The following is a 144179-nucleotide window of genomic DNA, read 5'->3' as shown; positions in this document are numbered from 1 at the left end:
AGGCTTTGGAGCTGCTGTTATGCTAAAGACGGACACATTTAACCTAACGTTAGCCTGCTACCCAATCCAACTAACACTGTAACAATTAACGTTAACGTTATCTCTCCGATGTTACAGTAACGTTAACTCGGCTGCCTCTAGGGCGTGTGCCAACCTAGACAAAACCTCCACAAAAATGCGTCTAGTTTTCATGTTAGCATATCCACATCTAAAAGAAAGAGCCACTCACCAAGTTAATAGCAGCCAGAGACAGCTGCAGCGAGACTGTCTTCAATCCAGAAACATAGGTTTGACATGGGAGGGTTTCTGTCTGATAATGTAGGGCTTCTGCTTTAGAGAGAATCGAGGGTCCCGATCCGAGCGCAGGGTGAGGATCGTGTCTTTTTTTGCAGGGCTGAACCCAATAGAACAGGAGCCCGACTGTCCCTCTCGCGCACACTGGACTCCCTCTTCTCTTCTCTACAGGCTGGCGCTCCGTCTCTGCAGCGCCCACAACTGCCACTAGTGGGCAGCAACGTAGACCGACCGAGATCGACGTAATCGGAGTTTATTATTTAACTGAAGGTTCCAACAGTGATTTATGATGGATTATTCATGTATCGAGACTCTTTGCACGTTGTCTTGATAGATAGATAGATAGATAGATAGATAGATAGATAGATAGATAGATAGATAGATAGATAGATAGATAGACAGACAGACAGACAGACAGACAGACAGAACAGACAGACAGACAGACAGACGACAGACGGACAGATGGTACAAAGCGTATATGTTAGTTTGAGGGCATAAGAGACAAGAAGAGAATGTGATTTAAACCTTTGTGCATGACCAGGTTAATGTTTACAGTGTGATTTTTGAGTATATCAGTTTTTGGTGGGGACATTTTAATAGTCTGTGGGATATTATGTGGTAAAATTAGCATGGACGGAGGGGACGTGTGCCATCATCCATACTACCTCTACATCCCTGGATGGGTGTGCGGGTAAATGGATGGATGCATGGATAACTGGATGAAAAGATGGATGGATGGATAACTGAATGAGTGGGTGGGTAAGTAGCTGTATGGATAGATGCATGGATAACTGGATGGATGGATGGATGGATAACTGAATGAGTAAATAGGTGGGTATGTGGCTGGATGGATGGATGGATGGATGGATGGATGGGGGTATGTGGCTGTATGGATGGGTGGGTATGTGGCTGTATGGATGGATGCATGGATAACTGAATGATGGATAACTGAATGGGTGGGTATGTAGCTATATGGATAGATGGATAGACAGATAAATGGATAGATGGGTGGTGGGTGGGTATGTGGCTGTATGGATGGATGGATAAATAACTGAGTGGGTGGATAAATGGATGGATGAATATCTGGATGAGTGAATGGGTAGGTATGTGGCTGTATGGATGGATGGATGGCTGGATGGATAAATGGATAGTTGGGTTGGTGGGTGCTTGGGTATGTGGCTGTATGGATGGATGGTTGGATAACTGGATGGGTGGGTGGGTGGCTGGTTAGGGATTTGGCTGTATGGGTGGATGCAGGGTTAACTGGATGGATGGATGGATAACTGGATGAGTGAATGGGTGGGTATGTGGCTGTATGGATGAATGAATGGATGGATGGGTGGATGGATGGATAAATTGATGGTTGGGTGGGTGGGTGGGTATGTGGCTGTATGGATGGATGGTTGGATAACTTGATGGATGCATGGTTTACTGGATGGACTATGTGGGTGGGTGGGTATGTGGCTGTATGTATGGATGTATGGATGAATGGATGGCTGGATGGATAAATGGATAGTTGGGTGGGGTGCATAGGTATGTGGCTGTATGGATGAATGAATGGATGGATGGGTGGATAACTGGATGGATGGGTGGGTGGCTGGTTAGGGATTTGGCTGTATGGGTGGATGCATGGTTAACTGGATGGATGGATGGATGGATAACTGGATGAGTGAATGGGTGGGTATGTGGCTGTATGGATGAATGAATGGATGGATGGGTGGATAACTGGATGAGTGAATGGGTGGGTATGTGGCTGTATGGATGAATGAATGGATGGATGGGTGGATGGATGGATAAATGGATGGTTGGGTGGGTGGGTGCTTGGGTATACGGCTGTATGGATGGATAGTTGGATAACTTGATGGATGCATGGTTTACTGGATGGACTATGTGGGTGGGTGGTTATGTGGCTGTATGTATGGATGGATGGATGAATGGATGGCTGGATGGATAAATGGATAGTTGGGTGGGTGCATGGGTATGTGGCTGTATGGAGGGATGGTTGGATAACTGGATGGATGGGTGGGTGGCTGGTTAGGGATTGGCTGTATGGGTGGATGCATGGTTAACTGGATGGATGGATGGATGGATGGATGGATGGATAATGAGTGAATGGGTGGGTATGTGGCTGTATGGATGAATGAATGGATGGATGGGTGGATGGATGGATAAATGGATGGTTGGGTGGGTGGGTGCTTGGGTATGTGGCTGTATGGATGGATGGTTGGATAACTTGATGGACGCATGGTTAACTGGATGGATTATGTGGGTGGATGGGTATGTGGCTGTATGGATGGATGGATAAATGGATGGTTGGTTGGGTGGGTGCTTGGGTATGTGGCTGTATGGATGGATGGTTGGATAACTGGACGGGTGGGTGGGTGAATATGTGGTTATATAGATGGATGGATGGATAAATGCGTGGGTGGATGCTTGTATGTGGCTGTATGGATGGATAGCTGGATAAATGGATGGTGGATGCATGGTTAACTGGATAAATAGATGGATGAAGAGATGGGTGACTATATGGCTGTATGGATGGATAGATAAATAACTAAGTGGGGATATGTAGCTGTATGGATGGATGGATTTGTAAGTGGGTAGATGGATTGGTGGGTAGGTGGATGGATTGATGGATGTTTCCCAGCACTGAGGGTTTAGGAAGGACATCTGCCAGTAAAAAAGCCAGAAGAACTGGGGTTCATTTCGTTGCGGCGGCCCTCTGATACTCGACTAGCTGAAAGAAGTGAGTGAGTAAGATATATGTGCAATTAGCAAGCAAAGTGTTTTTGTCTTTAATAAGGGATATATTAACCAAATGACATGCATTCAATTGAATGTTAATTAAATAAAATGTTTTTGGCGTTTTCATTTGAATTAGACTTGCCTATGGAGTCATGTAGTCATGTAATTTCTGCAAGGAGACTTCTAGAAACTAGAGTGACAGAATCACGCGTATCCCATACAAATGTCATGTTACATCAAACTGAAGGAGTGGGAGTCACAGACAATGATTGCCCCAGGATGAATTGGGATATATCTGTTTCTGTATTGCTCGTTTCTGTATGGAAAGTTCTTTGTTTTGTCGGGGTTAGCTGCAATGCTGATATCATGTAAGAAACGCAGTTAATTCTGTTGTAATGTGTATTCCGTTATACTTGGCACTGTTTTCATTGTGTGTGTATGTTCTGTACTACTGATATTATGCTTGGTTAAATCTAGTCATCTTTGAAGTAGATAAGTCTTTATGGTGATCCAGCAAACAGTATTGTGACAGTATTGCTATCAGGAAGAACTTTTCGGTGTATTAGAGCCTGCTCAGTTTCTTTCCACAAGCTGTCAGACCCCTTAACTTCAATCATCTTGCCCCCTATTTTTGTGGAAAGTTATCCACAATCCCAACTTCCAAAACAGGGTCCCCACCACCCCCACACACCACAAAAACTTCAAAACACTATGCAATTCTAAATGTGCCTCACACAGGTGAGTGGGTTGACAAACCACTTGTAGAAACCCACTTTGTCATCCCTCTGACACTTTACCCAGCACCAATGTGCACATTTGCAACAGACACTTTCTTACAATCACTCCATGTCTCTTAAAAACATTGTGCATTTCTGAGTGTGCTTCACAAAGGTGAGTGGGCTTGACAAACCACCTGTAAAAATAGACTTCTCTCTATTTGCACCGGACACTTTAACTAAACTCATATTACAACCCACATAGCAACATTTCTCTGGCCCAGATCTGACGCATACAATCAGCTTTTGCTTGGCCACATGCTGCAGTGAATTACGGTACATGATTGGACCAAGTCTGGTTTCCATTCAAGGGTTAAACAAGGGCCATGTCTCAGCCAATTCTCAGCCAAGTTAATAATCCATAACTGGGTCAGATATGTTGGTGTGTCACGACTGTCATGAATTCGATAAACCCATGAAGGATTACGCTTTATGGCCATGCTTTTCTCAAAAGCGACCCGGTTGGTAGAATTTATTCTTTACTCAAAAATAATTGAAAAGTATTTTAAAAGTGGGTCAAGATAGGCCAAAGTTACGTCGCCCACATATACATTTTTTAACATTTGGGTCAAATAGCACATTTGATACCTTGCCCAAGTCTTGCGTACCGCCTTAAGGACGGTGCCACCAAACCCAGGCCATGTTTGGCCCTCATACCAAATGTCAGTGCTGGACGAATGCCTGCTGTTCAAGCTTTACGCCAATCTGGGCAGAGTTCTTCGCTACCTGGGAAGAACTCGATAAGGAAAACAATATTTGCTTGTAAATGTACCACAAATCATGTTTCACTACTTGTATTATCAGTCTTGGGTTATGTATATAGTAAAGTATATATGGTATAGTTGTTACCACTACAGTATTAGCTCTTACATACAGTTGTGTGTTCATGTTTATGATTGGGATTATTTATGTAGCACCGTGACCATGCACAACACAACGTTATGTTCCATTGTATGTCCACACATGTAGTGAAATGACATTAAAGCTTAAATTGACTTGACTTGTACAGTATGTGTGTGTTCTTCATCAGAGATAACAAAGACTGGAGCTGAATCTCACCTCTCTGGTCATCCTGACCACAGAAATAGCTGTTATATCTAACCTTGTTTGCTTTTCGCCTAAATAAACATTGAAGATTTTGCTCAGGATTTTACGCACAGCTGTGGAGATTGTCTAAGTTTATTTATGTTTCGACCAACCAAAATCTTTTTACCCAAGATGTGAGATATAGCTAGGAACCTTGTGTTTTAGAATATAATTGTTGATTTGAGATTGTAAGCAGAAGGGCCTGTGCGACTATTGAAGCTGCTCTTGATGAAACTGCAAACTATTTTCTTAGTAAATATTTCTTTATTTTTTTCTTTATTAATTGCCTCTCTGACTCCTGGTCTAGTAATCTTATTGGGTCTCGGAATTTACCTTTTATTCCCCTTACATGACATACATTTGAAAGACCTTGTCATTATGCATTTATCCATTGTAGTGGAGCGTTGGCCTACACAATCTCTGTCACACTTTATTTATAAGCTTCTGTGTTTTCAATCACATGGCCTTCAGTGCTTTGACACTAATGGAAATTAAGGGGACTGCAATGACATCTGAGTGGTTATTATGCCATTGCTCATCCTACAATCCTCCGCACGTTGTGGTTCACGCCACATGTTGACTCCCTCCAAATTGCAGCCAAATCACAGGTTTGGTGATATGCAATATTTACAAAATACTAAGAGTGAATCTTTAAAGCATGAATAAAGATGAAAAAAGTGTATCTGTTCTTTATCAATACTCCATTACTGAAAAGAGGTCGATTAAAGCAGTGTTTCTCCACCACGTTCCTGGAGGACCACCAGCACTGCATGTTTTGTATGTCTCCTTTGTCTGTCACACCCATTACAGCTCTTTCAGTCACTGCTAATAAGCTGATGATCTGAATCAGGTGTGTTTGGTTAAGGAGACATGGAAAATGCCCAGCGCTGGTGGTCTTCCAGGAATGTGGTTGAGAATCATGAATTATAGGCACTGTATTTTTGCCACGAAAGGGTGCATACTCACAACAAACAAAGGCTTAGTTGTGACTGAGCGTGGAATCATGTGGTTGTGGTCTTCATCCTATGGGACTCCTGCAGAAATCATGTTCAGGGATGAGCTGAAGAATTCAACACTAATTATCAAGGCAGTATGAAGCAGAGTAAAGCTGAGAGTCAAAGAGTCAATGAGAAACAAGAGTGCTGAAGCAGAGACGAATATGAAAACAGAGAAGCTTTATTATTCCTACAGTGAACTGCAGTTCTTCTGGTCGTGATCACACTGGCAAGAAGCAACACTGTTTTATAATTCATTCATTCATTCATTTTCTTTTCAGCTTAGTCCCTTTATTAATAGGGGTTGCCACAGCGGAATGAACCACCACTTATCCAGCATATGTTTTACACAGCAGATGCCCTTCCAGCTGCAACCCAACACTGGGAAACACCCATACACTATTGCATTCACACACATACACTACGGCCAATTTAGCTTATTCAGTTCACTTTTCAGGAGGAAACCATGGAAGAAACTCACACAAACACAGGGAGAACATGCAAACTCCATACAGAAAGGCCAACTGACCCAGCCGGTGCTCGAACCAGTGATCTTCTTGCTGTGGCGATCATGCAACCCACTGTGCCACCGTGACACCCCCTATTTCATCATACTAAATACATTAAAGGTTCTGTTATAAAGCTGCTCTGTGCAGTCTGATAAAACACAACATATTGAAGTGTCTTTGCTTAATTCTCTGGATTTGAACATTCTTCAAACATTTGGGATAATGTAAGTATAAGTCAGAACATATATAACACTGTTGCAAGTGGTTTTTGGATATTGTAACTGTATTATTGTATAAAATAAAGGAATGTGTGAAAAAAACTAATATAAATGAATATCTAAATTATAAGAGATCTTAAAACCACCCTTTTCTGTTCTAAATTGAATAAACCTTATAGTTCCAAAGCATAATGCTTTTATAACCAGTTAGTATGTACTTTGATAACCAAATAACCATCATACACATATTTGAGAAAGTCCACTTTTAGGTTTTCCACTTCTCGGTTTCATTTAAGGAGCTGAGAGAAATGTGTGCTGTGTTTAGCGGAAGATTGCTGCCATCTACGAAAAACAAAACAAAACATGTTTCAAACAAAGCCACTAGATGTCAGTAAACCACTCATTTGACATTTTCACATAGTCTTTTCACAAGCTTTTCATTTTTTAGATTTATTAGTCAAAACTGAACATGCCATTGTGTGTGCCTCTGTGTGTAAAACATTTATTGTGTGTTATTAGTTTAATATTTATAGAATCAAATTCATAAAGTAATACATTTTGATTATGCCTCTTGGTGGTTAAACTGAAGTAGCAACAGAACATTATTCAATAATAGGCCTATTAAATACTAAAATGAAATAGTATTTGACTAGGTAACTGATTTTACAGCATATTAATTTGTAATAATAGTGTACCTTCACTGTATGTACATGTTAATAATAAGGAACAATGTAAAAAGTTTGGGGAAACAATGTAAAGAGCCCACAAACGTAACATTATAAGCACATTTTTTTGTTAAATGATTTTAGTATAGTGGGTAAATAGTATTTTAATTTTATATACATATATGTGTGTGTGTATATATATATATATAGATATATATATATATATATATATATATATATATATATATATATATATATATATATATATATATATATAATTTTCTTTTCGGCTTAGTCCCTTTTAATCTGGGGTCGCCACAGCAGAATGAACCACCAACTTATCCAGCATATCTTTTACACAGCAGATGCCCTTCCAGCTGCAACCCATCACTGGGAAACATCGATACACACTCATTCACACACTTCGGACAATTAGCTTGGCCAATTCACCGATAGCACATGTCTTTGGACTTGTGGGGGCAACCAGAGCACCCAGAGGAAACCCACGCACACACAGGGAGAACATGCAAACTCCACACAGAAACGCCAGCTGACCCAGCCAAGGCTCAAACCAGAGACCTTTTTGCTGTGAGGCAAACGTGCTACCCACTGCGCCACCTTGCAGCCCTGATTTATTTAATGACTTTATAAAAATGAAATTGCTTTGAGGCTTGATTTAAACCCTTAGACTTATGAGTTTATTTCTTCTGTTAAACACAAAAGAAGATATTTAGAAAAATATTGTAAACCTATAACCATTGACTTCCATAGTTGTTTTCCCCCATACAGAAGAAAGTGGACACACATCCTTCTCTTTCTTCTTCTTCTTAATTTTTTTTTAATAAATAAATGAATAAATAAATAAATAAATAAATAAATAATAAATAAATAAATAAATAAATAAATAAATAAATAAATACATTTGTTTGTGTGTCCAATAGATGAAAGAAACTCATATATGGTTGGAAACGCTCGAAGGAGAATAGGCTGTTCTGAGTAAATTTCCATTTTGATCTTTTTTGTCTTTTTTTATTTTGGAAAATGTTATTGTATTATTGTACATTGTATTATTGTATATATTTGATAGCTATTAATAGTATAGTACAATCAACAAATAAACAGAAACAAAATAGGCCTAAAATCCCTTTGCCCAGTTGTTTTGCCGGTTATTTTTTTATTTATTTATTTTGTTAGGGGATTTCACCTTTATTTTTGATGGGACACTGGAGATTTACAGGCAGGAAGGTATGGGGAGCAGAGCGATGGGAAGGACCGGCAAAGGACCTCGGGCCGGGAATCAAACTCAGGTCACCGTGAGCACCTCAGTGCCATGTGTCGACGCAATAACCATTAGGCTAGTGGCGCCGACTTGCTGTTATTTGTTATATATTTCAAAACCGTTTAATGATTGGTAATAAACTTTACAAGCATCGTACAGGCATTGACCAAATATCAAAGTACGTGAGGGATTTTTACGGGAAAATTTGTCAGAGGATAATAATTTGTCAGAAGAAATAATATTAAATCAACAACCCAGGTCTTTCCCTGGCAGCCACCGTTGCAGTAGGGGACGCTGTGGCGTTTCCTCCGCTTCACAGACGCAAAGCATTGTAGGTACAGGTTCCGTTCGCGCTAGCCTCCTGTTGCAATGGCGACGTCTTTGGGATCCAACACTTACAATAGGCAAAACTGGGAAGATTCGGTGAGTAGGAACATATTAAGTGTTTATATGGTTTAAGCAGTGTTACTTATCGCTTCTGTTGTTTGACGGATCTTAGTAAACCGGAGCCTTTCCTATTAGAATCATATCCCCCAGTGTCTTAGCTCATGGCTAACAAAACCCATTCATCATTTAAATTAATCTAATCTATAATTACAAATATAGATAATTACTAGCTTTATCTCCACAGAATTTAATAAGTGAATCTTAAATTAAGCTAACACCACTCCAGTTACTGTAATTTAAAGGCGTCTTGTTATACAACATTACAGACACAAACGTTCGATCAGTTGAATGCTAAAATCTCAATGGGAGAAGAAAAATGTGTATGATATTTGGAGAACATTTCTTTCATATCCTGTTAACGTAGTTCTAAATGTACAGAAGTGCACTTTAAAGTTATGAATCACATTTATCCTGCAAAATAATTTAAGGTAAAAACTCAATATTGGTGACTCGAATGTATGCCAGTTTTGTAATTTAGATATTGAAGCAGTTGTTTTTCCAATGTAATTTAGTACTTTTGTGATGAAGTATTAGTTTGGATACAACAGAAATTATCTGTAAGACTTAAATTCTCATGGGAAAATTATTAAGTTTGGCATAATACGTTACTTAAGGATAAAAAGATATCTAATAAATAATTTGTTTTTATAAAATTTTGTAGTCATAGATGTAAAATGTTCAAAATTCCCCCAAGACTATTGGTGTTTAAAGAAGATTTTGTTATATATTTGAAGACATTAAGTGAGATGAAAATTTTGGTTCCATATTTGAGAAACTTCAACTTCCCTGCTACTTAATTTTCTTTATAATTCCTTTTATTTCTTAATCTTTGTTATTTTGTTTATGCATGTTGTATTGTTATTATTGAGAATGGAAAGATTGTGAATGTAAATTCATTGTTATCTCAGTCATTTGTGTAATTTTAAAAAGTATTAATGCTTTTCTGTTATTGTTAAAGCATTGTTAATAAAAAAAAAAGTTTAATGCTTAAACAGCGTTTTTTACAATATTTTATAACAAAGGTAATATTTCAGCAGAGTATGTGTAATCATCTTTAAGTTAAAATTAATATTGACACATACTCATGACGTGGCGTTAAGTCTTCTGTTAGATTCAGTTTGTTTTGAATTATGGATTCGTGTGTATGTGTGTTACTTTACTCATGTTTTTGAACTGTACTAGGGCTGCTACTAGATATTGGAAAAATCTGACATTTTTTGTTTTACTGTTATGAATATTGCGATATAAATAACATTTCACCAGATTTTTTGAATAGCTCTATTTGGAAAGATTTCTTTCATTTAGATTGACTCGAATCTGCATAAGTTAATATAAATTGCAAGCAAAAAAATAAAATAAAAAACAGTCCTTTATGGTTTTTCAGGGAGTCTAACAGTTTTTATTAACAGAAGTTAAACAATCAAATGTAAAATATCATTGTTATTGTTATTATAATAAAAAAAAAAAAATCAAATTCAATGGTGGGTTTGTCTTTTTAATCTTTACTTAATAGGGGTGTGCCGAGACGCTTACTCCACGAGACACAGGATTGGGTTCACAAGAACGAGAGATTTTACACTAGTTTTAAGAAATATTCTTTTATTCAACTGAAGAAGAAAAAATAAATTGCAAAACTATTTAGGTGCTTGTATTGAATGGTATTTTACTTCCATTTTAATGAATTCTATGAAGTTAAGGGCTTGCAAACACTGCTAAATATTTTGATAATAGCCTGTGTGAATGGAAAATAGTTTTTAAAAATAGTTTTAAATATTAGCAAAATATTTGCTAATATATAAATAGAAGATAGATTTTTATTCAACTTAAAAAAAAAAAAAAACACAAAATGCAAAACAATTTATGATGTGACTATTGCAGATACACACATTGCAATATCGATGTTCAAACTATATATTGTTCATCCCTAAACTGTACTATTAAACCTGAAGGTAATTATAATGACCTTTACTTGTTTTGTGCAGGATTTTCCCATCCTCTGTCAAACATGCTTGGGAGAAAACCCTTACATCCGCATGGTAAGTTCAGTTGATGCACATAAGTTTCACTTGTTAATTTTGTCATAAATTAAAGATGAAGTTACTCAAATGTGTGTTTTTTTGTGTCTCAACAGACGAAAGAGAAATTTGGCAAGGAGTGCAAGGTATTGCTGCATTTTAAAAATAATAAAAAAGCAAAGTGTTGTGCTGACAGGGTTCAAATATATTAATATTTCTATTTCTAATATTATTATTTCCAACTGTCGGAAGCTGATCCAAAGACATATTGATGTTGATTTTACATACACAGAGAGCATATTTAATTCAAAAAGTGTCTACTTTAATGTTTTAAATGACTTTTGTTAAAATAAAATGAGATAATATTACATTACTATTCAGCATAACTTATATTTGTATTTCAAAACAAGTAGAAATCGCATACTTATTTTGAATTTTTATCATGTACAATTCAAATTAAGTGACTGGTATAATTTTATTGTATTTTTAAAGGATAAAAAAACAACAAAATATTTCAATAACACATCATAATCTAAAGGATATAAATGGCAAGATATAAATATTCATTTAAGATATAAATAATATTTTGGGGCTGAACTGTGAATTTTAAATCAAGTTTTTAATATGCCATGAAATGATAGTTATTGTAAATAGGCCTGACAAGATTATTATTATTTGCAATATAAACTAAAGCGTCACTTAAACAGATAAGTTATTGTTAATAATGCTAAAAATATATTGTATTTTTTGCTCAGAAAATATTAAACAGGATGCATTTTAATATACAGAGAAGGAAAAGATTTTCTTGCTGTACACCCTTTTTAATCGTTGATCTTCATAGAATTGATCATAATCTTATTATTTGCACAAATTCTTGTTCAGTAGATAACTGCAAAATCATGAAAGTTAAAGTGTAAACTGTTCAGAAAAGTAACACTGCATATTTGTTGCTTTACATTTAGCAAATGCAGCATGTTATTTCATTCTCAATACTTTATTTCCTGCAGATCTGTGCACGTCCCTTCACAGTTTTCCGCTGGTGTCCTGGAGTCAGGATGCGCTTTAAGAAGACAGAAGTGTGTCAGACCTGCAGTAAGATGAAGAATGTCTGTCAGACCTGCCTCCTGGATCTGGAATATGGTAATGTATTATGTTTTACAATTTCAGCCTTTAAAGGCATAGTTCACTCAAAAATGTAAAGTCTGTCATTTACTCATCTTTCACTTGTTTTTAACCTGTTTCTTCACTCAAACATTTTTTTTGCCTCTCTAACTACTTATTTAAAATGAGCTGAATCAACCCAATTCTGGAGTTTTTTAAGGACATTTTAATTGCTTCATATTCAATCCACTTAATTTTGTAATAACAATTAAGGTAACTTAATTTATGTTGGGACAACATGAAGGAATTGTGTAGAACCCAGCATTTTTTACAGTGTTCTGTTGAACAAAAAGGAAGGTAACAGCCATTGATTTCCATAGTATTTTTTGTTCCTGCTCTGACAATTTTTTCTGCGTGAAGGCTTATTCACACCAAGGACTGTGACTATAGAAAGTTTGAATGAACAGTCCATGAATCCAAACTGCTGTAATTTTCCTCAATATATATAAATGTATATTTTTTTGTACAGGTTTGCCTATTCAGGTCCGTGATACTGGGCTCTCCGTTAAGGATGAAGTACCGCGATCAGATGTGAATAAGGAGTATTACACTCAGAATATGGAAAGAGAGGTAATGTGTTTGTATATTACATATTTATTACTGTATATTGTGACAGGGGTTGGAGAAAAAACAAGTTCAACTGATGCATGGCAATTCTTTCCCTGGTGATTCTGAATTGATTCTCAAAAGTTTAAAATTGATTCTGTATTCAAATTTAATTACAACGCTGACAAAAACTGTGATGGACACATTAGCATTATGTATGGAATAAGAAGAATTGTATGTCACTCAGGACTTGTTTTTTTGCAGATTCGGACTGTGTAAGGGTTGGAAATGATTGAAGCATTGTGTGCTACTATGTTTTAAATGTAGTTTTCTTAAACTCTAAACTGAAAGCAATTCTAATATCATTTCCAAATATAATTTTATTTAAACATTTTTGCTTTGAAGACATTTATTTGTTGAAAGGTTGTATGTTGTTTTGTAGTAAGAGCTTTTTTTTGTAATCTGGCTCTGGATCTACATTTAGAGCATGTTCATCCTGAATGTAACTAACTTTTAATAAAATAAATATTTTTTTAAGATGGCAGCACAATCATAAACAAATCAATCATATACAAAACAATCATATACAAAAGCATAGAACCTCCAATTTTGGTTAAAATGTAAAGTTAGAAAAATGTATCTGCACAGCTGAAGAAATTGGAAAAAATTATTGGTCAAGAATGGTTTTGAAATCTAATCTCGAATATTGTAATCGAATTAGATCCCAAGTCTCTATAAAGATTTCCAACCTAATTGTAACATACACATATTAGCCGATACCAATCTGATACTTTTTTGTTTTTTTGATTAATAATTTTTAGACCTCTGTGAAACCGATCAATCTTATGAGTTAAATACAACCCACTAACTTCACACCATTAATTATTGAGTTAAACATCAAACTATTAAATAAATAAATAAATAAATTATATATATATATATATATATATATATATATATATATATATATATATATATATATATATATATATATATATATATATACATACATATACATACAGTGATAATTGTATTTCCAAAAATCATGGGTGAGTAGTTTTGTATAATCTTAACTGTTATTGAAATAAAAAATGAATGTACTTTAAGTGTAATTAAAATTTTAGTAAAATTATGTGACTATAAAATAATTATTGTACAAATTAAGAGACGTTTATTGAACTGTGCAAAACTACCTTAATCTGGAATGCTTCAGTACAGAGTGGCATAAATCATCCCAAGTGTAGTGATTCAGCAATTAAATGTTTGCTGACAACTTAATTATTCATCACATTGGGATTTTAAAAGACTTGAAAGAATCCACAAGAAAGTTTTATTGGATGAATCAATTTTAGATCAATTTTATCTGCAATCTTTTTTTTTTTCCTCCATCGTTTGGATCCCAGGAAAATACCGAATGCCACCTTGATTCCAGATTGATCAAGTGCAATGCAGATACTCAACTGTATACATTTTTTTTTGTTCTAGATTGCCAACTCTGATGGCACGAGACCTGTGGGTTTGCTTGGAAAGGCTCCGAGCAGCAGTGATATGCTTCTGAAACTGGCGCGCACTACACCGTACTACAAGAGGAACAGACCACACATCTGCTCCTTCTGGGTTAAAGGAGAGTGTAAAAGAGGAGAAGAGTGTCCATATAGGTGAGAACCGCTTAACCTTTATTGTTTAATGGCAGCTTCAGACCACACAAACAGGTGTGCAGTTGGGAGACTCTGAATTATCACAGGTGTGATGTCTGTCTATCTACCCATCAACCTGTCTGTCTGTCTCTTCTCTCTGTCTGTCTGTCTGCCTGCCTGCCTATCTGTATATCTATCTATCTATCTGTCTGTCTGTGTATCTATCCGTCTATCTATTTGTCTGATTGTCCATCCATCTATCCATTTGTGTCTGTCTGTCTGTCTGTCTGTCAAACAAAAAGGTTACATTAGTCTGACAGTTATGTAAGGCAGGTATGAAATATGGTGTCATTGTTTTTTAAACATTTTGTTTTGATGCATACAATATTTACCTTTACTTAAGTATTTCTTTTTAAATGAAGCTAAAATGCCAAATTTACATAATTAAATGAGTTCTAATGTCTGTGTTGACATTTATATGGATTTTATTAAGCATTGATTCAAGTTAATAAATTACTTTTCAGAAAAGGTCATTAGAAAACTAATTTGAATACTATGTTAATTATATAATTAGTAATTATTTGCTTTATTGAAGCATCTAAACCCAACTCTGATTTTTATGTCTAAACAATTTTGCGAGTGTTGGATACTTTATATTTGGGAATAAATGATGACACAGCATTTCCATTTTTGCTGCATCAAAAAACACTTCATCTTGGTATGATTTTGTTTATGCTTTCAGATGTATTAGATCGCTTGCTGGATAAACCTCATACATTATTATTATTATTATTATTATTATTATTATTTTTTTTTATGAAAGATGTGAATATATGCATGAGCATTTGTGAATTTTGATTATGTTTGGGTTGAAATGCATTGCTTGAATGTGACAGGCATGAAAAGCCCACTGATCCGGATGACCCACTGGCCGATCAGAACATTAAGGACAGATACTATGGAATTAATGATCCTGTGGCTAATAAACTGCTGATGCGAGCCTCCACCATGCCCAGACTGGACGTACCGGAGGACAAGTCCATCACCACACTCTATATTGGAGGCCTGGGAGAAAACGTCACAGACTCGGAGCTCCGGTAAGATTGTTTTAGGGCTCATAAAGCTGTATTTTAGAGACAACTTTTTGTTTTAATCATCTTGAAAAAAGTTTTTAGGCTCTACCTGGGCATAATTTTATATCTTTTAATGATTTTTTTGCTTTTTTATTTGTTCACTTCAAATGATTTGAGTCCAATTATATGTATTTATTAATGGTGTAACGGATCACAAATCTCACGTTTCAGATCGCACTACGGTTTTTCAGTCACAGATCGAACCATCTTTTGGATCCGCAAACAAGGGAGACAAATGTCACTTGCTTTTCATTTATACAAAAATATTACTGCAAAAATCCATTGGTTTAAAAAAAAAAAAAAGAACTTGGAACCTTTAATTTTAATAAAAATAAAAAGCAAGAAAAAAAAAAAATATTACATGCAAAAAATGATCTTTGCTATTGTTGCTGATAATGCTAAATATAGAAATCTAACATCTTGTACAGCATATATTTTCAATTTCAATTAATGATTCAACAATTCACGCATAAAACTTGTTTCATTATAGGTGGATAATTTTTGAAAACATATTCGGTGACATCATTTTAATGTTTGTTTGTTGCTACCCACTGATTATACAATGTAATTGCTAAAACATTCACCAGCATCAAGTTCCATTAAACGGTGATTTAATCTTTCATAAACATCAGTGTTTATATCTGAACTATAAACTGTTCTCCCAGTGCCACTTGATTGTTTGTACCTAAATGAAAAAGTGTAAAAACTGAATCTCTTGATCAAATGCAGATTTGAATGTAGCGCTTTGAGGGATTAATAAACGTATGCAAATCATTATCATTTATCATTCATGTTACACGGGTTTGAATTGAGATCATAATCTTTTAATGTTTAATTTAGCTGTTTTATACTGAATACATTAAAGCATGCTAAACAAACAGTGACATAAAACACTTTTAATTAATAACCTAAAAAAGCATTTAAAGAGGTCCCACCACAACTTTTTTCGTTATTATATTTTACTGGGAAGCCAAAATTCTTTCATAGACAGGATTTGAATGACGTGAGAGGCGATTTCTCTACAATTGTTATAAATGCTGGATTAATCTACAAGTTCAAAAAAAGTTATTATTCTGTGATTCACGTGCATTCCGAACTGTGGGTTGTGATCCGTACAGGTCACGGTGAACAGAGATCCGTTACACCCCTAGTATTTATGTATGTATTATATTATCTTTGCATCAAATTACTTTAAAAAACAAATTAGCGCTTATGCGAGGCATTTCTGAAGCAGCGTCTATGGGGGAAAGTGCATTTCAGTCTCACACTTTTTTAATCCTTTTTCTGAATGTCTTGATAACACCATGGATAGTTTTTTATTATTATTTAGCAAATAGGATTGTAAAAAAATTATGATTTGTACTCTCCGTTTTAGTGCGCTCTGCTTACCCAACTATGATGACTTCAGCTACCGAGAAACCCATAAATGTGAAAAAGGTTAATAATCAGGACATTGTTAGGCAAAAAATCTCTTTACTATGCTGGAATGAGAGTATATTGTTCCTAACCATGTTGGCCTAGAAAATAACAACTTTTCAATTTCCCTCAGACTTCGTACACAATGTTACTACAAAAGAGACAAGCTTTAAATAGGAAAAATGACTGAAATATTCGGATCGTTTGAGCATGATGCTAACAGTCTAATCCGATTTAATGATCTATGCTAAGCTAAGCTAAGCTAAAAGTGCACCTGCCTGACCTGTAGATTGGCTTAATGGATTCAAATATGGTAAAACTCAACTGTTTAACTTTTGGGTACTTGTAACATGAGCTTATTTCCAAAAAAAAAGTGGAATGTTCTTTAAATTTCGAAGCAATTTAAATCAATATGGAAGTGAATATTAATCAGAATCTATAAAATATTTTACAAAATAATATTTATCAGGGCTCGAAATTAACCTTTTTTTCCGGGTAGGACCAGTGCTCCTAACTTCAAAAATGTAGGCGCACCAGACAAAATTTAGTCGCACCCACCAATAATTATGAGCACCGTTACTGCACATTTTTTATTAACAAATTTATTGCATTTGAAATTAACACTAATGACAAACAAACAAAAATCTGCATGCGCTCACCGGCCCTGCACACACTGCTTGATGTGAATGAGATGAACTGCGATAACTATGCTGTTCTCACAGGTGGTGTCTGATCTTGTACAAACGCTATTGACATATAACTTATTATCTGCATACTAATAGCATTAACAGCCTTTTTATGAGCTGCAATATTAGTTTAGTCTCAGTGAATGCATGCTCTTTTGCGATGGTGAACGTGGTGCCAGTCGCACGACTGACAGCATCGTGACAATGAAATGAAGGATTAAATAAAACATCTCATGCTTAAAATGTGTAGATGTGACAAACACTGTTACCTGAAAACTCCATCCTGACGGCTTTACGGTGAATGCTTTAGTCATTTTCATAGCGGACTTTAACCACTGAAAGTCTTTTATCTACTCTTTGAAAAGTGTAAATGCTGGATTAACATTCAGCACATGATCGCTAATCAGATGTGCCATTATTTGTAACTTCAGGTGGTTTCTAAAACAAAGTCTGTCCATGTTGTTTTCATTCTCTCGTATCCAGACCTTTACATTTTTGCGGCTGTAGCCCCCTCTCATCTGAACTGAGTGATTGACAGCTGTTATTAACCAATCCATTCGCATTCTGTTCTAGAGCAGAGGGCCAATAATAAGAGCTTGCAGGTAGGGCAAGCATTGTGGGCTTTGTTTACTGCAGCAAGTTGACATGACAACTGTTTTAAACCATTCCTGAGCGCTGCATTTGGCGTTTTTTAGGTGCAAAGATGCTTAATGCATGAATGTCTCCTAAATCTGCGCATGCGGTGAACATTTTGCTGTGAAAACTGGTCACACGGCAACAATTTTATGCACTCGCACAGATGCTCCCAAATATATTTTTAGGTCGCACAGATAAAATTTCGGGCGCATATGCAACCAAAACTGTCGCAGTTTCGAGCCCTGTTTATGTAATAATTTCTTGATTTAAGATTCTTTTTTTTTTTTTTTGCCTCACAAAGGAATCACTTCTACCAGTTTGGAGAGATTCGGACCATCACCATCGTCCAGAGACAGCAATGTGCTTTTATTCAGTTCGCCACTCGACAGGCTGCAGAAACGGCTGCGGAGAAGTCCTTCAATAAACTCATCATCAATGGACGCCGTCTTAATGTTAAATGGGGCAGGTCAGTGAATGATCACACTGTAAACCCTGATGTTCAGGCAGTCTCAGGTTTGTGATGTCAGAGCTGAATGTTGCTGTATGTTGTTCAGGTCACAGGCAGCGCGAGGTAAAGGAGAGAAGGACGGGGTGACTGAGAGTGGCATCAGACTGGAGCCGGTGCCAGGGCTTCCTGGTGGTATGTGCTGTCTCTCACTAATGGCCATTTTATTGTTCACTATTATGGACTTAGGTCAACAGTTTAGAGTGAAAAATATACATATGCTCTTTCTATTGGTTTTTGGAGCTTGGTCTGTCATGTTAGTAAATTAAATTTTAGTTTATTTGTTTACAGGGTCAATGCAAATTAATAAACATTACTGTAAAATGTGCCAGAATTAGCCAAGAGCGGCTAATTTCATTTGTAGACCCTTACAGAATGTTAAAAAGTTCCACATAAATTAAATTAAATAAAAAATGTTACCTAAAGTCGCACCTAAAATAAATTATCAATGTAATTTATGTACCAAAAATTAAGATGGAAATGTACTGCTAATAAATTGTGAATTGTATGAATTGCTTTCGACTTTTTAAAAATTTTTAATTAACTAATTTTTAAAAATATATTTTACTTGTTTGAAAGTCGTAAATTAATCTCACAGGGATAATTTCAAAATAAATTGATTAAATATACTGCATATAAATGCATTTTCGATCCATTATTATTAATATCATTATTAATAATATTTTTATTTGCTGTGTATTTCATACAAAATATTTTACATATTATAATTATTAATTATTTTTATTGTTTTGATTTATGGTAAAAATAACGACTAGTTTATTATCATCTAAAGTTGATCTAATTAAAATGCATTTTAATATAATAAATTCTGATAAAATGTATTATTATTTTTTTATTATTATTAATAATAATAATGATAATAAATAAAAATTTAATCTTTTATTTTAATCTATTTGAAAAAAATGTCAAAATATTTATTTTTGAAACTTACTTGTCACACTAATAAATACAAATTTACAATTTTGTGTTACATTTTTATTTATTTGTTTGTGTATTTTTGGATTTGTGGATTTTCATTTTCTGGAGCTTGAAAATTAAAGGAATTTTTTAAATTGTCACAATTGCTTCAAAAAAAAAAAATTCCAAATTGTGTCAGGGCTAAAATAATAAAGATTTTTTCCCCATGTTTTCAACAGCTCTGCCTCCACCACCTGTCTCTGATGAAGATGCGTCCACCAATTACTTCAATCTGGCTCCCACACCCTCCCCTGCTGTCATGAACCTGGGTCTTCCTCCTCCACCCGGGGTGACCATGCCTCCTCCACCTGGTGCGTTTCACCTCACTCACTTCATTTCTTTTTCTTTGACCTGTAATAAATAAACGGTGAACCACTTTATTTACCACAATAACGTCACCTGTTCCTTCCAGGATTTGGTCCTCCTATGTTCCACACCATGGACCCCATGGCCCCACCAGTGCCCCCTCCAATGGCCCTGAGACCTCCCGGACAGGTACACTACCCATCGCAGGATCCTCAGAGGATGGGTGCCCACGCCAGTCGCCATGGAGGCCCCTAGATAGTCATCCAGCTACCTCACTGTTTAGTGCCCTTACTGCTGGACAACTGACCCAGAGTGATGTCACTGCTGCCCTCATTTCTCGAAACATTTATCGTAGTCATGAAAGAGCAAGTGTTTAAGATGGAAATGCATAACGAAAAAGAAAACCCTTGAAAAATACCAGTGGCTGTCTTAGTATTCAAACCATGAGGAAAAAAACCTTAACATTTTTGATTTATACCCCTTGATGTTTTCTGTCATCTTTTTGTCCATTTTTATTTTTTTGTGTGCATTAATATGAAATGCATAACATGCAGTGGTTGCAGTGACCAACAGTCACCAATTGGGGGCACTATTGACTATTTCAATCACCTGAAGTCTTTATTTGGGTTTTTGAAACTTTTATTGTCCTACACCTCTAGAATATTCAACCACAGTTCACACTTGTGTCGCTCTCTTCCCCTGATAATATACAGTACAAAGTGTATCGTCCTCAATTATTTTACACATTTTCTTTTCTTTTTTTTTTTAAGTACAGCTGTCCTGCTTGTGGTTACATTAAAGAAGCTTCACATTTTCAAATGTTGTGTAAATGTTTATGTAAACCTTGTTATAGCACGACAATATATGTAAACCTTAATTTGGTATTTGTTTGCTCAAAATGGCTCAGCTAACAGTCTTCACTTCAAAGCTCATTATCTTTAGTTCAGTGAAAAGGTTTAGTAATTCGGCTTTACAGATCTGGAGACTCTACGGTGTACTGGGTCCCCCAGCACTGTGGTGTACGGTTGAAATTGGGCCGATGGCACATCCTGTCCCAGGTCAGACATGGCTCTGTGTGAGCTTGCAGCATCTCAAAGCCAGGAAGAGGCAGAGTCCTCGCGGTGCCTGCTGTCCCACCAAACGGTATGGGAGCTCTGCGGAGAATGAAAATTACTCTTTAAATCTCTTTCAATTGCTAAAAAGCAAAATCTGATTTTCCCTATGGAGTTCTGTCATTTTCATCCACACACTAATGTGGGAGCCAGGACCAGTGCTGGGTTTTGTAATCCAAGCCGTAGGTTCTGTTTTAAGGCTTGACCTTAACACCAACAATTTATGGCAGGCAGCCTGTTCACGCTAGACATGCTAAGATGTATTTGGGTTTAATTGGTCTAATGTTAATGTCTCATGTCGTATCTTAATTCACATCTTTTTGAAGGACAATTGCTATGTGTGAATATTGTGTACTGTTCGTTTAATTGAGCGCTTTAATGTAGCTCTATAGCAAAAATTTGACAAGTGTGGAAATTTGAGAATTTGTCTTCTGCATTTAACCCACAGGTTAGTGCACTAGTTGTGACATCGGGAAACAATTGGGGGTTCGTGCCTTGCATTAGGGCTCCTCAGTCATAGGTATAAAGGATGGAGAGGAGCTATATTCATTCCTTCTTAAAAATAAAAAAAATATGACTGTTTATACTTGGAGTCAGACCCACAACCTTAACGTAAATACAGAATCTGTAGTGCTTGATGGATAGTCCACCAAAAATATAAATTTTCAGAATTTAGTGACCCCTTATGCCAATCCAGCGGGTTTTAATGGTTCTGTTGAGAATCTTCTGTTGAAGAATTTCGGAAGCCTGTAACCAATGATATCCATAGTTGGAGTAACAAATACACTGGAAGTCAAGGAGTTGTTCAACAGAACCAATAACGTATGAATGTTTGGAACAAGTCATGGGTAAATGATAAAAGCTTTCATTTTTATGTGAACTATCTCTTTATTGGGTACCTGTTGAAACATTTGTAGTCGGCTGGGGTGAGTTTGTAAGGTGGCTCAGGCAGTTGAGCATTGAGAGCAGCCAGAAGTGTTTCACGGTCAATGGGCTTTTTCTCCCATGGCGATTGGTAAGACTTGGGAATCACTGTGACGTTGAACTTTTCTGGAGGAACCTCTTTCAGAGGCCCCCCATAACCTGCAAGAGAGAACTGAGTGATTATCAAGGTTTTTCATGTGATGTTTAGTACAAAAGCACCCAGATACACATTGTGCTGTATTTACCAGGTGCAAGCATGCTTGGGTTTCCTTTTTTAGCCACTGTTTGCTTGAGTGTGGTGACCAGGCTGTTCTTTCCAGGCTGGGTGATGTAGATTTCAGAGGTGAATTGCTCACTTCCTTGCTCCCCTTCTGTGGCACTTTGGCCTAGAAGGTTTTCCTCTAAGGGCTAAGCATTGTTAAAACATTAATAATCACTAAACCAACACAAAAATAAACATTTTAAAAAGTTGTCAAAGAACTTCAACTTGTCAAAGACAAACTATTTTAGGCTCCCAAAAAGATAATTTCTGGGAATAGTTTATAAAGAAACACCATTTCAAGTTCTTTAGGAAGTTGTGAATGAAACCTAAATGGTACCCAATGGCCTGTTTCCACTGAGCAGTTCGGTACAGTACTGTCAGTTTGCACTGTTAAAGGTAGTAAAAATGTAACTGTTATCACTTTTTTTGGCACTGTTTCACAAGGATACCTAGCACAGCAGAATGGTACCAAAATGGTGGAGCTAGACTTCTGCATCTGAATGCGATCCAAGACCTGTGGGTGTCCATATTCCTGCATCAGGCTGTATCCCGAGCTGATGCTGTGGTCGTCATGGAGGAATGGAGTGCATGAGACTGATTACTGAAAGACCACCGTGACAAACAAGTAACCTCATTGATCCTGAGGGCCAGCCTGACCTCCCGCTGGTGCCCTACTCACACCTGCAGTTCTCCACGATAGACGTCCAGCTTTTCCAACCTCTGGTGCCTAGACTGCAGCTCCACACAGGAAGTTTGGCCAGAAAATAATGGTCGTGCCCAACAGAGCCTAGTCTCTCTTTTCTTCTCAAGGTTTTCGTCTCTCTTCACTTCGTCAATTGGTGAAGTTTTTTTATTCCTTGCCACTGTCACCACTGGCTTGCTTGGATCGGGACCTGAGGAGCTGCGCTTCGGTAGATTCGCTTTACAGTGTTTGAACTTTCAGCAAATTTAAACCACAATGAACTAAACTAAACTTCAACTCGGAAATCTGGAGTTTACTAGAACTATGTTAAGCTGCTTTGACACAATCTACATTGTAAAAAGCGCTATATAAATAAACATGAATTGAATTGAATGCTTTTGGTTTACAGAGAATTGTCACCAGTGCGTGCTACAAGCCAGGAGAATGACAACACAGGAAGTGCCATTTTGAAGTACACAGCTGAGACATGACACCTGAAGGCTCAAAGCAATGAGCCATGGTCGACCTGGGCTCAAACAAAGCTTATTGTCTTGCAACAAACAGCAAAAAGCTAAAAAAAAAAAAAAAAAAATCTGCTGTGTGTCCTCCATTGTTGTTTACGAGGAAGTTTGGTGCCACTTTCTCTATTTGTGATCACTTGTGTCTATTAAAAAAAAAAAAGAATTTGTGTTGATTAGTGTGATACGTACTAAACTGAACTGTACCTCACAGTAGAAACAAGGCACAAGCAACTATTCTGTTTGTTTTTGGTACCTTCCATTGGAGTCCCTACAGTAGCACAGTAATCTGCTACCCAAAAGGAGAAGATGGACTCACTGCAGGACATTAATTGGTTGGAAAATTGTCACTTGTGCATGCTGAATAGGCCACCGTCTTTGCGCTCAAATGACATCAGTTTCTATTTTCTCATATACACACTTATTAACTGTATTGCACAGAACAGCACCATTAGATTCTTGCACCATTGGCTCACTAGGTACAAACTAGGTATAAACTAGGTACTTTCATCTGTCGTTATCTGAGAACTGAACTCAACTCTGAAACTCTTGAATTACTTGCTTTCTCACATGCTGGAATCCTCTTTTGCTCAGTGTTATGAAGCGGACAGGAGACAGAGGTAAGGAAACGTTAGGGTGTTTATTAAATGACAACAAGGAGCACATGAAGGATAGCCAGGAGGATCAGGAATGATGTTGGGGTCTTTTCCTCCGTGGCTGGGTAACAGGAATACACGAGGACGGACAGCACACACCAGATACAGCTGACAGAGGATGACACAGACTTGGAAGGACTGGAAGACAGGACGATTCGGGAGGACCAGGAAGACTAGGAGGAATACAAAGAGAACAGGTAAGTAAATCGTTTGTTTTAGCTGAGGATGACTACGCTGAGTGGTCGCTCAGTTGTCCGCTTTCGTCGAGACGAGCCCGGACAATGAGCGACTGGAGTGCTGTGCTTTTATCTGGTGCTCGTGAATGTGATGCAGCTGTGTGCTCATTAGAAGTCAGGTGATGGTGATCTTCGTGAGTGGGGGTCGTGAGAGCCTGACCAATCCATGACAGTACCCCCCTCCCCAGGGCCCGCTCCTGAGGGCCGACACCTCCGACGCCGTGGTGGTCTCCCTCTGCCTCTAGGCGCTGGGAACTCAGGGTGGCTCTCATGAAACTCCACCATGAGACTAGGATCGAGAATATCAGCTCTGGGAACCCATGTCCTTTCTTCGGGGCCGTACCCTTCCCAGTCCACCAGGTACTCCAACTGGCCACCACGACGTCGGGAACGCAAGATCTCCTTCACTGCGTAGACGGCTCCTTCTTCTAGGAGCAGTGGAGGAGGGGGTTCCTCTTCGTGGTCAGGCTCTGTGGAGGGAAGAACAGGATCGTGATAGGGTTTCAGGAGTGATACGTGGAATGTAGGGTGAATACGGTAGTGAGAGGGTAATTGTAGTTTGTAGGTGACGGGGTTAACCTGTTCCACGATGGTGAAGGGACCAACAAATCGGGGACTTAACTTGCGAGAGGGCAGTCGCATGCGTATGTCCCGGGTGGATAGCCACACCTTTTGTCCGGGTGTGTATCTGGGTTCTTCAGACCTTCTCCTATCGGCGGTTACCTTGCTTCGACGGACTGCCCTCTGCAGATGTTGATGAGCCTCGTCCCAGACTCTCTCGCTCTCCCGGAACCAGTGATCCACTGCGGGGACATCAGATGGTTCGCCATCCCAGGGAAAGAGCGGTGGTTGGAAGCCCAGGACGCACTGGAATGGCGTGAGTCCGGTGGAGGGTTGCCGCAGTGAATTTTGGGCATATTCTGCCCAGCCCAAATACTGGCTCCAGGAGTTCTGGTGACCACTGCAGAAGGTCCTCAGGAACCGTCCCACCTCCTGAATCTTCCTCTCTGTCTGCCCGTTGGTTTGGGGATGATATCCAGAAGAGAGGCTGACGGCCACACCTAGGAGCTTGAAGAAGGCTTTCCATAGACGTGAGATGAACTGTGGACCTCTGTCCGACACAATATCTTCTGGAATACCAAATGACCTGAAGACTTGATTAAAGATATTGTCGGCAGTTTCAAAGGCTGTGGGAAGACCTTTCAGAGGGATTAGTTTGACAAACTTTGAGAATCTATCTACTATGACTAGAATACAGGTATTACCTTCTGACGAAGGGAGGTCAGTGATAAAGTCCACTCCTAGGTGTGACCAGGGACGGTTCGGAATCGGCAAGGGATGGAGCTTTCCAGCGGGTAGATGACGTGGGCTCTTGGATTGGGCACAGTCCTTACAGCCCTGAACATATTGCCTCACATCCCTTGCCATGTTTGGCCACCAGAATCGTTGGGATACTAGCGAGAGAGTATTGTTGATCCCTGGATGTCCAGTGCCTAGCGAGGTATGTAAGGAGTGGATCAGATCTACCCGGTGTTCAGGTGGTATGAACTGCCGATGAGGAGGGCATCCCGGCGGAGCAGGGGCTTCCGGAGTGGCAACGACTGGAGGAGCGTTCCAGGTGATCGGACAAATGGAGATGTGTTCGGGAAGAATCTTCGTTGGGAGTTCTTCATGATCGTGATGCTCGTGTAAACGAGAGAGAGCGTCTGCTCTTAGATTCTTGGGTCCTGGACGATAGGAAATGGAGAAATCAAAACGTGAGAAGAAAAGTGACCATCTGGCTTGACGTGGACATAGTCTCTTGGCCTCTTTGATGTATTGGAGGTTTTTGTGATCTGTGATCACCTGGAACGGATGTTTGGCTCCCTCCAACCAGTGACGCCACTCCTCCAAGGCTAGCTTGATTGCTAGAAGCTCCCTGTCTCCTATGCTGTAATTCTGCTCCGCCGGGCTCAACTTCCGAGAGAAATAGGCACAGGGATGCAGTCGGGGCGGTGTATCATGATGTTGAGATAATACTGCCCCGACGCCGGTGGTGGATGCGTCCACTTCCACCACGAAAGGAAGATTTGGGTCAGGATGAGTCAGGAGTGGGGCCCTTGTGAACTCCTTCTTAAGAAGGCGGAAGGCTGCGGCTGCTTCTTTGGTCCACTCCAGTCCTTTGGGTTTACCCTTGAGGAGATTAGTGAGAGGTGATGTAATCCTGCTGTAGTCCTTGATAAACCGTCTATAAAAGTTAGCAAACCCAAGAAACCTCTGGAGCTCCTTAATGGAAGTGGGTTCTGACCAGGATAGAACAGCCTCAATTTTCTTCCCATCCATACGTATACCGGTTTGGTCAATGATGTATCCCAAGAAATGAATCGACTTCTGGTGGAATGAGCATTTCTCCGCTTTGAGGTAGAGGTGATGTTCTCTCAATGTGTGTAGGACCTCCGCAACGTGTTGGCGATGTTCGGCCTCACTCCGGGAGTAAATGAGGATGTCATCTATGTACACTATTACACAGTGGTGAAGAAACTCCCGGAGGACTTCATGAATGAAGTTTTGGAATACGGAGGGGGCGTTGACCAGACCGTAAGGCATGACCTCATATTCATAGTGGCCAGTAGGGGTCACGAATGCTGTCTTCCATTGGTCCCCCTCACGTATTCTTATCAGATTATACGCGCTGCGGAGGTCCAACTTAGTGAAGACTTTAGCTTCTCGGAGCTGTTCCAAAGCGGCTGGTACCAGAGGAAGGGGATATCGGTATTTTACTGTACCGTTATTTAGGACCCTGTAGTCGATGCATGGACGCAGCCCTCCGTCCTTCTTGGCCACAAAGAAGAAGCTTGAGGCGGCTGGTGATTTTGAGTGACGTATGTACCCCTGACTCAGAGCCTCCCTTATGTAATCTTCCATTGCATGATTCTCTGGAAGCGAGAGCGGGTAGATCCTACCTCTTGGCAACTGGGCATCTGGAACTAGGTCGATCGCGCAGTCCCATGGCCGATGCGGCGGTAGCTGGGAAGCTCTCTTGGGGCAGAAGACATCATGAAAGGAGCTGTACTCCTTAGGAATGTGGATAGACTGCTTCTCAGGAGGGCTCTCGACCGATGTTGCAAACAAAGAAATGGGGTTCCGACCTTGAAGAGGGAGATTTGGAAAACAGGCAGGTGTACATCCAGATCCCCATTTCTTTATCTCTCCTGTGCCCCAAGAGATGATGGGATCGTGCTTCACCAGCCACGGGCGCCCTAGAATGATGTCCATATTTGCACCCTCCAGAACCAGAAATTGAATCCTCTCTTGATGTAACAACCCCACTTGAAGAAGGATGTCTTCGCATTGTCGATGGATACGGGTCGAAGATCGAGTGCACTGGGTTATCGGTTGTATCTGGTATATATGCGAGGACGCCTCAGTACGGAGGTGGAGTTGACGACAGAGGGATTGGGAGACGAAGTTCCCTGCTGACCCGGAGTCGATGAGGGCTGTGACAAGGAGAGAAATAGAGGCAGTAGTTATTTGTACGGTGGTAGTAAGTGGTTTACATTGTTCAATATTCGTACTGAATACACTCACTGAAGTCCGAATGGGACGAAGGGGACACTCCATACGGGTGTGTCCACTGACACCGCAGTATAGACACAGACCCCGGGTCAGCCTCCTCTGTCGTTCCGCTGATGTCAGTCTTCCAGACTCTATTATCATGGGTTCTGGTTCTGGAGAGGCTGTTGACTCAGGCGATTGGAGGAGTGCAGACGAGGGGGTGATGGTGTCCTGTTGATAGGAACGGAGACGATCGGAACATCGGAGAGAATGTTGGATGAATCTCTCCAGACCCATTGTATCATCTAATGTGGCCAGTTGGATTCGGAGAGTGGGTTCCAAGCCGAGCCGGTACGTGGTCAACAACGATCTCTCATTCCATCCACTTGCAGCTGCTAGAGTGCGAAACCGGAGAGCATATTCCTGTGTAGATAGAGTACCTTGCTTTAGATGATACAGCTGCTCTCCAGCGGCTACTTCCCCATCAGAACGTCCAAACACCTCTTTGAAATACTCCGTGAAGGTAGTGATGGAATTCATGACCGGCCCGGCTTGGTTCCAGATCGTCTCAGCCCATTTAAGTGCAGGTCCAGAGAGTAGAGATACGATGTAGGCGATCTTCGACTTATCTGTGGGATATAGAGAAGGTTGCATTTCGAATATGAGGGAACATTGTAACAGAAAACCATTGCACTCCCCCGCTCCGCCTGAGTAGGGCGCTGGTCGGGCCATGGGACTGGAAGGAAGGGCCGAAGAAGAAACTGTGGAGGCGGAAGTGCTCGGTGCTGGTGGTGCGTTGGAAAGTGGAGCTGGTGGCTGTAGAATCCGCTTCAACTGGTCCACCAGCTCTTGAAGGTGATCGGGGGTGCTCATGTTGTCGTCGTTATGGGTCCGGGCTTCTGTTATGAAGCGGACAGGAGACAGAGGTAAGGAAACGTTAGGGTGTTTATTAAATGACAACAAGGAGCACATGAAGGATAGCCAGGAGGATCAGGAATGATGTTGGGGTCTTTTCCTCCGTGGCTGGGTAACAGGAATACACGAGGACGGACAGCACACACCAGATACAGCTGACAGAGGATGACACAGACTTGGAAGGACTGGAAGACAGGACGATTCGGGAGGACCAGGAAGACTAGGAGGAATACAAAGAGAACAGGTAAGTAAATCGTTTGTTTTAGCTGAGGATGACTACGCTGAGTGGTCGCTCAGTTGTCCGCTTTCGTCGAGACGAGCCCGGACAATGAGCGACTGGAGTGCTGTGCTTTTATCTGGTGCTCGTGAATGTGATGCAGCTGTGTGCTCATTAGAAGTCAGGTGATGGTGATCTTCGTGAGTGGGGGTCGTGAGAGCCTGACCAATCCATGACACTCAGTTTTGCATATTTAGACTTACAGAGCAATATAGTGCAATGTCATTGCATTGCGCAACGGGACTGCAATAGACGACATCAGCATTTCTTTACTGCCTGCCTCTGAGTTCAAGTTGTTAGGGCTAAAGTTGAACCAATCTTTCTGGCCCAGAACCCTCTTTTGTGCATGGACCAATCCAACAATGGAGATGGCCTGGGAATGTCTGCTGGAGTAGCGCTGATATAAAAGCGGTGCTAGTAGATTTGCCTCACTGAAAATCTTCAGTTTAGCTTAGGGCTGTTCACTTCCACTCAAGAAGTCATTCTGATGTAGTCTTATCAATTATTGAACACACCTAAAATAAATAATCAAAAGTCCTCTGGGTGACTAGAAACTTCAAGGCAGCAGGTTGGATTTGAAAAATGAGGTTTTAGGAGCATGATTGGACACCACTGGCTTCACTTTCAGACCACTTTCACAACCCATTTAAAAAAATGGGGTACAGTGGTCCCTCACTATAACGCGGTTCACCTTTCGCGGCCTTGCAGTTTAGCAGATTTTTTTGGACAATTTGACATGCTTTTTTTTTTTTTTACAGCGCATTGTGTTCTGAGTCCTGATTAGTGCATTTTGTGCAGTACAGAATGCGTTCGGCTTGCCAGGTTTACATAAATCTTCGATCGCTAGTAGTGTGACTCTGAAGTGCTGTACTGTATGTTTGTAAGTTTTCCTCCCAACAAACCCCATAATGTCAACGAAGCAATCTGCACCCTCAAAGGCACCTGTGGAAGCACCCAAAAAACAGATACTAAAAAGGATGCCAACAATTGCACGAAAAGCTGGTTTTCTGGACATGCTAAAGGAAGTTACATGACTCTGGGTGCCATTACGGAATAAATGAATGTTCTGTTCGTTAAATTCAGTTTTACAGCCTTAAATAATAATTGTTGAATAAAAAGCTGACTACTTCGCAGATTTTCCTACTGTGGGTTATTTTTAGAACGTAACTCTCGCGATTAACGAGGAACCACTGTACCTATTACCTAAAGGTGTAGTATGTAAGTTTGACACCCAGTGGTTGAAATAGGTATTGCATTCTTTGATCAAAACAAACACAAGCGCAGGTTGCCAGATTGAGGAACAACAAGGCTGATTTAAACCGTGTGCTAAATAAAAGCGACGGCACGTGTTTTCAGATGTTTTCCATATTAGTTGGGAGATTTTGTTCTAACCAACATTTATATTTTAGAAACGGCTTTTATTTCTTGCAGCTGAACAACAGAAAACTGATCACCTCAGGTACACCTCATGTGCTTTATTCAGAGTTAAATGCTAACAATGTGACTTTGAATGCCATTTCACATGACATTTATTGCCATACAACTGAAAGCAGCAGCAGATAGTTCACCTCAGATCTTGAAAATAAAATAAGCCGTTTAAAATTGAACTTTAGAGCCGTGACTCAAAACTAACACACCAGGGATACATGTGATTCAGCATGTACATTTAATAATTCTGTAGTTCTGAATGGCTGTATATACATTTCTGTTGTGTTTCATCTGGTGCAAACAGCCAAACTGTTTATCACTGCAGATCTCATCACGTAGCGTGTTGTAGCGGGTTTACAATGTAACCTGCTCACCTAGTGCTTACATTCGTAATATTTATATTATTTGCTAATTAATTACCTCATATGGAACTCTGAATCTGTGTCTCATTTCAGAGTCTGAACTGTCCACTGGAGGTCGCATTTCGGTCATGGACGCTTACTTTGAGGGCCTTTCTGAATGAATGAATGAAATATGTGATTTTCCATGAAGGCAACCTTGTGTGATGAAATATAATTGGCTAAACTGACATTGGGTCGGTAAAGAACCAAAACAAAGACAGCGTTCCACGCACGGAAAACGCATTTTCAAAGCAGAATAACTGACTTCAGCATGTTTTTCAGATAAACAAGAATGTTCCCTAAGCATGTTTTTTTAAATATCTGCAAACATATTATGGTTCTTTAATGCTTTAATAGGGCATCACTTGATTTGTATACATCTGAGATACATTGGAGAATGAAAAGTGGTCATTTTATATTTGAACAGAGCCAGATCAGAATGTGAATTTGCAGCTGATTGTGGTGTTTCCTCTTAAAACCCTCTAGGAGGCTATCTGATAGACTGCTTATCCTTAAGAATAACTGAGGACTGGGGTTGAGAAGCACTAGACTAAAACGTCAGATCATGAGGAGAAGTAACAATTTTAAGGTAAACTTATGGAAGGCTCTCAAAGTGTGCTTCCTTGACCGAAATGTGACCTTCGTTGGTCAGTAGACTACTAAATGAGACGCAGATTCAGAGTTCCACATGAGGTTATTAATTAGCAAATAATATAAATATTACTAGCGCAAACATTAGGCGAGCAGGATACATTGTAACCCCGTGTCCTAACAACACGCTACGTGACGACATCTGCAGTGATAAGCTATTTGGCTGTTTGCAACAGAAGAAACACAACAGAAATTTAAATACAGCCATTCTGAAGCAAAGAATACTGCACTTACTGTGCTCCGACAACATAAACCTGGTAAGGTTTATACTTTAATTAATACATATTAAACCTCTTTAACATTATTAAATGTACATGCTGAATCACTGGTGTGTTGGCTTTGGGTCACGGTTATAAAGTTCAATTTCAAACGATTTATTTTATTTTTAAGATCTGAGGTGAACTCTGAGGTGAATCTGCTGCTGCTTTCAGTAGTATGGCAGTAAATCATGGCATTCAAACTCACATTATTAGCATTAAACACTGAGTAAAGCACATGAGGTGTACCTGAGGTGATCATTGTCATAGTTTTCTGCTAAAATCTAAATTTCAGGTGTTGGTTAAAACAAACCTTCTTTTAATATGGAGAATATTCCTTCTATCGCGTGTCGTTGCTTTTATTTAGAACACGATTTAAATCAGCCTTTAGACTTGACAGTCAGGCACACTGCTGTTGGTGTCGTCCTTCTGGCAACCTGAGCTTGCGTTAGTTTTGAAACAAGTGTGCAATACCTAGTTCAACCACTGGGTGTCAAACCTACATACTGCACCTTTAAAAGGAGGCGTGCCACATAGCCCACCCCTTAACCTACCACTTATTGAGGAGTAAGCAAAACATACAAAAATGTGCAAACTCCTTTTCTTAACATAGGGAACAATTTAATTTAAATTAAATCAATAACTTTGCTGCATGAAGCTAAAATAGGGTTCATTTTAATTAAATCTTTAACCTTCATAAGTTCATAGGTCTTACATTGAGGTGTCCATGTGCAATGTTCTCCAAGGTGAACCTCTCCACTCGTTTGAGTCTCTCGTGAAACATTATAGATCCTCGGTTGGACCTCAGTTTAAGCTCCTCCATCATCAGATCCCGAGGAACACTGATCTTCTTTCCCAGGTTCAGACATGCTGATTTACGTGCACAGATAATACAAATACAATTTTACAATAATCACAGAACTACTATTCATTATTAGAATGTTACAAACTATTACTTACAACACTATAAACTGGTAATAACCTCACATAACAAGGTAAAGGCACTGCATTTAACCCTTGTGTACTGATTAAATTTACAACCCCTTTTTATGTTCGCAATTGTTTTTGCCTCATTGACTTCCATTATTTTTTGTAAAAATTAAAGCTTTTACCTCTTCCCAACTGGGAAAACCAACAAAAGAATTATATGCTGTCATGGCTTTGTATTCAAAAAAATTTGTTAGAATGGAAGTAAGTGGGGCAAAATGCAGCCACGAACATAAGTGATGGTAAATTTTAGTTGTGGTAAAATAAGGATAGTACATTTTAGTTATGGTTAGGGTTTTGTTTCATTTTTGAAAAATTTCAAAACATTTTCCCAAAATATGTGGCAAAATAGGATTTGTCCCCTAAAATCATTCCATTTGCTTAAACACAGAGAAATTTGTGGCCAAATTAAGACTCAAAGTCACCTCAGAGTGGATGAAAACATCCCCAACAGCACACACAAGGGGTAAAAAAACACATTCACGTTTAATCTAATTATATACCGTCATTCATGATTAACGTCAAAAAAGTTATCTGTCACAATCTTGACTCTGATTGAATGATTCAGTTTAAAACCGGCATCTGGGTGTAACTTCAGTCAAATACAGTTTGTTCTGTAACATTTAAGAGGATTCAAATCTTTCCCAATCAGGCATAGTTGAGTCATGGTCTCCTGGAGTAAAGCATTTAGTCTCCTGCTGTCATACTATATTACAAATGTCCTCACTGTTTTGGGAACCCAGTCAAAACAGTTGAGAGGTGCCAGAACAGAAAGTGATAATTTAGCTGTCTGCTTTCATTTAGACTGTTCAGCTTACCCCTATACTTCATAGTGCTTTGCTTTCAAGCTGATTTCATTGAGTCAGTTATATCCATTGACATGGCATGCTGTTTCTAGAAACTGACTTTTTTCTTCTTCTTCTTCTGATGTGTCTTACCTCTTTCTGTGTCCGAGGCGGGCTGCTGTTGCTCTTTTTCCCTGGATACTTCAGTATGTGGAACAGGCATGATGATGATCTAGATTAACTATATAAAACAAGTGCATCAAGACAATGGGGGGCTAGCTTGAAAATGTCAAGTAGTTGTAAAACAGAAATGTATTAAAATTATGAACCATGGTTTTATTACATGGTCAAACCCCAATTCAGCAATGGTCTAATCACTACATTAACCATATTTTAACTGTGGTGTTTGCAGTAAAACTGGTTAAACATATTGTCAGGCATCTTTTGACATACTGCTAACATATTTTAGCATCTTTCAATTACACTGCATGTTTATCACATAGCTCGCATCTATCTAACATGATTTACCACACAGCAAATGTTTCTTAAATAATCAAATCATTTAGCAAACATGTTCATATCAAGTTGCTAGCATGTTTTAAGTCACCTGTGTTTTAACAAAATGCTAACATGTTTTAACTAGTTGGTATGGTTAAATCGATTGCTAGCAGATTTCTAACCTGATTTAACTCTGTCAGAATGTTGTATCATGTGGGTAGCATGTTTTCCATCACAAAAATGAACCATTTTACTTAAATTAAAAGAAAACAAGACACATGGTTACAACTAAACCATGCTATTCACAATTCAGCACTCAACAGGCATATTGATGATCAAGATTAACTATAAAAAGCAAGGTTATCAGAAAAACTTGATGTTGGATTGAGAAAAATTAGACAGAAAGTTTGAATTAGCCTAGTTGTAAAACTGAAATGTAATTTAAAGAGCCCCTATTATGCGTTATTAAAGGTAATATTTTGGTTTTGGGGGTCTCTAACTACAGTTTGATATGCATGCATGCATGATATAAGACAATGCATACATTGTCTTATAAATATATGCATTTATTTTTCAGTGTTAGGCAGAGAGAAATGCCCATCACGGCTTATCAACAAGTAGTAAGAGGACAGAGTGTATGAGAGTTTAACACCAGCATATTGCTCTATTCTTAACCACAAGTAAAAACAGAGACACACATTCAGTATTAATCCACACAGTGGCAGAAGCTGAATTATTTTGAAACTTGTTCGCCACACGTGTGTAGGAACAGCTGATGGTGGCTAAAGCAACTACAAACGGCAGAGGATAGCAAGCTCACAAACGCATTTATATCCATAAACAAAGCGGCACGCGGCACGTTTTCAAAGTGGCTTTAGACGCGATATAAGAATATAAAGAGTTAACCAGATACAGTACAAGCAGTATTAACAAAACACAATTAAATACATAAGTTGCAAGCTAGAGAAAACAGGGAGGCAACCATTTTAATCACACTTACTTACACTTGTGAAATGGAGGAAGAAACCGATCCATGAACTGTGTACTTTAAAGTTCCTGTCAAGCTCTGACAAAGTCCCATACATCAATAGTCTTTTCTGATCCTTCCCCTACTGAAAAAAAAACAACAGCAAACCTAGGCGGGTTGGCTGGTTTTAGCTGGTCAACCAGCCTGGTTTTAGAGGGGTTTTGGCCATTTAGCCTGGTCTTAGCTGGTCAGGCTGGAAAAGGATCAGCTAAAACCAGCTTGACCAGCCTAGACAGGCTGGGAGCCCAGCCAAAACCAACTATGTCCAGCTTAAACCAGGCTGGTCAAGCTGGTTTTAGCTGGATTTTGCTGGTCATTTTCCAGCTTGACCATCTAAGACTAGGCTGGAAATGGCTTGAAACCAGCCTGGAAATGACCAAAACCCCTCTAAAACCAGGCTGGTCAACCAGCTAAAACCAGCCAACCAGCCTAGGCTGGTTTGAGCTGGATTTTTCAGCAGGGTCAACAAACGGCCAACAAATCCCCCATTGTAAGCGCGTAGATTGCTGAAGCACTCGTCAGAAAAATGACAGGAACATCTTAAGGCTGGGGCTGTAATGCTGAGGTATTTTTGCAAAAAATAAACTTAAACCACTGACTCTTCACAGACTCATCTTTGGGTAGGGAAACTTTCCCTCACACTTCAGAGCACAGTGCCTATATGACTTGATTGAACCAGGATCTGCTACAGTGTTTGTCTTCCTCTTTTTCTTTCTACAGCGCAAGCAACAAATAGGCGTGGCTTGAATTCTGTATCAACATCATGCAGACATTAAAGATTTGTTACAGCGGCATTCATTCCAAACACTATGAGTCGACTCTTTTATAGATGAATCAATAGTTTTAAACATGGTGCACTTTCAGATTTAAGTCTTAGCTGGATATTTCGCTTCACTTAGAGCTGTGTTACACACTGCATGGAAGGTCATTTTCAAAAACCCAATAATAGGGGCTTTTTAACCATGGTTTTACTATAAAATATATGTATTTTTATTTTAATCACAATTCAGACATGGTTTTCCTACATTAACTCTAGTTTAACCATGATATTTGTGGTCAAATTTTAATTATACAAATATTAATCAATAACTAAAAAACATGGTCATATATTTGTATTTCTAGCATAATTCAAGCACACTGCTAACATGTTTAGCACATTGCCTACATCTTAAAATGATTTACTACACAGCAAAAGTTTCTTAAAAAACACTTTTAACATATAGCTATCATATTTCTATCACATTTTAGAAAGTTGCTAGCATGTTTTATCGTGTCACCAGCATTTTAACACAGTACTAGCACTCTAGCATGTTTTAACTTGTTGGTTTGAATTAACTGATAACTAGCATGTTACCTATATGATTTAACACTCCCAGAACATTGTTTCATGTGGGTAGCATGTTTGATTACCCCTGTTAGCAATGTATTAGTTAAAAATATATATATTTTGCTACATTAACCATGTTTTTTTATCGTAAAACAGTAGTTACTGGAGTATACACTTTACAATACTAAAACCGTGGTTGATTGTCCTAATGGTTAACGTTAGTATATTTATTATTCAGTTTTATATTTTCCCAGCTGGAATGAATCTGATTGGACCCTTTCTTTACATTAATATCCTTTCATTTCAAATCAGGCCTGAAAAAGTGTAGACCAGAGAAGAAATTAATTCTATTATTACATCAAAACTTACCAATTTGAAATCCTGTCTTTGCCCTGCTGTCAGTCTCGCTGATGTGCCCCGTCCTGAGGTAGAAACACTTATGTGAGCCCACATCAGACCCACCGTGGACCTTCTTTTCTGCCCTGTTAGATCACTCTCTTATTATAGCAAGTGAGGTGTATCTAATGGGCATGGATTAGCCTCGTGGAGCTTCAGCATCCACACTAATGAAAATTTGATCCAGTGGCTATAACACTAAGCGTGCAGACGGTGACCGCAGAGGAAGGCAAGACTCATATCCAAGTATGTCAGCCTCTGAGATTTAACCCATTTTGCTGAAGGCATTAGAGAGGGCTGCAGAGGTGATACATATTTGCATGAAAATGTGAGATGGAAGTTAGCACTTTTTTACTCCTATTTAAAATCTGTATTATTTTTGCGTTCAATTTGGACTTAATTTTATAAAACAGCTTATTATTTTTAGACTAAACTATATTGTATTGTTAACGACTTTCATTAATGAGTAAAAAATGAATATTTATATTATATTATATTATATGTTATTATATGTTTAAAATTATGATTTTTTATCACGTTATTACTGCAGACATTTTTGTAAAAATACATTTAATACCTATATTAGTAGGTCTATTAGATATTAGTTCCAGTGATACATCCCAGCAGGCACAGGATGTCAACATCATGTCAGATTGACATTTTACCCCAACGCCGTGGGGATGTTGCTTTTTTTTTTTTTGGAAAGGAATATTTGGTTGACGTCAGGTTGCCATACCTGACAAGTAAATATCAGTATTTGACATCAATATGACGTTGGATTTTGGTCATTTTCCAACACAACCTAAAATTAACCAAACATCAACATCGTTTGACGTTGTTATTGGATGTGAAAATAATGTTGTCCTTAGACGCTGGCTAGACATTGAATTTTGGTCACCTGGCATCACAACCTAAATCTAACCTAACGTTAATGAGTGAAGAAAAAAAAAAGTATTTTAAAAAATTTAAAAATGATTTTATTCTAGCTGAAATAAAACAAATAAGACCTTTTTCCCAGTAGAAAAAATATTATTAGAAATACTGTGAAAATTTCCTTGATCTGTTAAACATCATTTGGGAAATATTTAAAAAAGAAAAAAATTCAAAGGGAGGCTAATAATTCTGACTTCAACTGTATATTATATTATATTATATTATATTATATTATATTATATTATATTATATTATATTATATTATATTATATTATTAAAAATTCTGATTTTTTTATCACGTTATTACTGCAGACATTCTTTGAAAATACTTTTAATACCTATATTAATAGGCCTATTAGTTATTAGTTCCAAAGATACATCCCAGCAGGCAAAGGATGTCAACATGATGTCAGATTGACGTTGTACCCCAATGTCGTGGGGATGTTGCATTTTATTTGGAAAGGAAAATTGGGTTGACATCAGAACCCAACATAAGGCCGACGTCAATGTCCAATGTCCCACCTAAAATCAACCAAATATCAATGTCTAATGATGTTACAACTTGCCGTTGTCTGGACGTTTCCACTATGACGTCTATAAGACGTTGGATTATGGTTGCCATACCTGATGAATAAATGTTAGTATTTGATGTCAATATGACGTTGGTTTAAGATGTTGGCTCGACATTGGATTTTGGTCAGTTTTCAACACAACCTAAAGTCAACCAAATATCAGCATCAATTGACGTCGTTATTGGATGATTGAAAGTTGTGCTTAGACGCTGGCTAGACATTAAATTTTGGTCACCTGACATCACTACCTAAATCTAACCTAATATTAACGTCTTATGATGTTGTGGCTCTGCTGGAATGGAATTGACGTTTGAGAAATTGAGTTTATCTCTCCATCTTTCCAGACAACATGTTGATTTAGAAAAATAACACAGAACAACATAACTAGTCCAAGAGCTTGTTTGAATCACAATAATAGTCATAATCTTAAATAACTAGGGAAAATGTGGTCTCAGACTCATTTCACATAATCATATGCACATGAAAATATGATCTCCTATGATTAGGAGAATAATAGAAACTACCAAATCCAGTCATACAGTCAAAAAAACAAAAAACATGGGTTTCAAAAATCATCTTTCACAAAGTACAAGAGTATTTCTTATGCTGGTCTGACAACTATGACAACGTCTGAAGAACACTACGTATTTCTGATATATACACAAATGCCTCATCCTTATTTTAGGCTGTAAATCTCGCTTGTGTGCATTATTTATGCCCTTTGGTGTCATATCTTTTCGAAATGTGACAGCAACAGAGTGATTTACAGATTGTAAGGAAACTTGTCTTGTCAGAGAGCAACAAAAGCACTCATAGGAGATACTGAGAGGGGAAAATGATTTGTTTTGTTGCATTCCTGCCACTCACAGTTGGCAGCCAATTTACAAACAGAAGGAAGATCATTAATATCATTACAAAAAGAGTTTTCCCAAGTAAATACGTTATGTGTGGTTTTCATTAACGGAAATATCAGAGCGATTGTACAAAATAACACTTGGAAGAGAGTAGATTCATTTCTTCTTATTTACAATATTGTTGCTGATCCAGTTCATGCCGTCCTGAAAAGAAAAAAAAAGTCTTGATGAAAAGTCTTCATCAAATCCTTATTTATACAATATATTTATATATAAATGAACACATAAATTGTTAGTGCATGTAACATAACAATATACATTTTATACTATATTAAAGGCATCGTGAAAATTTACTTTTCATTTTCTCATTCTGAAGTGCTTCCAAACCTTCATGTTTTCCCCATTGAACACAAAAGATATGTTGAAGAATGTTGGAAACCATTGATTCCATAGTAAGACAACAACAACAACAATAATAATAATAATAATAATAATAATAATAATAATATAAATTCTTTTTATTTATATAGCGTTTTTCTGGACACTCAAAGTGATTTACACATTTTGGGGGGAATCTTCTCATCCACCACCAGTGTGCAGCATCCACCTGAATGATGCAACGGCAGCCATTTTGCACCAGACCTCACACCAGCTTATTGGTTAGTTAGTTAGTTAGTTAGTTAGTTAGTTAGTTAGTTTCTTTGTATAGCACATTTTTTACAACACAACATTGCCCAAAGTGCTGAACACAATCAATACTAATTACAATAAGTCCTACATCACATACATAACAATTAAACATAAAGCAAACCCCTTGACATTAAAAAGGCTCAAATACTAAAGAGCAAAGATGCAGTTTCAGAAGCTTTTTAAAAACAGATAAAGTTGGAACGTGTCTAATGTGGGGTGGAAGCTTGTTCGGATCAGATTTCAGAGGTGCCAAATCTGGATCCGGCTTGTTCCGGCACAAATTAAGCCCTGCATACCAGGATTATATACATATATAAGATCTGATAAGTAAGGTGGTGCTCCATCCTGGGATTTTTAAGAGTCAGGAACTCAGTTAAATGTATCATTCGAAAGATAGTGTCCACTTCACTATACTGGGACGTTAGGACCCACACAGACCACAGTTTGAGAACCATCGAACACCGCTTCCATCAGCAACCTAGCTTTCCTATGTGGTCTCCCATCCAGGTTCTGACCGGGCACAGCTTCAGTGGGTGACCATGTGAGAGTTACAGAGAGCTAGGTGCTAGCTAAACAGGATTTGACAAAACAAAATACTATGGAAGTCAATGGCTACCAGCTAGTAACATTCTTCAGTATATCCTATTCTGTGTTTAACAGCAAGAGAAACTCAGATATGCTTGCAACAAGTGAGGGGTAAGTAAACAATGACAGATTTTTCACTTTTGGGTGAACTGCCTAAAGGTTCACAGGTTTGGTAGAAATTGATACAAATTAAATCTTATATAAATTTACCAACCTGTACACCCTCTCCAGATACAGCAGAACAGGCCTGGATCTGCCACTCTCTGTCCCGGTATGTGTGCAGGTTGAGACCTTCAGCGATTTCACTGGCTGGCGAGGCTGTGGCCAAATCCTGTTTATTGGCAAAGATGAGCAATGGCACACCTTTCAGGTTCTCCTCATCAATGAGCTCCGACAGCTCCTGTAGAAGGTCAACATAGAGTAGTTAGTATGAAACCCAGGCTCATTCGAAAACGTAGTTCCGAGGACGTTTCTGGAGACCGCGAAATACGTCCCAGGAGGTACGTATTTTTGCAGTTTTTGGTTTTCGCAAATCCGTGAGAGGCCGCTGTGTGTGCCTTTTTGGCTTCTTGGACGTCTCCCGCGAGTGCCGTTCACACCTGCGCTTTTCTCGCGTGAACCCACCAGAGGCCGCTGTCGAACAAACGTCTGTCTGTCCGACTGGCTGAATGATTGACTGGGCGATTGGCCAATCGGCCGGCCGACCCACCCTCTTCCTTCCCCGAACCCAACCAGTTTTACCGATTGACCCGCCCGCCCTGAACCCAACCAACGATTTACAAAAGCCGTCCGGAAAAAGAAAAGCCCTCGTCCGTTTATTTGCCACATTTTCGGATTTTACCACATTCTCACCCTGTTATGAACCTCTTCGCTTTATTTCTTGGATTCTGTTTAAGTCTTACCTGATTTCAGGAACCGCTCTTCCCTGGACTCAAACCCGCTTGTCGTCATCGTGGTCAGCTCCTCTCTGCGTCTCGAGTCCGCCGACGCACAGGACGAGCTAACCGGACAAACTGGTTGCAGCGGGAAAGCCCTCCACACGAAGGCAAGCGGTCAGCCGGCGAGCGCTAAAAGGAATGGCGTCATACCGCCCCGCAGCGTTCGCTTAAAAAACTAAATGCAGCCATACGTACATCCGGCTACATAATTCGCTGTCTCCAGAAACGTCCTCGGGACTACGTTTTCGGAATGAGCCTGAGTTGTCAGTATGGCATAGCACCATATGGACTGAACTGTGGTTTTATGCAGCGTGAACAAGTGTGCGCACGTTTCGAAAAGTGAAGCTAAAACATTTTGATCACCACTGCTGGTGGCTGCAGTATAGCTCACAAACTGCAATTTGTTGACTACAAACAATAAAAACATGTTCGTTACAGTTCGTTACAGTGTTTGCTTAATATCTGCAGACACTTTATTTTTACAATTACCTTTAGGCATTCTGTTTAATAAGAGTAACTTTAAAACATTGTCGACTAAATTCATTGGAGTATTTGTAGACTGTCTCCATATCTGTAAATGCTTTATTTTGACGGACCCTTTTAGGCATTCTGTTGACTGCAGGCAACTTTGTAACAACAATTCAACTGCAATTATTATAAAATTGAAAGTCTGACAGCTTAAAATGTTACTTTACACTAAAAAAATGTATTCTGTAATTAAATACCCTCATGTCGTTACAATCCCCTGAGATCTTTGTTCATATTTGGAACATAACTTTTTTGGTGAAATCTGAGACCTCTCTGATCTTCCATTGACAGTTTGAAGTTCAGATTGAAGTTCCCAAGACATTCAAAGTCATAAAAAAAGAATCAAAAACATTGTCAAAACATTCCATGTGACTTCAGCGCTTTAACTGTAATCACACAAAGCTGAAGAACACTTTTATGTGGCAAAAAAGAATGAAAACAGATTTATTTGGAAATGTTTTCTGTGTCAGTGTGTTTTAAAAAAGGGGAAACAAAGTCGTGTTTATATTTTTTTGGCACACAAAAGGGGGGTGAACTAACCAATTAATTTCTGCTAACACCTTTTCTCAACTGAACCATTTATTTTGGTTTATTTCCATTTTGATCCTGTTTGTTGGGCAGATGGGAATTCAGTACATTGTCAAATAAAACCTGATGAAGTTCAGTTGTTCGATTCATATGGATCCAACTGCAAAAACTATTGGGCATTTTTGTACTACACCAGCTGTAGTTGTGCTGAGTATTATGGGATGAGGACAAGTTTGTGGACATTTTGCCCTTTAGCAGTTTAGCCCCATGGTAGGTTACTGACAAACCTGGAATTATGTGGAGGCATAAAGCCTCAGAAATTCTGCTTAACCTCCAAGAGCAGCCATATAAATTCACTTCAAATTATTACTGACCAATCAAAATGCAGTTCAAGACAATTGTTCAAAGACACATGGGACGTGACTGCATTTTGGTTTCGACCAGAACAATCAGTTTCCTGATTTCTATCCTAATATAAAAACTTTTCAAAGTTTGCAAAGTAATAATAGTGATAATAAATTAAATGTGAACAAGGTGTGATTTCATCAAGTTGTTAGAACAGCTGACTGTAGTATAAACAATTGTTAACTTATAACTAATTGTTAATAGTTAATTTTAGTTTTATTATATTTATTTATTATTTAAGTCCAATATCACGACAAGTGAGTGGAAAATTAAGGGAATTAAGGGAATTAAGGGTTTTTATTCAAAATACAACTCATATTTCATATTTCAATTTTCTTTCTTTTTTTTTGGTACACAAAAGAGTTTTTGGCACTTGTATGATTACAGTTGAACCACTGAAATTGCACAGAATGTTTTGACAAAGCTTTTGGTTTCTATTTTCTGGACTTTGACAATCTGTATATGTTTGCTGTATATGGTGGATCAGCAAACAGTCAGATTTCACCTAAACTATCTTAATTTGTGTGGTGAAGTTGAACAAAAGTCTCAAGCAATCGGAATTACTTGAGAGAATTTTTTAACCGAAGTTTCATTTTTGGGTGAACTAACCCTTAAACACATGGTGATGAAAACCCAGCTGGTATGGTGTATAAAAAGAACCAAAAGTCTGAAAATTGATACAAAGTACAATTTTTAACTTAGTTTGGACTACATATGTGAAAGCAACATTAGTAGACTGGCTGTTAGCTTAATTTATGCAAACACTTCATTTTGATGTTTCCCTGTACCTTTGCAACTACAAGCCAGTCACAAGAGTATTTTGTTTTGAATGTACCTTTTAGACATTATCTGTCACTTCTTATCTTTACACAACCAAATAAAACCTCACCTCAGCCACAAATTTTGAAATTCTTAAGACAAGAGCAGTGTAAAATTCCCCTTATTCTTTCTAATATGTATTACACAATGTAAAAAATGTCTGTAAATTAGCTGTTTTCTGAATTTTGTGATTCATGTTATTATTATATCTGTTTATTTATGCTTTTGAATTGGATTATGGGACTTTGATCTTTCTTCCAACATTGTAAAGTTTGAAAAAGTGACTTTTATTAACATTTTTGATAGTTTAAAGCAGGGGTAGGGAACCTATGGCTCGGGAGCCACATGTGACTCTTTGACCAAAAATATGTGGCTTTCCAGCTGTTTTTCTTCAATAATATTTCAGATCTTTTTTTAAAATAGAGCTGTTACTAGAAATCAGTTTCCTTTAGAAAATACAATTACAATTCCCTTTATATTGTATCTTCTACAGCAAAATAAATAAGAACTCGGTTTACAATAAAAGGCCGTTTGAACCAATGCGCATATGTGGTGCTGTGGTTTAACTTGAATCGCAACAACAATAAAGGGCAAGTTATTTCCTACATTTCTATGGTGATTTCATGAGTGACGATGGCAAAAAGAAAAAAAAATCTATAAATTGTCCTTTCTTTATACATTATGATGCATCATATTTGTTTATTTTTGAGTTGTGCATGGACATAAATAATGCTTTTGTTTATAAATAAATGAAGATTTTGTTATACACACACACCCCATATGGCTCTTTAAAAAACATTTGATAAAAAAAAAAAATCTGAAATGGCTCTTTGTTGAAAAAAGGTTCCTGACCCCTGGTTTGAAGTGATATATTGTCTGGGTTAACTGCATTTTTTGATACAAAAACCTTGTAATAAACTGCCAGTATTATCTGTTATTTTACAGATGTATTTCTCTATATATTATTTCTTATAAATTATATTATTTCAAACTTCTAAAATGTCAATAAAAATCCCTTTGTTGAACTGTAGAGTTGAATTTTCAACATTAAAAGTCAGCACAGCAGAGATCAAGGTCCCGTAATGCAATTCACAACTGTAAACAGAAAACCCCTGTGAATCACAAAATACAGAAACTGAAAGATATTTTTCACAGTGGATATCTGAAAAATTGTGTAAGGAATGATACTAGAAGAATGTAACCTTGGCAAATAAGTCTTTTGACGATTAGAAAGTAATTTTTTGATATATTTATGACAAGTTAAAAACGATCCAGTCACTCATAGTACAAAGGAGGAGATCTCCTTTTATTTATGAGGATGAGTGTTTTCAGATGAGCCCTGAGACAAAAGATCCAGCCTGTCTACATCACAAGTGAATGGAGCAGATTTCCAGAAGAAGAATATTAGATGCTTTTCGGGATCAAAATAAGAGGCTGATTGTTATACATAGAGTCTCTAAAGTCTTACCAGTCCCGTTTCCTCAAATCTCTTTTTGTCTGCACTATCAATCACGTAGATCTAATAAAAAAGAGAAATAGAGAAAATGAGGATTATTATGTGAGAAAAAGGGCTTTTGGCTGATACTTAAGACAGAAATGATAATACATATCTGTGTGTAAATGATTTGATAATGCTCAGTGTCATTGGGAAAGTGAACTTCAGAGTTTGCCATCAACACTGTTGTCTTACCAGTAAATCAGTGTTTTCTAGGTACTTCTTCCAGAAGGGGCGAATCTTCCTCTGCCCTCCAATGTCCCACACGTTCAGCTTCATGCCATCACAAGTTACACTTTTAATGTTAAAACCCTGAAAGAGCAGAGGTAACAAAGGATCAGTGGTTGAATGCATACTGAAAAATCATACTCAAATAAAAGTACCATTACTTGCCCAAATATGCAGTGCAAGCAGAGTAAAAGTATCTGTTGTGAATGTTACTCAAAGTTACTCAGAGTAAAAAGTAGCCCTTTTAAACGTACTCAAGAAGAGTGAATTGTTAGTATTACTCTGTGAAAGGTTGATGCATTTACATGCTATTTATAAATGTATGTGTGAAAACGTAATATTCTGTAGGGAATTTAGTGATTGTTTAAAGTCATTTCAGTCCTTGAGCTTATTGTATAAGATTAGATTTTTCTATGAGCGATTTGATTGGATGGGAATCACAGGACTGATTATTCTCTTCCAATCAAATAAAAAAAAATGTGTAAAAAATAAAGTAGAAGGAAAATAGCGCAGTAAAAGTATACCGATACAGCACTAAAAATGTACTCAAGTAATTACACCTTTTTAAAAGCATTTAGTAAAGTACAATCCCTGAGAAAAACTACTCAATTACAGTCATTTGAGTATTTGTAATTTGTTAATTTACACCACAGCTAAAGATGCAGCTGTAAATTCATGTTTTGTGGATTTTGTGTGATTATTGAGGTTAATCAAACTTTATAATTCACAACTTTATCTCACATTATAACTAATATCTTCCAGGGGTGCATTTCCTAAACAACGACGTAACTAGCAGCTGAACCATCATAGTACGATGCATCGTTTGGGAAAAGAATGATGTAGTGATGAGTGTTTCCCAAAACCATAGTTTCTCTGGCGCAGATCCATCGTTTGAATCACGTTAGTTATAACATAAAATGCCCATAATTATGTTCTAAACCGGGTGGAGTAACAACTTATTTACAGAAGAACCCCATAATCTATTTGTGCAAATTATATTGTTTTACACGCACACGCATTAAAAAAAAAATCCAATATTAGTTTTGGTAAAAACATGCACTCATATTAATTGATTGTTTTCTTTACAAATATAGAGAACATTACATATTCTATTCTAAAACAAAAAAACACTTACAAAAGCTAATACGTATTCTAATCTCATATATAAATCATATAAATAACTAAATAAATAAATAATGAGGCTGTTTATTAAGAAATGAAACGTCATATTTATTGTTTATTAGGAAATGTAAAAAATCATACTTTAATAATAATATTTATAATATTAATGATGATGATGAGGATGATGATGATTATTATTATTATTATTTTATTATTATATTATTATTATTAAGCAGGATAGCCTATTGTTTTTTATTTTTTGAAAAGTCTACTTTTACAATTTGACACATGCAAATCACTGCAGAAATGTTCTAACCAACAGGCCCATGTCATATACAGTACAGATACTTAATAAATAACCTACTATAAAATAAAACCACTAACATAAGCTATGTTTTTTGTTTTTACAAGCTTTGGAGACATAATATAAATTCCACTTTTAAATAAAAGGTCACCTATAGCTTTCGTCATGAGCCACGGCTGTGTTCAAAATGACATCAATGTTTTCATAGTGCACTGTGAAGGGAGCGCAATTGTAAACATGAAGATTGCTGTAACTAAACTGTAAAAATACTTTGAAAGCAAAGTACACCTAAGAGAGATGACCTTAATGCTTTTTAAAAAAATAATGTTCTAAACTAATAGGGCATAGGGGGGATAACTGAGAATAGAACTAAGCCAGGAACTATGTTTCTAACTACAGCTCCAGAGGTGTAGTTGCAAGCATACAAGTTTGCGACGCAGTTTGCAAATGTTCATTGGAACGATAGATTTGGGAAACACCAAGTCAACAAACTTGTAACGACGAAACTTGAGACCTTAGTTGGCTAACAATAGTTTTCGGAATCGCACCCCAGGGTGACTTTAAATACCATATTTATTTATTTATGCCGAAGTGACTTAATTCTAAACTGCATATTTTGTCAATTTCGGCCTTATATTACAAAAGTAATTTTGTGTTTTACAATTATGGCTTTAAATCTCACAACTGTTACATCATGTCACACAGTTGTACGTCACAGTTGGGATTTCAGATATCACAATTTGTGAATTAAAAGTAAGCTGAATTCATGACTTTCAATCTCACAACTGTGATCTTAAATCTCACATTTAAATTCAGCATGAGCCAGAATTTCAGACACTTGTATTTCAGTATGTTCATGTACTTCCAAATGAAATTGAATATTGAGTAGGGGGTGGGGTTTTCTTTTGCACATCATTCCCTCATAGCAAATTAATGTTGGGAGTGCATGGTTATTATGTTGCTATGGAAGTTGATGTCAACAGAGAAGGACCACCACTCCAAACATGGAAGCAAATGTCAGAATTTGATTGAAGATTACCAGAACAAACATTTTTTGTTGTTGCTCAGATGAATAATTCAGTTTAAGAATAAAAATGTGAGCTAGCAAAAATAAACATTGTACGTTTTGATTTTGCATCAACTTTAACTATGAAATGACTAACATTTCACAATTATGATTTGACATTTCACAATTTATTTTCTTTTTTTTTTACTATGAGGAAACAGCAGATATAGCAGTTCTTATTCAACACAGACTGGGTCAAAATACTGACAAGAACACTGATAGTGGCATGATGTATTTAAACTCCTGTCTAAATTTATCCTGCCCCCGAACGGCCTCCCAACTACTGAGACTTTATGGTTAAGTAATCTTTAACCGTGGGATTAAAGACAGTGTTGTGGTGCTATTCTTAGAGAGGATCTTCTCTCTGCCCACAGGTCTCGGCTCTTCAGCTTTAACTGACTGCAACATCTAATGGCTCTTAACAAAACACATTTTGAACAGAAAAGGGTCTCGTATTACAACCACGATTCAGGATATTTAGAAGAAATCGAGTAACTAGTAGCAAGCTCTGTGAAAGTCCAGTAGCATCCTTGCTAAATGTTATGTTTAATAGACTAAAAATGAAATGTACTCACCCTCAAGTGGTTCCAAATATCTATGAATTTCTTTTTTTCTCCTGAACACAACAGTTTAAAGCATGTTGGAAACCATGAATAAATCCTCTCTGCCTTATATTTTTAGTTGAATATAATTAACTTTTCTAGTGATCTCAACTTACACAAATCAAACTGACTAAAATATTAGGTTAACATTGTATAACTTAGTGAAAATTAGTTGAAACCTGATTAACTTCTTAAAATAAATTAAAGCAACATAACTATATTTGTTGTTCCATCAGTTATTTTAATCGAATCAAATGAACTTTTCTATTCAACTCAACTCAATCAAACTGACAACAGATATTACATTAAACTTTGTATGACTTAAAATGGAGTTGAAAGCTATTAAACCTTATGAAACTGTATTAAATTAAGTTAAAGTAACATAAAAACATTTGTTGTCCTGACTTTTTGTCATATCGGGATGACTTCATGCTAATAACTAGCGCTAACCCACATTGCGCACTGTACCTTTGACCTCTCAACAGTAAACAGAGCGGTAAACCAGACTGACCACATTTGATCCTATTAACACAAACTTTCTTGACAGATTGAGAATAAGCCATCACGTCTGTTATTTGGTTAGTTCTTTCTAGGACATTCTAGCTGTTCCTATTATGACACCTCAACATTTGGTTTCTTTTGACATGAATTATTACAGAATTTGGTAACACTTTATTTTGATGGTCCATTTGAGCATTAGACTGTCTGCTTAATATCTGTTGATACTACTGCTAAACAGGCATTTAACTGACTATAAGAAACTTTGCAAGTACATGTCAACTTACACTAACCCTAATCCTAACCTAACAGTCTGCTTATAATCGAATGAGAATTAGTTGGCATGTAGATGCAATGTAACTTAAATTCAACAAACGAACCATCGAAATAATGTGTGACCCAAAATTGTTACAATTCTTTGAATGATATTCACATTCATTCATTCATTCATTCATTCATTCATTCATTCATTTATTTTCCTTAATCTCTATTTCAGAGGCTGCCACTGGCGGAATGAACCGCCAACTTATCTAGCATGTGTTTTTTTCACAGTGGATGCCCTTCCAGCTGCCCTGCCAGTATTGGGAAACACTCATACACAACAGTGGTGTAGTCCTAAAAAAATAAGTGGTGTACTATTATCCACCCAATCCAAATTTTAAAAGTAGGCAAAGAAACGACGAAAGTCAATGTATCTTTGATTCCTTTAATTTATATATATATATATATATATATATATATATATATATATATATATATATATATATATATATATATATATATATATATACACACACACACTGCACAGCTGTGGTTTGCTGACTAACTAAAAAACGAGTTCAGGAGCGGGATTCTGCCGCCGTTTTTATATCAATTTTAAAGGGGATTGAGGTGGTCATTTAGTAGTGTACAGGTAATCGCTAAAGTGTAAGGGGGGCTGAATGGAAATATAGGAGGGCTAAAGCGACGCCCATGCTGTTTTATAATTTTACTTGAACGTTTCAGCAAGACATCATTCAGCTTATTTTTTTGTGAACTTCGAAAAACTAAAATACTTAATGTACAAAAATTAGGGAAGTCCAATCACCAAAACAAGTGAGTATACCGAGAGTATGATCCTCAGAAGTCGTAATACTCAAACAGCTCGTGGAAAAAAGTAGGCATACTGAGTATACGTGCGTATAGCAAGGACTACACCACTGATACACACTCATTCATACGCACAGTCACTACGGACAGTTTAATTTTATTAAATTAACCAAAACTGCATGTCTTTGGACTGAGGGGGAAAGTGGAGCACAGGGAGAACGTGCAAACTCCACACAGACATGCCTACTGGCCCAGCCAGGACTCGAACCAGCTACCTTCTTACTGTGAGGCGACAGTGCTAACCACTGAATCATATATATGTTGATATCTTTTTAACAGTGAAAGGCAAGATTTTAAGATTTCTGAAACAAACTACATATTAAACTATAACAAAAAATATGAACAATACAAATTTTTCAGATCGAAATAAACACAATTGTGTCAAAGAAAATATTTACATATTAAATATTCATTATACAAATTTATTGTATACATTTGATAATAATATAGATATTATATTAATTAAATAGTTTATGATTATTTTATTATTCTCATTTATTCAATTTTTTGTCAATTTTAGACTTAACGTTTAAAAAAAATATTTAATAGATACAATGTGCTTGTTGTGTAAATGTATTTTTAATGCTGTATTTGCGTGCAATTACATCTGTAATTAATTGCTAAATGTAATGCCAAAAATGACACTGTTGACTTTAACCTATGCCATAACCAAACCCTAAAGCTACCCACAACTTTTATTCTGTCAAAACCTTACAGCAGTACAGATGAAAACGCTTAACAGGGCCCTTTCATTTTAATATTTGGATTTCAATAACAGTTATGAATAATTCATAATAACTTCCTTATCCTTTCTGAGAAAAAAAGCCTAACACTTTGTTTATTGAAAATAATTGGCATAGCTGTGGACAAATAGAGGTAAAATGAAAATTAATAACTTGAATTTTTGTGGGACAATTTATGTCATAATAATGTCATTTTATATCTTGCAATTACAAATTTGATTTCTCCAAAAACAGTTTATTATTCATTCATTCATTCGTTCATTCATTCATTCATTAATTCATTCATGTTCCTTCATTTTGTTTACTGGGAAACACCCATAGACTGGCGCATTTACACACATTCATACACTACAGCCAATTTTGTTTATCCAATTAATCTATAGCGTATTTGTTTGGACTGTGGGGGAAACTGGAGCACCTGGAGGAAATCCACATGAACACAAGGAGAACATGCAAACTCCACACAGAAATGCCAACTTGCCCAGCTGGGACTCGAACCAGCGACATTCTTGCTGTGAGGCGACAGTGCTAACCACTGAGCCATGGTGCCACACACAGTTTGCTACATATCTATAACTTTTACATTTAGTGTAATGTATTTACATTTAAATTTATTTTAGAATTACAGATTTACAAGGATGCACACACAATTATAACCCCAAACTGTTACCCCTATAGCCAAAAACCTGATTATGTAGGGGTTTTTCCACTGTACTATTTGTCCACTCTACCTTCTTTATCACTGATTAGCCTAATTCATCCATTTTGGTGTTGTGCTAGCCAAAATGAAGCTAAGATACATTATATATATGCCAAATAACAACTTTAGCATGATCTTTTAAAATCTGCTAATGCATTTAAACTGGTGTAACTGTTTAAGTCTTGGAGAATATTTCAGAATTCATTAAATCACACAAAATGTGTTAGCATGCCACACCAGCTAATAGCTTCACGCCTTTTACATCCACAGGAAATTAGGCATTATTACTCATCTTTTTGTCAGTTATAATAACACATAACACATTTAGGAGTTGGAGAAGCACGTCCTTGCCCACTTTTAGCTAATTATTGGTTAAAACACCAAGCGTTTTTAGAGTGTTCATTAGGAATGGGAAAGGACCATGCTGCACTGCTAATTATTTACAATTGTTTCGTACACACTTTCAAAACTTTCATTTTAGGAAAAGTTCCTCTCACCTGAGTCGGTGTAATGGTGTTCACGTCTTCAGAGGCAAGTTGTTTTAACAAAGTGGTTTTTCCAGCATTATCCAGACCAAGAAGGACTATCCGAAGCTCTTGCTCTGTAGTTCCCTTTAGCTTCTCGATGACTGAAAACAAACCCTTTGAAAACACACGTTTGTGCCTTAAAATCTGATTAACTTTCAGCTACATTCCATCATGACATTAATAAACAATTCTCAGATTTTTCCAAAACAGGCTGTTGAAGCAGATCAATCTCACCTTTTGGACTTCTCCCATAGTGCTGTGAAAGTCGTGCTAGAGTAAGAGAAAGCGCAGCTACATTCTATGCAGGATAAATCCAGGTGAGATTTGGGTTTGTTATTGGGTCCTCTTCCCTCAAAATGATTTACTTCACACGTTGCCTGTCGTTCTCTACGTGTCTGGCCTTCCTCATATGTAACATGGGCAGGATGTGGAGGTGGGTGAAGGTGGAGGAGGGGTTGGATTAGCAGGCCACAATTAGCAATCTCTCCGCCCGCCCGTCTCCCTTCCACTCGTCTCCTCCAGCACATCTTCAGCATTAAAGACTTACCTGGATTATCCTTAACCACCAGCTGCTTCAGGACAGGCCTCTGACACTCTCTCTTTGTGCTCTCTTATATGCTTCTAGTCCTCACATATGCAAGCTTGATTGGTCTTCGCACCACACTAGGTGCGTTCCCAGTACAAATCTAAGCAAAACCTTTCAGTGTTTTGTAAATGTCGATTAGTGCTATGCGACTAACACTTTACCTATCTCCAAAAATCGAATATAATATATGTAGGTTTATTTAAATTGCAGGGAAAATAATATAACCCTATTTTAAAAGAATAAACATGTGACTTGACACATTGTTATAATCACTGTTGCCCTGGTCCTATGTTTTGCTTTGCTCCCTGTTCTCCCTATGTTTTCAAGGTGCCGCAACCTTGTTCAATTCAATTAAATTCAATTCAATTCACCTTTATTTGTTGAGTGCTTATACAATGTAGATTGTGTCAAAGCAGCTTCACATAAAGGGTCATAGTAAATAGGAACAGTGTAGTTCAGTTCTTGTTGAACTCTCTGTCACCCCAGTTAGTTGTCTTGGACACTCATTGCCTCCTCCTCCTGGTTATTTCATCAGGCCTTTGGATATTCTCTGTACTTAAGTCCAGCTTTTTACAGTCTTGTTTTTTTATGTCTGATTTGTACTTTGTTTAATAAGTGTGTTGTAACTGCATCTTGCCTGCAACATCAACAGACACGGATCCAGCGGTTTGTCTTGGCCAAGAATCAAAAACCATTGAAGATTAAATTAGTATGTTTCTGGACATTGTTTAGTACTCTGACACCCCAAACTGTATGCTCACAGACTTTTTCTATCACATACTTAATAACCATTAAAACCCACGCTAAGTTTTAATGGTCCTCAATAAATGCGTTAAATAATGTTATTTAGGGCATAGCTCTTCTCGTTAGTGGTTCCTCCTTCAAATCTCAGAAAGATTGAGGAAGTATCTCCTAAATATTGGTTGGAGAGGCAATAACCAGTAAGACCTGAAGGCCTTGGGATTTGCAGGAAGTCTCGGCAAGACCACAAGACAAGACTATTTCTCAGTCCAGCTAAGTGTCAGCATCCACAAAGCTTGCCAGTCCATGTCCCCAGATTTCCGAAAGCCAATCATGAACTCCCAAGACGGCAGTCAGCTTCAAGTCCAGTTTCAATATGGCCACCAGCTTCGAGTCCAGTTTCAAGACGTCTGGCTGCTCTGAATCCATTTCCAAGATGGCGGCCACTGTCAACAAGTTTCACTGCCGAATCTATGCTTTCAAGCCTCACTCCTGAGTCTTAGCTCTCAAGTATTGCTGAGCCCTTGCTTTTACTCTCAAGTGACAATGAACCCCACCTTCACTCTTCAACCACCTGACAGTTCTCTCTTTATCTGTCCTTTTCCCCAGTATGGACCTGGCCCTCCATCCCTCCGCCTCCTGTTCCACCTCTGTGCCCCACTTCTTGCCAAGACTATATATATTATGGAGTAAATGGAAGCCACCCTTGTCTCCCTGTGTTTTTACTGTGCCCTGCTCTTGTTGAACTCTCTGTCACCCCAGTCAGTAGACTTGGACACTCATTGTCTCCAGCCCCTGGTTATTTCATCAGCCCTTAGTCTGCTGTTTGTAATGTAATGTGTGCATTTATATAAAGCACCCAAAGCGCTTCACAATCATGAGGGGGGGTCTCTCCACACCACCACCAGTATGCAGCATTCACTTGGAAGATGCGATGGCAGCCACAGGACAACAGCGCCAGTGCGCTCACCACACACCAGCTATAGGTGGAGTGGAGAGAGAGTGATTCAGCCAATTCGGTGGATGGGGCCATGATGGGTTAGGACTGATGGAGGGAATTTGGCCAGGACAACAGGGTTATACTCCTACTCTTTACGAGAAGTGCCATGGGATTTTTAATGACCACAGAGAGTCAGGATTTAATGTCTCACCTGAAAGGCGTTTGGATTTAAGCACTGCTTGTATTTCAGTCCTGGCTTGTCTGTCATTAAATTTTGCTCAGTTTCCCTGTTCTTTGACTCCTTGCCTTGTATTTTTTTTTGGTTTGATTTTAACTTTGCTTAATAAATGTTTTTAATTGCATCTGTTTCCTCTTGCCTTTGCATTGCCTTCAACAATGCCTTTACAATACCTCTCCCATGCAGCAGACGGCAGTAGTGTTCATATTTTGAATTGACTTCAACAGGCTATAATGTGAGTTTAGAGTGAGGATCAAGGGTTAAGGGTTGGGCAAAAATGAGAAGTTAGCATTTTAGCACTTATGATAAATGGTTAGAATATTTTTTACATAACTGCCTGAAATCCGGTTGCTTGAGCAAGCTCATAGGTGCATGTACCATTAACAACCTGTTTCAATGCTTTTATCTGTCTTAAAAGAGGTCGATGCTAAGTGACTAATCCACTTATCAAAAAATAAAAAGTAGTTTGAGTGGAAAGTTAATTTATGTCTTATTCTTTTAGCTTTTTAATTAATTTCTTAATTTTTTTTTTTTACTTATGACTGTTGTGTTTGGCTCTAAAATTCTGAAGTTGTCTACTTTGGTATGCATAAATCTACTATGATTTATGCAGATTGCATATAAATTGTTATTAAAATTAATAATTTAAACACAATTTTCTTAATATTAATTAATTCATATTTTGAAACAAATGCACCAAAATATTTGTATTATATTTTAATTTGCATAATATAATAATAATATAACTAATTAAAATGCAACATAAGAAAGCAAAGTGATATGAAACACAATTGCAGTCTATCCAAAATCATATGAGATGTTATCGTTTAGGTAAGTTTAATTTCACAATATGTTGTGTCTTAGTAAACAACAGAAGTTCAATCATATACACAGAAATTCAATACAAAACATGACCCTATAAACTGAACAATCTATATAATCCTGTATGCATAACTAACCTAATTTACATAAGCTAAAGCAGGCTGTCTGACCAAATCATAAGGCTGATGTCATGTGCCTCCATTTTAGGTTGACCACCTGTGCCACATTTTTCAGAAATTAGGGAGCTTTCTCACGCATCCTTTCTAAAGACTGTGGGCGGACTCAGGTAAACTGATTCTCAATTCCAAGAATGCAGAGAACGAGTTTGCGTTCTTGTAAAGACCGGTCTTGCCAGGTCACCTCGGAAGAACGAACTCGGGAGACCACGATAACACAGAACGGGCTCTGTGAGAAATGAGATGCTGCATTCATCCTGATGGTCACATGACGTTCACGCATCTTTAACCGAAAATTATTTAAACATTACAGCATTTATCCAACAATTTATTGATTTTCCCCTTTTCACAATATATACCATGCATAAAGACTTTACAAATATACATTAAAACAGATTTTAATACAAATTTCAGCAAAGAAACACCCTTAATGTGTTTAAGCCTTTATTAAAGAGCCCATATTATACATGAAATAGGGTCATATTTAGGTTGTAAGGGTCTCCAACAACAGTCTAATATGCATGCAAGGTCAAACAACACTTTCATGGTTTTATAATCTGCGTTTATTTTTACCTAATTATCCCAGCGACCCCCAAATGAATCGTTCAGTGATTCATTTGTTCCCAAACCCCTCCTCAGCGCGAAGCTAATCTGCGCTGATTGGACCGATGACAGCCTGCTGCGATTGGTCGCCACGGACAAGGCTTCAGCACGAGGCAGAGTGAAATGCCCAGCTGCTAATCAACAATATAAAAGTAGTCACAGTGCATACACGCTTCATAGTGGATTTTGGCTGCCAGTGGGTGAATGTAAATACAGACGATGGACTAGAAAATACAGACGACTAACTGTTTTATCAAGCAAAAAGTCCAAGAACACACATACGCACGCACGCACACACACACACACACAGGGCCGGCGTGTCCATAGAGGAGACCTAGAGCGGCAGAATAGAGAGGGGGCGGCGCTTAGTTATATCCGCGAATCGCTCCGTTATATCCGCGGCGCTCAGTTATATCACATAATATGGGCTCTTTAAGATTTTCATGGTAGTTACTTTTACCATTTCATTTAGGGAAACTCCTGAGGTAAATAAGTTATATCTCTGAATTAATAATTAATCTATGTAAAATGCTGCGCTTCCCACCTCTAGTCGCAATGATTCCTGGGACTTTTAGAGTGAGTGCTGCGCTCAAGTCTGCATCAAGTCTTTCACTCGTCCTCTGTTCTAGCGGTCTTGAGTATTGGAACGGAACGCTGGCAGTTAATGATGATGTTACACAAGGACACAAGATCGCTGAAGAACTCATATTGGGAAACAACCATAGATTATCCCAGACTACATAGGGTCTACATCAGGGGTGCTCAACCCTGTTCCTTGAGATCTACCTTCCTATACGGATTTCATTTGCAACCCATATCAAACACACCTGTCTGTAATCATCAAGTGCTGTTCAGGTCCTAATTAATTGGTTCATGTGTGTTTGATCAGGGTTGGAGCTGAACTCTGTAAGAAGGTAGATCTCCTGGAACAGGGCTGAGCACCTCTGGCCTACATGGTAGAAAACACACCCTTAAAGGGCCACGAAACCCCCGTTTGAGCAGGGAGTTTTCACACCTCTAGTTTGGAAAAAGTCAGAAAAGTGGGTGTGTCCAGCTCTGTTTAGGTGGGAGTGTTGGAGGAGGGAAAGGTGCATAAAAATTTGCATAAAAATGAGAGTTTCGGTTTGGGCACACGCTGATTTTCACAGAGGCAAAACAAACACACAGACACAGGGGAGAAAGACAGTGACTGTTTACATGGACATCAGTAATCAAATTATTAGCCAAATGATCAAATGGTGGACTTTAACTTCAGTTTGGCACTTTCATTCAGGAACATTTCATGCATGCCCCCCGTAAATAACCAGATATTTGATTTTGAGGAATTGCTGGAAGCGTGTATTTTTAATGCAATGGTTGATACCGCATGGCAAATGAGATAAAAAAATTCTCCGCATTTCTCAGTAACTTAGATGCACTCGATAGGTAGCATCAGAAAGCCATGTGTGTATAACGTTAGACTATCCTGTCACAAAATGCAGCGAAAATCCTACACGACGGTAATAGTTTGATTAAGGTGTTCACATGTTTACACTCGGAGAGCAGCATTTACAGCAGATCTTTCAGTCTAAAATATTAACGTACTGGAAACTTTAGTAACTTAGAAATCATTTTGACTAAGGTATGTCTTTAAACACTGACAGAGTACTGCTGACGATACGAACTAACTTCTGAATAAACAAACAAAGACCACTGATCGCTTACTTACCAAATCAGTAGAGACAGGACAATCAACACCAACGGGAGCCACGTCTTTTTTAAAAGGAGACAAGCAGCAAATCCGGATTTCCCCATTTCCAGATGTGAAAAGCTCTCGGGTAAAAAATGTTTCTTAGACACGTATTTTTGTCACGCGTCGTGTGCATTGTGACCCATATGTAAGTCCAGCTGTGCTCTCATAGCGGTATGAAAACAAAACCTTCGTTTTGAACCTTCAATTCTTCTTTCTCCACTTGTTTTGGCAACACAACTTGGCGACTCTCTGCTGTCTGAAGTTCACTGTAACAGGTAAAAACTTTCTTCGAAGCTGTCATGCATATTAATGAAGTTGCACCGCAAACACAATAGAACGCGCTGATTGGTTTGAACTAAGTCTTTCTCATGAATACAATCTGCACACTTAGAGACGGCACGATGCACTTGCAGGTACAGACATTTAGTCTACATGCTGGAATACATGCAAAGATCTCATGGCCGTGACGCAGCTTCAAAAAATTATTTCAAACCAGAACGAATTTGCTTGAAATAACGCAAAAACAACCAATATTCACTTTTTTTGTGAAACATATGTGTCCTAATAGTGTTTTTAGCAGCGTGGGACACGTATATGACTGTCAACAGCTCAAAAAAACAATGTCTTTCATTCAGCTCATTATATTTATTATATATTTAGTCTGAATTGGTACTATGGGGTAAATTACATTGTTTCACAGACATTCAAAGCTTATTTTTAATATCTCAATAGTAGCTTTGAAAGAAAATATGCCATATGAGATCTTATATGAGAACGGTCAGACTGAGCGCTATGGTAATTTTAGTAGTTGTAGAATTACGGTAGTTTCAATGTTAAACATGAACAGGACAAACAGACCTTTTGAAGTATTACCAGTTCCGTTGCCTTACTGAGTGTTTATTACCTTGTTGTTTGCCAGATATTATTTATTACATTTTCTCTGGATGTTTGCCTTTTGGATAATTCTTTGGGGTTTTTTGTTGGTTGGACTGTTTATTGTGTTTTGAATAATTTGCCCATGACCTTGACTTGGATATGTGCCTCACGATTTGGACTGTTTAAATGTCCTTTTCATTAAATTTTGGCAAATGAACATGGATACAGCTTCAAACCCCATTACACTTAGCAAGTTTGGTGCCTGTCACAGATAATTTTTTTTAGCAATTCAAGGGTGTTGTGTAAATCTGTTTTTATGCAGTTTAATAGAACTAAATGTACCTCTCCCTCACATATCCTGCATTGTCCTACAAGTTCACATCTTCTGTCCTGCAACACAAACAATAAGAAAATGGTCACGCTACCCCATTGCTATCTGTCATTTTCTCTGGACTTGTGAAAATTGTGCTGGATCTTCAATGGCACATACTTGCAGAAGAAACATGGACAGGCTGGAGAATATATAAAACTTTTGTTTTCTCTTGTCATAAAATCAGTTTAAAGGTATTTATTAAAATTAAGTTTTTACTTTATTTACTCACTCTCATGTTGGTCTGGTCCAGTAGTTTGACCTTTGTTCACCTTTGCAACCCAAATTAAGATATTTTGGATTAAATCCAAGTGCTCCTCAATCCTCCATAGACAGCAACTGTCCTGAGACATAGAAAAGGAACCAAAAACATTTTCAAACATTTAATTAAAATCTTTTCTGGTTCCTTTTCTGCACTTTAAATGTTTGGGGACCGCTGCAGTATATGGAGGATGAGGGAGATCTCAAATTCCATCTAAAATACATTTAGACTTCATTTTTTAGATTTGAAGATGAATGAAGGCCTCAGAGGATTGAAAAAACATGAGACAAACTAATTAATAATTTGGGTGAACTAACCCTTTAAGAATATTCACAAAGACAGACAAACAAAAGCACAGCCAGCATGTATTCTTCATTACAAAAGCTCAATGGTGGTTTTCACTGTGAGTATATACAAAGAAAGCATAGGTTCGACTATTGTCTTACTATTATTTGTAAGACCAAAAATGATGGATCATTTTAAGTTCTTTCTGTCTTTATCCTCAAGTGAACAAGCCATCACATTCTTTGATGCCATCTAAGCTGTCATCTTGAGAAGTAATTCTCAGTCCTTTTGACAACCCTGTTCTGCACATTTTGTTTCTCTTACCACTTCAGAGGTTTGTTCCATTCAAGCATAAGTGGCTTGTGAAGTCACAGGATATTCTTCCACGATTCCAGTTTGACAGAAGTGTGTTCAATTTGAAGTTTTTAAAGCGCACGAGACATGACTTTTATGCAAATTTTAGCAATTACGATTAAATAATCCTTCAAACTTCTGTAACAAGTTTCATGAAGATGCTGCACACAGTGTAGTGCAAATCTTTGTTTTTAAATTAATCAAACATAAAGTTCAGACAGTTTTCTGTGTACAGGTGGTGGACAGCAGTGAACAATATATATATGGCACATAAGCTCTTAAAGTCAAAATTATTAGCCCTTTTTTTAATTTTTTCTCTTTTTAAAAAAAAAAAATCTGTTTTTAATTTTGTTAAAACTATTTTAAGGTCAAAATTATTAGCCCCCATAAGCAATATTTTTTTTTATAATTTATAATTAATAGCTGAATACTAGTATCTTGAAAAATACCTAGTAAAATATTATGTACTGACATCATGACAAAGATAACTGAAATCAATTATTAGAAATTAGTTATTATATTAGCAATAGAGACGTGCAAAATCTGCATAGAAGAGAGTCATGAGAACCAGGATTGAGAACCACTTGACTAACTAAAAACTAGAAAAATCTAAATATGTTAATCGTTGCACAAATCTGGGGACTTACCTGTTGTCATTCAGTTGTCTATAGATGATGCACCAGTTCATGTTTACCCTGTGACCTATGCTGTAACTTCAAAGTTCATTTGTTTACTTCGTTTTGAGTCACTTTCTCATACTGAAAATATAATTCAAATGCATATCCGTCTGAAATCAACATGTTATTTTTACAGTTATTACTCATTTTTTTTCACCACAGAGAGTTCACAAACTGTCTGAATAACTGTACAGCAAAAGGAGTTGAGTGGCACATAAATCCTCTCTGCTGTTCAGAATCTAATAAGTACGGTAATTTTGATAGTCTGAATTATCAATCATCAACTTTTTTATATATCTACAGGCATTTTACATGCTGATTTCAGTAGTTTGAATTGTTTAATATTTTTGCATGTGCCCTTTTCTGCCAGCATTCAATTAGTTTCATCATGGTATAATTTTCCTCCGACTTCAACATTTGTCACACGCTATTTACAGCTCAGGTGATTGGCTTGCCATTCTTATCAAAAACCATGGGTAACACTTCACAATAACGGCACATGAATAATGATGTGCTAATACATAAACTAAACGTTATGAACTAATGATGACTTAAGGCATGCACTATTCATGAACTACAACATGACTCACGTGAGTTCATTTGTGAATAACGACAACCTGTAAGTTCATATTTTTTAATTACTGTATTAATCAACACTTTAGTTTTAGTTAAATGTAACTAACATAAACTCATGACCTGTTAATGTATCATTGTGTCATGACTTTACTTGGAGGGGCACATTATCATTAACTCAGTTATTGTGTCATGACTTTACTTGGAGGGGCACATTATCATTAACTCATTCATTGTGTCATGACTTTACTTGGAGGGGCACATTATTATTAACTCATTTATTGTGTCATGATTTTACTTGGAGGGGCACATTATCATTAACTCATTTATTGTGTCATGACTTTACTTGGAGGGGCACATTATCATTAACTCAATTATTGTGTCATGATTTTACTTGGAGGGGCACATTATCATTAACTCATTTATTGTGTCATGATTTTACTTGGAGGGGCACATCATCATTAACTCATTTATTGTGTCATGACTTTACTTGGAGGGGCACATAATCATTAACTCATTCTTAACTACTCATTAGTTCATAATGTAGTGATCTTTAATTTACATATTAGTACATTGTTATTCATGTACTGTTGTCATTATAAACTGTAACCAAAGTGTGTGTCATTTCTTCCCCTCTACCATCAAAATAACCGTCAGATAATAAGTAAACCACCAGACATTTTCTACTCAAGCTCAGAAACAATCGTCATTCCTGCATATTCAGATCTCTTACAATACTTGAAATAAAGAGATTGTACGTACATGATTCCACTTAACGATGAGTTCTTTCCATTTCTGCATAAGGCCTCAGTCGATGTAGGCTTGCAGATAAAGCTTTAGATCTTTTTTTGTAACTACATAATAAAGGCCAACATCAAGACTTCCTCTTTCCCTCGCAGGAACTCTTCCCGGGGATTAAACTTGCTTTGTGTTCCTCCAAAGAGCTATGATCTTCCTTTCTCCCTGTTAATGAAAGCAATGGGGAGCATTTTTATCCACTGAGCACCCAGAATCCAGACTCACAATGCAGAAATTTCCTAGTGGATCCTAAGGGTCCTTATCATGGCTCTGCAGATGGAATGCACTCTGTTGTAGGATTTATGCTCCTGTAGTGATTCCATATTAATCTGTGGGATTAGGAACCAATAACTGAATGACCAACTAACTCACTCATGGATGTAAACCTAGCACTGAGCAATTTCTTGTGCTACAACTTGTGTTTTTAGTCAAAGAGTTGGGATATTACTAATTCTATAAGGTTATTTAATGTCACTGACACAACACTGTCTAGAATATTATTTAAAACAACTTCATTAGCAATAATTACATTATTTTTAGTGTTCACGATTACATTAGTCTACTGGTCACATATTTGTGTTGACTTGTTGATATTAATTAATCCCTTAGGGAAGAACAAAACCATAGATGAGATCTTGTTATTAGCATTTGCCCTACACAGGATTAAGATTAGGTACAGATCAAATAAATTTATTGAAGCAACTTTAATATAATTGTGAATCTCACAATTTTTTATCTCACAATTCATAATTGTTCCTGCATTGCAAGACTGTTTATATATCACAATTACTGTCACACATTATTGTTTGAGAATTTATTCTTAATTTGTCAGTTTAAAGATGTTTGACAAATCACTGAGTAGACAACCTCTGGTGTCATTTTGCTGGTGACTGGATGTGATCTGAGGTGTCCACTAGTTAACTTTATGCAAATGAGTAGAGATTTTCACAAGCCAGGCTCATTCTGAAAACATACCCCTATAAACATTTCTGGAAAGGGCAAAATACATTCCAGGAGCTAGGTTTTTTTGCAGTTTTTGCGAATCCACCATCTCAAATTTCTATCGCGAGCGCGATTCGAGTCTGCTGTACTCGTGTAAATCCACCAGAGGCCACTGTTGATTCTTACTGACTGACTAACCAACCGACTGATACCCTACCCTCCCCCATCCCTTAAACCAACCAATAGTATTTTAAAAGTACCGATTGACTGATTGAACAGGGTTGCCAAGTCCAAGAACATTTTTCAGCCCAATGATATCTCTAAATTCGCCCATAAAGGAATGAAAAGTAGCTACGTTTCCCCCCTTTTCCCAATCAGAGTCCACTTCTGGATTCTCACAAAGGGAAATGTTAACCACATTTTCTCAGCAGTGTTATTTACATTACACTGAACTGAACTAAACTTCAACAGTGACATTTATACTCAACTAAACTGCAGAAGTTTCAATTTGCTAGGAACTACATGAGCATTTTACACTACTCTCTTGCCTACCTGAATAGCTGGAATGTTCCACAATTTGAAATATTATGGCTTTAATGTCTTTAGTTGATCTGTGTTTATCTGCCTTGACAATTTACATTGTAAAAAATCACAATAGAAAGAAAGACGAATGGAATTGAATTGACATACTGTGATACACATACTTGTAGACACAATATACTGGTATATGTCTTGAAGTCATGATTTTATGCAAACCAAATAACACTTCTAAGTACCTTTATCAAATGAAGGCATCACCAATATTCCACTCATTTAACATGTAAAGTGCTGTCAGATTTTTACTCGCTCAGTGATTTTTGGTGGTCAGGTATATTCCGGTGTTGTGCTTTTTTTGACCACCTGTCAAATTATTACTCACCTCGTTGAAGTCGCTACCTGATTGCCTAATGCAAAATCATAATCCTAACCCCTCCATCACACCTAACACTAAACTTACCAGAACGAGGGGAGATATAATAATTTGGTGGAAATCAGAACTCGGAACAACACTGGAATCAATTGACATTTATAAATAAAAATGTTTTTATTTTGTATACATGAGAAGAAACTTTTTGGTGGCTTCAACATGTATTGCAATTTGCAAAACCGGCTCATTGTGGATACGTACCCCTGTCTAAATTTCTGAAGACCCCGAATTATGTAGCCAAAGGTATGTCTGGCTGCATTTCATCTTTAAAATGAATGCTATGGGGCAGTATGACGCCGTCAATGGCTTCTGTTCATTTTAGTGCTACCAGCTGATGCCGGCAGACTTGGGTCGTGGGGCAGAGTTGACCACGATGACGGGCTTTGAGTCCAGCGAAGAACGGTTCCAGAAACCAGATAAAACAAAAGGAAAAAAATAAATGAATAAATAAACAACAGGCTATTTCAATGTCCCCAGAAATGTAGACAGGGGTATGTATCCACAATGAGCCTAGGTTGTTTTTATCTTAAAAGTTAAAAGAGATTTTAATTTTCCCAATACTGCAGGAAAACTGCAACCCTGGCAACACTGACATTTAGAAGGTTAAAGATTTAATCCACTGAGCACAGCTGTAGTTTAATAAGACAGCTCTGTGGGCAGAAAACAATGGTATGATTGGTTTAAGCTGATAGAAAGGATCAAATGATCACTTGTTACAGTTGAGTTCTGCAGATGAGCATCTCTGAACACAACCTGTCAAACCTTGAACCAGATGAGCTACAGCAGCAGTAGAAGAGAACACCTGTTGTACTCCTGTCAGATCACAACAGAAAACTGTGATACAATACACAGGCTTAACACTAAACAATGGAACAACCAAGGCTCATTATTGATACGTACCGCCGTATACATTTCTAGCTAGCGCAAAATTGGTCCCAGGAGGTACTTTTTTTGCAGTTTTTGTTTTCGCGAATCAGTGATTTCAGTGATTTCCTGAAGATAAATACCAAAAAATAACACAACTGGAATAACTACAGCAGTCGTGATCGTCTGATCTCGTATGAAGCAAGAGATCGCGATGACAAATGATGACAAGTGCAGGTGCTGCAGTGCTGTCCCAATTCTTAGCGGTAAATTTTGAAGCCCTTCCCCTAAACCCTCGGTTGTGGGGAAGGGGTAGGGGTAGAAAAATAGAATTGGGATTGGGCCTTAATGTTTAAGTTTAGGTGAGCCCTTAATGCACTATTTAAAAAATTATCCTGTTCAATTATACAATTAAACTGTCATTCTAAAAAACAATACACTGACACTCACCATTCAATGTTTCTTACGAGGAGAAGTAGCAACCAAATCTGTTAAATCCAAGAACCTGAAAGTGCACATCACGACAGACTCTTTCTTTCATTTTTTGCTAAGGGTCATTAATTGCCACATTTGCTTTCTCCTCAAACACGCAGGAGCACAAATGCCTTTGTTGCTGGCTGAGCTCATGTCTCCAGCTGTGAGAGTGGGATGGGGAACGAGCTTATGGCCGCACGGACTGCTGCACTCATGAATGGAGAGGAACAGGTGTCCACCATCACCCAACAAAAGGAGCTTTGGTGACGCAAAACTGAACTGGTTCTGGATGGTTTTCCGGTCTGAACTTGCTTTGGGCAGTTTGATTGGACAAGTGTGTGCAGAAAAACTTAAGGGTTAGTTCAACCCGAAGCGAAAATTCTGTCGTTGTTTACTCATCCTTCTGTCGTTTCAAAGATATTTCATCTTCTGGACACCATCAAAGATATTTTTAGTCAAATCTGACAGATTTATGTTCCTCTATTGAAAGTCTGGTCACACAAATCTAGGTTGTTACTTAGATATTGGAGGTTTATTATTGTAGTCATTCCAGCTTGCTTAAGATTCAAGAAGAAATAATGAGGTTGGTGTGTGAACATCAAGAATCTACGATTGATTTTATGTTCAAAGATCAAAATTGTTGATTACATAAAGCAATAGTTGAGTGAAGAAAATTAAAGCATCTCAGATTTATTTTTAAAAGCTTTATTTGTGTTCCAGAGATCAGCGATTGAGTAAATTGTCCTTAATTTTTCATAAAGCAACACACATTCACAGTCTGCATATGGGTTATTTACATGATGTTGATATATTCAAAAATGAATATAATTAATCATTTTGAGTACAGCAAATGGCTAAACATTTCTTTGTATTCCATGAATCTCTAAAACCCATGAAAAACTAATGTGATATTACATTTTTAAAGCATTTTCAAGCCAAATCTAAAAAAAATTACAGTTAACACATTTAAATCATTATTAAATACCTCAGGCATAATTTTTACAATTGGCTATTAGTAAATGCAATCATTTTTTTTTTTCATTCAAATATTTCTAAAAACAGAAACTTTTGACATCTTGTCACTGATAACCACGGTCTGGTGTGACATATATGCAATTTTTAAATGAATTGCCCGGAATACCCCATTTCTAGATAATGTGACTGAAGTCCCCAGTGAAGCCCATCACTTGCAGCTGTTAAGGATTTTTGTCTCAGATTTTTTCCCATATTATCTTTTTTGGAACCACTATAAAATGATGTTTTATTGTCCTTCGTTGTGACTCCACTATTCCCTGTCCAACATGTCTGACAAGTTATTGAGAAAAAAAATACTATTCATAATTTCATATAAAATAAATAACTCCATATGAATATAAGTGTCCAGCAGTGAAGATAAATGGTCACATCACTATGAAAGAATTTATAAAGTTAGTGACTTAAACATCAGACTTCAAACTTTTTAACTATTTTTTCCTCAAAAATGGTGTTTTACAAAAAAAAAGGCATTTTCACTGCCTATTTGTCAACTACCCATATTACAATAAACAACTTTTGATTGGCTGATAAAAATACCTCAATCTACTATTAGCATATTTATGTAATAAAAAGTTACATTTACACTGTAAAATGCAACTAGTTCAGTTTAAGGCAGCGTGTGGAAACTGATGGCTTTTAAACTTAGCTGGTAAATTAGCTCATCAGTACTGGCAACTCCATTTCTCAAGATGATTTAAGAGTTGATGAAACTATAGTATTAAGAAAACTTGAGTATTGGTAACCATTTGAAAAGCTGAGTACTTAAGTTCCCCAGTGGAAGGGGAACTTCAGTGCTATGTGGAAAACTTCCACCATGAGGGGGATTTAGCCTGAAAGCCAATCATCTGAAGAGTAATAAAACGGGCCAATGAAATGCCAATGCATTGGCAGCGCCAGACCATGCAGCTGGCAGAAATCACAATCAATTGTATATAAATTGCCAGCCGCGCAACGCTAAGTACCTTTTCGCTTTCAAAAGCCTCACATGCAGACTGAAAGCGACAGCATGAGCAGCGACTGTTGAGCTGGGTTTCTCCCTTCCCTGGGCTGAACTGGTACTTCAATTGAGGTGAGTATAAAGCAAATTATCCTAAAAGAGCAACCCCCCCTGTTGTTCCCTGCAAGTAGTGGTTGGCACTCGGGCAGATCTAAGGGTTACAGTGGGGATAAATTCGCTGCCCTCGGGCTTGCAGGCCTCCCATTTCTCAGCACGCTCCATCCAAACCTCAAGTGAGAGAAGCGCTCCATCCTTCGGGATGATCACCCTCTAACTTGATGACACCGAGGACCAGATGTCTATCGCTGCATCGCAGGGTGGGCTGTCATTTTCTGATGACAATTCGGACCTGCTTCCTCCCTCAGGGGTGATAAGCGAGGCTCCGGATTTGGAATCTGATATGATGGCCATGCTAACCCAGGCTGCTTCAGCGGTGAAGTTGGAGATGGCTTGTCTCCCAGCTCCGCTGCCGGACCGCTTAGTCAGGTGTTATGTGCAGGCTAAAAAGAAGGGGAAACCCTCTAAGCCTCCGTCTTCTCGAGGTGCACAGAAGGTTCAGGAAACAATGCAGGGCACCTTTTTCTGCCCAGTTTGCGTGTGCTTCTGCCCTCACCTTCCTCGATGACAGAACAGCCAGAGGGTATGAGGCGATTCCCCAGGTTGAGTGTGCTATCGTGGACAATGTGTAATGGGGAAAGCCATCTACAGACGGGCTCTCAAAACCGCTCTCTGTGCAGACCCATCCACACTGCTCCTCGCTGACAATGCTCATCTACGGCTCCAAAATCTAAATTAAATCAAAATCGCCCTGATGGCTGTTCCATCGGCTAAGTGGCAGCATTGAGCACCTCGCCTTAGAGCACCGGTAAGTCTGATAAATGAGACGGGTCACTCTGAGAAAAAGAGAGTTCTTTCCTCGGTGTAAGGCCGGGGACACCCATATCATTACAAACAGGCTGCTGGCCTCATGGCCAGCAATTTTAAATTTTCACTCGCAGGATCAATTGGATATGCACAGGTACAGGGTGCTCTGACAGGGTGCGCAGCCGTTGTCACACCACTCGGATTGCTCTATATGAGACCGCTGCAGCATGGGCTTCACGATCAGGTCCCCAGATGCGCATGGCATGTGGACACGCATCGGGTGGCTGTCCCTCCGCTGTGTCATCGTGCCCTCAGCCCTTGGACGGACCCTGCATTTCTACAGACCGGTGTGCCTCTAGAACAAGTGTCCAAGCATTTTGTCATTTCGATGGATGCTTCCAGTTTGGGGGGGCTGTGTGTTGGAGCTGCAGGTCCGTGGAAATGAACCCGGTTACATTGGCATATAAATTGCCTGGAGCTGTTGGCAGTGTATCTTACACTGCACTATTTTGTACCGGTGCTATAGGGGAAACACGTGCTGGTCAGGGCCGACAGCACAGCGACGGTGGCGTATATCAACCACATGGGGGATATCCACTCTTGTTGCATGTCTCAGCTCACTCAGCGTCTTCTCCTCTGGTGTCATATGGGGCTGAAATCCTTATCCTCGGCAAAGTCAATCGTGCAGCCGATGCGCTCTCACAACAGTTTTCATGTCAGATCTCTAACCTCACGTGTGGTCCATAGATGGAGCTCAGAGGACTTAGGTGACCTACCGGTTCGGTGGTTAACACCATCACTTAGACAAGAGCACCCTCTGCGAGGCATGCCTACATCCTGAAGTGGAGTCTATTCGCTGTGTGTTGTGCTTTTCTCTGAGAACATGCCAGATCAGTATGAAGCTATCCTTACGATCATCCCTACTCTGAGGACATGGTGATGATGGTGCGGTAGAAAACCATCGCTTAATCGTCCAGTTCCCAGAGGCACGAGATGCTGGATGATTAAATCAATCCTGTGCCCATCTCATGCCCTCTTGGAGATCTCTCTGTTGAGGTCTGCTCGATCTACTCGACTCAGTATCTTTAAGATTTCTGTCCAGGTAGACAGCTCTGCTGGTCGCGTTGGCATTGGTCAAGAGGGTCAGCTATCTAAAGGCATTTTTGATCAGCGATGTGTGCCAGCAATTCGGACTGACCCTCACTTACGGTTTCCTGAGACCCCGGCCCACCTAGGTGCCCTAAGTTCCTACAGTAATTTTTTTCAGACCACATAGTGAACCTGCAAGCGCTGCCCATGGAGTAGGCAGACCAAGCTTTCTTTGCTGTTTACGCACTGCACTACGTGACCACATTTAGAGCTTATGACTTTAAGCAGCTCCATCTCCCTCGCTTTTCAGTGCTAGGGTGAAACACATCCCCTGGGAGTGAGAGCGCACTCCACTAGGAGTGTCACCTCCTCTTGGGCGTTAGGACGCGGCACCTCTCTAACAGACATCTGTAGAGCTGCGGGTTCTTCGGCTTCTTCAGCTAGAAAAGGTGCTTAGCAACGTGTGGTTGGCATTTTTATACACAACTGATTGCTGCCAGCTGTGTGTGCTGGCTCTGCCAATTCATTGGCCCATTTTATTATTCTTCAAGCAAAATCCCCCCATAGTGGAAGTTTCCCACATAGCATTTCCGTTCCCTGAGGGTTATGTAGTAACTCTTTCGTTACTTACTTTAAAGATCTTGAAGTAACCCTCTATTTAAAAAAAAATAGGCTCATTTTACAAGTCACTTAGAGTCAATCAGTTAAGTTATATCATTTTTAATCCATTCAGCCAACCATCTCTGCAGCAGGTACCATGATATTTTGCAGCACCTGAAAATATTAAATAACAGTTAGAACTGTTTCCCAACCCTGTTCCTGGAGGCACACCAACAGTTCATGTTTTGGATGTCTCCCTCATCTGAACCATTAACTTCAGGTTTTGGAGTCTCTTCTAATGCAGAGTTTCTCAACCCTGTTCCTGAAGCCACGCCAACAGTACACATTTTCATCCTCTCCCTAATTAAACACACCTGAAACAACTCATCAGAACATTAGAAGAGACTCCAAAACCTGAAGTTAATGGGTCAGATGAGGGAGATATCCAAAACATGAACTGTTGGTGTGCCTCCAGGAACAGGGTTGGGAAACACTGAGTTAGAAAACTATGTAGCAGCAGCACAGTTGCTTGAATATTACTCCAAAATAAGAGTATAGTTGATAGCCACATCTGCCTAGAAAATGTAGAACTTTTAATTTTCAGTCTGTCTTAGTATGCAATGTAACTACAAAAGAGCATTAACTAGGAAAACTATCAAAACTCTTTGGTTATTTTTGAGTGAGATGCTAATGGTCTAATCTAAAAGTGCCCCTTCAGAACCAGTGATGGACTAAATGGATTAAAAAATAGTACAACTGTTTAACTGTGGATTTGTAAAACGAGCCCAAATTTCCAAAATCAATAATTTCCTAACAAGCTTGATAACATTTCTATGAATGTAGGTGCGAACTGATTACTAGAAAATTGCTAAAAACAATAGACTGTACATTTATTTGGACTTAACACAAATACAGAAATGACACACAAATGATCAAAACACTGTTGTGCTTATTAGTACAGAAAAGCTGTAGATTATTGACCTTCAAGTGACATGAAGATGACAGAATTTATTGAAATGACCTGATTGAAGGTGTGCTCCAGATGGACTTTGTATATGCAAATTGGTGAGACTAATTCTTTTTAAATGAAAATTGTGTATTTTATTTTTGTCTGCTGTATACCGATCATTCATTTATCATCTGGTTTCTTTGGATGATTGTTGGCTGAATGTGCGTCAGTGTGTTTTCCTTCTCAGTGACTTTTATACCCCACAGCGTTGTATTTTATGGTGTTTGCACAGTGACACGTTGCTTCTGTGAGCCCAGAAGCTTGAGCTCAGATTTTGTATTACCTCACTGGTCTCCAGCAGACGGTCAGCTTCATCATGGAGATCTCTCTGTCTCTCCAACAGCAGAAACCATCTGTCCAGTCCAAAGAAAAGGTACTGGCTTTCATTTTCATTTCTTACCTGTGATGTAAAGTAGAACTGCTGGTGTGGAAACATCTAGGTCATGATGCAATAACATTGTGATCCTTTATGTTTAGGGTATCCTCATTCAAATCTTTTCACTTTCATTCCTTTTTGCATATTTTTGAAACTCTGTTTGTAGCTTGGAATAAGTTTAGATTTGAGTCAAAGTGAAATATTTGAGTGTATGTTGATCCAATAAAACAGAGTGTGGGCCTTTTCAGACTTGGTCTGCATAGTGGTCTTTCTGCTTGCATAAAATACGGATGAAAAATGTTCCTAAAATTATTTATTCTTTGTGTAAAGAGACAAAATTCAAAGTTTATCAATATTTTCATATAATTTTGGGTGCATAATGGTCCATTAGTTAAAGTATTCACTAACATTACTAAGTATTAATCATTATCTAAACATTAAAGTATTAATAGTTCAGCATTAACTAATGCAGCATTAAAATGCAAAGTTGTGCTTGTTAACATTAGTTAATGCACTGTGAGTTAGCAAGAATAAAAAAAAAACTAATGTTGTATATATATATAAAGGCACTTATGATGAAAATCATGCTCTGTAAGCTGTTAGGACAGAACTGTGTGTAGGTATAGTGTGTCCACTGTTATATTGGAGTGATATGAACACAAGTCGTTTTTTAATTTTTTTATTTCCTGCCGTAAAAATAGGGTCCAAATCGCAGTGATTTTGAGGCCCACCGCAACGGGACGTCGGAGTGCTTTTTACCCCACCCACTGAATTGTTTGACAGGCATAATGTTTCTAAAATAACATGAGTACACATGTCCACAGAACTTTTTTTTTGCAAATAAACTGGGATTAAAGTACTTGTTACAACTCTCTGTGATTTGTCTGAGCTTTATAAGTTTAAAATGTTTTTAAAACAGAGCATGTTTGCAATAAAGACAGTAAAACACTACTTCTTAACTGCTATAATCACCACGGCCGCATGGTGTCAGCAAGCACGCATATATATGTATGTGCGTCTGTGTATGTGTATACTGCAAATGACATTTGTGTGTGACTCATCATTTCAGAAAGGCTTGAACAAACTCCACCTTAAACACATGAAATTAACTTACTTGGTATTTTTGGCTAATGAGCTGTATTTCAGCTTCATCCGAGTCTGTCTCTGTAACTGACAGCTGTTTATCTGACTTTTCACGAGTTCACACTCACAGATATTTGACCGAATAGAATAAGCGTATTTGGTGTGCTGTCCGGGGAGAGGGCTCTGAGCTCAGGAAGACACCCTAACTCGTGTTATTCCCCTTATTAGGATAAAGAGAGATAGGGTCCTAGCGCAGTGTCTAGCCCGGCTCCAGAACGCTCCCCCCTCAGATTTAAATAGGTATCTGGTTTAATAGTGTGGAGTTGGGGTGGTGGAGCGACGCTGAAGTCAAGAGAAAATGGAGGTATGACGTGTTTGACTATTTATAGGGGTTTGCTCTTGAGCTGATTGGATAATAGAATGATTGCATGTGTGATGTATTAGCCTCGTCAAAGACTGATCATGCTCCTCCTGAAATTGTTTATAAAACATCACAACGTGCACATGGGAGCAGTGGGTGAGGAGAAGCAGCTCATTTGGATTTAAAGCAACAGGCTACAAAACAGCTACACTGTACTCAAGACAGCAAAATGGGCAGATGAGGTTATAATAAATAATCTGATGAATATTTTAAGCTGAAACTTAACAGACACATTCTGAAGACACCAGAGGCTTATTTTGCATCCTGTAAAAGGGGTAAAATAAGTGCTCTTTAAATTGTGACCTAATATTGCTATATTATAAAATAATATTGACAGATTATATTACAAATAACACATGCATATTATTACAGTCATTAAAAACAAGCCAGAACTTCTTGAATATGTTTGTTGAAAGTTGAAAAGAAGAAAAAATATTTAATATTACAATTAATAATTTTTTCAGGGATTGCGCTATTATACTATACAATACTATTATTATACTATACTATACTATACAATGAACTAAAATCCTCGATTGTAAGGATTTACAGGCTATTTAAAGCTGGTCTGACTGAATCAATAGACATTACTTGTATGTCGTGTTTGTTTAATGTAATGTATGCAAGCGAAATCTTACTTATGGAATGTCGAATTTTTTTATGGGCACGAGAGATAAAGTGAAGTGCTTCATCGGTCTCTGGTCAGGAACCGACGCAGAGCCGACATTTGATGGGCTGGGAGTGAGACAATAGAACACATGACCAAATTATTATGTGTATGGTTAACCGACCATATATAGATAGAATTAAAGGGGCCAACGTTTCTAGCTTCGGTCGACATCGGCCCAACGTATGTGAGCTGTCTGGGTATTTCATCATAAAGTAATTCTTATTGTATGTTTGTGTGACAAGATTTTTTGGTACATAAACAATTGTCATTATATTAAACTAATGCTTTTCTTAAAAATAAATATAATATATAGTTTTTATCCTGTGTGACTGCATGTAAAACACTTCATATTTAGAGTTTATGTTATATGATGATATATTTGTCTGAATTTTCTAACAGAGGATCTTGAGCTTCAATGAAATCACTCGAGGCTTCTCAATCCTTGCTCGACGCAACTCTCTACGCAGAACTATTGGGAGACACAACACTCTGTCAGATGATCACCCACACACCCTCAACAAGGTAAAACCTCTGACTAATTTCATAAGAGACATCATTTCCTGGTTTCTCCACAATTGCTAAGCACATGGCGCTACTTCCATGCTAGCCGTTAGCTAAAATTTCATTAATGTCTATTACATGCTGGCTTAAATGCTTAGTTTGTTTATCAGGAATGCTAAGGAGTTAATTTTACTTGTATTTTATTTAATCGACAAGAGTATCAAGAAAAGATTTTTAATGTATTCATTGATCAAATAAATTGTATTGAGGGAATAGAAACAAATTTGGATTTTGATGCCTACAACACACTCCAAATGATTGGGACAGAGAGGCATGTTTAACATTTGTATGGACATTTTCATTACAATGTTTAATTGAGGATAATGATAGTTTTGCAAGCCAATCTGACTGTGGCAAAACTTTAGTAGCTCAAGAGCGTGTGTGCTTTATGGCTGATTTATCCTATTCATTATATACCATTTTTAATAGAATACAGATTTGGACTGCAATGAGGAAAATTTAGTCACGATGCCGGAGACACACTCATTCACTATTCGAAGGACTTCCTCTGAATTTTAGCAACCACAGATAGCCAGGGCCTCAGTTTAATGCATGTCAGATGTTATTTGACTAATCCAAAGTTTATTAATAAACCATTTATTAATAAACATTTATCAATAAAATAATATTCAAATATATTTTATAGCCTAATAAGGGCTCAATCGCATGCATAAATCTTGTCACAGCAAACCCGCAGAAGTAATTATTATACATGTGTAACGGAAAACCCTTGTTAAGGCTGAATTATTATTTTATTAAATTATTTATAAAACAGTTTTTTGTTTTTGTTTATGGAGGTAAACCTGGGACACAAGTCGGCATTAAAAATTAACAGCAGGGCTTAATTTGAGCTGGATCTTGCCAAATCCTGCTCCGGAAAATGTCAGAAATTTGTGTTTTGCGTTCTGGTATTTATTTTAATGGAAACTTTATAACTTGTGTGTGGTGAATACCATGTGCAATATTTTCAGCTGTCTTATGTTTAATCACTCTCATTGGTTGGTGATTATTGCTTCGCACGCAGTGTGCAGCCAAAATAAATAATGGCATTGTGGCCTACCTAAATAATATTTATATTTTCAAAATGGCAAAGAGGCAGTCAAGCATATTTTCTTTTTTTAAAACCAAGAGTAAATCAGATAAAGAGCCTGATCAAAAGAGATCTTGAGAAGATGAAACCGCACGAATGGATCAGGATAGTGGGAAATAGAAGCAAAGCCATCTCAAGTCAGTCAGAAAACATGACGGTAGAGGTAACTGTGGGCTCTTGTTGAAGATTAGACTGAATAATTTTATATATTTTTTTCACTTGGCACATAATAGTAAAGTGAACTGTAGTTGTTCAAACGATTTATGTTTTTATTATGGATGACTGACCCATAACGATATATAGCACAAAATAATCAAAGACTGTTCAGAAATGTGATGCTCTTTTTTTCCCGCTATCACCGTTTCACGACGTCATGTTCTGGGAAAACTAAAATTGTGTGGTGGACGTCGGTCACGATAACTTTTATTTCCTGTTTTTTTTCGGGAATTATTAATTTAGATATTAAGCACTGATTAACAGTGATGAAAACCGACTATGTTGTCTCTTCACATTGGCTGTGTCTGGTAATGTCTGGACCAAAAAGCTGTATGTGAACACACCAAACAGACAACAGCGGACTAAAACAACAATGTATGTTCTCCGCCGGTGTGAGAGGATGTGTCTTTCCATACCTGTAGGTGGCAGTATCCTGAATGGTCATTCTACACAGGAAAACTAGACATAGTGCTGCACACATTCAAACCATAAAAAGCAGTGTTTATGTACTGTTTTCATAGTAATTGTCACCACACCACAAATTCGCTCATGCAAATATATCTGGTAATCTATACAGTTTGCAAATAATTAGGAAACTGCACCGAAATGACAACCAGTTATATGTGTTCCCTTAGGACTTGCAATGTTTGCTTGGTTTTGTCACTTTAGTTTTTGTTCTCATGCTCAGGTTTGTAGCTGAACAGTCAATCAGAGCGTTCTCTTTCAACAATGACTGACATGAATTCTATATGCTGATTAAGGCAAACTCCTTTTGTCATGAGTCTGTTGAGAGACGGCGTGTTGAACACACCAAACAATCTAGAATGACAGACACTCACCGATGGCCTGATGCTGCTCAATAGCCGACTAATAGCTTAGTGTTTCCCAGCCTTCAGAGATGAACTCTCTGAAGACACTAACTCTATTGTCATCTCTGCAGTAATGGATGCGTCTTCAAGATTCATACAGATAACTTCTAATCTGAGAATATTTGTTTTCCATTTCAATTGGTTGATTTCCTGATAACTTCCTGATAACGTCCGAGGCTCAGACACACTCTCCCAATTCAAAACTAGATTAAAGACCTATCTGTTCAGTAAAGCATACACTTAGTGCACCACTTAGGGGGCTTCCACACAGGTTATGCATCTTGCTGATATACACTGTGAACATCAGCTACGCTAATTATTTTCTTTATTCTCCATTTCCACCTGGGGATACTCTTCCCGAGGCCCTCAGACTATGCAGAGTCACTGATTCGATCCAAGACCAACGACGAGATGATCCCAAGGTTTCCATATCCTGGACCTGGCCGAATCCTGAACAACTACTGCGATGGTCATGGAAGAGTGGAGAACATGAGACTGTTTCCTATGACGCTCCAGAGACAGACGAGTCTTCGCTGAGGCCAGCTTCCAGCCTCCGCCACTGAGACTGCAGCTCTGCACAAGACGTTTGGCCAGCGGAGAAATTAAAATGGTCGTGCCCAACTGAGCCTGGTTTCTCTCAAGGTTTTTTTTCTTCACTTCCGCCTTTAGTGAAGTTTTTTTTCCCTCTCCGCTGTCGCCACTGGCTTGCATGGTTCAGGATCTGTAGAGCCGCGCATCGTTGGATTTGCTCTTCAGTGTTTGGACTCTCAGTAGTGATTATTAAACCACACTGAACTGAGCTAAACTGAACTGAACTTAAACACTACAAACTGAACTACACTGTTCCTATTTACTGTGACCTTTTATGTGAAGCTGCTTTGACACAATCTACATTGTATAAGCGCTATACAAATAAAGGTGAATTGAATTGAAAGGTGAATTTGAAAATAGACACTCAGCTCTTATACATAGGCCTATATATTTCTATGTTTGTAAGACAAGTATGCAAAGAGTCTCTTTTCTTTTTTTGTTGAGTTCCTCTTTTTTGTGCAATGTTTTGCCAGTGTGTGCATATTACCATAGAGATAAACATAAAATGAATATACAGATTTGCAAGATGTATTAATTAGGCTGTTATTATCTGTATGGCTAAGAATGACGGAGCATTATGAGACCAAGTGATTTCATCTGCCATGCAGTGAACTATACTAATAGGTTCACTTTCCACACAGACATATGAACAGTGTCCAATTTTCTAGGTTACTATAGATTGAATAGCCATATCAATTGTTATTTGAAGTTGAGGAATGATATGCATGCATTTGCATGTCTGGCCAATGTACTGTTGCCACACAGACCAGCCATTAACACCATTATCTGTCCATCAGTGGCAGTGTGATTCACTTCAGCATATCCTAGATTTAAAAAAAATCGGACAAACTTAATGAAATTTTAGTCAAACAATGAATGGTTAGTTGACTAATAGGGGCAGCTATAGATTACAGTGTTCTCATCGTTTAGGAAATGTGGACTCATATGACTCCAGCACACATTTTTGCTGTCTTTTTGGCTTTCTGAGATGAGCTCTGGCCCAGAGAATCCAGCGTCACTGCCAGGGATGGACAAACATACTTTGAAATGTATTTTAAAATAAAATACCAAATATCTCAATTTTACATGTATCAAATTAAATTACAAAATACAGCAGCCACAACAAGTATCAAAATAAAATACTGTATTTTGTATTTTAAAAAATACTACATAATACTTTTACATGACATTTCTTCGTATCCTTCTAGTAATAGGCATATTCAGTCAATCCCCTCACCATTAAACTGACTTAGTGAAGTAAACAATGTTTGATAGCAACAGCTTTTTTACTGAGCAAGTTTAAGTAAGCCACTGTTGGACTTGTTTTTATGTTGTTTGTCTTATTTTTTGGCATCTACATCAGCAATTCATCCAAAACTACTATTATATGTGCAGTTTACTCATTCTCTCAAGATTTTTTCAGTTCTTCAAATGGAAAAGTTTCAGTTTACCACTTAGTAAACTCCAGTACACCATCTTTAGCTGTTTTCTTATTTTAAAGTTCGTCTGAATAGACTGATATTTTATTCCATCTCATTTCTTAAGCAAAGATGCACAACTTACATTCATACTACAAGCATTGACCACCTTCGTAATCATTTTTCTTGCTTTGACCTCAAGCTTAGGCAAATAACCAGGATTAGCATCAACCTAAGGCCGCATTTTTAAAATGTCTTCATGTAGACTTCTTACAAAGTATTTTATTTTAAAAATACAAAAATACAAGACACTAAAGTATTTTGATACAAAATATTAACCCATTTTCATCATCCCTATCAAATACAAATTACAAAGTACTGTTTTGTATTTAAAATATGTATTTAAAATACATGTATCATAAATAATGCCCTGTCCCTGGCCACTGCTCAGAAATAACATATAGCTGTTATTTCTGGAGTTACAAAGATTCAAGTAGATCTTCTTGATGCAGCAGCAGACTACTGGAGCACATATGACTTAATTTAACACCCTGGCATGACATTTTTTATGTAATGCTGTGTAATTTATGTAAAGCTCAAGCACATTAAACAGATGTTTCCTATTTTGCTCTGCATGAACTGAAATAGATTCACTGGATATTCTTACAATATATTTACATTTACATTTAGTCATTTAGCACACGCTTTTATCCAAAGCGACTTACAAATAAGGACAAGGAAGCAATTTACACAACTATAAGAGCAGCAGTGAACAAGTGCTATAGACAAGTTTCAGGTGTGTAAAGTCTAAGAAGCAAAGCATTAGTAAAGTTTTTTTTTTGAGTGAGAGAGAGAGAGAGTACAGTTAGTGGTATAGCCAGAGAGGCAGTTAAGATTAGGAAGGAAAGTGGAAACTATATGATATAAAAGTGGAGAATATGGTATGAAGTAGGTGTTTAAAGACTTAGATTCTTTAAAAATGTGTTTTTTTTTTTGGCACAGAAGTGTGGGCTGTAATCTAGCTTTGTTTCTAAAGATGGTTTTGCTCCTTTAATACCAAATGAATCCTGACATATTACCAGTTCACTTGCTCATTGTTTAACAACAGTTTTATATGGATATTCTATGAACTTTTTCATTTTAATTTAACTTTTTTTAGCATCTTGCATTTATAAAAATCCATAATTGTCTATCAAACATCTGTCAATTGAACAAAAAATTTATAGAGTTAACAAATAACAGATACAATTTTACAAACCGTCTTAACCTTTTGGAATTGTACATGTGATGGTGTGTTTGAACGAAACTTGATTGACATTCACTAAGAGAAGTGCAGTGGTATTTTGGTCAAGATTTGTTACAGTGATAATATTTTATCTTATAACCATTTGGTCTTTCATCGTCTAAAAAGGATAGCACTAACAACAACAACAACAACAACAACAACAGAGCAAATGCTAAATGTCATGATTCCATTGATCATTTTTCAACATAAATGACTTCATTCATTATGTAATGATGGAAGAACTGCAGCCATGTTTCACTGTAAAAATGAGCTGTCTGAAACATGCCCACACTTCCTCTTGCGGCAAGTTACCATGGTAAGACTTCCTGTTCAAGCAGGAAGTTATATTGTGTTCAGAGCACATCTCAAATGCAGATCAGAAACAACTCACTCATGCGCTCATTAATAACCTAAAGTACATTTGGCATCAAGGATATGTCTCTGAAAGGCAACAACACTGAAACATCCAATGGACTTAAGGTACGTTCTTTAAACCTGACTGGAAATATACATGTAGATCCGTGAGCTGTCAACCAAAAATGAATATTACACTGAAAATGTCTGGTAGTAATGAGTTTGACTCTTTCTTACCACAAAAAAGTGTCAAGTCAGGTCAAGTTATAAGGTTTAAAGTGAGTATTGTTAAGTTCAAAAACCTTTTATTCAGTACGAGTAGTTTTATGAAACATTTTAGGCTCTTCTGCTTGATTCCTTCCTTCAGATCACTGAGGATATAAGCTCACTACATTACCCCCGGGGAATGAGAAGATCAGAGTACAATAATATCAGTTAATATGCAATTTGAGGAGAAAAAAAAAAGAGCAGCCGTTTTATCTCTGACTCCAATTTTGTGTCACGATTTCGCTCTTTCCAACTGGCACTTGTGTCTGTCTCTATTGCCTGCTGGTATTGAATCAAACGACTTTTATTTCTGTGCCTCAAGTACATGTATTTTTGAGTAGTGTACTTTATTACAACTCTGATCAATATCGTTTCGTTTCTTCCACAGACACTGACTGTCTCAGATGGAGGTGAGTTATGCATTTATAATATATTTTTTTATGAATGCCATGTTCCTCCCTCCATTATCTTTCTTTAAAGGCATCAGGGGAGAGTTGTGTTTTCATCCACGTGGCTATCAAACATCACTAATGCAGTTGTACATCTAGGTTTATCCTTTTACCATTGGCCTGTTTACATCCGGTTTTGGGGGGGGGGGGCAGGTGTAACCACATTAGTTTCCTCTGTCTGCTTGAATGTCATTGTGAGATCAAGAGAGAGAAAAAAACAGGTAGGCAGACAGACAGACCGAGGTATTGAAAATCATGTGACTGTCTGGAACTGAAGACAATCATTGAGAGATCCAGTAAAACCATCAAATGTCCGATGCTAGTCATTCACAGTGTGACTCTAACTCATGCTAGGGAAATTCCTCTACTGCATATTAATGCCACAAAAACACACTGACGAGTGATGTGTCAGAATAAAGGAAGAGATGTAGAAAGCGTCATTAAAAGTTATTGGGTTGAGACTGTTAATGGGAATCGTCCCAAACAAAATTATCACACAGACAAGCTCACTCTTTAGCATGTCTCACACATTCCTACTGCCTGAGCAAGACAGAACAGGGGTGAATCTAAGGACTAAACTCAACATCCAGACACAAAACATTGATCCGAGCTTTAATCATTTATTAAATCTTTAATTAAACAAAATTTGACCAAAGCTGAATACAGCCTACATTACCCTACTTATTTAAGTAAGATGGCGCCAAATAGTTAAAAACAGTGGTAAGAAAGATAAGAATCCCAGGTAGCACAGAATTCTAGCCCAGATTTGGCAGAAAGGTGGCTCAGCAGGCATTCATCTGGCCAACATAGGCTCATTCTGAAAACGTAGCCCTATAAAGATTTCTGGAGATCACAAATTATGTAACCAGAGCTACGTAAGGCTGCTTTTCATTTTTAAAACGAACGCTACGTGGCTGTATGATGCCGTTCCTTTTCGCGCTACCCAGCTGACCGCTTACCTCCGTATGGATGGCTTTCCTGCTATTACCAGTTTGTCCAGTAGCTCACCATGCAAGTCAGTGGACTTGAGACGCAAAGAGGAGTTGATCACGATGACAGGGTTTGAGTCCTGTGAGGAGCGGTAGCAGAAAGCGGGTAAGACAAGAATGCAAAAAATAAAATAAACGAGTAAATAACAGTGTGAGAATGTGGTAAAATCTGAAAATGTGGTAAAAATCAGGTGAGGGCTTTTCTTTTTCTGGATTGCTTTTTAAAACACTATTGGTTGGGTTTAGGAAGGAGAGAGGTGGGTCAGTCGATTAGTCAGTCAGTCAGTCAGTCAAGCAGTCAGTCAACAGCAGCCTCTGGTGGATTTACGCAAGAACAGCAGGCGCGAATGTCACTCAAGAGAGAAATTTGAGATCTGAAAAACCATACACAGCGGCCTCTGGTGGATTCATGAAAACAAAAACTGCAAAAAAATGTAGCTCCTGGTACGTATTTGGCTCCAGAAATGTTTATAGAGGTACGTTTTCAAAATGAGTCTTGGTTGCATCCGGCACTGGCATACAACATGTGGGCCAAACATGGCCTGGGTTTGGCAGAGGTGGCACTGTCTTTAAGGTGACACACCAGACATGTGCCAGAAGTGAAATATTTGGCCCAGATGTTAAAATTGATGGGTGGGTCATGTAAGTTTGGTCTATCTTGACCCACATTTAAAATACATTAAAGTGAAGTTTATTTATAATGTAATTTTGAGAGGATCACGTGCTTATCCAAGCAAAAGCCGATTATGTGGGCCAGCGAAATTTTGCTATGTGGGAATTTGCTATGTATGAATGTATTCATTGATGGTCAAGGTGATTCGAAGTTCAAATGAGCCTGTGCTATTAGTTTCAGTGGTTGATATCTGTGAATAACATACATTGGAATATTGTGATTTACAAATCAGAATCAGGTACTCCAGAGAGCCATCTAATAATGTTTGATAAATACTTTGTACATTGAGTTGAATACAAATAACATTGCAAATGTTTGTCAACTAGCATTTGTTAATGTATTAGTAGACTGTCTGCTTGATATTTCCCAACATTTTAGTTTGAATGTCCCTTTGATTGTCTATATCTTCTCTTCTGCATAATGCCATTCGAATCAGCTGCATAACATGCAAGCATCACATTGCTCAATGTAAACTTCCCCCTAGCCTGATATGAAAGACATTGTCAAAGTTGTTTTTACAGTTTTCTTTTGAATGTGCCTATGAATGCAAGAGTTCCTGGAGCTTCCTATAATTACAATCAAACAACCGAAGTCACATGGAATGTTTTGACAATTTGATTGGTTCCTTTTCGGGACTTTGAATTAGGGATGCACTGATCCCGGATACTTGGATCGGATATCAGTTCAATACAGCATATTTTTGCTGGATCAGGTATCGGCCAGCTGGTACTGATCCAAATCCAATCTTGTGCGTGTGCTATATTCTGTGTAATTTACAAGCCAACAAAAGCCACGAAGGTAGCCTATTATAAAGGCACTAGAAAGTTGTCATGTGGGCCTGCTATATCCTAAATGTTCTGAATCCATTCTATAGTTTAATGTGAAGCACAGATGAATATTCAGGTGGTTAAATTTATGTTCATGCGCCAGTCAGTCATTCTCCATTCATTCACAAATCAAACTGTTTGTCGAGTTCGTTTATGACAACACAAAAAACTTTCTTCAAGACTATTTGTTCCTGTCAATATAAATAATCAGTGAAGAAATGCATGTAGTTGTGCAATAAATGGGTTCATTTAATAAAAGCTTCATGTTTTTAGTCATCTATCATATACAGTAGGCCTATGGGTCTGTTATTTTTTACTAAAGAAGATATTTTATTTGAGTTTATCACCAGAACTATACTGTATTATGCTTAAAAAAAGGCACAATATCGGGATCGGATCTGTATCAGATCAGTTAAAAAAAATGGTAACGGTGCATCCCTACTTTGAATGTCTTAGGATTATTGCTGACTATGTAGTAGGCCTGCACGATATTGGAAAAATCTGACATTGCGATATTTAGTTTTTCTACGATTATTTATTCAAATATGAATATAATAATTTAACTAGATGACTTGAAGAGCTCAATTTGGAAAAGAATTCATAATTTTATATTGATTGGGATTCATTCTTAGGCCAGATAATCTGCTTAAATTTAGTTGCATTATTTGGTGAATCTAATTGTATTCGAGTATAAGTTGAGTAATCAAATGCAAGCAAATAAAACTGCATAGTCTTAATTGTACAAACGTTAAATGCAATACATTTTTCATTGTTATAATTTCTTGTACACAAATTACTCTTTCACTCTATTAAGGTTAAGCTTCACAATCGCTCAATATGGTCCTTGGTCAGTGATAATTCCACTCAAATTTCCAGAGGAATAAATAAACTGAAGCTGAACTTGACATTGCAAATCCTGCAATGTGACTATTGCCAATAATCACATTGTGATATTGATGCTGAAACGATATATATAAAGTGCAGCCCCTACTATGGAGGATGAAGACACTCTTAGATTTCATCAGAAATAACTTAATTTGTGTTCAGAAGATAATGAAGGTATCTGACTAACATTCCGGGGAGGAATTAATAACAGTTTTTAAATTTTTGGGTAACCTAACCCTTTAAGTGCACTTTTATCCCTACAAATGTATTCAATCTCATACTATGGCAATGTCCACTCATAATGGTATGAATTGTTTAAGAAAAAATTGTAAAAAGTTGTTGACGTTACCTGAAATTTAGTCACACCTCTATGTAAGATATTAAGGTAAAGTGCTTATAGTCCCTCACAATACATGCAAACTCTTGAAGTTGACCTGTCAGTGCTCTTCAACATCCTCTCTATTGCATGATTATTAGAGCTGAACGTGATGTCGGATGAGCATGCAGCAACACAGTACTCCAGCAGTAACTCCAGTCTGCCCACTGTGCCCAGTGAAGGGAGCCGAGGAGTGGGTCAGGTGGCGAGCTGGGCTGTCAGCTTTGAGAGGCTCCTTGAGGACCCCGTGGGTGTATGCTACTTCACAGTGAGTAAACAAGCAGCATTCATACAGCCACTGCAGTGAGAGTGAATATTTATGAACTTAAAGCACATTAATACTTGAACAAATACACTGATGAATGGACTTGAATGAGGAAGATATTGATTTACTTCACTAATGGTTCTTCCAATAGCACTTCAGTTGTATAGGAAGGTTCCTGGAATGAACTACATGTTGTTTTGACTCAAGACCTGCCTTAATTCTCAGTGGAAAATATTAAAAATAAAGAGGTCAAAACTATGATAAGAAAAACAGAATTGTGTCATCAGGAGTCTGATCCATTAATACAAGGTTGGATGAATCCATGCTTTCATGTTGTTTAGACCAACTCCTGACCCTTCCTGCAAATGTCGCAGTAGAAATGGAGTCAATTTTTCAAATCTTCTGAATCTGTGTGAATTGTAGCCTCAGTTTTCTGTTGTTATCTGACAGGATGGTCATTGATCTACTCTCCTTCTGCTGCTGTAGCTCATCTGATTCAAAGTTTTGTCTGTTGTGTGTTCAGAGATACTTTTTTGCAAACCTCAGTTGTCCTTTGAGGTTCTTTGAGTTCCTGTCATTTGTCAATCAGTTCAATCAGTTTAGTCAATCACTTCTGACATCTGGCATCAACCTAGCATTTTCACCCACATAATTGATGCTTATTGGTTATTTTCTCTTTATCAGACCATTCTCCATAAACGCCAGAGATAGCTGAGTGTAAAAAAACATAAATCAGCAATTTCAGAAAACTCATACAAGCTTGTCTGGCATCAACAATTATGTCCTGTTAAACCCTCAAATCATCTTTCTTCCTCATTCTGATGTTTGGTTTGAACTTAAGCAGATCACTCTGACCACATCTACATGCCCAAATGAGCATTTAGTAGTCAGGTTTTAACAGTTGTACCTAATAACGTAGTAAACACATTACTTTTCAGACTACGTTTTCCTCATCAGTGTAAATTGTTTTAATATAAAATATAAAAATTAAACACAAATGGAGCAAATTAATGTGAAATTATCATTTTTAAAGCCCCTTTCAGACAGCAATTGTTTCTCAAGGGATCGATAATTAAAAAAAGTGCTTTTAAATTAATAATTTTGCCTGGCCTTGCCTATGAAACCTGGACTATGTACCGCACATGATTACTTACATGTGCAGTCAGATGCTAGTATATTTATATGTCTGATCTTCAAATATGGCTTGTGACATTCACTTTCCAGCAGAGTTTAGCTCTAACCATGATCTAATGCAGGGGTGCCAAAACTTGGTCCTGGAATACCAGTGTTCTGCATAGTTTAGTTCCAACCCCAATTAAACACACCTGAACCAGCTAATCAAGCTCTTTCTAGGTATACTAGAAACTTCCAGGCAGGTGTGTTGAAGAAAGTTGGAGCTAAACTATGCAGGGCACCATCCCTCCAGGATCAAGTTTGGGCACCCCAGATCTAACGTCTAAAGCACAGGTCTCAAATTCAGCTCCTGGAGTGCCTCAGCTCTGCACAGTTTTGTTCCAACCCTAATTAAACACACCTGATCAAACTAATTGAGTCCTTCAGGCTTAATTGAAATCTTCAGGTAGGTGTAGTGTTGGAACTAAACTGTGCAGAGCTGCGGCCCTCTGGAAATTGAGTTTGACACCCCTGCTCTAAAGATTCATACACATTGGGATGATGTATGGTTACGCTTATTGTCAGTGTTTTTCCGCATTCAAATATTTTCACTGCCGTTGAGTAGATTGAATGTGCAAAATCACTCCCTGATGTTTGATGACTTTTAATGAAAAACAAACGCTGCTGTGCACAAGGTGGTGCAGCACAACTTAAAGCCTCTGACACTCAGTTCCCTGGTGAAAAATCCAGCTTAAACCAGTCTAGGCTGGTTGGTTGGTTTTAGAGGGGTTTTGGCCATTTTCAGGCTGGTTTTCAGCTATTTCAAGCCTGGTCTTAGCTGGTCAAGCTGGAAAATGACCTGCAAAATCCAGCTAAAACCAGCTTGACCAGCCTGGTTTAAGCTGGACATAGCTGGTTTAAAACCAGGCTTGTTGACCAGCTAAAACCAGCCAACCAGCCTAGGCTGGTTTAAGCTGTTTTTTTTTCAGTAGGGTTGTTACACGATAACTGCGTCCCAATTCACATACTTATACTACCCCCTAAAATATGCACTTTTTTGTAAAGGAAAAGTACATACTTTTGAGTGTATAACAGAAGAGTATGCAAGCTTTGAGACATACTACTTCCTCATTAACAGATCGTTGTGTTGCTTAGTTACGTACCCTGTCAATTATCTCGACACATCATCCATATTTCTTTCATATTTAATTACCTACCTTATTGGAAAAGCAGCAGCAGGTTAATCTGCATTCAGGAGTCTTTCATGCAGAGAAATCTCCTCAGGTCTTTGGGTAAATATGCATTCAGACGTTAAAGTCCAAACATATCTTGATATAAGTTCACATCATTGTTGCAGATGAAATATAACACAGAAAATGTGGTTTAAACATGTTCCAGTTGGTAAGATATTAATTAACAGTCATTCAAACATCTTTACTGAAGCCTCTCTACTTGACAGTTGGTCTCGTGTGTCTACCATGTTTGTAGTTTGTTTACACTTTTCACCTGCGTTCATAGTTTTAATCAATTTCATGTCCAACATGCAATGTATTGTGGGCAATATTAGTGCTTAGAGTATGGACGTTGCTATACTTCAATTTTTTTTGCCGGTAATAGCAAACCATCCGGGAACCTTTGGGATACTCTTTTCAACATACTCTGGTTTGGGACATACTAGTTCTATTTTCGAATACTATTTTGGATGGATAATATGCAAATTGGGATGCAGCATTCGTCTCGTTTAGCTCTTTTCGTTGTGACACCAATGTAATAAGGGCATCTTCTTCTTCAACGTGTGCTCATGTAACCCCGCCGATCCTACTGCATCCAACTCGCTCTGAGCTGGGATCGAACTGGCAACCTTCCGCATGGGAAACGGTTGCTCTAACAAGGAGGCTAAAGACCATGGTCTCTATTATCTATCGCTAGAGCACCTTTAGAGGTCAGAGGAGTGAGGTTTACCTGCACAGCACTTACTAGCTGGCCTCAGCTACACTCACATAGACAGTTTTGTGCTTGAGTGCCACCTAGTTGTGTTTTACTGTTACTTCAGCAGCTATAGGAATGTGAGCAAAAGTGCTAATCTCATTGGTGGATCAGTTTTTAACGGTGCGTCAAAACAAAAACAAAAAATGAGCATGAGGCGTTTTTCTTTAAACGATGCATTACACCTTGCGTTTTGTGCATTGGTGTGCACAATCATATTGGCACCCGTTGTTTAGTCACGAGGCTTTAAATGCTAATGAAAAGAGCAAGCAAAAAGTGCCCCGGTATGAACAGGCCTTAAGCCTGACATTAACATCATTGCTGCCTCGAATGTCATGATGAAAACAGCCAATTACATTCAAAAAGGCAGCTTTAGACATCTAGTCAATAAAAAAATACAGTACTTAGACACCATGTTTATAGCACTTCGGTAATGTAAGGGTCCTTTTTTAATACTTGGGTCCTTAATATGTAAGGGTCCTTTTTTAATACTTATTTACATAATAAAACACATTTCTAATCTAAATTACCATGAAGTGTAAGTGTACATTGTGTTTTAGGATTTTTACAGAATTACATTTGGATTGATCTTCAATTCATGTTTATTCCTATAGCACTTTTACAATGTAGATTCTGTCCAAGCAGCTTAACATAGAAGTTCTAGTAAATTGAAACCGTGTCAGTCCAGTTTTCAGAGTTGAAGTTCAGTTTAGTTCAGTTCAGTGTGGTTTAGTTTTCTCTGCTGAAAGTCCAAATACTGAAGAGCGAATCCATCCATGTGCAGCTCCACAAGTCCCAAACCAAGCAAGCCAGTGGCGACAGTGGCGAGGAACAATGAAGGAAAAAACCTTGAGAGTAACCCAGCTCAGTTGGGCACGAACAGTTCTTCTTTGGCCAAACTTCCTGTGCAGAGCTGCAGTCTAGGCGCCGGAGGCTTCTAATGATGAGTTTCTAATGATCTTCATTAGAAACTCAGAGATGTAAATTTGGATGGCAATTAAATCACCACACAACCTGTATTTGTCAAAAAACTGTAGTTAATTCAATTGGTATATCGATTTTCACACAGGTTGTGAGAGAAAAAAAGACATTCTATATTCATATGCTATAAAGTCACTAGTGAATGGTGAAAATTGCTTATGTTCCCCTGAGAAACAATTGCCATTTATATAGGGCTTAAGTCAGTAAAATTGTGATTAATTAATCATCAAATTAATTTTAATAATACTTTAAATCAAATGACAACCATAAAAATATGCTGATTTACAAAAATGTTTGGTAATATTCCAGCAGGTCTGCTGAATACAAAAGGCAAATTGTCTTTCTCAGCACATAGAAAAGCAGAAGAATCTCAGAAGCAAGCTTCTAGCAAAACTTCTAGTTTTTCAATGTACACATCATATACTTTCACACTTACTAATTTCTTAGTACACAAAATGCTATAGAGAGCTGCTGCCATGTTCTGTTTAGCGACCACGCAGAGCAAATAATTCAACACCAATTCATTGTGAAATCTGTAAAATCTGAAAAAAGGGAGGTGAGGAGGAAAACAGCCTACAGTATGAGTCACTGTAATTATAGGGTAATGAGGAGGTGTGGAGAACGTTTCAGATAGGGGGGCTGTAAACGAGATTGCGGGGAAAGGAAATGTTTGGTGTTTAGGTGAAAGAGTTGTGAGATGGATAAACCTTCACGAACGCTTCATTCGGTGGCCAACTGAGATGCCAGCTAGAACCATAAATTAAATCGTCTTGTTTTTAATAATTATACAGGTGATTGTAATTATCATGTGTGCATGCTCACAACAGTTCAGATCGGAAATACATTTGTACTGTTAAAGAGACCAAATGAATCACTTTTGTCTTTCTTCAACACAGGCATTTCTGAAATCTGAGGTCAGTGCTGAGAACATCTTATTTTGGTCAGCGTGTGAAAAATTTCGCAAAATACCTGGCCATCAAACAGAGCGGGTAAATCTATTGATTAAATATCTAATCTTTTTCATTTTTTCAACAATATTTCTATAATCTAACACGTTGTAGAATATATATTTGTAATATAGCTGTTATTTTTTTCTTACCCTAGCTCAAGAGAGAGGCGCTGTCAATTTATAACACCTTCCTGTCCAGCAATGCAACTTCTCTCATTAACATAGATGACAGGGTACGGGTTGAGGAGAAAGATGTACAAAACCCTCATGCTGATATCTTTCAGAAAGCACAACAACAGGTATGTGAAATCTGATAAGGTTACTGCTAAATGAGATTAAAGCACTTTTTTTTTTTTATAAGAACAAGAGTGCAGGAAGCATTTATCTAAGTGAACTAGATCTATATTGTTAATAAAAAAAAATTAATAATAAAAATAAAAAAGAAAAATCACACATTTAGTATTGTACAAATTTATCATTTGGACACACAAGGACACAAAAGCACTTTTTACACTTTAGACTTTAACAAATAGTTAACCCTGGATTATTCTGTAATCATGTTTTAGACTGTTCATACTATACATGTGACAGATTTGCAAAATCGCATCACTTGACTGCGTGAGACCAATCAAGGATCAACATGACCTCTCTGGTCCGAAATTTAAAGTATGGACCAATCGCTCGCTTCTTAAAATGTCTAATCATCTTGTTTAATCCCGCCCCGCCGGGATTCACAATGCCATACAACAGAATTTCGCAAGCTTAACTCTGAGTTGGTCTACTCAAAGTTGATTGATCTAACTCAGATCAGCTATTCTGAAACCGAAAACGCTGAGTTTTTAATCTCTCGGTCAACTCACAGTTCAGGTTTAAACTCAGAGTTGGATGAAACCTCCTTACTGAAACAGGCCCAAGATGAATTAAATATCATGTTTAATGAATATAGTGAGATTAGATCCAGCGGTAGATCCTTGATGAACGGTCCGACGTGCTCTGCTCTCAGTGCATGCCAGAGTGTGTGTGTGGTCAGCAGTGTAGTGTGGATAGAGAGTTGTTCTGAAATGCTGGGTGAAACGCCAGTGTGGACGCAGATCATTTTCATTCAAAAAAGCTGTTTTAAAACTAAAATGTATTAGTGTTAACAGGGCCTAAGTTGTTAACCACTGAAGTAATCACAATGTTTCAAAGAAAAAAAGTGTAAAACACTGCCTCAGACAATGCATCCCAGTCATCAAGGAAAACATGTACACTAGTGACACAGAATGAAAAACTAGAGCATTCTCATTATAATCAACTGCAAGCGGGCACCATTTTAAGCATCTTTTTCAATCAGTTTCAAATGCTTTCATCTTCGACAACATGGCAACAAACCAGTAGGTTTTCAGTGCTTGAATAAGTGAAAAAAAATCTGAAAAACATGTACGACAGCAAATGCTTTTGTAGCTTTCGTCTTTTGTGGTTTCTAAGAATTAAGTTGAGTCATATAGATTATATTTTCAAAGTGACAAACGCATTTTATTGTGTCACATGAGGTGAGTCAAAGCATTTCAGTTTAAGAACAGACAGCAATCATGACTCAATTATCCAGAGCTACTAAAAGCAATCAAATCAAGAGCCCACCCTCCTTTGTCTCCCTCTTGAGCAGAAGTGTCCTTACCTGCAGTATATCCTATCCTCTCCTTCGTTCCAGATCTTCAAACTGATGAAGTTTGACAGCTATACTCGTTTTGTGCGCTCGCAGCTCTATCAAAGCTGTATGCTAGCTAATGTGGAGGGCAGACCACTGCCATTGCTGGACTCTCGTGGAAAACCCCTCGCATCAACCAATCAAACCAGCAGCAATTCTCCCAGAGAGCAAGCCAAATTCGACAGAACTAAGGAGGTACGGATTGGATCTCTCAATGTAAAACATGTCTTTGATATGAATGAGAGATTCATAGAGTTTGCTGTATTCCAGAGGTTAAAAGCCAAGCCAAGTGCGGCAGATGCTGAAGATGTGGTGGAGAGGAGGAAGGTCAATCTGCAAGGGATGATGGGAAAGGACAAGCGCAAAGAGAAGAGAGGGTCCTGGGGAGGTAATTTCATGATGTCTATATAGGTCAAATTGAACTAATAATGCACTTTTAGACCAAGGATGTCCAAACATGCTCCTGGAGGCTGACATACTGGAGCATTTACCCTAGCTCAGGGGTGCCCAAACTTGCTTCTAGAGGGCCAATGTCTTGCAGAGTTCAGCTCCAACTTGTTTCAACACACCTGCCAGGAGCTTTGTAATATACATAGAAAGAGCTTGATTAGCTGGTTCAGGTGTGACTAATTGAGGTTGGAGCTAAAATCTGCTGGACACCTGAGTTTTGGCTAGTTAAACACAGCTAAACAAGCCAATCAATGCCTGTGCCTAAAAGCTTGTAGCCTTGCTGTCCTGTAATTCCAGTTTCATATTGCAAGAATGAGCATCACATATTTTTTTAAACAAATAAGGTGCATTCACACCGGAAATGGGAGAAGCAGCAAGTGAGCGTCATGTAGGAAGCAATCTTTTTGACATGGAGTCTATTTTTGTTACACTGCACATGCTCATATAAAGTGACAGCACATTTTTACTGGCCAAAGTAAATCTGATTTTACACAAATTTTATATAAATGTGCTTAAGCACAAAAATGGATGGCTTGTGCTTAAAAAGAATTGATCAAAAGAAAATCATCTAAAATGAGCAAGCTGCAGAGCGATGTAAACCTTTTTTTTTATTATTCTGTTTAACCACACGTACGGTGTATTAAAAACAGCGCAGAAAAATGCAACAAACTGCTTCGTAGCAGAATTAAAAAAAAAGTTTTGCATAAAGAATAAAGCTATTTGCAGCAATCTTGGACCGTATTGTCACAGTTGGTTGCAAGAAAGCAGACCCAATTGCAGCAATGAACCATACAAAAAGGTGTTTATTAATGGAATTAGGCACAAGTAGACAGAAAAGGTCCAAACAGCAGGGGCAAAAACAGGGAAGCTTGGGGTAGGGACAAGATGGCAACAGTGATCAAAACATGAGCTAGGTCCTGGAGCAAATGACAAACTCCAAACTAGCAGGCCAGGGAAGTAAGAACACTGGATAGGACAAGCAGCAATAGTATACAATAAAAATGATAAAACTAACTAAATCTAAAAGATATGAAAACTATTATAAATCCTAGTAAAAAGAACTAGACTGGCCTGGACAATTGGATAGAACTAACTAAAATAAAAAGACTTCTAGAATCTTAAGAGGACAAATGAATCAAAAAGACAACCAAGTCAAGTACTAATACAAGACTGACAGAAAGAGGAGAGAGACAGACAGAGGAGAGAGAGAGAGAGAGAAAAAAAAAAAAAAAAAAAAGGCAAACATGTATCTGAGGATAAAAGCAAGACAAAGATTAGAACAAAAAAATGAAGTAAACAATAGGAGCAAACAAAAGAAAGTAGTAGCTACAAACAAAAAGTATACAAGAGAAATAACAGGCATGACAAAACGCTCAGTAAAGCTACAAGGCTAGCATACAAGACAAGCTCACATTGAACGAAGCAGCAAAGAAATAAGAACACACAGCACAATATATAGAACAAAGCACACGAGAAACAGGTGAAAACAATCAGGATAATAAGGTCTAAATAAGAGGGCGGGGTAACTGAAAACAAGGAGGAAAGACAAGAAGAGCACATGGCTAACACAAATGAAGGTAAAACAAAGTAAACAAGCACAGAACAAACAGGGAAACAATAAACACTGACAGGACAGACAAAACTGTCAGGTCAGAACCATGACATGTATAGCTAAAGCATTATGTAAATAAAGTTCAAATAATACAATTAATTAAATGAAAAATAAATTAACCATAAATATGTAAACCACACATGTTATACAAACTATAAATACTATCAAGTTTATAAAGTATATATTTTTATAAGCAAATTTATAGTTGTCTTTGTAATTCTATGGCAACCTTGCTACAGTCGTCACACTTTACAAATGCTTCTGGTGTAAACACACTCATAAGTCTGCTGCTCATGCATCACTCATGCTTGCAGGGTGAAACTGGCGCAAGCCATGAATACCTTATGAATCTGAATTTGGACAAACATCTGAGGAAGCAAAATGGCTTAATGATCTACAGCGAGAGAGAGAGAGTATAAGGGTATTTTAGGAGACAAGAAGTGAAGCTGATATTGTATTTGCATAATCCTTGGAATGGATATTTCATAGGAAGCTTTTGGACAGAGCCGTTGTCTTCAGACTCACTAGATACTTTCAGGCAAGTGTGCTGGATCTACTTGGAGTTAAACTCTCTAGGGCATTGCCCCCCTTGGAGCAGGATTAGAAACCCCTGCTTTAGACTGTCTAATAAAATCTCTCTTCTATGTTGACCATTTCCCAGAATCACCGATCAGCTTCAAGACTGGACTTGTCAAGAGTTCAGAGGTAATGTGCTACAAAGTCTGCTTATACCTATAGTATATGCACGCAGTTCTGGTGTTCATTTCCATCTGTGTTTGCAGGTTGAGAAATTAGTCCCACGCTCTGCTGATGGAAAGGTTGATAAGTATTGTTGTGTCTTCCTGCCTGATGGTACTGCGTCTCTAACCCCGGCCCGACCTGGTCTCACTGTCCGGAACATGCTGACCGGCCTATGTGAAAAAAGAAGACTTCCTCTGTCAGACATCATCATCTATCTACAGGGCAAAGATAAAGTAAGAAGTGCAAAATGTTTACATATACGAGTCAAATGGGCATATTGAGTATACAGGGCAAATTATATATATTATTCTGTGTCTTTAAGTTTTGACAGAAAAAATGCCCACCAAGCAATTTTTTGTTTAAAATACGTCTAATAGACTGATTTCATGCGGATGCCTTTTAAAAGCAAAAGTGAGGCTGCGGTGGGAAGAAACCCGGACCTATCACCTTGAGTCACGCAGGAACGGCGTTTGCGATTGGTATTGTTGTGTTTCTGGCTGTATATCTTATTAGTGAAGGGAAAGTGACACAAATTTATCATTTCATTGCTTTCTGAGTGACCCAAAGGTCTGTTCTGAATGTATAGTGAAAATAAAAGGGGTATCTGACCTCATTTTCAGGAAAGGAAAGGAAAATGGCTATAGTTAGCTAACATTATCTATCCCAAACATTTGTGTTAGACACCATTCATCAAACTCAAGTTAAGGAATTGATTCTTTCACTATATTAGACTTGTCACGATACTGAATTGCGGTACTGAAAAAAAAAAACACGTCCATTTCTCGTTAACATTTAAGCACTGTTGAACGCATTTTTAAACACTACTGATTTGCCATTGTGTTCACCAGTGCTCAACAGAAATGTTATTGGCTGTGAAGGTCATCAGTTTACCACACTTCAACAATGCTCACCTAGTGCTGATGAGTATTCCACTGATATTCCGGCTTTAAAACGCTCCAGTGTCCTTGTATCTGTGTTTGCACTTGGAGAAGAGCAGTGATCTGATGACCTTCACAGCCAATCACAGTCATTTATATTGAGCATGGGTTGAACACAATGGCAAATCAGCGCTGTTTAACAATGTGCTTAACAGTGCTGGTCCTCTACTTCCAGGTTTCTTCTCACCGCAGCCTCACTTTCGTTTTGTAAAATGACGGCTGCGTGAAATATACGTATACAGTAGGTATTCAAACGTAAGTGGGTTGGCAATAGATGTCAAACAGAAGTCCAAATTCAAAACTTTGGAGATTTTTTTTATCCAGTCTCTTCTCCATTGACTTGGTTACACACAACTCATAGGTTGACAGTTGAGCCTCACAATTGAGACAGTTGAGCCTCACACTGTAAGCTGATCGGCTAATGATTATGTTTGTAATATTTGTATTATTTGCTATTTAAAAGCCACCTTTTGTGGATTTTTATAACTCTGAATTTTGGAGGCTTGAACTGTCGCAATTTTGGCTACGACTGCATATACACTGTAAACCCAACAGTCAAGTTTATCAAATGAAATGAGTGTAGTTAACTCAAAATTTACTTAAAGTTAGTTCTACTTATTTCAAAAGAGTTTTAAACTCAGTGTTGAAGGTAATGTGAATTAAATACTTCATTACTTTTTTTACTTAACTTATATACTTACATAACTTAAATGGAGTATGTTCGCAGTACTCATATAGATTAGCTTTTTAAATCAAATGGTTTGTAGCAATCGGTTTCCTCAAATGGTTTGAGTTGCCTTAACTTATTGGGTTTTACAGTACTCAATTGGTTTGAGTTCTCTTCATTTATTGGGTTTTACTGTGCTCAAATTGCTTCATTTAATCAAATGGATTAAGTTCACAGTACTCATTAGGTTTCCTCAAATGGTTTGAGTTACCTTAACTTTTTGGGTTTTACAGTGTACAGTATTGAGACAGCCTTCATGACTGAAATTAATTATGCTGTGTTTTACACTTATATAATTGGGTAAACTGGCAGTGGGAAGAGTTAAAAAAAAGAAAAAAAAAAAAGACATGCATTCTGACACTGAACGCACATTTTCAAAGGAGAATATCTAACTTTATGTTCACTTAGGAAGATTCTTAAATTACTGCAAGCAAAGAGTCAAAAACTTACATACAGCACCTTTAAATAGACAGATCAGACAGACTTCACATGTGTAGTCATTCATTTGTTTCTATTTGATGACTGGTATATTTTTGTACTATTGTTAGACTTCTGTTAGATTTTCAACTGAAATTAAGCAGATTTTAGCATGACGTTTATGTTGGGACATCTTTAGATGTCTTTTGAACACAAAAAAGCTAACTGGGTGGTTCTGATCTGTGAATCTGGCTTGAAATGTAGACACAATTTATTGAATTTTGCTTCTCATTTTTATTCTATTTAGTTTTATGTACAAATAAAAAAACATGCCTATATACATAAACTTATTTCTAACTTTTTCTAATTTTATGTATATATTTCTGTCTTATTGCATTGACTGTCACATAAAGCAACCATTATCATTGGACCAGGACAGCTCAGTGCTACAGGATCAGCAGGTGACTCTCGAACTGAGGGTCACATTTACGTAAGTGTTTTGCAAAAAATGTCCATTTTCCTGACAAAAATATGTCTGCAAAATCCTGTTAATGGTATAGTCTACACACACACACAAAAGTATTTTCATTGAAGGGCCATAAAACCCCCCTCTTTCAGTTCAAGTCTACCTCACAATATTTTCACAAAATGCTCTGAGGTGGGCATGGAGCGCTGCGAGCAGAGGGAGGAGTGGTCATGCCCGGCAGAGCAGGGGAAAAAGAGGGAAGCAAACAACTGTTGTCAGTTGGCTCACAAAATGGTTTACAAACCATAAGGAGATGCATGATTTTATAGTTTACACAGTTAAAATGCAAAGAAATAAACAGTAAGTAATTTAATGTACTGCTACATGTGTTAATCAGTAATTTTATATACATATAACCACAATTTGTTATATAATTTTAAAGATAATCTTGTTTATATACACTGCAAATGAGGAGGACTTCTCTCCTCCTGAATTCCCAGGTCTGAATTGAGACACAGTGGATAGCAGTGCAGCAGGTCTCTTTCCCTGTCTATTCCAATCCTGCTGGTAATCTGGAAGATCTTAAACATAGGCGAACACAGCAGCACGGATAGGCGATGTGTCTGAATAGTAACAAACTCATCTGATAAAAGACAAGGTCTCGTACAGCTCTCTCGACAAAAATGCTTGCTGCAAACCAACAGTTTTGCTGTATCGGCCCTGACAGAACCGCGGGGTAAAACATGTAACAGACTCTGTGGATCATGGAAACAAACACAAACAACCTGTGCTGTGCGTGGACACAGTCTCACCCAATCATTGGGTCTCACAGCTTGGCAGGTCTGCCTTGCCTTTGGAAAGCACATGCTCTTATGAATAATTAAGAAGCATGGTCTGCTCAAAGGATAAGAAAACTCAGCTATGAGAAACTGACACGTCTTTACTCCAATTGCAGATTCGCGCTACGTCACTGATTTTGATCTCGCCCCAAAATTTATTTTAAACCCGAAAGATGAAATTACCTTACAAAAGCTCAAAATTTTCCAGTTTTACCCACAATGCAAGCTAACGTTGTCTTAACACACACAAATCTGTTAAAATATTAATAAAAAAGTACTCCAGGGTGTCTTGAACCTTTAAATAATCTGTTACTGACCTTCAGAAAATATGCTGATAACCAAACCATATTGGTTCCCTTTAAAATTTTCCTGAATTGAAGTCTAATAAACAGATTTCAAACACAATGAGGTTGAGTAAAAGATGACAGAGTCTGTTTGAATGACCCGATATAATCAGGTGTTATGTGTGTTTGTGGTGTTTTTCTTGAACAGCGTGAAGGTAGCGTTCACAGGCAAGACGGTGGCTGTTGTTGTGAAGTCTAATAAGACCCTGCAGGAAGCCCTCGCTGCAATGCTTAACAAATACCGGCTCAGGTCACACGAAGCCACAGTCACCATGGTGAGTGACCAGAACAAACATTTCCTTCTTTGTTGAAAGTTAATAGATTGACCTTTTCGATGGACCACAAACATATGGGATCCACTGATTTCCTTCGTTCTCTAGTTATCATTCTGCAGCTGCAAAAGTAGAACAGAGGGAGCACTGAACAAATCAACGTTTAATGTCCTCAGTACACGCAAAAACGAAATGTCTCAATTCAGCTCATATTCAGAACAAATCACCATCTGCTTTCTTGTGTTTTATTATCAGTATTTTCAGTTAATTGAAAACAATCCATTTTACATTATGGGTAAATACTGTTCCTTTAAATCGTATAGAATCTGATTCACGAGATCCGATTTTCTGCAAGTTTAGCTCAAACCCGAATCAAACACACCTGAGCATAATAATCAATGTTATCAGCATCATTAGAAAATCACAGTTAGTTGAGTTTAATCAGGGTTGGAGTTATAGAGAGAGGGGTCTGGATGCAGTTACAATCTGAGCTGCATGCAATGCTATTTATTGTGCTCACCTAACCCTACCTCTCACAGCGACGTCACTAGCTTCATTGAGTGCATTCTGTCTGTCATTGCATCTTTGAGATATGCAGTCTCAGCTTGCATCATAAAGGCTGCAACCAGATACTATTGGCTATAGGGTCTGCTTACGTCTGGTCACTTCATGCATTTTTTTGATTAGAAAGCTGATATGTGATTTCTGAAAAACTATCCCATTTACATTTTGACCACACAACTGCATGTCCGTTCACGTGCTGTGCTACATGCTATCTAACTAAGTTACATCTACTTTAGTGTCAGATACCGCTAATAATATTTACTTAATATTATTATTTACAAAAAACAGGCAATATATCTTATTTGGCATTTAAATTATTTTACATGAAGGATGTAAAACATCATTACACATGCACAAGGCAGGCTCTAGTATTACTTCCATTACAGGCTAAATGAAAAATCATAGTCATATACATTTACCAGCCACTTTATTAGGTACACCTGCCCAACTGCTTGTTAACGCAAATTTCTATTCAGCCAATCACATGGCAGCTACTCAGTGCATTTGGGAATGTAGACATGGTTAAGATGATGTGCTACAGTTCAAACCAAGCATCAGAATGAGGAAAAAGGGTGATTTAAGTGACTTTGAATGTGGCATGGTTGTTAGTGCCAGACGGGTTGGTCTGAGTATTTCAAAAACTGCAGATCTACTGGGATTTTCATGCACAACCATCTCTAGGGTTTATAGAGAATGGTCTGAAAAAGAGAAAATATCCAGTGAGTGGCAGTTTTGTGAGCACAAATGCCTTGATACCAGAGGTCAGAGGAGAATGGCCAGACTGGTTCGAGCTGATAGAAAGGCAACAGCAACTCAAATAACCACTTGTTACAACCGAAGTATGTAGAAGAGCATCTCTGAATGCACAACACATCTAACCTTGAGGCAGATGGGCTACAGCAGCAGAAGACCACACCGGGTGTCACTCCTGTCAGCTAAGAACAGGAAACTGAGGCTACAATTCACACAGGCTCACCAAAATGGATAACAGAAGATTGGAAAAACATTGCCTGGTCTGATGAGTCTTTATTTCTGCTGTGACATTTGGATGGTCGGGTCAGAATTTGGCATCAACAACATGAAAGCATGGATTCATCCTGCCTTGTACCAATGGTTCAGGCTGGTGGTTGTGGTGTTTGTCTTTGTGGTTTTCTTGGCACACTTTGGGCACACTGACCGTGTCTGTCTATTTATGACCACAGTGTACCCATCTTCTAATGGCTACTTACAGCTAAATAATGCGCCATGTTAGAAAACGTGAATCGGACTAGATTCTTGAACATGACAATGAGTTCACTGTACTCAAATGGCCTCCACAGTCACCAGCTCTCAATCCAATAGAGCACATTTGCAATGTGGTGGAATGGGGGATTGGCATCATGGATGTGAAGCCGACAAATCTGCAGTAACTGCTTGATGCTGTCAATATGGACCAAAATCTCTGAGGAATATTTTCAGTACCTTGTTGAATTTATGCCATGAAGGATTAAGGCAGTCCTGAATGCAAAAGAGGGTCCAACCTGATACTAGTAAGGTGTACCTAATAAAGTGGCTGGTATGTGCAAGACATCATTAAAAATTATAAAGGGTTTAAACAGATTTCTGTATAACAAACACTCCCCAAAAATAAAACAAGTGCCTTTGTAAATGAATATCTCTGTTGTTAATGAAGGCATCTCATATTAATTTAATTTCACAATTTCATGGTAAAACAAAAAATTAAATAAAACTATTTAAAATAAATAAAATAAATAAAATAAACATTCTTAAAACTGTCACCTGTGGCGTTCCATTGCTTATGCATTTGTGCATATAAATCTGATGGTCATATAGCCCACAACACATGTGTTCTCACATTGATTACCAGATGCATTTAGTCCAGTTTTATCTGGAATGCATCCCAGGCCACATCCTGAAGTGGTTTGAGCGATCGGATTTATATAAATCTCTAATGCATTTCGGAAGGCATTTAGACCTGTCCTTTTCATGATCACATAGCTATCCAGTCAGAAAAAAAGCATGAAGTGACCAAGTGTAAACAGGTCCATAGCACATTGACCCTTACACCAAACAACATTATTTTAGATCAATTTTCTTTGGTATTTAAAGTGACCTTATTTGGGTTTATGACTCTCAAATGAATATAAAAGACAAGTTTTGTCTAATAAATTTATTTATTTTTTCTAGCTATAGTTTTCATGTATAAAAAGTTTTGACTATTAATTTGAAACGTTCTTGACTATTATATTTAATGCTCAAACATTGTAAAAGCCCTAAATGCCTCTAGGTATGTTGGGAAAAATATTTAATATTCACATATTTTGTTGGCTATTCGGTGTTGGATTGCTGACTTTTTCTCTCTCTCTCTCTTCCCTCAAAATCCATGTATTTTTATATGTATTACACTTGGTATAAAAAGGTAACCTTTTTGCATGTCGTTTATGTACCTGTTGTATTATTCTATTTGGAAATGTGCATGTTGATGCCAAAAAAAAAATAAATAAAAAATGGGGGGAAAAGACACCAAACTTCCCAGTGCAAACCCAGCAAGCAATTTTGTGTTTGATAGACATCTAATAGACATCTAAACGTAGACAGCTTGGCTAAAACAAGGTTAAATTTGGGCTGTCAGTGAAAATCTAATAGACATCTAAGAATAGCCCAAAACTAGACTAGTCATCAAATAAACAGATTAGAAGACTTTATATGTGTAGTGATTCATTTCTATTTATTTGATGACTAGTCTAGTTTTGGCCTATTCTTAGACGTCTATTAGAGTTTCACCAACAGCCCAAATTTAGCCTTGTTTTAGCCAGGATGACTATGTTTACACGGCTATTAGACATCTATTAGAAATCTTTTAAATACAAAAAATGCTTGCAGGGAAGGTGTCCGTCAGTATGTGCTCATGTTTAATCACTATTGTTCTGTATTTTCAGAGAGATAGCGGACAGAAAATAAGCATGAACACACCCGTCACCTTTCTGGCTAATAAGGCACTAATTCTAGATAAAGGTATGTAAAAATAACCCAGTTTGAAATAGATTGACATATAGCCAGATTATAGATGGATGATAGATAATTAGATGAACAAAGTTGGATAGATAAGAAGATTGATGGACAGAAAATCAGACAAACCGATTAATAGACTGATAGCTAGCTAAATAGTTGGATAGATATTGTGTTGAGCCCTGGAATTTTCTATTGAGCTTAAATGGACAGGCATGTGAGAGCCTCCACTGTGGAGAACTTGTCACTTTCTATTTGTGTTATTGTTGTGGAAGCTTTGCTGTTTCTCCATTCAACATTAAACCTCTCACACAGAAGAAATGACTGCCTTTTAAAGAAATGCCATATATTGGTGGAATTTATAAATTTTAATACATTGGGAAGCTATAAGTCCTTTGTTCTTATCTCGCCTTGATAAAATCATATTATTCGAATTTGCAGGTGTTGATGAGGCCAGCAGCTCAAAGGGGAACTTCTCACCTACCTCGTTTCAAGTGAGTCCACTCCTTTAGAACTCAAAGAATGCCTAAAGTGAGCATGCCAGTGTGGGTCTGGGCCAGTCTCCTTTCCTCAGTAAATTTTGGGGCCTGATCGGGGTTTCCTCGAAGCCAGTGGCTGGGATTTTTCAGTTCCCAGAATGCCTAGGGAATGCCAAAGCAGGCTAGACTTTGGGACAAATGTACTGGCACAAAAAAGAAAGAATAGACAGTACTGACCAGTTGAAGATACTAGGGCTCTCCTGGGTATTTGGACTAAAGAGAATGTTTGACGGCCTCTGTCAAAACAAAGATGTTTTAAAAAATGCTGTTACAGATTCAACACACAATGGTACAATTTTGTGACAAGTAAAAAAAAATTGTGGGTATATTATAAAGCCATTATGAATCACAGAGGTCCAAGTGATGCTCACAGAAACAAATTTCAGTGGTTTGATATTGTGCATGGTGTGCTGGGTCATCACCCCTCCATTAGTGGAGAGAACATTCAATACATGAAGCCAACTAAAGTTGCAGTCGGTGAGTAAGCTACAGTATAATGATGAATGAAAATACATTTCTATGCATATTAAGAAACATAATTGAATGCTGTACAGTAAGATGTCATTTGTTTACTTCTGTTGTATCCATCTTAATCATTTCAAAATGGTTTGAGGGTGTGCTTTAGCTGTGTTGCTCTGATATGCCTTGCCTCTTATCACGGTACTGAGTAGGATATGTGATGTTTGAATTGTGGGTCATACATAGGGGCTAACCGCTCCGAGCTGGGATTGAACCGGCGACCTTCTGCACAGGAGTTGGGTGCTCTAACAAGGAGGCTAAAGACCATGGCCTCTAGTGTCTATCGTTAGTTTACCTTTAGAGGTCAGAGGAGTGAAGTTTACCTGCACAGCACTTCACTAGCTGGCCTCTGTTACACTCACCCCCTAAACCTCACAGCGTCACAGCATCTATGTAACCCCTCTAGACCTTCGCTACCCAACCCACTCCGAGCTGGGACACAACCAGCGACGCCTCGCTGGCAGTCAGTTGCTCTAAGAAGGAGGCTAAAGACCATGGCCGCTACTGTCTGTCGCTAGAGTACCTTTATAGGTCAGAGGAGTGAGGTCTGCACAGCACTTTGGTAGCTGGCCTCTGCTACATTGGCTCCACAGCTATTGGTCCCAGTTAACCTGATGACGCTCTAGCTTACATTGGCTTGACAGTGGCAAAGCAGCTAATAGCTCAATATTTGTCAGTCATTCTCATTGGTCTGACACCTTCCATATCTGTCACCAGGACCGGAGAGGTGCTGTGGATGCAAACATGTTCCCTTCAGGGATGTCCAGATCAAATGTCCGACAGAGGAACCCTGGATTGAGAAGAACCTATGACATGGAAGGTAAATGTTACTTCATTTCTATTTGTGAGAAATTGTAATCCAGTCTACGTATCTGAACATGTTGGGACTTTCAGGTTTGGTGGAGTTGTTAAACCGAGCTCAGTGCTGCAGCGCTGATGATCAGCGAGGTCTCCTGAAGAAAGAGCACCTAATGCTGCCTCAGTTTCTCCAGTTACCCCTGGATGAAGTGGAGGAAGCAGAGACATGCAGATCACTGGAAGACTCTTGCTCCAGTATGGGGTCTCTCAAAGGGGATTGTACTCCTGGAGTACAATCAGACACTTTAGAAGAAAGACCATCAGAGAGAGATTGCTCAAACTTGGCACGAGAAACTGTGGTGTGAGCTAAATGGACCTGTTACAACCTTTGCTTCAATGATAAGTCACACGAGAACATGAGGACTAGAGAATACTATTTCAGTAATGTCAATGTGATGGTTTTAAACGATGGACACTTGTTATTGCCATTTTTTGATAGAGGCAAATGCTATGAATATTGTTTACAGTTGATGTGATTCTGCACGTTAATGTTCGGCTGCTTGTATTTATTTTTAGATTGACAACAAAAAGTAACAAAAATACATTCTATCTTTTCTTGTAAAAATACATAGCATTCTTTTTCTTAAAGGTGCCTCTGAGGTTCTTCAAGATGCCATAGAATGCAATTTGGTATAATATGTAATTGTCCTCTGATATCTAAATGAGAGGTATGCGAATTAACTAAGTACAAAAATTCTCCTGAAATGGCTTTACATGCCCACTTACAACCCTAGGATTTGCCCCTAGAACGAAATGGTCTGTTTTTACCTTATTTGGTAAGGTTATGAATATTAATAATGAGCTCTTCTCTGAATGGCTGTTTCTGAGCACGGCTAGATTACACAACACATATATCTACTGCTATTTGTGACCGCAGGAGCTGTGATGTACTCTGAAATACAAGCTTGCAAAATATTAATACTTCGAGTCGAGAATTGAGTAGATGCCTCATCATATGACATGAGATGAGTACAAACTAATGCAGCCCGCAATTCAAGCAATGGTTAGACAACCGTTTTGAGCTGGGCAATTGTTTTTATGAAGCTATTAAATGAAGTTAATATCTAATAAAAATGGAAATAGAAAATTAAACCGTGTCCACGCAGCAGCTCCTCAGGTATTGTTGATGAAATATAGGCTAAATTATAATTCTACCCAAACCAAAAAGACTGACATAGATGTATCTATATTGTTGTTGTTTTTTTACATTTAACATGTATCACAAGACAGACAACAATTAATGTAGTCAATAAATTAATAGGTTGCCACTACTTAAGTATCTATGGTTGATGCTTGCTAGTTAGCTAAGGTTAACAATACTGCAAAATAGTTATTTTTATCTCACTAAGAAATGTTCAGTTAAAGCAGAAATAATTTCAACAGTTCAGAAGTGGATAAAATAGCTGCTTACTGTTTGATATTGCAGGCTGTAATGGCAATATTGTAGGAAATGCCCTACACTGTTAGGGGAATTACCAAGACACCCGTAAAGGGATTTTGGCCTAGGCTACATATTAATGATTCAGTGTACAATGTCAGAGTTGGTGTTATGTGTTGAAACGCCTGAGTGGCTTTTTGATCAAACAAAATTTACATACGAAGGAGGAAACAATGGTGTTTGAGGCTTCCGGTATGACTTTTTGTTTATCTATGACTATCCAGATTTTCATTCTATGGAACCCTCTGTACATTAAGATTTAGATTTTGGTAATGAGTAATGTACACTGTGCACTGTGAACAGTCAAACATTTACTAATCAGGGTTTATTTTCATTCAACTGAAATGAAAAAAAAAAAAAAACTACAACAAAAAAACTGTATGCTGGTATGAATGTGGAAATTAATGGTATTTAATTAATTAATGGTCTTAAAGCAGCCTCTATTTTGCATTATAAAATGTCGCATTTTGGTTTTGGGCATCTCCAACAACAAACTGCTATGCATGCAAGGTCAAAAAACATTTAATGTCTTATAATATGTGTTTATTTTTACCTAATTATCTCCCATATGACTCCCAGATGATTTGTTCAGCGATTCATTTGTTCCCAAACCTTCATGAAGCTAATTTGCAGTGATTGGTCCGATGACCCTGTCTGTTGTTGGATATTGGACTGTGTACATGAACTGTGTCCCACACATTAATAGTCTTTGCTGATTCTTCCTTTAACAAACGGCCGTTGCAGGGTAGGTTTTTGTATTAATCATCAGAATGTTCACTTATTAATGTTGACTCATGATAAATCCCACTCCCGCACTCTGCTAGTGTTTAAGGGAAGAGCGTGTTCATGTGTTACCAGATCTGGCATCTCATATATGGTTTTGCTTCATGTTGACATTTATGCGAATAGGCAAATGATTTGGGCGAACGATTAATTATATAAACGACTCTAAGTCGACTCTTAAAAAAAAAAAAAATCAATAGTTTTAAACACGGTGCACTTTCAGATTTAAACATCAGTTAGATGTTTTCAGCCACTTAGAGCTGTGTTGCACACTGCATGGAAAGTAGCTTTCAAAAACCCAAAATATAGGGGCTCTTTAAAGACTAGAACAATAAACAATGTTATTTAAAAATGTGCTTTGTTCCATTATGCCTTTATTGGATCATTAAAAGTAAGTATTTAAAGCCAGAATGAAGTCAGACATCTTGAAGCATCAAGTCCTCAAGGTCTTATGAATGGAGTATGGAGGATCAAGATCACTGATGAATTTAATTAAAGCAAGCATCCAGTTTTAAAATGAATTATTCCAGAAGGGTCTGGCTGCAGACCATGTGCAGATGCAAGCTGAGCTGCATGCAATGCTTTTAATGTGCACATGTATGTCAGTATGTATAAGCAAATAAAGAGAAATGAGAAGTTCAGGGAAAAAACTGCAACCAAAAAGCAAGAGTTTACCAAGTGTAAGAGTTATCAAATGAAAAATAGATGAGCTGGGTTTACTTCAGCTTCAAAGATAAAAGGGCATTTAATTTGGGGGAGAAATTATTGAATTGATAACATGTTTTATAACTGACATTAAATTAACGCTTAAAATTGTATACACAACATTGTAAGAACATTAATATTAGGTTAGATTTAAGTCGTGATGTCGGGTGACCAAAATTCAGCGTGCAAAGCCAACGATTATTTTGATGTCCAATAACGACGTCAAATGACTTTGATATTTGGTTGATTTTAGGTTGTGTTGGAAAGTGACCAAAATCCAACATCGAGCCAACATCTTAAACCAACGTTATATTGATGTCAAATACTGATATTTATTCATCAGGAATGGTAACCAAAATCCAACGTCTGATAGAAGTCATAGTTGGAAAGTCCACACAACATCAATCTGTAAGATCATTAAATGTTGACATTTGGTTGTTTTTAGGTTGCGTTGGATAGTGACCAAAATTCAACATCTGTCCGACGTTAGACACTGACAGCAGTCTAACGTTAGGTTCTGACGTCAACTTGATTTTCTTTTCCAAACAAAATGCAATGTCCTCTGACGTTGGGGTACAATGTCAATCTGACGTCATATTGACATCTTGTGCCTGCTGGGATAATAAATGAGTAGAACATTTTGTGCACATTGATTACCTATTGTATAACAACAGTTTTACCACAATAACTACGATTAATCTATAGTTAGTGAAGCAAAATAATGATTGAATGATATACATTGCATCTGGAAAGTTTTCAAAGCTCTTCACTTTTTCCACAGTTTTTTATGTTACAGCCTTATTCCAAAATGGATTAAATTCATTTATTTCCTTGAACACACAATAATACCCCATAATGACAATGTGGAAAAAAAGAGTTTTTGAAATTGTTGCACATTTATTAAAAAATAAAAAAAATTAAAAAAGAGATTTTTGTCAGTGTAGCCTGAATAAATAATTTACAATATTTAATCAATGTTAACCAAACAGTAAATTACATAAAAGGAAAACAATTAAGAGATTGTTTCAGGTATTAAATTTTTGTTGAAATTATGAAGCTTTTTTCCATCACAGTAACATATACTCGCCATAATAAGACAATAAAGCTGAATTCAAAGATATCAGCTTTCAATTCATGCTGAATTTCCTTGCTCTAAAGATTGTTAATGTCTAGATCTCACACTATCCTAGAGTTTCGCTCAATGATGTTCTGTCTTCAGAAGACATGCAACTACCCTGAGGGTAAATAAAGAGAGAATGGCATGAATGGAAGGAGGTAAAAAAGAGGCAGGGAGGGAGAAGAAGCTAATGCATGGCGTATACTCTGCTCGTGGGTTTCATGCTGATGGTTCCCTAGGCTTTAATAACACACACACACACAGACACACACATTTTCCTCTAGCACACCTTGTCCTCAGGAAAGTCTTCATCAGGGTTGTTATATTTGTGTTCTCTGAATGGACAGCGTGTAGCGAAGTAATCAGACTCGAATCAGATGACCAGCCCCCAAGCCGAGGCACAGACAGAAAAAAGAGAGAGAGAAGAATGAGAGAGATGGAAACGCAGGGAGATGAAAGAAGAGTGAAGGGAGGGAGGCGGATCTCGGAGGTGAGGATTGTGCCTTACATCACTGAGCTTGTCTTTGTGAGGATACGATTGTTACTGTCTTAACTCTTTGTAAAGGTCTATTTTGTGTCGTTATATAGAAACGTGCTGCTCAATAGTGTGTCTGTCCTCAATGAAGAAACACTGAAATAACAACAGGTTTCGCCAGGTAAGACCAATGTAACAAACTCCAATACCTAATGTCTCTTGTATTCTATCTATTTATCTTTTGTTATGCTAATTTCAGGATAAAAGTTATTTGTTTTTAGATGTTTTTTTTATCTAAGATGTTTTTGTTTGGTTTTTAGTTTGGGGTGTCGATGTCATTTTGTGTGTGTATCCAAAACCAAGTCACATATTCTTTTTTCCTTTCATGTTTTCTTTTTATCTTTGTTGTTTTCTTATGCTGAGTTAATTCTATATTCTGTTCTCCATTCCTACTTATCCTTTTCACTTTCATTACTAATTGTACATGTTTGCATGTTAATTAATTGTTCTCTTTTGCTCTCTTACTTGCTCTCTCTCACACACACATCAAATTAATAGTATGTTGTGAAGATTTTATGTCAACTTTATGAAATTGTACTTGTTAAAATATATTAGTTGGAGTGTTCAATGCTTAACTCTTTAGGATATATGAAAGAATCAATCTATGCTTGGCTGGTATATAGTTAAAGGGCACCTATGATGAAAATCATCTTTTGTAAGCTGTTTGGACAGAACTGTGTGCAGGTATAGTATGTCCACAGTCATATTGGGGTGATATAATCACAATAAGTCTCTTTTTAAAAATTTCCTGATGTTAAAATAGGATCTAAATCCCTCCCATTTTGAGGCCCATCACAATATGACGTAGGATTGTGGTTTCCCCGCCCACCGAATTGTTTAACATCTGCATATTAACATGTCTTCGTAGTAACGCGTATAATCATATCAACAAGACAGGATGTGCGCAAAGCAACTGGGATTACAGCTCTCTGTGATCATCAATCATCATCATCAGATGTGGTCAAGAATGAGTTTTACATGTTTCAAACGTTTTTAAAACGGTGCATGTTTGTAATGAATTACAGCGATTTTACCGTCTTTACTTTATCAGCCGCAGCCGCATGTCAGTACAATTATAAAAGAAGACAATTCAATTGCAGTTTGTGGACGTTAAATCAGGTTTGTTTTGTACATTAACATAATGGATATTCATACAGCAGTGGATAATAAGGTGCATCCTGTCACATTTGGCTTGCAAAATCAGTACAAAGTCAAATGTGCACGCTGTGTGTGTGTATCTGTGTGTACATGAACTTTGTAACGACTCTGTGTGTGGCTCATCATTGCAGAAAGGCTTGAATTAACTCCACAACAAATACATCGAATAATCACTGAGAAAGTTCTTACTGTAGTATTTCTCACAAAAGTTCCGTGAGATCTGCTTCCTTCATGTCTGTCACTGTGCTGTTTATTTGACTCAGCCAAGGCGGAGATTAAGGCACACTCTGACAGGAACATGGGAACAGTGGGCGAGGGGACCTAGCATTAAAGACACAGGCAACAAAAACAACTACATTGTGTTCAGAGCAAAAAAAATTAATGTGCTGAAAGGTATAATAAATATTCTGATGGGTGTTTTGAGCTGAAACTTTACAGGCACATTCTGGAGACACAAAAGACTTATCTTAAATCTTGAAAAAGGGGTAAAATAGGTGCCCTTCAAGTGGTTAACGTTACACTGTACATTTTGTTGTCGATTATTGTGTACATTTTACACAATACTACTACACTCTACTTTATACTACTACAGGGATAGATTTTTGCGAAATGGGTGCTCTGGTTTCCCTCACAGTCAGCAAGCAAGTGAAACCTGTATCTATATCATTTTTATGCAGTGTAAATTCAGCTTGTGTTTGTTACGGTCACACAATGAGGACAAGAGGGTTATCTCTTTTCATCAATTTATTCAAACAAGTAGTGCATTAATAAGCAGGATAAGCAGGTAAGTGAGAGTCTTTGCAATGGAGCTGATGAATAGTTGTTTACATTGTAAACAGATAACTTCAAGCAGACATAGAGTGTAAAGTCACTTTCCTTAATGGTAGCTTTGCTCATCCACAGGTTGGAGAGAAAAATCCACAGGTTAAACGTTCATAGGAGAGGGGAATCATCCACGGAAGAAGGCGAGTCAGGGAGAAGGTAAGGTGAATCATCAGACATCGATTCCAGCCACTACATGACTGGAATTGCTGGGATATAAAGGGAGTGCTGATGATGATTGTGCTCGGGCATGATGAGGTGGCAGGAGATGGGAAGCGAAGATTGGTGCTGAGGGAACGTGTTGGTGAGAGAGAGTGGAAGGTGGAGCAGCAGGAACAAGCCGGGGATGTGACAGTACCCCCCTCCAAGGGTGACTCCAGGCAGCCTGGACTGGCGGCGGGGACAGCCACGTCCATGAGAAGCAGGTTTATCAGGATGCTGACGATGGAATTCATCAAGAAGTGAGGGGTCCAGAATATCATCCCAGGGTGTCCATGACCTCTTCTCGGAACCAAATCCTTCCCAGTCAACTAGGTATTGGAGGCGGCTGTTCCGCCGCAGAGAGTCGAGGATTTCCTTGACCTGGTAGATGTTATTGGGCATGACTTCCGGGTCTGTGGAGGGAAGAGAAACCAGATCAACATATGGCTTTAATAGGTAGACGTGAAAGGATACAATGTAAGCTACAATGTCTTCGGGGAGTCCGTAGTTCCGGAAGACATTATGAAAGAGGGCTTCAGCTGTCTCAAGAGCTGTAGGGAGACCTTTGAGAGGGATTAGTTTGCAAGACTTAGAAAAGCGATGAACAACAACAAGAATGGTGGTATATACCCTTGTGATGTAGGTAAGTCGGTTGAGAAGTCCACTCCTAAGTGGGTCCAGGGTCGGCGGGGAATGGGTAGTGGCTCCAGTTTTCCTTCAGGCAGTCGACGAGGAGTAGTGATGGTAGCCCAAACCGAGCAACCCTGGATGTACTGGGTGACATCCCTGGTCATATTGGGCCACCAATATCTCTCTCGAAGGAGCGAGAGTGTTTGCTTGCTGCCTGGGTGTCCTGAGCTGAGGGAGGTGTGCGCACTATCCAGGAGCAGAACACGGCATCCAGATGGTACGTACACTCGACCAGGGGGAAGTTCAGGGGGTGCTGGTTCTTCAGCAGTGTCAGCTCGGATTTCCTCATCCAACTGCCACAAGATGGGAGCAAGGAAGATGGTGGAAGGTAAAATGGGTTCTATCAGAGGAAGGTTCAGGTAAGTACATACATGAAAGAGCATCGAACTTTATATTCTTGTGGCCTGGCTGGTAGGTGATACCGAAGTTGAACAGAGAGAAGAATAGGGATCAGCTTAACCAACTTAATAGCGAGTAACTCGCAGTCTCTGATACCGTAGTTTTGTTCCACAGGTGACAGTTTCCTGGAGTAGAACGCACACGGATGGAGGGTTCGGGGTTCACCAGACCACTGGGAGAGAATAGCTCCAACTCAGGTGTCAGCCGCATCAACTGCCATGATGAAGGGGAGCGTAGGATCAGGATGACAGAGGACAGGGGCAATGGTGAACCTTTCTTTCAAGCGGATAAAGGTTTGACGTGCTTCAGGGTTCCAGTTGAGTGAACGTTGTCTGCCCTTCAGGAGTGATGTTAAAGGGGCAGAAAGGATACTATAGTTCTTAATGAATCTTCAATAAAAGTTGGCAAATCCAAGAAATCTCTGTAACTCCTTTAGCGTCCTGGGTTCTTCCCACTGAGAAACTGCATCTACCTTGCCTCTTTCCATGCTGACCCCCTTTACGGAAATCACGCACCCGAGGAAGGAGATCGAGGGTTGATGAAACTGAAACAGAGAGGTTTATGTTTTGATATTGTATTGGTCTCACACAATCATGTGATGTGATTTCGCAGGGCAAAGTTCACCAAGGTTGAACTATGCAACGCAGCAACATGTGAAACTTGTTGCACGAGCTTGTGTTTCTGGTCTGCCACATTTGCATGTGTATGAATGGAAGTCTATGGAGTGAAAAGTGCAGTGTGACAGTGGTTTTACCTGGGATTGAAGCAATGATTATTGCGATAGCTTCACCTGTCTTCACCCTCCTGTTTGTTATCAGTTAATCAAATCTTGTGTGTATTTATAGTCCTACAGTTGTTTCTTCTCTCCCTACCCAATGACCCTCTGTGTTTCCTTGTGTTTTCTACTGGATCTATGTGTGATGGAAGACCGAACCTTAACAGTTTATTTCTTTTTTGTTCTCCGTTTTCTTTCTATGTATTTTTTCTAATGTTTAAATGATTCTGTAGTTCTCCTTCGGGAGAGGAACTTCAATGCTACGTGGAAACTTCCACTATGGGGGATTTCGTCAGAATCCAATCAGCTGAAAGAGTATACAATCGGGCCAATGAAATTCCAATGAGTTAGCAGCGTCAGCATGCACAGCTGCTACACGTGGCACGTGGCAAGCTGAGGCATCCTTTTTCCTTCAGATTCTTTCACGATGTCATAAATGAGGGTTTCTCCAACTGTTACAACAGAGAGAGAGAGAGAGAGAGAGAGAGAGAGAGAGAACGAGAAAGCGGGCTGCTTCTCCCAGTCCAGAGTGTGCGATACGTGGCGGCAGACTGTCGAGCTGGGTCTCTCCCTTGCCTGGCGTTTTTTGGGTCCGGTCCTCCAGAGTGGTTTGTATTGTTGCGAATTTCCTAAAAGAACAACACGGTTGTGCATGGAACAGATGTTGCTCCGACTTGCGAGCGTGGCGTCGGATCTAGAAGCAGACGTGATAACCGTGCTTTCCCACCGCTTTGGCCGTAAGTCTGGTTTATGGTTTATCCCCCAGTCCCACGGCCGGACTGACTACATGGGTGTTATGTGGAGGATGTAAAGAAGGCAAGACCTTCTAGGACTCCCGTCCCCTTTTTCCGGGAAGTGCACAGTAGGGTCACACAATCTTGAAAGGAACCTTTCTCTGCCCGATCTGCGTGCGCCTCTGCCCTCACCATCTTTTATGGTGAGGGCGCAGCCAGGGGGTGCGAGTCGATTCCCCAGATTGAGAGTGCCATTGCCCACGTGGTGCCTCTTCCTGGTGGGGTCAGCCTCGTCTCCCGTCCAAGGCGTGTGGGTTACACAGCCGCGGGCCAGGTTGCTTCCACCCTGGATGCTATGACCACCTACCAGCGATAGCAAGCGCAGGCGCTGGCCCAGCTGCATGAGGGTGGTTCCGACTCAGGCCTGTTACAAGATCCCCACACCGCAACCGACTGTGCTCTACGGACCACAAGTCTGCTGCGTGTGCCATGGGAAGGACGATGGCCACATTAGTGGTCCAGGAGAGCCACCAATGGCTAAACCTGGCAGATATACGTGAAGTTGACAAAGTCGCTGTCTTAACTTGCCCATATCCCAGGCTGGCCTGTTCAGCGACACCGTTGGTGAATTCACCCAGGAATTCACGGCAGTGCAGTCGGATACGCAGGGCAGAGTCATCTATCTTCGGGAAAGTAAGACCGCTCCCCCTGCCGAACCATCCACATCCCCTGCTCCTCGCAGGGCGCCGGCCTGTGAGAGCTGCTTAATTCCTTGCCTTTGAGCTCTCTCAGTCTCCGTGGGTTTTCACCAAGCTTGTGGAGGGTGCCCTAGTTTCCAGTCGGCCTGTGGGCATCCGCATACTTAATTATCTTGACTGGCTGATTTTAACGCTCTCGCGAGATCAATTGATTACGCACAGAGACAGAGTGTTTTGGCACCTCGACCTATTGTGCCTTCGGGTCAACCAAGAAAAGAGCTTGTGCTGGACTCGATCACCATGATGGCGTGCCTACCCCGCGTGCCCAGCTCATGCTGACCTGTCTGAAAGAGTTCTACAGAGAAACTGTGGTCCCACTGATATTATTTCAGAGGCTCTTGGAGCACATGGCATCCACAGCGGCTGTCTCGCCGCTCGGGTGCTCCATATGAGACCGCTTCACTATTGGCTTCATGATTGGGTCCCAAGACGCACATGGCATGCTAGCGTGACTGTCACTCCACTGTGTCACCGCGCCCTCAGCCTCTGGACAAACCCTGCATTTCTACCCTGGCATTTTAATCAACTGGATCTGTTGGCAGAGTATCTCACGCTGCGCCGTTTTTTACCCATGCCAGAGGGGAAACACATGCTGGTGAGGACGGACAGCACGGAGACGTTGGCGTATATCAACCGCACGGGGGGTATCTGCTTTCACCACATGTCTCAGCTCGCTCGTCGTCTGCTCACCCGGAGTCATACGTGCCGGAATTGCTGCATCCTATTCTTCCTCGCCGAGCTCAATCGTGCAACCGATGCGCTATCACGGCAGTTTCGCTTGAGAAAATGGAGACTCCAACCTCGACTGTCAAGCTGTTATGGTTGCGTTCTAGTGCACTGGCTATACAGCTGGCCCGTAATACGTATTTCTCCAGTGAGCCTACTCACAGTTACTGTGTAAAATCAGGGAGGACGAGGAACAGGTCTGTTTATTGCACCTCTCTGCGCTTCTGGTGAACAGTATGTAGTTATAAAATCACTTTTTCGGTAATGTTAATTTTTGATACATGCTTCAGTGAATCAATTGTATGTATTTGTTTAAATTGGATTTTATTTATTAATAAGGTGTATTTAAGTTCTCAGTGTTTTGTGGGATATTTTATATATTCTCACCTACAGTATCCAATTAGCTACTTCTGAGATTACTGTAAGTCAAACGATGCATCTAATTTGACTTTACTTTTAGGCTATTTGTACAAACAAACAGCTATTTTTACTTGTGAATGGTTTTCTATTGTGCTCTATCTGCTGGTTTCAGACCACTGAATGAGTTTTTTTCTGCATAACTGATTGGCATGATTATGCATTTACAGTGGTATGAACCATTATAGGGGTGGTCAAGTGTATAGTTAAAGAGTAGAACATGGGTGACATGGTGGCTCACAGCAAGGTCGCTGGTTCGAGCCTCGGCTGGGTCGGTTGGCATTTCTGTGTGGAGTTTGCATGTTCTCCCCGTATTCACGTGGGTTTCCTCTGGGTGCTCCGGTTTCCCCGACAGTTGAAGACATGCGCTATAGGTAAATTGGGTGAGCTAAATTGGCCGTAGTATATGTGTGTGAATGAATGAGAATGTGTATAGTGTTTCCCAGTGATGGGTTGATGGGCATCCGCTGCGTAAAACAAATGCTGGATAAGATGGCGGTTCATTCCGCTGTGGCGACCCAGATTAATAAAGAGAATAAGCTGAAAAGAAAATGAATTAATATATACTATAAAAACAGTCTGTTCTTTTCTAATTAATAATTAATTAATAATAATAATTGTAAATTGCAAAAAATATGGCAGAACGTAACTCACCATGATTTAGATTCCCATTCTCTATACCTGTTTATCTCAGAAACACTTCACCTTGTGGGAGATTTGTGTGTGTGTGTGTAATTCCTGTCACTGTTTTCACTCATTTTCAATTTTTTTGTCACGTGGGACTGCTTAAGGCGAAGACAAAAGGATAGGATCCAAGTGCATTTAATGGTTGGATTGTCGTGCTGATAAACATGTGGTAAATAAAGGAACATCCAAAAGCATAAATAAACAGGCAGAAGGTTAAACTAAAGTCAGCCATCCAAATGCAAAGTATCAAATGAACAAACAGAAATAAACAAAAAACTAAGGCAAGGCTTTGGTACACAACACTTTACACAAATTAAAGACTCAGTACCGAACTAACGTGTGCAGGGTGTATATATAGTCTAAACAATCCTTGATGACAAACTTCAGCTGTGTGTGTGTGATAAGTGGAAAGTGGACACCGTTGTGTGTATAGCGGCATGTGATTTGTAGTTCATCACTAATTTGTAATTCACCAGCAATCTTTCCAGGCATAGGTCGCTGGCAAGCGTGACATTTTTATTTAATAAGAATACCAACACATTCAATGAGAGTGTTCAGTCCAAACAAAACAATGCTTTGGGCATTCAGAATGTTCAGTCAGAAACTACTTGTCAGAAAATCATATCCTACGATCTCCTATGATCTTAAACCGACAATGTTAATGTTAAGCAAATCAGCACTAGACATGCACAGCCAAACCCCCCAAATGTTTGCTGAGTGAATGAAAAATCCCACCCCTATTTAATATTTCATTTCAAATGGAAATGCACCATCACACTAAAATAAAGGTCTGCAGGAAATTTGGTTCACACAGACTTTAAAGGGCACCTATGATAAAAAATTTTTGATGAAAAAATTATGTAAGCTGTTTGGACAGAACTGTGTGTAAGTACAGTGTGTCATATTGGGGTGATATAAAGACAATCAGCTCGCTGTGATCATCAAAACCGTGCATGTTTGTAATAAAGCTGCATGTCTGTACAATTATAAAAGAAAATGCTTCAATCACAGTTTGCGGACATTAAATCAAGTTTATTTTGTACATTAACATAACGGATATCCATACAGCAGTGGATATTAACGTGTATCCTGTCACATTTGCCATGCAAAAACAGTGCAAAGTTAAATGCGCGTGCTGTGTGTGTGTGTGTGTGTGTGTGTGTGTCTGTGTGTGCGTGAACTTTGTAACGACTTTGCAGAAAGGCTTGAATTAACTCCACAATAAATACAACAAATAATCATTGGTAAAGTTGACAATTATTCTATTATCCAATCAGTTCTTGACCAAACCCCTATATATACCAAAGCTGTCTTACCTGCAGCATCTTACGACTTTAGCATCCCTCCACCACCCCGTCACCTCACCTTTTAAGCATTACATTCCCGGGGGGAGCGTTCTGGGGCCGGGCTAGATACTTCGCTCGAATCCCAATTCCTCTCTGTTTCCTGATAAGGGGAATAACTCGAGTTTGGGTGTCTTCCCCGAGCTCAGAGCCCTCTCCCTGGACAGCACGCCAAATACGCTTTATTCTGACACGATTGCAAATGTGAACTCGTGAAGTAAATGCTATTGATGTTTGTGCACTACATGTACAAAACATCTTGACACATTTTGATCTGCCACTGGGGGCTGTTGAACACAAAGGAAGATGTTCTTAAGAATGTTGGAAAAAGCAGCTATTTGAGGCTTTCATAGTAGGTCAGTGGCTGTTTTCCCCTAACATTCTTCATCTTCCCTTGTTCAACAGAAGAAAGAAACTTATACACATTTGGAACATCTGGAGGATCAGTAAATGATGACAGAATTAGCATTTATGTGTGAACTATCTCTTTAAGTTTTGCTTAAAGATGCACAATGCACAACAATGAGCTTTTCTCTTAAACAAAAGCAATGAATCACTGTAATCAAAAGGTGAGTTCGAAGATTTCAATAAACTCAGTAGCACTCTCGCAGCAGTTCTCGATGTTCTCCAGAACACCGTGCACAGGCACCGAGTTTACCTTTCCTGTTTTGATAGACGACAAATGGGATGTCTGTAATCTAAAACCACCCTGGAGGGACAGCGCCCATCACAGTCATTCCTTCATCTGCCAGACTCATGGTACCGGCTTGTTGCCATGGTAATGCTGTCTGGTGAAGCAGTCGGAGAGCCATAGAGTCCTAATTGGCCTCAGTCCTGGGTGAGATTTTGAATGGCGGCTTGTGCCACGCTCTTGTTTTGGATTAACTGTTGAATACTAATGAAGTATATGCTACCTAAAATATGTCCTGAAATTTATAATGCCCTTTTTCATTTATAATGCAGTGTTCTCTGAGGTACACATCTAATGTTTTTAAGACTTTTAAATCCAAAACACATCATCAATTAGAATGGAAAATTTCTGGACCTGTTTAGAACATGTTTTGAGTGAGTGTGTCAGATTGTAGCCAAGAAAGGACACGAAGTTGAAGTTTTGCTTGAGGTTTTGTGTATTTAAACAATTTTAAAGGTTGATAGAACTACTGATGTAAATTTTTAAATTTATGTAATAAAAAACATGTAATAAAAGACAATGCAAGTGTAAACTCATAATGCAAAAATAATATTCACACTTTTGTGGTGCAGCATTACTGTCTGACCCAATGTATTTATTACAGCCGGCATCATCTTACTTTCAATCTTTCTGAAAATCCAGCAGAAATTTGTGGCATATTTATAAATGAATCTGCACTGTAATGAAGTGAACAAAGGACCACGTTTCTACTGATGCAACTGAAACTTAATTAAAGCTTCCATAGAATGAAAGTCTGGATGAATATCCCTACACTGTAAAAAAAAGTTGACTCAACTCAAAATTGTAAGGCAGCTTGCTGCTTTTTTGAGTTGACTCAACTTTCAACCCAAGTACAGCACTTGACTCAATTTAAGTTGTGCAAACTCAAATATGTCCTGAACCTGGTAGCCTTAACATATTAAGTTGAGCCAACTTTTTTTTTACATAGCTGAATAATAAGAGTTTGTTACAAGTGAATGATGTACTGTGAGCCTCAAACACCATTGTTTCCTCATTCTTATGTAAATCCTGTGAATGGAAAATCAGGTAGAAAAACAGGCCTATCAGAACAAAAAACAGACTGTTGTGTTGCACATGCAATCATTAATATGCACATCCCAGGTTTTGATTAGCCACAATGTTTCCTTGTGATATTATAACAATGATAATTCTCATTTTAATTATTTTAGCATATATTAAATTTACTATGTATGTGGGAGAGTATATCTCACTTGTAGAGGTGTAATGGATCACAAATCTCACGGTTCGGATCACATAATGATTTTTTAGTCACGGATTGGACCATTTTTCAGATCAGCCAAAAAGAGAGGAGACAAATGTCATTTGCTTTCCATTTATTACAAACAGCACTGCAAGAAATTTTTGACAAACACAGCTTAGAAGCTGTAATTTTATTAAAAATAAAATGAAGAAATAATCAGATGAATAAAAATACATTGTAAAATATTCAGTACTGTGAAAAATTCACTGTTACTTCTACTGTTGCTGATAACGCTAAATGAATAAATCTGTTATAAATCATTATAAATTGTACAATGCATATTTATTTTTAGTCTCATTTTCAGTAAATGATTCAGTTATTCACTCATAAAACTTCATGTTTCATTGCTAGATGTATCATTTTTGAAGAATTATCAGTGGAATATTTTTGATGGCCACCTATTGGTTGGCCATCAAATGTAATTGCTGCTTTTTGAGCATCGTTAAATGCATATGACAATGATTTTAATCTTTACCTTAAACACCAGTGGTTATATCTAAAGTATAAACTGTTATTCCAGTACTTCTGTGTTATTTGACTGTTTGCAACTTCATGACCAACTCGAACGACTAAAGACTTAATCTTTTTCTAGATTTTTGCATTTTCAGATTTGAATGCAGTGATTCGAAGGATTAATAAACATCACCATCATTTATAATTTATGTTGCGTGGTTGTTGAGATCCTGATCTTTTAATGATTAATCATGCAGCTTACGCTGAATGCATTAATGCAGGCTAAACAAGTAGTGACAGAAAACACCTTTAATGAAACCCACCACACCCCGAATAACCCACCACAACTTCTTCCGTCATCATTATATTTTACAGGAAAGCCGAAATGCTTTCATACATGTGATTTCAATGACACAAAGAGGCGATCTCTCTATGATCATTACAAATTTAAGAATAATCTACCATTAAAAAAATGTATTATAAATGTATTATATAGGCCATGTGTGTTTCAAACCGTGGGTTGTGATCCATATAAGTCACAGATCAACCGTGATCCATTACATCTCTACACACTTGTGTGTGAGTGTGTGAGTGTTTGTGTGTTCAGGGAGCAGGCAATGACATGAGCTGTGTAGTATCAGAGTTATTATTCATGAATATTCCAAATATGGTCAAAACTAGCATAAAATCCGCTGCGTAAAACAAATGCTGGATAAGTTGGTGGTTCATTCCGCTGTGGCGACCCCAGATTAATAAAGGAACTAAGCTGAAAAGAAAATGAATGAATGAATGTTCAAAACCAAACTTTTCATTTTACGAGTAATTCCTGTGCTTATAAAAGAGCATTTAACAATTTTGGGATCAGAAGGAAGACAAAGAAAAGACTGCTTTCTTACATCTTGGAACTTCACATCATGTTGTTTTCGTAGCCTCTTTATGGCTTAGTTTTGTATAGACCGAAATTTGCCTCCTATTTTTTTTCTACAGCAGTGTGAATTAGGGGATGGAGCTGAGAAGGCAGTAGATAGAAGTGGATGCTGATCATCTTACTGGGAGGCGGAGTTTAGATACATTATTACCATAGTTGCACATTCAACCATCTGTTTTAGCAGATTGGTTTCAATACAAGCTGATTTCAGATTAACAAGAAAGATTTGGGTGCTGATATTTACAAGACATTTTTATAGTGCCATGACCTCTTATAATTCAAAAGATCAAGCTAATTTTTAATTTTCATTTCATGTCCCCTTTAAAACTGAACTGAGATGCAGGGCTGAAAACGGAGTTCATTTACTTTGTCTCCTTCTGCTGCTTCAGCCTGACTATTTATCTATGTGTCCATCTCTGTATCTCTCGCTCTCGTAATCTGTCTTCTGCCAGCAGATACAGAGTCAAGCAGGCTGATTGCTTGATGAGTCTCTGTCTGCTGTCTTCTAGATGCTGACATTTGCGCTAATCTTGTGTTTGAGGTCAGAGCCGCCTGAGCCGGTAGCCTTCTTCTAGTTGACATGACATTTCATGCGTCCTGCACTATGTACTTCATGTTCTACACTATGTGTCTCAAGCTATTTTCATGTAAACTAAACATCAAAGACAAAAAACAACATTACTACTAATACCAACATCGCCAGTACTACTAATACTGCTGCTACCACTGCTAAATTGCTAATATGATTATTTAATAAGTTTGAATATTCATATTATAACAATTTACTATTCATTAATGCTCTACGTGTTATTACAATATTATAACTGTAAATAGTTTACTGTAATATAACATTACAAATGCACATAATATCTAAAAATATTATTAATAATAATACCAATTATTTGAATCGTTATTTATAAGAATGTGATATTAAAAAAACTTGTACTGTTTATTTATAAAATTTATAATAGTTAAATTTAGTTAATAATAGTTATTATAAGTAAATAACTATTATTAACTAAATTTAACTATTATAAATTTAATTGACATAAACTGACTTTACATATTTGATTAATTATTATTTATTTATTATTAGTTACTATTCATATTAATGTATGTACTTATGATTTAGTAATTTATATTTATAATTTTTATTGTTCACACTGTAAAAAAAATCAAAATTTTTAAGTTGAATCAAATTAATCATATGAGTCCATTGAACTTATATTATGTTAAACTGACTTAAAACAGCTTGCATAACTTATAAAATTAAGCTAGAACATAATTAACTAAAAACATATGCTATCATGACTAATTGAACATTTAATTTTTTACAGTGTATGAATGCGTACACGCAAATAGAGTTCGAAATGTAGGCTTTATTAAGCAAAGGGATAGTCAGACAGGCAGGAACAGGAACAAACAGTAACTTAAGGGTCATCAATAGCGAAATCCAGAAAGGCAGGCAATGGTCAGGGCAGGCAGCAAACACTTCAAAAAATCACAAAACACTTCAGAAATCAAAACATGGATAAATACCAAAAGCTAGGAACCAGGAAACCGCTAGGTAATAATGCACACTAACAGTCATACAAGACTGAGCAAAGATGTGTTGAAGGTGAGGTGTAAATATAGTCCTGGTAATCAGTTCTCATGAAATTCAGCTGTGTGATTGTAATCAGTGGTGAACTGGAACTGGTGTGTTTGAAGTGCATGATGGAATATGTAGTCAGGTTCAGTAGCAGATGCAATGTGTAGAGTGCCCTCTAGTGTGTCTGGTGGGCACTCAACTTGGTGACTGTGACAATTATTTACAGATGATACATTCCTAATCTTTATAGAAAGTAAATAATACAAATCCTGACCTCATAAATTAAATGCTTTAATTTTTAAATATATATTTATTTTAATTGTTGTGAATATAATTTTTATATAAATGTTAATTAGTATTATAAAATATTCATATAAAACAATCACAACCTTTAATAGAATGTATTTTAATAATAATAAAAAATATTGCAGACGCGGTGGCGCAGTAGGTAGTGCTGTTGCCTCACAGCAAGAAGGTCACTGGTTGCAGCCTCGGTTGGGTCAGTTGGCATTTCTGTGTGGAGCTTTCATGTTCTCCTTATGTTTGCGTGGGTTTCCTCCGGGTGCTCTGGTTTTCCCCACAAGTCCAAAGACATGCGGGACAGGTGAATTGGGCAAGCTAAAATTGTTCGTAGTGTATGAGTGTGAATGAGAGTGTGTGTATGTGTTTCCCAGTGATGGATTGTGACTGGAAGGGCATCCGCTGCGTAAAACATATGCTGGATAAGTTGGCAGTTCATTCCGCTGTGGCGACCCCAGATTAATAAAGGGACTAAGCCAAAAAAATAAAAAATTAATGACTGAATAATAAATATTATTAATAGTTGATTATGCATTTATAATTTTAAGTTACAATTCTTTTTTTTTTTAATTATTGACTTTTACTGACCTTATACTGTATATGGCACTGCATAGCTGTTCAGTTTAAATAAAATAGTTAAATAAATAAATAAATCTTTACAATAATCTTTATAATAAAAAATATTTGTAAAAAATGTGTGCTTCAAAAGCATGTTTTATTGTGGAAATGTGCAGTTTTATGAACTGCTTTGACTCTTCTTATTGTACTGTAGCTCCACTGTTCTGATTTAGATCTCTGTCTGGACTGGTCAGTATATGAATGCGTTTGTTTGCATTCAAGAGCTTTGAAAGGTGTTGATGAGTCATTTCAGTGAAGGAAAGGACTATAAGAACACAGCAAACAGACGCAGTCAGCCTAAACTCGGTCTGCCAAAGCCTGGGATTATTAAAGGCATTTATGCAGTAAAGGTTTTCAGCAGTCAATAACAATAGAGGTTTAAATCTTCTCATATAAACAGAACGAGCGCACAGATTATTTATTTCAAGCAGCGAGGCATTCATTTAACAAACATCAATATTTCACTTTCAGCTATGATTAATGCAGAAAGAGGAATACCCAAGCCAGCTTCAAAAGCCTGGTGCTTTAATAACGTGGGTCCTTTATGCTGTGATGATTCAGAGACAGCGTGAGGACATTCACTTCACTGTTCTCCAACACATTTCACTTCATTTGTGCTTTTCAAATTCATTATGAGACCTTTTTTCTGCTCCGACAACTTTTGATATTAAAAAGTTTTCTGATTTAACTTTTATTGACATAAATAAACTATATTGTACAGTAAATAACATACAGTCAAGCCTAAATACAGTCAAGCTTAAACAGTTGAAGTCTATTATAGCCTTCCTGAATTATTACTTATGTATCCCCTTCACCCCTTCCGGCGTATGGGCAGCCAAAGTTTGATCTCCATAGGTATCTGTACTGGGCCATTCTGATGTTTGCCTCGAGGTCACGTCACCAGGTGTTTCTTGGATGGTCGCTCTTCCCCTTGTGGGTTCCATCTGAGAGCCTGTCTGGTGATGCTAGTTCGTGGTTTGCCTAGGGTGTGCCCTATCCAATCTCATCTTCTCTTCCAGATTTCTGCTTCTATTGGGGGTTGACATGTCCTTCCCCATAGAGCGATGTTACTGATCATGTCACAAGAACTGCTTTCATCCAGCTCAAGAACATCTGGGCTTCAAGAGAACAGGGTTGAAACCTGGAGGATAAACAAAACTACAACCCGAAGAATTCATAAATTCATCAACACCTGTCTAAGAAAGATTCTCCACATTCGCTGACCCGACATGATCAGAATTATTAGCACCTCAAATTTTTTTAATATACAATTAAAGTCAGAATTATTAGCCCCTCTAAATTATTAGTCCCCCCTGTTTATTTTTTTCCCAATTTTTTGTTTAATGAAGATTTTTTCAACACATTTCTAAACATAATAGTTTTAATAGTTCATTTCTAATAACTGATTTATTTTTATCTTTGCCATAATGACAGTAAATAACATTTTACTAGATGTAAAAAAATATATTTTTAATTCTATACAGCTTAAAGTGACATTTAAAGGCATAACTAGATTAAGTTAACTAGGCAGGTTAGGGTAATAAGACAAGTTATTTTATAACGATGGTTTGCTCTCTAGACTATGGGAAAAAATAGCTTAAAGGGGCTGATAATTTTGACCTTAAAATGGTGTTTAAAAAATTAAAAACTGCTTTTATTCTAGCCGAAATAAAACAAATAAGACTTTCCCCAGAAGAAATAAATATTATCAGACATACTGTGAAAATTTCCTTGCTCCGTTAAACTTCATTTGGGAAATATTTAAAAAAGAAAAAAACTCAAAGGGGGGTGAATAATTCTGACTTCAACTGTGTATGTATACCCCCCCCCCCCCCCACCTGTTTTTTTCCCCAACATGTTTCTAAACGTAATAGTTTTAATAACTAATTTCTAATGTTTAAGTTACTAATTTCTAATTTCTATTATCCTTGCCATGATGGTAGTATATAATATTTTACTAGATATTTTTCAAGATACTAGTATTCAGCTTAAAGTAAAATTTAAAGGCTCAAATAAGATCATTAGGAAAGTTAGGGTAATTAGGCAAATCATTAGATAACAGTAATTTGTTTTGTAGACAAACAAAAAATTGCTGAAGGGGGCTAATAATATTGACCTTAAATTTTTTTTCATTTTCAAAACTCCTTTTAATCTTAGCCGAAATAAAACAAAAAAGTGTTTTCTCCAGAAGAAAAAATGTGCCCTTTAAAGTTTGGAACCGATAACAATTCAGCAGAAAATGATCTCAGTGAGTGCAAAGGCGTGTACAAATGAAGAAAGATAGTGAGGTGCCAAGTTATGAAGAGCTTTGTATGTTAAGAGGAGGATTTTGTATTGTACACGATAGTGAACAGGGAGCCAATGCAAGTGAAAGAGAATTGGAGTTATGTAATCAGAAGCACACGAGCAGGTAACTGTCCTAATTGCTGAACTCTGAATTAACTGTAGTCTATGAAGTTGCCTATTAGGGATGCCAGATAGGAGAGAGTTCTAGTAATCAATCTGTGATGTAACTAAAGCATGAACAAGCACTTCGGTACTTTGTTGAGATAGTGAAAAGTATATTGTTGTATGTTATGCAAATGAAAAAAGGCAGAACGTGAGATATTACTAATATGAGAACCAAATGAGAGCTTGGCATCCAGCACTTTTTACATGGGTTGAGAAATTGACTGGGGAGTTATCAATGAACAGGGTAGAAGAGCTTTGGATAAAACAGACTTAGAGCCAACCAAAACGGCTTCAGTTTTACTGGCATTTAACTTGTCATCTAAATGGCATTTAAATTATCATCCATATTTTATTCTTTTACATTTAGTAAGATCAGAATGGGGGTGAGCTATACACTGTATAATAAATCATCACCTGTCTAAGTCTTAGTAATGTCAAGTCATCATTTCAAAGACAAAGACAGATCCAGATATATTATGTTAAGCTGTCACAACAAAGAAATCTCAAACTGTCATCTTTGCATTTAAAAATACACACTGTAATTGAATGCTTAAAACCATACACTTGACGTTTCACATTATAATTATAAAGTTGTCATAGTAGTCTTATTAACACCTCCTTTTTGTAAAATGCTACTTAAAAAAATAATAAAATAAATAATAATAATAATATATATATTATATATATATATCTTTATTGCATTTTAACTTTACACTTAGATAATACTGGTTAAAAAAACAACTGTATTTTTTTTTATCAACATTAATGACCTCTCTTTTAATTCATCAATCAAGACATTTCCAACTCCATCACATTTTAGGAAAAAACTAAAAGGCCCCCAAACTCCCTCAAACACCTTGTATTTATCTCTTAATATTTAGGTCATCTACAGTGCATCCGGAAAGTGTTGATAGCGCTTCACTTTTTCCCGATTTTTTTGTTACAGCCTTATTCCAAAATGGATTAAATTAATGTATTTCCTCAAAATTCTACACACAATACCCCACAATGACTATGTGAAAAAAAAAGATTTTTTGAAATTGTTGCAAATTTAATAAAATAAAAAACTTGTACATGTACAGAAGGATTCGTAGCCTTCGCTGTGGAGATCTAAACTGAGCTCAGGTACATTCTGTTTCCACTGATCATTCTTGAGATGTTTCAGCAGCTTAATTGTAGTTCACGTGTGGTAAATTCAGTTGATTGGACATGATTTGAAAAAGCATACACCTGTCTATATAAAGTCCCAGGGTTGACAGTGCATGTCAAAGCACAAATCAAGCATGAAGACAAAGGCTGAGGAGCGTTACAGAAAAAAATCTGCTGCTCTGAAAGTTCCAATGAGCACAGTAACCTCCATCATCCATAAGTTGAAGATGTTTGGAACCACCAGGACTCTTACTAGAGCTGGCCGGCCATCTAAGCTAAGTGATCGGGGGAGTCAGGGAGGTGATCAATAACCTGATGGTCACTCTGTCTGAGCTCCAGCGTTCTTCTGTGGAGAGAGGTGTTCTTCTGACAAAAGGCATCTGAAGGACTCTCAAACCATAAGAAACACAATTCTCTGGTCTGATGAGACTAAAATTGACCTCTTTGGAGTAAATACCAGGCTTTACGTTTGGAGAAAACCAGGCACCGCTCATCACCACGCTAATACCATCCCTACAGTGAAGCATGGTGGTGGCAGCATCATGCTGTGGGGATGTTTTTCAGCAGTCGGGTTTGAGGACTAGTCAGGATAGAGGGAAAGATGAATGCAGCAATGTACAGAAACATCCTGAATGAAAACCTGCTTCAGAGTGCTCTTGACCTCAGATTGGGGCAAAGGTTTATCTTCCAGCTGGACAATGACCCAAATAACACTGCCAAAATATAAATGGAGTGGCTTCACAACAACTCAGTGAATGTCCTTGATTGGCCCAGCCAGAAACCCGGATCTAAATCTTATTGAACATCTTTGGAGAGATCTGAAAATTGCTGTACACCGTCGCTTCCCATCCAACCTGATAGCGCTTGAGAGGTACTGCACATTGTCATTATGGGGTATTGTGTGTAGAATTTAGAGGAAATAAATTAATTGAATACATTTTAGAATAATGCTGTAACATAAAAAAATGTGGAAAAAGTGAAGGGCTATGAATACTTTCCGGATGCACTGTATTCCATTCTTTTCCAACATTCAAGTTACAAACTCCTGCAGTAACTCTTATGTTAAAAACAGTGGAAATCCTAAATAACTTGTAGCAAATGTCCTAGAAACCATGCAAAAAACCTTGACAACCAAAGTATTATTCCCCAGGACAGCATTTTAGCATTATGCCTATCACTTTTGTACACCACTAAAGTTGTTTTTTGGGATGTTCAGATTCAGGCTTTTGTTGACATGCACTGTCATGGGTGTCTTTCCTGCTTTACTTTACCCTCAAATGATGTCTCATTCTCAGCTACGCCTCCAATACCTTGTCATGGGACTCCTGCCAGAAGCAATTTACAATCGGTTTGTTCGCTGACAAATATTCCACAGAGACACGGTTGTGAAAGTGATCCAGGCTTCGAAAGAAGAGCCATAATCTCTGTGGACCAATTATGCTTATCATCCTATCAAACAAAAGAGTGACATTCAGAGGTGAAAAACCCTCTTTGTGAAGTATTATCATGCCTAATGTTGTTTTTCTCCTTCTCTTTCAAAGTTTCAGATCACCAACAGCGTTGACTGCATTATATAGAAGACAATTTGCTCCTTGAGTCGAGACATGGAGAGGGCAGAGAATAAAGTGAGTCTGAAAGCATCACAGAATACAGACAAAATTGTCCTAATCTGCTTGTTAAAGGGATAGTTCAGCCTAAAATGATTTACTCATCCTCCACTTGTTCCAAATCAGTTTCTTTCTTCTTTTGAACACAAAGAAGATATTTTGAAGAATGTTGTAAGCTGGAAGCCATTACACATGTTTTCGCCCTGCTATTTTTATGCACATTTTGAAATTTGTATAATGGAAATGACAAGATATGCATTCATTTTGAAAACGTGAATAAAAAAAAAACACAAACAATCACAAACCAGCAGCCAAATTCAGTAATATTATCTCCCAGAACTGTCCCGAGTCTTTCGTCTTCATCTTTTGAAGTACAAGTTGTTTATTATATAGGAAAAATTGCATTATTCTTTATGATATTTGGCATCAGTTTATCAAAAAGAGATGATTTTTTTCTCTTTGATTCTTTGGATGGAAATAGTGCTTTATTTGAAAAAGAGCTTTCTTTTGGAAAAGAAATGTAATATTTCAGTTTTGCAAATACAGTGTGTGACATTTTAAAAGGAGCATTACCACCTCGAGTGGCACCGCCGCTGCACTAAAAGATTTGGAATAGGTTTTTAGGTATAACCACAGTTTGCGTCTATGCCGCCTGGAGGTACAAAGGGACGGGATACGAACGGACAGAAATGTACTGTAGCTGTAAACACCCTGCTGCTTGGAAATTAAAATGAAATAATGAAACAAGGCATTATGATTCCTTCATTATTCATTAAAAACTTGTTAACAGGTTTTATTATCATTGTAAACTTGTGAAAATCAGGATTCATTTTGGAAATGAAAATAAAAGAAATAAAAGACAACTAAAATGAAAGTACAAATATACATACAAATAAGTAGGCACATACAGTTTTGCACATACAGTGGATGACACTTTAAAAGGAGCATTACCACCTCGAGTGGCACCACCGCTGCACTAAAAGAATTAAGAACGTGATTTTAGTTAGAACCGCAGTTTGTGACTATCCTGCCAGGGTGCACAAAGTGACGGGATGCGAACGGACAGAAATATACAGTAGCTGTAAATACCCTGCTACTTGTAAATGAAGATGAAATAATGAAACAAAGCATTATAATTCCTTTATTATTCATTAAAAACTTGTTAACAAGTTTTGTTATCATTGTAAACTTAAGTGAAATAAGGATTCATTTTGGAAAGTAAAATTAAAGAGATAAAAGACAACTAAAATAAAAGTACAAATATACAAATTAGTAGGCACATACAGTTTTGCACATGCAGTGTGTGACACTTTAAAAGGAGCATTACCATCGCGAGTGGCACCGCCACAGTACTAAAGGTATAAGAACGTGTTTTTAGGTATAACCACAGCTTGCCACAATGCTGTCAGGAGGCACAAAGGGATGGGATGCGAAAGGACAGAAATATACTGTAGCTGTAAATACCCTGCTACTTGTAAATAGAGATTAAATAATGAAACAGAGCAAAATTGGTTAACAAGTTAAATCATTGTAAACTTGTTAAGTGAAATGAGGATTTCTTTTGGAATGTACCATCAAAGAAATAAAAGACAACTAAAATGAAAGTACAAACATACATACAAATAAGTAGGCCTAAATAAATAAATAAATAAATAAAAAAAGCTGTGTTTTAGCCTAAATATAGAGATGTACAGTGTTTGTTATTTTAAAGTGATAGACCTAAGACAATAAAGTCAATAAAAAAGCTTTTTCATTTTACGTTTTCATTTACATTTTCTGTGTTGATTATATTTTACTTTCTCATTTTATATCTTAATTATTGTACATAAATAATAAATGAATAATTAAATAGGCCTTTTTAATTATTTTAAATTAAGTTTATTTTTAATAATATAGTTTCAGTTCAGTTCAGATTTTAAAACGTCAATGTTCTCCTTTCAGCCACAACCTAGTATTAAGAAACACCCATGCACACTCTTTCACACACATACACTATCGACAATTTAGTTATTTAATTCACCTATAACACATGTCTTTGGACTGTGGGGAAACCGGAAATTAGCTATATTAAAATACACCAGTCTGTAAGTCTAATTTGCATCTTTGGATTGAAACATACCTTTTAATTTTCATAGTGTTTTTAGGGATGTCAAAGCTATCCAAAAATGAACAACAAGTGTTACTAATATAAGCTCACAGTGTGCTGCAATTCTATTGAAAAACCATGATCATACTGTTTATATCCATGGCTAATCTCTGATGGTTAAATATTGATTCATCTTTTATAAATCATTAACATATTGGTCTCTGGGATGCAGTAAATGTAGTGAACATCATGATTTTGTAAAAGATTTGCTTTAATTTGTGATCTGATGAAACAATAGTCATAAACAGCTATCAATATTTTCTCAATTCAAATGAGCAGATGCTTGGACCTGTAAACAGTAATCCATAGGTCATAATGGGTAAATTGGTGCATATACAGTAGAAATCAGATTTATTAGCCCCCCTGAATTATTAGCCCCTCTGTTTACTTTTCTTTTTCACAACTTCTGTTTAACGCAAAAAAAGATTTCATCACATTTTTAAACATAATAGTTTTAATAACTAATTTCTAATACAGTAGTTGATTTCTTTTATCTTTGACATTGTTTTGATTATCAGCGATCTAGCGGTTGCAGATCACTAATGGACTACAAATCTGACATTTATGGACTACAAGATCCAGTCATGTTTTCCTTGCCTTGTCTTGCTCTAGCTGTCAACAATAAAAAAACATATAGCTTAAAGGGGCTAACCATTTTGACCTTAAAATTGTTTTAAAAATTAAAAACTGCTTTTATCCTAGCCAAAATAAAACAAATAAGACTTTTCCAGACGAAAAAAAACCTCATTGCTCTATTAAACAACATTAGGGAAATATAAAAAAGAAAAGAAAAATATATATATATTACAGGGGGGCTAATAATTTTGACTTTAACTGTGTATGATTTTTAGTCTTTATCTATCTTTTTCTCATTCCCTCAAGGAGTCCGCCATCTCCCCACAAAAACAAACAGTGAAAAACAGATCCAAGTCCACTGAAGAAGTGCAGCAAGCCAAAAAGGTAATAGCTCTTTAACGTTCATGTCACACAGTTTTAGTGGAAGTGATGCTCAACTCATTTCTGATGAGAATGAAGATGACAGTGACATTCTAGGTTTCAGTTCTTTATTGCTCTCTCATACAATGCATTTTACACACAGTACTGGCCACAACTAAACCATATGTACAGTACAATGTGTGTCACTCTAGTACAGATTTCAGCAGCTGTTCAGCACCATCTAGTGATGTGGTCGAATAATCTCAGAATTTATGTATGTGTGTGTTTGTGTATGTGTGTGCATGGATCTACTTGGGTACAGAGTTTGTCTACCTTTATTAAGTGCATTATGACCTCCTCATTTTTTAAAATGATGCATACATGATATGTACTTCTATTTAAGTAATAATATTTACTTATAATATTATTTACTAATACTACTGCTACTAGTAAACTAGTGTACTAATAAAAACATGCATTACATTAATAAATAATATATGGTAACATGTATTTTGATGGTTAGGGTTAGGATTTGAGTATTAGTAGACTGTCTGCTTAATATATGTTGATACTGCTCCTTCAACAGACATTTAACTGACTATAAGGAACTGTGCAAGTACATGCCAATTTACCCTAACCCTAACCCCAACCCCAACCCCAACCTAACAATCTACTTATAATCTAATGAGAATTAGTTGGCATGTAGATGCAATGTAACTTAAATTCAACAAACGGACCATCAAAATAAAGTGTGACCTAATACAATAATGAATAATATTGTTATTTAGTAACAGTAGTTGGTAGATTTGATTGCACAGTAACATTGCTATTTTGAAAAAATAAATCATAATAAATCAATAATTAAATAATATTTTTCTATGTATAAAATGGATTATAAAAATAGTAACAGTAAACTAATAAATACTAAATTAAACGTAATAATCTCAATATAAGTTTGTAATATAAGTGCTTTTTCAATAATTAGAACCATAATGTGTTAAATAAATAAATAAACAACAAATATTTAAATCATATAATGTTTTAAACTAAAGAAGTATTTATTAGGTTATGATATTAATATTATTACATCATATAATAATGATAACAACAATAATGACAGTAATATTAATGGTAATAAATAAATAAATAAATAAATAAATAAATATACAAATAAGGGGCGTCACGGTGGCGCAGTGGCTAGCACAATTGCCTCATAGCAAGAAGGTTGCTAGTTCAAGCTGGATCAGTTGGCGTTTCTGTGTGGAGTTTGCTTGTTCTCCCCATAGGTTTCCTCCGGGTGCTTTCTCCCACAGTCCAAAAACATGTGGTATAGGTGAATTGAAAATCTAAATTGGCCGTAGTGTATATGAGTGTGTGCACTCATAAATAAAATGAATGAATGTTTTGGTAGGGTTAAAGTTTGGGTTAGCTTTAGCCTCTTTTCATTGTATTTAATGTAAAACAATACATTTTTGACATCATCAGGAATAAAAATGCAAAGATGTACATTTAGCATTTTAATGTATATTAAATATATATTTAGACAGCAGTGAACAAAAATAAAATTAACTATTTATTAGTATGTGGCTAGATAGCATACTATATACTCAGCGGTGGAAAGAGTACTGAAAAATCATTCTCAAGCAAAAGTACCATTACTTGCCTAAAAATGTAGTGTGAGTAAAAGTGTCTGTTGTAAATATTACTCAGAATATGTATAAAAGTACTCAAGAGTAGTGAGTATTGGGTATTACGCTGTAAAAAGTTGTTGCGTTCACATGCAGTTTATGCAGGGATGAGTAAACGGAACATTCTGTAGTGCATTCAGTGATCTTTCTATATTCATACATTCAATCATTCCTTCCTTCCACTGTTTGTTCGTTCTGTTCTTCCTTCCTTTATTAATTTGTTCCTTCCTTCGTTCCTCCCTTCATTCGTTCGCTCATTCATTCTTTTGTTCCTTCCTTCATTTGGTCCTTTGTTCATTCATTCATTCATTCGTTCCTTCCTTCCTTAGTTCAGTCCTTCCTTGAATCCTTCCCTCATTCATTTGATCCTTCCTTGCTTTATTAGTTCTTCCCTTCCTTCATTTAGTCCCCCCTTCCATTCCTTGTTCGGCCCTTCCTTCTTTTGGTCCCTCCTTCCATCCCTTGTTCGGTCCTTCCTTCATTTGGCCCTTCCTTCCATTGTTCATTCATTCCATTTAGTGATTGTTTAAGGCTGTTTGGTGATTTCAGTCATACAGTCGACATCCTTCATTTTCTCATCAGTGACATGCAATCTATAAACAGCCTCTGGGTCATTGCGTGTTAAGATTTTGGACATCTTCTTGGACACTTTTAATGCTTCCAAAAGGTTTTCTGCATTTATAAAACGCTCATGTCTTAAGGTTGTTCAGTGTGATGCGATTTACTTTCTATGTGGACTGATTTATTTACTCTAGCCAATCACCAGAGACAAGAAAGAAATAAAGGCTGCAGGTTAAAGAAAAATATTGGAGCAAACAGCACCGATCCAGCACTAAAATTGTACTTAAGGGAAAGTAAAAGTACAAATTCCTGAGAAAAACTACTCGATTACAGTAATTGGAGTATTTGTAATTTTTTACTTTACACCACTGTATATATTGTATTTTTAACTGCTCTGCTCCAAATGCGGTTTTACACAGACAAATCCTCATTCAGCTCGCTGCTAAAACGTGCATGTGTTGAGAAATATCCTCTTAATGTATTTTAAAGTCTCTGCTTTTCCCCCTCTGCCACAGGCCTTTCATACACCACAAAAATCTCTGCCGGCCAAACCAGAAACCGAACAACTAGAGGTAAACACGAAACGACAGATTATGAACTTTAGCTTGACTTTGAAAAAAAAATGATCAGAGATTAGAGCAAAGAACAGTCAGTGCTGCTTGTGCTGTCAGAGCAGCATTATTATGTGCTTCATGTTTGTGTTTGAAGTCCTCGATTACATTGTGTTTAAAGTGTTGTATATTTCATAGGAGACTGCAGAACTGAGTGCCTCATCGCAGGAGTTCAAATGATTGCCGGATTCAAACTTTGGAGCGCTGAGATTTAGAGAGATCAACTGGAATTATGGGTCGAAAACAAGAGGATGATTCAATCTCTTTATTCATTAGTTTGTGATTCAGTTTAGTTAGCATAGTAGAAAAGAAAAAATAATTATGTGTAGCTTGTTGACTTTGTGAGTATTATGTTGGTGAAATAAATGCAGAACTGGATAGAACACATTTGAAGCCTGATTGGTTTGCATCCAGCAGATTTTTAACTTTTGAATCTGACAAAGACACAGTCACAAAGACAGCACAGCACACACTAAGAAATTTTCTGAATTTCCTGAATGTGAAAACAGGAAATCACGAAAGATCTCTTGGGACTCAAGAATAAACATGGTGGACGAATAAACAAATAAACATTTGTGCAGTTGCCACAAATCAACAAGCTGATCCTTCATCACTGCTGTGCAAATTGCTTCCGTCTTTTTCCAGCTTACTTTCCGATTTAATGTTTTTTCTTTCAAGTTATAATCTTTGGCTCCTTCTACACAGCTAGATTTCTGATTCTAAATATTCAAATTCGTTTTACTCCTATAATAGGTCGCGTGTCGTAACGTGATGTGACAGCATACGCTAACAGAGTTTTAACCAAAGCCCCTCCAATGTTCTTCCGAGCAGATTAAGTCACTCTTAACATACCTCACACCACAGGAAAATCTGATAAGTTAATATTTAGGATTTTTGGAAGGGGAGAAATCATATGTGCCCAGCCTTAAGTGATTCCTGTTTTTGCTAATCATCTTTGAGATGTTTCTACAACTTGATTGGATTCCACCTTTAATAAATTCAATTGATTGGACATTATTTAGAAAGACACACAGCTGTCTATGTAAAGTCCTGCAGTCTAGAGCTGCATCCCAAATGGCACACTATGCACTTATGCACTATGTACTTATGCACTTACACACTCAACAGTATAGTATATGTATGTAGTGTTGTTTCAAATGGAACACTAATGCTTTTTTTATTAAGCGGAAATTCTAACCGTTTTCCAGGTGACGTTTGTCGGTTGCCAAATAAGTGAAATAAATGACCAAAGTACCAAACAATACCTGACATGAGTATTACCACATTCACCATCGGTAGGTGCTATAATAACTCTCGTAGGAGAATTTTGCTTTCACAATTAAAAATAAATAAAGTTATCCAACATGTGTGCACGAAAGCTCATTCCGCTACATGAGCAAAGCAGCAGCCGCTGAGTGCGTGAAGTGTCCATCATTACACACTTCATTTTACCGGCTGAATGAGTGCATCATCTGGATAATTAAAGTGCACTTATTATTTTTAGAGTTTTCGGTGTGAACGCACTGCTTACACTATTTGAACTACAAAATGGCGTAGAATAGTGCATAAGTATGCGATTTGGGACGCACCTTAGATAAGGTCCTGCAATTATAAGTGCATGTAAGCGCACAAGCCAAGCCATCATGTCCAAGTAAGATACAGGATGGTGCCACAGAACAGATCTGTGGAAGGGTACAGAAGAATATGTGCAGCATAGAAGGTCCCAGTGAGCACAGTGGCCTTCATAATCCATAAATGAAAAAAAAAAAGTGGAACCCCCTGTACTCTTCCTAGAGCGGGGCATCTGGCCAAGCTGAGTGATTAGGGCGGAAAGGCCTTAGTCAGGAAAAACCGTGACAGATGGTCAATAGAGCTCCAACTTTTTTCTGTGAAGAAAGGAGAACCTTTAAGAATGACAACAATCTTTACAGCACTCTATTAATCAAGGCTATAGCATAAAACCCCCCAAAATGTTATGGTTTGATGAAACAAAGATTGAACTCTTTGTCTGAAGGAAACCAGACACTGCTCATCACCTGACCTACATCATCCCTACAGTGAAGCATTGTAAAGCAGCCTCATACTGAGATGTTTTTTTGTGTCAAGAACTAGGAGACTAGTAAGGATTGAGGGAAAGATGAATGTAGGAATGTACAGACATCCTTGATAAAAACCTGCTTAAGTGTGCTCTGGACCTCTGACTGGTGCAACGGTTCATCTATCAAAAGTACAATGACCATAAACTCCCATAGTACCAAAGGAGTGGCTACAGGACAACTCTGTGTGGTTGTAAACTATGACACTGGGAATAATCAAGCACACCAATTTTGGGATCAAAACATGATCAACATATTTCACAGTGGTAAGTCTTTACTCACTATCTTTCCAATAACACCACAGTTCACTGCAGTTATGCTTTAATTTCTTGCCTTCTTTCATACTATTTCATGCTAATATTTGAGTTCTGTATGGTAATAAATATGCATATGGCAGTTTTGATGTATTTGGTCTTGGCAGCATAGATCTACTATGCTGCTTTGATTATTGTAGCAGAGCTAGTACCGTGACTTATTACAGCTAGTATATTCAAAGACATGCTGGCTGAGACTAAAACACACTGCTGCTGCAAACATACTATTCCTGTAACCCCCAAACAAGGCAGGAGAACATGAAGACAGTTCAAATGAATGAATGAAATTAACAAATGCATTTATCCACGTGAGTTGTCTAAAATAAACAAATGAGCAGTGGCGGTTCTAGACCAGCGAAACTGGGGGGGCCGGGCAGAGGCCACTTGTACTTTTAGGGGGCACACTTTAACATACATCACAAACTTAAAAGGTATTCAAAGTAATTTTTTTTTCATGCATCACTTTGCAGTCTTTATAAACAAGTTAATTAAATAACTTAGACTCAAAATAATCTTCCTTGTTAATTTATTTGACAAGTAACTTTGTATTGTAGGATAACACACGTGTAGCATTCAAGTACATCAAGGATTTGCATTTTTGCACCTGTAAACTTTAACAGATACAGTTCATGTCACATTTTTTTTGCCCTCCCATTTAATATACAATACAATTCAGTTATACAATAACTTGTTTTATTATTTTAACTTTCCTAGTTAACATAACCTAGTTAAATCTTTAAATTACACTTTAATCTGAATATAACTATCTAGCAAAATAACAAGTAAAATATTATGTTGTCACCATGGAAAAAAAGTAGCTAGTTATTAGAAATTAGTTAAACTGTTCTGTTTAAAAACATGTTGTAAATAAATCATGTGTTGAAGACTCGTGCTTTGTCATGACTGAAAAAAATGAAGGCAAAACTAAATGAGTTGAATATGAATTTTACATCAGCGTTACTGAAAAATAAATTTTATCACTGTATTGCATCTGTTCTCTGGTACTTGCCGACTGTTTGTAAATTCAAGACTGCATTTATTAGCGTAAAACTATGTACACTTATTTTCTGATTAATAGTAGCCTCTGCAGAGTGGAGGACTTCCTATAAGTGTTAAAATCGCCATTGAAAACAGAAGACTAAAATAATCAACAGTGGACATTTTGATAGTGTTTCACAACATGAACATGACTGAAGCTGAATTTTTCTTATTACCTGTGTCAACGTGGGGCTTAACTTCTGAAAAAGGCAGGAAAATGATGCAAGCAGCACCGGCACTTACAAAACTCTAGGGAAAGCAGAGAGAGGGAGTGTGCGCAACACAGAGAGTGAGTGTGCGCCACACAGAGAGCGAGTGCGAGCGACACCGAGAGCGCGCGAGAGCCGGCCATATCTCCGTCTGCCACCGATGGCTGATCTCGCTTCTCCATGGCGTTTTAAAATTGTGACACAAAAATAAACCTTCGAATTTAAGAGGGCCAGAGGGGGGGCCAAGCTTGTTGACACGGGGGCACGGCCCATACCCCCCCATCCCACCCCCCCCCACCCCCCCCCCCCCCCCCCCCAAGAACCACCACTGCAAATGAGATAAACCCAATAATAAAACAAACCCAAGCAGATCTATGTTCCATGTTTTATCTATGTTTTATTACCTTTATGCAGATTGTCTACCTTGCCCTACTGAAAAAAACAGTTTAAACCAGCCTAGGCTGGTTGGCTGGTTTTAGCTGGTCTACCAACCTGGTTTTAGAGGGGTTTTGGCCATTTCCAGCCATTTGCAGCCTGGTCTTAGCTGGTCAGGCTGGAAAATGACCAGCTAAAACCAGCTTGACCAGCTTAAACCAGGCTAGTCAAGCTGGTTTTAGCTGGATTTGGCTGGTCATTTTCCAGCTTGACCAGCTAAGACCAGGCTGGAAACCAGCCTGGAAATGGCCAAAACCCCTATAAAACCAGGCTGGTCAACCAGCTAATACCAGTCAATCAGCCTAGGCTGGTTTAAGCTGGATTTTTAGCAGGGTGTTGACTGGTTTAACACTAGTGAACTAGACTATGTATGCTAGGACTACCTTGTCGAATGGCTTAACACTACACTGTAAAGTTGAAAAGTTAAAATTGTTAGGCAACTTGCTGCAGAGCATTTTTGAGTTGACTCAACTTTCAACTCAAGTACCACATTTGACTCAATTTAAGTTAAGTCAACTCAAAAAGGGCTCTGCAGCAAGTTGCCTTACAATTTTAAGTTGAGTCAACTTTTCCAGGCAGAATGAGCTTGTGACTCCCAATCTTTGATTCACCCCTTTGGCATTTCTCTGGAAACCGCACCCTACTAACTGTAGATTTCTGTCATTTTAGATAAGCTCACCATCTTGCAGGGTCAGTGAAAACTAGAAAGTTCAGCTTCCATCTAAATTAAGTTATAGAAATTACAACAAATTAAAATGATGCAGCAAATTAGCTCAAAGTGAATTGAAGATTAATTTGAAGGGGGCTTCAAAAGAATCGACTTGTAAAATCAGAACAAATGAATCGTCCAGTGATCGTTCAAATGGACAATTGACTTCAACTATGGCTATTGCTATCAAAAATAAAAATCAATTTTTTGTTTAAGTAGGGTAACAAGAAACTAGCACCTAACACAAACACACATTCATACAGGTTGTAGAGAAGAGCACAGGAAGAAAAATAAGAGTTTGAGAGAGTGTAGTTATTTAAAAACCTCAGATTTTGCAAGACCAAACCAAGCGAACCAAAAATAATCAATTTATCCCTTCTATGGTTTCTTTAGGGGGTTACCTTTAATTTACACCAGTTCAGTGGTAATCTGGAGGCATTACTTGCGTTCCTTATGTAACGTGAAGGACTCGCTCTGTTGAGCTAATGTTCCCATGCGGTCAGCTGGTGGTCGGCTCTTTGTCCTGTGAGGCTTGGAGTTGGGTGGAATCTGTTCATTTTAAGGTTTTAGGCGACAAAAGGACTAGTCGTGTTGACTTCTGGTTTCACTGTGCACTAAACTTAACCAGACACTCGACAGAAAAGAAAGAAAGAAAGATATCAGAGATGGGAATTTCTGAGCTGTGCGGTTAACCAATTATTTTCCAGGTCCAAGTCTGTTCACTGGACCTGAAGATAAGCTGTCCGGAACTGGAAAGAACGACTCTCTCTCAGGGGTCTCTCCCTTTCCCCTGTACTTGTTCTGGTGTTCTATAGGGGCCAACCTTAGTCACCAGCTTTTATAAGGGTGGTTTTGTACCACCCTCAGGAGTTGAGTTAACCAATGAGAACTTCCCGAGGCACGTTTTATAGTTCTTTGTGGGGAAGCTTGGTGATTTGCATATGCATTCTGGGTGAATGCTGATGCACAAATGTTTAAAGTTTCTTAAAATTGATGTTATTATGTTGCACACGTATTAACATAATACTTAATAATTCAAGTACACCAAATGAGCTCTGCAGGGACATCAAACATGAACCATCTATGATCTGGTTTAGCTGTGGTAGAGTTAAACATTGATTGCAGACGTATTTAAACACAACATTAATACATGAGCAAGAGACTGGTTGCAAAATACCTGCTTACACACAAAAAGGAATAAAGGTTTACATTAAAAGCATAAATCTTAAGCAAGTAGTATAAAAGTTGTCTTTAGCAAGCGCATTCCTTTTGTGTCGTAAAGACCTTGGAATCAGGTTACATATTGACCATTTAGTATTTTCTGGGTAGGAGAGGTTGGTGTATTATTTGTTGAATAAGGCAAAATAATTCTGTGTCTGATCGGCCACATCCAAACAATTAACACAAAAAAAATCCAAAAAGTTCAGCATTCTTATGAAATATTCTTTTTTAAAAATTTAAATCATTTTAAACATGGACAAACCCAAGGTTGGGATATTTGTTTTAATTAAATTTATTTGACACTTTTTATCCAAACGGTTGTGTTTATCCATATTTGACCCAACATTGGGTTACAACAACCCAACATGTTTTAAAATTGAATAAATTCTCAAATTTTGAAATCCTAACTTCATTTTACAAATATAATTAATGATGCTGGTGATATAATGATGGAATTAATCACTACAAAATGCTGCTGTTCTAAAAAGTTAACTTTAAGTTTTATTTGAAAAACATCCCACTGTTTGCTTTAACAATGTTTGACCCAACGACAACCCAACATGTTTAACGTGAACCACATTTCAAATCCGAATTTCTATTCTAAGCACCAGTTATTTTTTTGTTTGTTTTTTCCAAAGGCCACCAGCATCTATCTATTGCTAACAACCATTCCAGCGTCCCCTGACTGATAACAGACAGATGCCGAGTGTTCCCATCATGAGCTTTCACCCACTCCAAATTATTTCTGCTTATTTGGCACTGAAAATTACTGTGGGTCCAATCATTAGTGCTATTTCTCCATTGGCACCTCACTGCATGAGTATGGTTGATCCTGAGGGCTGCTTTACCCGGAGCACAGCGCAGGACACCAGAGTTTCAGGAAATAATGTGCTCACACTGACACTTTATGTCCTTAACCAATCAGTTGTGTCAAGCTTTCATTTCACTGGTCGTGGGTGAATATGTTTGCCAGCTGGACATGGCCTGAATTATACAGTAGGAACATTTGGGTAGTAACAGCTTTTTTTGATTGAACTCGCCTTTGTTGCTAGTTGATTATTGCAAATGTCTGAATAGTTTTTTTGTGAAAACAAATATTGAAAAAAATAAAAATAAAAAACTAATAAGGATTATATTGAGAGATTAAGTGAGTAATTATACAGTCAATTTTTATGTGCAAAAAAAGTAATTAAAAAAAAGTATTTTCAGTCCTATTTTTTTTTCTTTTATTTTGAAGTCACTTTAAGGCTTATTTATTTGATCAAAAATACAATAAAACACTTTAATTTTGAACTTTTATTAATGTAATTTAATTAATTTCTGATAAAATTTTAACATTTATTTTAATAAAAATATGCTTTTTTGATACAAAAAAATTTATTTTTAGCATCATTCATCCAGAAATAATTCTAATTTGCAGGTTTTTTAAACATGCAGATTTTTTTATCAATTATTATTGGCTTTCAAAATATATAAATATAATAATAAACTAAAACTAAATATATTTATCACGTAATTCAAGTTTTTAATAAAGAAATTATTTTCAGTTCTTTTTGTGAGCACAATTAAGTGCACAGCATACCATATTATCTGATAATTGTAGGAAATAGTTCCAAAAGGCGAATGACTGTAAAAAGCCACAAAAAAACAAAACAAAAATACGATGTATATTCCGAGCTCAGCGGCTAATCAGCCGGAATCAGCTGAGGTAACGTGACAGCGACCAACGAGACCAAGCTGTCACTCAAGTGGCCCCGCCCTTAATTATGCTTAATATAACTTAATAAAAACGAAACGGGTGAGTCATAAAAAAATTCACCCCCTCACAGTTGTCATGAGGGGTTATATTAGCTATATGCACCAAAACCATCTTTTGTACCAGGCTGTAAACATGTTTTTATCAGTTGTAAATTTTATTGTGCAATTTTATTGCAGTCAGTGAACATCTGGAGTTCCTGGAGCCAGCCCCCAAAGGCGAGTCAATAAATTGCAGTTGAGTTAATTCCGCATTGGCTTTATGATGGCTTCCACTTGATTTTACGCAGTGGATGCCCTTCCAGCCCCAACACTCAGACACTATGGCCAATTTAGCTTATTTAATTCACCTGTAGCCAAGTGGAGGAGTCTGTGGAGGAAACCAGGTTTGATTTAGTGTGGCTAATTCGTATGAATTTGTACAATCTCATTCGTACAATTTAGTACAATTTGTAAATCCCTCAATGACAGTTGGATTTAGGGGTGAGGTTGGGTGCCATGCCTCCTTTTTAAAATCATACATTTTCATAATTTGTATGAATTAGCCACTAAATAGACAAAATGTAAAATATCTACAGTTGAAGTCAGAATTATTAGCCCCCCTTTGAAGTTTTTTTCTTTTTTTTAAATATTTCACAAATGATGTTGAACAGAGCTAGGAAATTTTCACAGTATGTATGATAATATTTTTTCTTCTGGAGAAAGTCTTATTTGTTTTGTTTCGGCTAGAATAAAAGCAGTTTTATTTAAAAAAAAAAACATTTTAATGTCAAACTTATTAGCCTATTTAACCTATTTTTTTTTTCTCGATAGACTACAGAACAAACCATCGTTATACAATAAATTGCCTAATTACCCTAACCTGCCTAGTTAACCTAATTAACCTAGTTAAGCCTTTAAATGTCACTTTAAGCTGTATAGAAGTGTCTTGAAAAATATCTAGTCAAATATTATTTACTGTATTAGTATTAATATTATTAATATTATTTAATATTATTTACATGACAAAGATAAAATAAATCAGTTATTAGAAATGAGTTATTAAAACTATTGTTTAAAAATGTGTTAAAAAAATCTTCTCTCCGTTAGAAATTGGGGAAGAAAATAAACAGGAAGGGGCTAAATAGTTTCAAAGGGGCTAATAATTCTGACTTAACTATATGTTTCCTCATGAGATCAGGCTGGGATCAATAGATTTGTCTTTTACAAGAATCACAGTGATCTCAGATCAATTCATTTGGATATTTCAATTTGAGGTGCAAGCTTGTTTGAAGAACAGTGATCAGATATTATTATCAAAAGATCCAGGATCTGACAAATGATCTTAGATTGTTTAAGCAAGGTACAAAGAACAGACCCCATGGAATGGAGAACAAGTACAAAATGAGTATATGATGATCTATCCTGTTAAATACACAAACGTTGGGCTAACCAGCAAACAGATAACAAGGGGGCAGAGACTATTATATAATATATAATCCCCAGGGAGACAAAACCAATGATAGTGTGGCTCAGACAGCACAGGGACCGAACACAGGAGAAGTAAAAGCAATGTCAACATGAACATGGATGCTTAAAAAAGGGCAATACTTTATAACTATTCACTCTGAATCATTTGTTAAGCATTAGCAAATAGTGAATTCATGTTAAGCATTGACTCTACATTAACAGATGTTAGTAAGCAGTTTATAACTGCAGATGCTGTATTCTTGACTTATAAGCACATGTATTATGTGCTTAAATATTGTATTTTCATACTTGGCTAATTATTCTTTTCTTTTATTGTTATTTTTTATTACTAAATTAAGTATTGCATCATTCACAAACCAGTTATTTGAGAGAGGTTGCTGGTTTTTAAAGATTATTTAGAATGCATAAGTAAGTGATTAATAAACTATTGAAATCAACATTTATAATTCTTATTATTCAGGTATAAACTAATAGTTAAATGCTTTATTAACTCAACTTAATCCAGTTTTGTGACCTAATCTAGAGTGAGGACTATGCTTTATAAATCCCTTATAAAAAAGAATTAAAGGCTCTGTTGTATTCTAAACAAGAAAATAAATGACTTTATTCATTTCTTCTCATTTGAAGGTATTCAAATGAAACTGTCTAAAAATGAAAAATAAATCTTTGCAATCTTATGTAAAATAAAATGACCGTGCAGTTTAAACATCGCTAGAGAACATTGAAATGTTGTATCATAATATATTGTTAAATTATTATATTGTTGTTTTATTTAATCTGATGTTACATTTTGACACTCCTGTTATTCAGCAAGGTTTTTAACTTTACAGTAAATTTACTTTGTAGATGACATTGCGAAAAATGTATTGTTCACTTGACACAGAGCCTTT

At 37.6% G+C, this 144179-nt stretch overlaps 4 protein-coding genes and 1 long non-coding RNA gene across 6 annotated transcripts; 3 read left to right on the top strand and 2 right to left on the bottom strand.

Moving 5' to 3' along the window:
* Window positions 1–8897: 8897 nt before the first annotated feature.
* On the top strand, window positions 8898–20852 carry LOC130214384 (pre-mRNA-splicing factor RBM22). The gene is made up of 11 exons (XM_056446048.1): window positions 8898–8990; window positions 10997–11050; window positions 11146–11175; window positions 12037–12169; window positions 12660–12760; window positions 14222–14394; window positions 15270–15470; window positions 18546–18710; window positions 18799–18884; window positions 19907–20038; window positions 20140–20852. The coding sequence occupies exons 1-11, from the start codon at window positions 8937–8939 to the stop codon at window positions 20286–20288; spliced, it is 1278 nt and encodes a 425-aa protein (XP_056302023.1). The 5' UTR covers window positions 8898–8936; the 3' UTR covers window positions 20289–20852.
* Window positions 20651–37026, bottom strand: LOC130214383 (myozenin-2). The gene is made up of 6 exons (XM_056446047.1): window positions 36880–37026; window positions 33812–33899; window positions 32602–32756; window positions 22315–22477; window positions 22045–22228; window positions 20651–21187 (listed from the first exon to the last, which is right to left on the bottom strand). The coding sequence occupies exons 2-6, from the start codon at window positions 33879–33881 to the stop codon at window positions 21004–21006; spliced, it is 756 nt and encodes a 251-aa protein (XP_056302022.1). The 5' UTR covers window positions 33882–33899; window positions 36880–37026; the 3' UTR covers window positions 20651–21003.
* A 2395-nt stretch (window positions 37027–39421) lies between these two features.
* arl3l1 (ADP ribosylation factor like GTPase 3, like 1) lies at window positions 39422–52444 on the bottom strand. The gene is made up of 6 exons (XM_056446723.1): window positions 52427–52444; window positions 52163–52306; window positions 45449–45565; window positions 45227–45277; window positions 40755–40940; window positions 39422–39469 (listed from the first exon to the last, which is right to left on the bottom strand). The coding sequence occupies exons 1-6, from the start codon at window positions 52442–52444 to the stop codon at window positions 39422–39424; spliced, it is 564 nt and encodes a 187-aa protein (XP_056302698.1).
* A 27579-nt stretch (window positions 52445–80023) lies between these two features.
* rgs14b (regulator of G protein signaling 14b) lies at window positions 80024–104834 on the top strand. 2 transcript variants are annotated; one of them, XM_056447061.1, is made up of 15 exons: window positions 80024–80126; window positions 80656–80677; window positions 84568–84734; window positions 89708–89800; window positions 89916–90059; window positions 91451–91642; window positions 91718–91835; window positions 94171–94214; window positions 94292–94483; window positions 96746–96822; window positions 98130–98256; window positions 101757–101832; window positions 102268–102320; window positions 103602–103704; window positions 103779–104834. In XM_056447061.1, the coding sequence occupies exons 1-15, from the start codon at window positions 80082–80084 to the stop codon at window positions 104045–104047; spliced, it is 1722 nt and encodes a 573-aa protein (XP_056303036.1). In that variant the 5' UTR covers window positions 80024–80081; the 3' UTR covers window positions 104048–104834. The 2 variants fall into 2 exon arrangements, with proteins under 2 accessions (XP_056303036.1, XP_056303037.1); XM_056447062.1 differs by lacking the exon at window positions 102268–102320 and having other exon boundaries at window positions 103779–103867.
* A 3256-nt stretch (window positions 104835–108090) lies between these two features.
* On the top strand, window positions 108091–134429 carry LOC130215159 (uncharacterized). Its single transcript, XR_008835671.1, has 6 exons — window positions 108091–108275; window positions 108374–108441; window positions 128035–128118; window positions 131129–131206; window positions 133947–134003; window positions 134181–134429. It is a non-coding gene; the product is annotated as an uncharacterized LOC130215159 (long non-coding RNA).
* The last annotated feature ends 9750 nt before the right edge of the window (window positions 134430–144179 follow it).

Source organism: Danio aesculapii, chromosome 21, assembly GCF_903798145.1.
Source record: "Danio aesculapii chromosome 21, fDanAes4.1, whole genome shotgun sequence".
Classification (NCBI taxonomy): Eukaryota; Metazoa; Chordata; class Actinopteri; order Cypriniformes; family Danionidae; genus Danio; species Danio aesculapii.
The sequence above is the reverse complement of the archived record's forward strand: the minus strand, read 5'-3'. Positions and strand labels throughout refer to the sequence as shown.

Coding starts and splice junctions, on each gene's coding strand:
- rgs14b (XM_056447061.1), top strand. CDS start 80,082: ATGTCTCTGAAAGGCAACAACACTGAAACATCCAATGGACTTAAG. Junction 91,643..91,717: donor AATTCGACAGAACTAAGGAG/GTACGGATTGGA, acceptor GCTGTATTCCAG/AGGTTAAAAGCCAAGCCAAG. Junction 101,833..102,267: donor GGCACTAATTCTAGATAAAG/GTATGTAAAAAT, acceptor TCGAATTTGCAG/GTGTTGATGAGGCCAGCAGC.
- arl3l1 (XM_056446723.1), bottom strand. Junction 45,566..52,162: donor ACACCATTACACCGACTCAG/GTGAGAGGAACT, acceptor CTGCTCTTTCAG/GGTTTTAACATTAAAAGTGT. Junction 40,941..45,226: donor GATTTGAGGAAACGGGACTG/GTAAGACTTTAG, acceptor GACCTTCTACAG/GAGCTGTCGGAGCTCATTGA.
- LOC130214384 (XM_056446048.1), top strand. CDS start 8,937: ATGGCGACGTCTTTGGGATCCAACACTTACAATAGGCAAAACTGGGAA. Junction 12,170..12,659: donor CCTCCTGGATCTGGAATATG/GTAATGTATTAT, acceptor TTTTTTGTACAG/GTTTGCCTATTCAGGTCCGT. Junction 12,761..14,221: donor CTCAGAATATGGAAAGAGAG/GTAATGTGTTTG, acceptor TTTTTGTTCTAG/ATTGCCAACTCTGATGGCAC.
- LOC130214383 (XM_056446047.1), bottom strand. CDS start 33,881: ATGCCTGTTCCACATACTGAAGTATCCAGGGAAAAAGAGCAACAGCAG. Junction 32,757..33,811: donor CGCCTCGGACACAGAAAGAG/GTAAGACACATC, acceptor CACGTAAATCAG/CATGTCTGAACCTGGGAAAG. Junction 21,188..22,044: donor GACTACAAATGTTTCAACAG/GTACCCAATAAA, acceptor CATTCTCCGCAG/AGCTCCCATACCGTTTGGTG.